Source organism: Salvelinus fontinalis, chromosome 19 (assembly GCF_029448725.1).
Source record: "Salvelinus fontinalis isolate EN_2023a chromosome 19, ASM2944872v1, whole genome shotgun sequence".
NCBI lineage: Eukaryota > Metazoa > Chordata > Actinopteri > Salmoniformes > Salmonidae > Salvelinus > Salvelinus fontinalis.
The window spans coordinates 4360600-4482495 of NC_074683.1; the positions used below are offsets into that span (position 1 = coordinate 4360600).

General features: G+C 43.9%; 3 protein-coding genes, 1 long non-coding RNA gene and 1 pseudogene across 6 annotated transcripts; 1 reads left to right on the forward strand and 4 right to left on the reverse strand.

The window, feature by feature from the left end:
- Positions 1 to 26561: 26561 nt before the first annotated feature.
- Positions 26562 to 28398, reverse strand: LOC129816182 (thymosin beta-12). The gene is made up of 3 exons (XM_055870421.1): positions 28298 to 28398; positions 27212 to 27324; positions 26562 to 27076 (listed from the first exon to the last, which is right to left on the reverse strand). Exons 2-3 carry the CDS (start codon positions 27309 to 27311, stop codon positions 27045 to 27047), a joined length of 132 nt encoding a protein of 43 aa, XP_055726396.1. The 5' UTR covers positions 27312 to 27324; positions 28298 to 28398; the 3' UTR covers positions 26562 to 27044.
- Positions 28399 to 28485: 87 nt separating this feature from the next.
- On the reverse strand, positions 28486 to 34948 carry LOC129816181 (toll-like receptor 8). Its single transcript, XM_055870420.1, has 2 exons — positions 34777 to 34948; positions 28486 to 32538 (listed from the first exon to the last, which is right to left on the reverse strand). The coding sequence occupies exons 1-2, from the start codon at positions 34777 to 34779 to the stop codon at positions 29434 to 29436; spliced, it is 3108 nt and encodes a 1035-aa protein (XP_055726395.1). The 5' UTR covers positions 34780 to 34948; the 3' UTR covers positions 28486 to 29433.
- A 6281-nt stretch (positions 34949 to 41229) lies between these two features.
- LOC129816987 (toll-like receptor 7) lies at positions 41230 to 44235 on the forward strand (annotated as a pseudogene).
- Positions 44236 to 46873: 2638 nt separating this feature from the next.
- LOC129816189 (FERM and PDZ domain-containing protein 4-like) lies at positions 46874 to 104113 on the reverse strand. 3 transcript variants are annotated; one of them, XM_055870428.1, is made up of 17 exons: positions 103390 to 104110; positions 79363 to 79479; positions 58689 to 58849; positions 58268 to 58370; positions 57405 to 57450; positions 56201 to 56305; positions 55571 to 55678; positions 54781 to 54912; positions 54152 to 54271; positions 53750 to 53886; positions 53026 to 53152; positions 52753 to 52842; positions 52434 to 52616; positions 52099 to 52228; positions 50940 to 51977; positions 49282 to 50547; positions 46874 to 48810 (listed from the first exon to the last, which is right to left on the reverse strand). In XM_055870428.1, the coding sequence occupies exons 1-17, from the start codon at positions 103428 to 103430 to the stop codon at positions 47414 to 47416; spliced, it is 5301 nt and encodes a 1766-aa protein (XP_055726403.1). In that variant the 5' UTR covers positions 103431 to 104110; the 3' UTR covers positions 46874 to 47413. The 3 variants fall into 3 exon arrangements, with proteins under 3 accessions (XP_055726403.1, XP_055726404.1, XP_055726405.1); XM_055870430.1 differs by having other exon boundaries at positions 48729 to 48815; positions 103390 to 104113; XM_055870429.1 differs by lacking the exons at positions 79363 to 79479; positions 103390 to 104110 and adding an exon at positions 78885 to 79309.
- Positions 104114 to 112883: 8770 nt separating this feature from the next.
- On the reverse strand, positions 112884 to 121615 carry LOC129816190 (uncharacterized). Its single transcript, XR_008753533.1, has 3 exons — positions 120854 to 121615; positions 120047 to 120109; positions 112884 to 119924 (listed from the first exon to the last, which is right to left on the reverse strand). It is a non-coding gene; the product is annotated as an uncharacterized LOC129816190 (long non-coding RNA).
- Between the last annotated feature and the right edge of the window lie 281 nt (positions 121616 to 121896).

Sequence of the window (121896 nt, forward strand, 5' to 3'; positions counted from 1 at the left end):
TTTTCTGGACACTCTTCTGTAAAGCCCAGCTCTGTGGAATGTATGGCTTAATTAAAGTGGTCCTATGGACAGATGCTCCAATCTCCCCTGTGGTTCTCCGTGGGATGTTCAAAGTTTCTGATATTTTTTTGTAACCCAAACCATGATCTGTACTTCTCCACAACTTTGTCCCTGACCTGTTTGGAGAGCTCCTTGGTCTTCATCGTACCGCTTGCTTGGTGGTACCCCTTGCTTAGTGGTGTTGCAGACTCTGGGGCCTTTCAGAACAGGTGTATATATACTGAGATCATGTGACACTTAAATAAAGTCCACCAGTGTGCAATCTAACTAATTATGTTACGTCTGAAGGTAATTGGTTGCACCAGATCTTATTTAGGGGCTTCATAGCAAACTGGGTGAATTCGTATGCACGCACCAATTTTCCGTTTTTAATTTTTTGAAATAAATTCTTTTTTTCATTACACTTTACCAATTTTGACTATTTTGTGTATGTCCATTATATGGACATACACAAAGACATACAAAGTTATCTTCTGTTCTTCGCTGACCTCTGCCCCAGGTGATAAATACTGTAGGCTACGGTTTCAGGTTGTCCCCGGTCAGTTGAGCTCAGTCACCATTGCATTTGTTTTGCATCCGCTTTCACTGTCTTTCACATTTGTCTTTCTTGGCATTTTCAGTCAGGTCATCAAGCCAAAGGATAATAAACCTCAACCAAACACACCTGTTATTTCAAGGCCATTGACCAAGTTAATCCAGTTTGTCGTTTATTAACATTGATTGTCCTCACATCATAATGGCTTTAGACCTGCATGGTTCCAACAGGCACTGGAACTCAGTCAAGCAGGGAGTCAGACCCCAGGGATTGGCTAGCAGCCATCCTTTCCTTGAGATCAGACAGCTACATTCACTCCTCTACATGTCTGGTGTGGTGGGCTAAACGCAGCCTGTCTCGTCTGCTGGACACCTGCCATTGTCTGCTCATTAATTATGCAGGATACACTGTTGTGCCATGTTATTAGCGGGTGCTTGATGAAGATGCTCAGACAGGCTCTCCCTGGAGGTTTGTAGTATGGCTGGCCATTACTTATTCATCTGGTTGGCTGGAAAGAGATTTGTTTATTGTGGCACATTTGCTCTGTCATAGTCACAGACAAGCCAACTGATACAAGTCGCTTATAAGGCTCTTGTCCTACGAGCCTGGTCCACGGAAGCAAAAGAGGTCTTCTAGTTTTCAATCTTATGACTGGATACTTTACCAAGTCACAGGGTGTTTCAGTGTTTCACATTGTGAAATCATCTGTGAACTGAACTGAAATAAAATCAAGACTGCAGTTACCAGACAATGGTATCTCATGTCTGCTTCTGAATGTGTTCTTCACTGCTTCTTCAGTTTGATCCACTAGACTCCATTTTCCCAGCCAATGTTTTGTGAGGATGTCAAGCTCTCCTTGGCTGTGCCAACACTGAGTTTATAATTAATCTCACTGGTGATTCACAGCATTCTTTTCCCATGATCCCGATTGAATCTGCTCTCTGAGGGACATGTACTCTCACTAACTCCACAAGAGTGCAAAGCAACAACAAAGGCCAACATGACTACTCTGTAACCCCCGCAAAGCTAGAATGTGTTTTATTTACTCTCCTGCAGCTATCCAGTTATTTGCGATGAGTTTCAGAGTTAGATATTTGAGGAATGTGTCATTTGTTTTCTACATTTCATCATCAAACCTCACCACCGCACCATCCATTATGATAAGAGAGTGACACGAGCCTGGATCTTACGGCAGGCCTCTGCCAAGCAATTTCCCTTTCCTCTCAAATAACCAACGTAGGCTCAAATGAAAGCTGTGTCCTTTGAATTAAGGTGTGTCTTTCCTCTTAGCAGATGTTCCCAAGCTAATCAGGAAATAGAACACACACATCTGACAATACCTTTCAGTGTATCCTTTGATTTGTTATTTTCTGGAGATATAGTGTACATTCCAGATATCCCACAGTACATACTGCTTAGTCCCTCTGGTGAGGATGAATGATTGCTAAGTAGCTCTTTTAGCTGTATTCCCTCACGGCTTTAACTCCCCTTACATGAACTATTTTGCACTTAGGCCTATGCATCAGGGAAGGTTTCAAGAAATACAGTAATGTGTTTTAACTAGCCACTCACATCTGGAGCATGAAATTCTTCATGGTTTTTTGGGTCATGTCTCGTCTTGTTTTGGGTCATGTCAGTACCATCAAAGGTAGGCCGCATTAGCTAACCATGCCACTCTATTGAGAGAAAACACTTCTCAGAAGTCTTAAGAAACTGAGACAGAAAACGAGACAGATTGGAGTAGATTAACAGTAGCTCACTTTTCTTTCCCTTTCATGTCAACAGGAGCGCATGGCTCAAATAACTGCGGCCATTTTGACCCCTTGACCAGGTCATGTCCTATTGGACAATGTGACAGGACTCAGAGCCAACTGAACAATAGAGGAGATACAGACTGTTGATAGCTTTAACTGCATTAAAGGATATTATTAATCTAAAACTTTTGAGAAACCAAAGAAGTATCTTTGTCAACATTTTGTGTTGAAAGTCAGTGAAGTGAGTTTCCATTTGACGACTGCTTCACAGAGCTTGTGTGAAACACCCACAGGTTCCTCTAAACTGGAGCACAATGAAGAAAGGAAGCAGCCAGCTACTAATGGAAAAGGAAAAAGTCTCAAAAAGTGGAAGACGGAAGTTAAAGTGCAAAAGAGTCTAACCAGGCATTTGTCTTAGTTAATAGCTTAGAAAGAACAGACACCTACATACCCAAACATAAAACACACACACGCACACACACGCACATACACGCACTGCATTGGAAGTTGAATTGTAGTAAGATGAAGACATTTTCAGACTGTGCTGAAGGACCAAGTGGCCTACTTCTTACACCATTGTCCACTAGTTACCTTATTTCACAACAGGCAGGCTTTCACACTAATAACATACCCATTGGCGCTGGTCTGCAGCATGCTCAAAGGTGACTGGATAGTATGAGTACCTCACAACCCAAACACAAACATACCTACAATTATTAGAATCCCTGTGTTAGGACCAATACTACCAGGCAAGCTGTAACTGGCCTAGATGCTGAGAGGAGTGACAGATAAGCACATTCCTCAGATGGTTCTCATCAAGCCAGCTCAATCCACCACAGGGTTTATAATACGTCTCTGACAGTACAGATGTAGAATCTAAATTTGATCACCCTGTTGCAGGATAACTTTCCTGCAATACAGGAAATAAAAAAAATGTAGTGTATTTGAGATTTAAAAAGGCTTCTGAAGTTTGTAATTTCCCCTTTGAAATTTTAGACTTAATTCCCTCTTACGAGAAATGTATCAACCACTAGAAAAATGTCCATAAATTATAATCCACATAATAATTCACATTTCCTGTTGCTGCAGGATTATTTTCCTGCTGCAGCAAACTGGCTCAAATGAAGATCCTACATCTGTAAAGTCAAGATGAAATCTCTACTGTGGATGCCCTGAGAAGATAAACATCTCATCACTATTGGGGCTTTTTGTCTTATGAGCACAGAATTCTTGTTTGTTTTCTTTCATTACTCTCAGGGCCAAGAGTACAGTACCCAGGACATAGTGGAGGCTTGTTGAGTGTCGATCCTCAAGTCTCTGCACTGAGCTACTTATGAACAAGGGAGTAAATTTACATTAAGTATCATGACTGCCATAAATAGCCTGTAGTCCTGTAAACGCATTGTAATCTTATGTATGATGCTTGGGTAGGTCAGAGAAGGTCAGGGTACATACAGTACAGGATATGTATTTGTAGAGAACAAGGCCCAGATGTTACTATAGCAGGAGGCTTGCTGTCAACATGCTGCTCCTGCTGTTAACCACTTCCGGCCTACTTCACCTGGCGGTGTTCTTACTCACAAGCTATTAGTGAACACAACAAGCACACTCAAATTGTATTGTAGAGCTAAAGTAGTCAAACTACTCTTTGCACCAAGCGAATGTTTACACTCCTTTGTCTGATCAATGGGCAGTGTAGTCAGATCACAGGACTCAACATTGTCAGGTCAATATAGAATGTGTAGATAAATCTTAACTTTTGGCAAAAGATTGGATAAAGAATCTAGCTGTGTAGTCATTATTGTTATTGTTGGTTGTCTTTTGGAGGACTGACTGTGCACATTTTATGTTTAGACTGTAGTATCTAAAAATCCAGCCATAACCTGAACAAGCAGTAACGTGATTGCTGTAAAGACACAAGGCTATGGGAGATACAAATCATTTAAGCCAATGGAATCTTCTCTTGGTGGGACGACTAACATTGTAGACTGTAAAAGATAACTGACGTGATGGATTAGAGCATGAAATAGGAACATCGGAAGTGTGCATGACTGCTGAAGTGGGAGGGAGTGGATGTTATGGCACTTAAGGGACTTCGGAGGGTTTGTTAACAGCACTTCCTGTGCTGTTCTGGCTCAATGACAAGTTGAAACTCAGACTGTAATGTTAAAGGGATACTTTGGGATTTTGGCAATGAGGCCCTTTATCTACTTCCTCAGAGTCCGATTAACTTGTGGATACCATTTCTATGTCTCCGTGTCCAGCATGAAGGAAGAGGTAGTTTCGCGAGTCAATGCTAATTCAGGATTAGCGCAATGGCTGGAAGTCTATGGGTGTCTGCTGCTAGTTAGCGCAACTACCTCTAACGTCCTTCATACTGGACACAGTGACATAAAAAGGGCATCCACAAGTTCATCTGACTCTGGGGAAGTAGATAAAGGGCCAAATTGCCAAAATCCCCAAATATCCTTCTAAGCACTAGAAAGAATCAATAGATCCTACCCAACTTAAAACAGCCTTAGCTGACCCTAAATCAGTCACGAAAATAGTTCACAAATATAACTGCTGGGCACACATAACACACCGTTTCATGAAAAAAAAACCAGTGGTCACTTTGTTTTGTTGTTTCGAACTATTGTTCAAAAGGGTTCCAATAGATTCTGTGTCACAGTTGTCAATGCTTCCTGTTGTGTGCTCAGAGAGGCAGAGCTGCCGAAATTTAGATTACTCTGGCCGATGTTGTGGAGCAGCTCTGCTGCTGTTTGAACCATGGGGGAGATAGACTACTGAGCACTTTGTCTCAACGGGAAGCTAGCTCTTTCATTTCCTGATATGACTTTGAAAATACAGAAGACATTAGCATTTCACTCTCTGAACATGTGACTCTATCTCAAGGATAATCACATAAACATAGCCCAAAACAAACACAAGTAAGACCAACTGAGAGTCCTCCTAGATAGATCTGCAGAGATAGAGGCTTTTGTCCCCTCCTCTTTCTAATTCACTGTTGGCATGGTAACCATTGCACAGACAGTGTCCCTATAGACAGAGGTCATGTTATCTGATGCATTCATTCATTCAGGAGTCATCATTGTCAACCACTGAGATTACTGTTAACTCAATATGCTCAACAATGTCAACTTTAGCGACAAGGCAAGAATTTCAGGTATGTTTTTCCTGTCCTAAGTTAGCATTTTTCTTTCGATTCAACTCATTTACTATAATTTAGGGGAAATTATGCAATTATGTAAGAACAAGGTTGTGCTTTATATCACTGCATTTCACCCTTGGCTTTGCCACTGTGCTGAGATATAGGTCAAGTCAACCAACTGTTTCCTGTATAGAACCTCCCCCACATACCCCCCCACCTCCATTGCAGATGGGCTCCCGAGTGGCGCAGCGGTCTAAGGCACTGCATGTCAGTGCTAGAGCCGTCACTACAGACACCCTGGTTTGAATCCAGGCTGTATCACAATCGGCCGTGATTGGGAGTCCCATAGGGTGGCGCACAATTGGCCCAGGTTGTCTGGGTTTGGCCGGGGAATGCCGTCATTGTAAATAAGAATTTGTTCTTAACTGATTTGCCTAATTAAATAAAAATAAAAATACAAACGTTGGAGATATGGTCTAAGATAATGAGCCAGTCTGATGTGCCCTGAGAGAGGCTGGTGTCACAGAGACCATGGTCCCAGGATTCTCCTTTTCAGTCATGTGATCACCAGTTTAGACACACACACACTTTTCTCTGTCTGTCTCCCCCCACTCTCCATCCCCTCTCTCTGTCACACTTGATCACTTCTGTCATGCATAAAGTGGCATATCGTGTCTCCCTATTTTTCCTTTACATGTACTATGCACTGGATCTAAACTTGATATGATACAGGCTGTGACACTGGCTTAGTCACAACAGTGAAAGCGTGTTTATGTTTTGGTGTTGTGCATGGTTGTTGGGACTTTGTCATTATATAGATGCTGATGATTTCTTGACCGTAACCTCTGTCCTCTCTTACAAAGCTACAGAGGGAGATTGCCATCGCAGTGTGTCATAGCCTGTTTGCCAATCTGTCTTCCTAATAGCCGTGTCCTCAAGCCTCTAGTGTTGCAGAGACACTGTGTTGGGGCTGTCCTGTCAGGCAGGGGTTTTCATGTCTTGAGAAATCTATGCATGTTTGCGTTTGTCTTTAGTGTGCATGTCCTGCCATGTGCAGAGGGGCTGGGGGAGGGGTGTGACTGTGCATGAGTAAATTCACACAAAAAACAATGTGAGTGTGTGCCTGAGCCTGTATGGGCCTGTGCCAGGTTCACAGCTGGAGTGCTATTCCTCACTGCAGGGCGACTCTCTTTCAGATGAAAGGTCACATGCATATGTCACATTGCAAAGGCTGCATCTCTTTCTGTGCACCCAGCCTGATTGGCTAATTTGATTAAGACTCCACTGGCAATAGCTGATTTCCAAGGATTTTTTCTCCCATAGAAATTCCACAGTGCCATACTTCAGGAGCCTTTACTGTGGACTTGAAATCTACAGCAGACTTTGAGACTGTTTGAAAGCATTCTTCTGTACGTTATAGAGAAGCAATTTATCCCCTCCCTTGCCACTTTTCAAGACTTCTAGCAAGTTACAAACTAAAGATTAGTCCACTTCCTAGGTATGGTCAGTAGCTCTAAGGAAACAGGTCTGACACAGACGTCTTACACAGTCCGAAAGTCCTCTGTTATAAACACAGAAGAAGATGTTGCCATTGTAGTCTGATACATAGCATTTTGACATTGTGATGCCATTGTAGTCTGATACGTAGCATTTTGCCATTGTGATGCCATTGTAGTCTGATACGTAGCATTTTGCCATTGTGAGTAATTGGGTTTGATTTCTGCAATAGGTCCTAGAAGTGAACAGTATAAAAAACTGTAAGCTGGACAAATTTAGTTTCTTGACGTATAGCAATGCGGAAAAAGAAACACTGGAGCTATTTCAGACATGATTAAGGCTGATAAAATAACAACTACATGGAATTCTAAACTCTATATATTTAGCTCTCCGATCCTTAAAAAGTCCATGCCCGGTGTTTTCACTCCTCCTCCTTCTGGTTGGGTGCACAGGATAAGTGTTTGTCACCAAAACATTCAAAAACAGGTTACCTTTGCGTGTGTGCAGACACCACAGAGAAAAAGACAAATCCCTCAGCAGAAAAAGGCCTGTTTTTTCCCACTTCCTAATATGGGCATGGGCTCAGTCCTCAGTGAGATAGCTATGTGGTCACATCACTCTCTGTGTCCTATAACACCCCATACTCTGGAAAAAGGCTTTATTTGACACTGAAAAGAAATCACTTGGAAATACACATTTTTGGACCTTAGTATGGAATAAATGGAGCCTTTTACATAATGACTTCACTTGACATTATAAAATAGTATTCAAAATACGTGTCATTCCAGTGCCTCCAGTGATTTTGTAGGCTTTTGTAAACCTTATTAGATTATGTCTAAGTGCACTGTTGCATATTTTATGAAAGATATGAAACTGGTTTTCTCTCTCAAGTCCCCTACTGAATATCAATGTGCAGAGTATTCTTTGGTCAGCTGGAGGCCCAGTTCTTGGGAACAGTTTGACTTCTCTTCCCATTCTATGTGGAAGTAGCTTCCTGTGAGAGGAAGCTCTGTTAGCCTGTATTAGTCTATCATTTTTTCACCTTCCACCCAACAGGGAATTAACAAACAGGTTCGGGAACTCTCTCTGCTTTTATGTTACCATTGCCTTATTATCAAGCCAAACAAAACATAATAACGGGCTATCAAATTGTCACATACAATGTCAAACGACTGTGTTTAAAGCATTCATTAGCTAAGACACCTGAGTTTTAATTATACACACAAAGATATTGGTCATAATCAATGTGTCATTAGACTGAATCATGTGATTCAAGGATTAAATTGATCCAGATGGACACTTTCAGTACAGCTTTATACCCTTTCTATCCCTCCCTCTTTCACTCCTTCATTTTTCAATCCTTCATTTTTCACTCCTTCTCTCCTCAAATGTAGGTGAGCAAAATCTGCAAATGAGTTTGTCATGCATGGCAACGGTTACAGGGTGTTGCACCATTGTGCCTACCAATCACACAATAGCAGGGGCATTTTTTTCCCCACCAAGGATATGATAATGAAGACAGAAAAGAATAGTCATTCCCTTGGTGCATTTTCAAAAAGGGAGCACAAAATAGAGGCTGAGCATTCCCTGGATCCATTAATACTATTTACACCCTCCTTAGCCAACAACATCTGCTCTTCCTTAGAGGTGCTATCGCACTACATAATGATGACAAATCTCATATAAATTACTCTATTCATTACTCTTGAATATATTTGAAGGTAGAACAGAAATCTGAATAAATAGCACTATCGTTGTATAATAGTCTCTGAAACATCCTCTATGTGACAGCCAAAGTCAATGAATATGTGGATTGTCCTGGCCCTTTTGTGTTGTAGGACCCTTGACACACTGCTAAAGGAGTGAGATCACCATGTTAAGCGATGGTTTCACAGCAGTAGTATGAGTCAGCGTTGTATCAGATGGGCTGCTGGTATGGATTCATAAGCACCCTCCCATGCTGAGGGCTCTCATGCAGCCAGTTATCCACTTCACCTGGCTAAGAAATTTCACTGGTAGATTGCATTTGTGTTTTGTTTATGACTGTCTGTCTAGATAGGAATAGTGAGATTTATGGATTGATCATTCTGTATACGAAGCATGTCATTTGATTTGATTTGGAATAAAGCGAGATTCCATGTGATTCTATGTTTTTTTATTTTACCTTTATTTAACTAGGCAAGTCAGTTAAGAACAAATTCTTATTTTCAATGACGGCCTAGGAACAGTGGGTTAACTGCCTTGTTCAGGGGCAGAACGACAGATTTTTACCTTGTCAGCTCGGGGATAAAATCTTGCAACCTTTCGGTTACTAGTCCAACGCGCTAACCACTAGGCTAGCTCCCCCCCCCCCCCCCCAAAAAAAAAAAATTCAAGAAAGTTTTAAAGATCAGGGGTTACTGTGGGCATTTTGTACTTTTTTTGTGAAAATGTAGAATTCTCTATTGGAATGCTGCGGATCTGTGACCTTTAGATGTGTCATTTTAGTCTTGCTCAGACTGGTCTTGAGTCGTAGGAGAAAGCCCATTGGGCATGGGGGAGGTGTGAGGGAGGGGCGTGACATGTCATCATCACCAGTCAGACAGGGAGAGCAGCAGTCAGTAAAGGGAGGCTTTAAGAAAGCTCTGGGGCTAATGGTTTCTAACAAGGAACTCTCCAGTTCCCACACACCTACAGTACATTTTCCTTGCTCCACTGGTGTCACAAAAGATGGAGCTCATTCTTTGAGAATCCTACCTCTTCACACACCATGAATAATGTATACATGAGATTGCGATTCCAATTAACCAATAATTAATTATATGAAAACACTCTGCTATTCTCCACTTTGTGCCCCTAGCATTAGATTTGCATCCAGATTTAGATTGATGTTAAACAGTTTAATTATTCATCACATATCACTTTATGTTTCCAGCAGAACCTCCGTTAGAGCCAAACGTGTCTCTCTGGGAGCATAGAAATATAATTACAGAACACTGATTTGTTTGTGGATGTCCATTCTTGTAATTTCTATTTCTATGACTGGGGTTCTGCAGGACATAGAGGAGTGGCCTATGCTCCTTGATAAACAAAATGAATTAGTGATGGTCCCAGGGCCAGAACGAGTAAGACCGGTCTGGCCAGGGCCACAGCCTCAGGGACTGCTTATCCCATTGATTGGGTTAATCAGTGGTGAGGCTACAGATGTAGGATCTTAATTTGAGTCTATACGTCAAATACACTTCAAGTGAAAAGTGCCCTGGATTGCAGGAACATTCTCCTGCAACAGTGTGATGAAATTAATATCCTACATTTGTAGTACAACTAGAAATAGAGTATGCTGCACAAATTCTCCTAATGTCCCCACTATGACTACAACTCCACCATGAGTAACTATAACAGTGACTGTGCTGGGAATATCAGTACCATATGGAAAATAATCATGACAGTCAAATAAGAATCTTGTATGGCAGAAGAAGATTGTTTGTAAAAAGAAATCTAATAAGTAATCTAAAGCATTGAACACAACAAAAATCTCACTGTGGATAGGTACTCATCACAGTGGGAGGCCGTTCCTTCTCTTGCTAGAACAAAAGCGGTACCTGCTGCGTGCCGACCCGGTAGCGACAAACTTGCCATTTAAAATCGCAATGATCGTCAGTGGCCAATAACTTGACTTTGAGCCAATCAGAGAGCACGAACCCCCAGTTGGCAGAGCCAACAGGAGTGACAACAAAAAGGAAAAAAATAGGTAATTTTCTCTGTACAGCCACGGTTAAATGTCATGAGCCAGTCACACTTATGCAATGTAGGCTAAGTGATCTCAGCTAGCTAAGTGCACAGACGCAATGCACACAACACTAAATACTTCATCCAAACTAGCTAACCACTGTAGCTAATATTTCCATTATAATTAAATCACACTGGATTAGTTTCCATGCAACAGCTGCCTGTTTAGCTGCCGAGTTAGTTAGGTGTCCTTAGCTAGCTAGTGAATATGTTAACGTTAGCTAGCTAGCTAAACATTTGATTATGGGCTGGCACTGGCAGTGGGGGTTTTTTGGTTAGTGAATTCAACTGTTCAGAGCTGCTATTACTCTTGGCTGGCAAACGGTAGACAATCCTATGTGTGTGTCCCTGCTCTAATAAGGATCTGGTAAGATTTTGTATGTTTTTCCTTATACACTACCGGTCAAAAGTTTTAGAACACCTACTCATTCAAGGGTTTTATTTATTTTTGGACACTCTCTGAAGCATAAAAAAATAAAATAATGCTTCACAGAGTGAGCAAAGCTGTCATCAAGGCAAAGGGTGACTACTTTAAAGAATCTCAAATTTAAAATATTTAGATTTGTTGAACACTTTTGTGGTTACTACATGATTCCATATGTGTTATTTCATAGTTTTGATGTCTTCACTATTATTCTACAATCTAGAAAATAGTAAAAAATAAATAAAAACCCTTGAATGAGTAGGTGTTCTAAAACTTTTGACCGGTAGTGTACGTCAGTGGTGTATTTCTATATGTGTTAACTTAGAGTACCAGTCAAAAGTTTGGACACACATACTCATTCAAGTGTTTTTCTTAATTTTTTACTATTTTCTACACTGTAGAATAATAGTGAAGACATCATAACTATGAAATAACACATATGGAATCATGTAGTAACCAAAAAATATCAAAATATATTTTATATTTGACATTCTTCAAAGTAGCCACCCTTTGCCTTGATGACAGCTTTGCACACTCCTACTGCACAGTTGTTTTATCTACAGCTATGCCTTTGGTCTCCCATCCAGGGTTTTAACCAAGCCCAGCTTTGATATTCATTTACTGACTACTACCAATGTGCTATTGCGAGAACGATTGTTGAGAGATGTCCACTTAATAACTAAATATATTCACTGCTGCTATCAAAGTCACTCGTCCTCCTCCTCACTGCAGACTTTGCTTCATTTTTCAATAAGTATCGCATTGCATGTGTCAATGACGTCAGACAGTGGTATGCAAGTGCTTTGAAATGTGCATGTCCCATGTATGTGAGACCTTAGAAGGCTTAGATTACATATCTCTTCTCTGCTTTTTATATAATACACGCAACATTTCTGTTATGTCTAAATGTTAACCACTCGTTTAAGTCCGATATTAATCTTGTATATGTATTTGCTGCCATATGTATTACTTACAAGTTCCAGGTAGAACATATACAAATCTTGTTAAATTCTTCAATATCTTTTCCATACGGGGTGATGCATATTTCAATGAGTATCTGCCCTCTGTTTTGGGGCGACTAATGTTGATCATTATCAAATTAACTAGGTGGAGTCAAGAATAGTTTTGTGATGTTGACACTGTTCCAGAGAATTGTGCTTTTCCCATTAAATACAGTCAAGATGGAAACCCACACTAACATAAACAAACATGGGCTCTCTGGATTTCCTATGAAGAATATGTTCTCTGCCTAGATAGAGCTAAGCCTACTGAAGCCAACACTAAACCTCTCTGCTCAGTTTTATTTCATAACCATTATTTTCACTCATCGATGAATGAATGTCTTTAGGCATGTAAATTGCTGGTATCTGTTCAGCAGAGTATAACAAGGCATTGACATTTCAACAATGGCATTTCCTCAAAGGTTAGGTGGGTATGTTTATTTGTTTCTTAGTCAGGGGATATTTCCATAGCACACTGCTATGCACATTCTAGTACTGATACTGACAATGTATTGTTTATCTGCTGAGTTTTGGAATTCGAGAGCTTATCTATATGATTTGTAGTCACTTTAGTGAAGAGACAATTTTGTGTTATATAATACAACACCCTAAACCACAACTCCAGCGCAATTGTTGTTCATTAACAGTTAAACACAACCTCCAGGGTGTAAATGCTGTCCGTGCCAGATGTGGGTTGTGCCTGCAGAGATGTGACCTGTGTGCCTGCCTGCTTGGACAGGTAAATTGCCACTTTCACCCTAACATTCCCCAGGGAGGAGGTTTCGAGTCCTCACCCGCTCAACACACTGTCAACCTCTCAGGCAGAAAATAGTCCACCACCGTGTTTAAAAAAAGAGGGAGTTTCCCCCCTCCCCTTGTTCTAATTCTCCAGTTGCGACCATTCTTGGAAGGTAAGCTAACTTGTGCTGTGGAACAGTTGAGGGCTTGTATGAAGGTTGACCATATGCCAAGATTTGTCACCTGCTTGTTTGCAAATGAAAAGGAGGCTTTTCCTAACTGGGCAAGTATCCAGTCAGCCCAGTTGAGAGACAAATTGCATGTTTATGTGGCATCATAATTCACTAATTACCTGATAGTGAATTATTATTGAATCACTTACTTCATATGCTTTTGAATGATTCATCATGAGACAAATGTTTTTCACAACCCAATATGATGAGTTAAGTGGACCGGATTTCATAATGTTGTTAGTTGTTATAGATTAAAGGTCCAATGCAACCCTTTTTATCTCAGTATCAAATAATTTCTGGGTGACAGGTACCTTACTGTGATTGTTTTCAAACAGAAATAGCTTCTTAGCAAGGAGCAATTTCTCAAGCAAGAATTTAGCTAGGACTGTCTGGGAGTGGTCTGAGTAGGGAGGGGTAAACTGAAAATGTGCTTTGTTTGGCAGAGAGGTTTGTAACTTTCTTTCTTATTTGTCTAATAACAGATTTACTACCTGGTGTTGTCACCAGGCAGGCCAAAACTCCATCCCACATAAACAGGCAAACATTTCAGACAGTCTTTTCAAACAGCTCTTACTGTCACGCCCTGGCCTTAGTATTCTTTGTTTTCTTTATTATTTTAGTTAGGTCAGGGTGTGACATGGGGAATGTTTGTGTGTTTTGTCTAGTTTAGGGTGTGTGTATTGTTTAGGGGTTTTTGTAGTAGGTATGGGGTAGTGTTCAGTGTAGGTGTTTAGGAAAGTCTATGGTTGCCTGATTTGGTTCTCAATCAGAGACAGCTGTTTATTGTTGTCTCTGATTGGGAGCCATATTTAAGGCAGCCATAGGCTTTAGGTGTTTGTGGGTAATTGTCTATGTGTAGTGTTTGTTGTCAGCACTATTTGTCATTATAGCTTCACGGTCGTCAGTTTGTTATTTTGTTAGTTTATGTATTGTGTTCGTTTCGTGTTTTCTCTCTTCTAAATAAAATATGTATTTCTCACATGCTGCGCCTTGGTCCTCTCTCTCACCCATAGACGATCGTGACACTTACACTAAAAAGGCATTATCATCATTTTCACTATGTCAGTATTATTTCAACCTCATAGTGTTGACATACACTGAGTATACCAAACAGGAACACCTTCCTAATATTGAGTTGCATCCCCTTTTTTCCCTCAGAACAGGCTCAATTCTTCAATTCTTCTATAAGGTGTCGAAAGCATTCCACAAGGATGCTGGCCCATGTTGACTCCAATGCTTCACACAGTTGTGTCAAGTTTCTGGATGTCCTTTGGGTGGTGGACCATTCTTGATACACACGGGACACTGTTGAGTGTGAAAAACCCTGTAGCGTTGCAGTTCTTGACACACTCAAACCGGTGCGCCTGGCACCTACTACCATACCCCGTTCAAAGGCACTTAAATATATATTTTTTGCCCATGATTGACACACATACACAATCCATGTCGCAGTATTCTCAATGCTTAAAAATGATTATTTAACCCATCTCCCCAACTTAATATACACAGATTTAAGTGACATAAGGGATCATAGCTTTCACCTCGATTCAGCTGGTCAGTCTATGTCATGGAAAGAGCAGGTGATCTTAATGTTTTGTATGCTCAGTGTATATATAAAATATAGGGAAATCATGTTTTTGCTTGTACTCTGCCTTTAATATAACCAGATTGTCTCACTGAAGTATAACACTGTATGATCACTCTTGATAATCTTTTTTGTTTATTTTGGACATTTCTGTAAAGGGCTGTGGTGAGAAGACCAATAGCATAGTTCCAGGCTGTTGACTGACTGCAATAGTTATAAACAGGAACTATAATCAGCACTGAGGAACTAACTTTCTGACAACTGAACTACTGAAAATGGTCCATAGAGCTAAATCCACTCGCATTGTTTCCAACTTGCAAGTTGCAACAGTGTACAAGACCTACCAGAAATAGAATAGCAGTGTTTTAAGCCCCCAGTGATAGTACAACTATTAAGATTACAGTATATATGATAGCTGACCGTGTAGATGTATCTTACATGTTCAAGATATACAGTATATGACTGTGTATAACGCTGGTTTTTGTTAGATTGGTGAGAAGTGACATGAAAATGTGGACTGAAAATTATTATTAACTTATGTGGTACAATAATTACAAGATTATGTTATGTTTATGCACCAAATGGTTGTTTTATGAAATAGAGTAAAGTTCTTAGGACTCTCTCTCTCTACCTTTCTGAGTTAACTGAGAGGAGTCTTTTGAAGCTTGGGCTGGCAACTGTTAAAAAGATGGTTTCCACTCTAGCTTCCTGCAGATACTCTGGGCGTATGGTGAAGTAAAACGGGTTTTGCTAGAGATAGCTTGAGCTGACAATGTCTTGGTGATAAAAACCTAAAGTTGGCATTTCATAGACAAGATGTGGTGTGTGTGATAGCCTGGAAGAGATTAGAACAATGCTTCATTGTCTCATCTTCCTAGCATCTGAGAAACTAAGCCGGGTTGGGGGTTAAACACCATCCTGTGTAGATAACCAAAGTGGCTTATGGGAGTTGGAACCAGTCTGACTAAGCATTTTAAGTTAAGCACTCGGCAACACACTTCAGAGTGTGGGGTCGACCGTTTCATTATTTCAATAATTAATCGATATTAAATAAGGGTGATTGTTTCAAGAAATGACCAAGTCTCTCAGTACTGAATTTATATGACACTTATCTATGGGTGAATCAGCAATATTCGACAGCAAAACAATTATGAACTACTTTCCATTTGTTCCTCTTGGAAATGTGGAAATATTTCATTCTATGTATCCTCAAAACCACATACATCAACCAATGCTCATTGATTTCGAATTGTGAACCACACCCGTCTCAGTAAAAGCCGTAAGCACCTGTCTGCTACCATGGAAACAGAGAGAGAAAGAAGGACCTGACCATTAAGCTCTGAGATTGAACACAGAAACAGAGATACAATTTTTCGCCACAACAGAGGCTGCTAGCTGCAGTTATTCTGGCACCGCTTGCAACTTCCTCTTGTATAACGAGTAATACTAACCTGTAGGAACCAGTCTCTTTCACCCTGCAGTGTTTCCTGTTCAGAAAATTACTTGCTGGTGCAGTGAAGTATCTGTATGACATTCCGTTAATGAATTTGAGTACAGTTTTTCTCGTTTATTTATGGCTTGAGGGGGGGTACAGTATTTGATGGCTTAGAGAGTTTGTTGTGGATTTGTATCATACTGTACTATTTATTTCCTGAACTTTTTCACAATGAGAATGTTGTTAAGTATTTAAATATATGGCTCTGGTATGTAGCATCAAATTATTATAATTCTGTAGAGATGAGCATTGACAAGATAGTATGTCTTCATTACTGGATAGTATAGACAGACCATAGTACAGTAGCCACAGCATCAATGTGGCATGATACTCCAAGCTCTTGATTAGATTGACACTCCGGCCATCATGAGGCTGAGGCTGTGGCAGCCAGGGACTCAAAGACATCTGTGTTTCTCCCAGAGAGAGAGAGACAGCTAAACTGCAGCCCACACCCGGTCCAGTCAGTCAGAGAGGCGAGTGCCGTCCGGTCACAACACTGGCAGATGGCCTCCTGGTCCTCGCTCTGGGCCAAATTCATCACAATGACCTCTCAGTGTGACTGTGTGGAGTCACCATTTTGCATCCCTTTCTCTGGACAACTGTCTCTCCTTCACTGTGTAGATAATAGCAATGGCATCACGATCCAGAGAAGCCCATGAAAAGATCAGTGGATGGAGGAAGGGAGCCCCAGATTGGGCAGAGGAGGAGTTGAAGTTACCCTGTTAGTTTGAAGTCCTATTAGTCAGAGACTGCAATGGATTAGCCATACATTCAAACAGTTTATTTACTGTTTGGGTTGGCTGAAGGGGCACTTTGGGGCAGGTTTCACACTGAAAAGCAGCAATTGTTCACTAACATATGCTCATCTATTCAACCAAGATACCAAGATAAAACCCTTGCTCTTTGGTCCTAAACAGCTTTACATAAATACTACACATTAGTCAGAATCACCAAACATTGTAGTTATAAAATATGTAATTGCTGTGGCAAATGACAATGGGAAATAATATGAGTAGGATCCCAACATTGACATATGGTATTGTGAAATAGCCCGTCTTTGGAAAGTGTTTTGATATAACGAACAGTTACTCAATTAATTAGTGTCAGTGAGGGCACAGAAGGGTGGCAGCGTCCCTGGCTGGTGTGGTAGCGCCTCACCCCCAGGGTGTGTGGCATGGGCTGCTGTGTTCCGCCGGAGTTCGGCCGTTGTGTCTGTCCACATTGTGTTTGGACACTGAAGGCCTGTTGTGACTGGAGCCTACATAGAGAGGGAGGGGGAGGAGAGGTTGGCACTGCAGATGTGTAACGGTTCTGCAGCACAGCTAAATAACAGAACCCCTAGTATTGTATATTGTTTTGAGGGTTCATTGGATCCTAAAGGTTTGCTCTGAGTATTCCTCTCTATTATGATTATTATTCTAAAAATAACATATCTTGATCTAGATAACCTCACCCTAATCTTCTATTGCGTTATGTCACATTTTATTCTGTCTGTCTGTATGGTTTGCTGATTAGTATGTCGCCTTATAGGAGGCATTTTCATTGTGACAGCCATTGTTTTACCTCAAAACGGCAAATAGAAAATAAACAGCACCATGTTCACTAGAAAAGGACTTTGGATTAAATGAGGCCTGGGAATCAAAACGAGCCATGTGAACTTGTGCCCTGCCCTGAGCACAAACCATTGTTGTCATTTCAGCGCAGCTGTTATGTTCTGTGCATGCTCGATGCAGGCCTGGAAGTCATTTGCGAGACACGGACACACACACAGTGAAAAGACGCAGCTGCAGCCCCTTCACAGAGGGAGTAGAACACAAAACAGTCCCATCAGACACTCAGGACCTCATTTCTACTGACAGCCACTAAACAAGTCCTCTAATGCTGCTCCACACTCACACCTTCAGCAGGCAGATAGCCAGGGGCAAGCCACTGGCAGAACCCCCCCATCTGCAGAGCCTAGGTGTGCCACAGTATATGTGTGCCATAGGGGCAATGCCATGGGGCCAATGATCATTTGTCTTGTGTCCACAGAATGAGGGCACATCCACCCACTCCTCCTCAACAACTACATGGACATGGAAAATGAGGGCACCAAGACCAACAGTTAAATCCTTAAATCCTTTTCCATTATGTAATAATCAGTCATAAGCTGATGTCGGACTATAATCTGTTGAAAAAAATACACGAACAGTGATGTTTCTGTGTATTTGTGTCACAGTCCCCCAATGTATACAAATAAAATCTAAGTTTATTTGTCACGTGCACAGACTACAACAGGTGTAGACCTTACAGTGAAATGCTTACTTACTGGCTCTAACCAATAGTGCAAAAAAGGTATTAGGTGAACAATAGGTAGATAAAGAAATAAAACAGTAAACAGACAGGCTATATATAGTAGCTAGGCTATAAAAGTAGCGAGGCTACATACAGACACAGGCTGATTGAGGTAGTATGTACATGTAGATCTGGTTAAAGTGACTATGCATATATGATGAACAGAGAGTAGCAGTAGCGTAAAGGAGGGGTTACCGGGTGGGACACAATGCAGATAGCCTGGTTAGCCAATGTGCGGTAGCACTGGTTGGTCGGCCCAGTTGAGGTAGTATGTACATGAATGTATAGTTAAAGTGACTATGCATATATGATAAAAAGAGAGAAGCAACAGCGTAAAAAGAGGGGTTGGGTTGGGTTGGGGGGGGGGGGGGGGCACACAATGCAAATAGTCCGGGTAGCCATTTGATTAACTGTTCAGGAGTCTTATGGCTTGGGGGTAAAAACTGTTGAGAGTGCCTTGCGGTCAGAGGCAGAGCAACTGCCATACCAGGCAGTGATGCAACCAGTCAGGATGCTCTCGATGTTGCAGCTGTAGAACTTTTTGAGGATCTCAGGACCCATGACAAATCTTTTCAGTTTGAGGGGGAATAGGCTTTGTCGTGCCCTCTTCACGACTGTCTGGTGTGTTTGGACCATTGTATTTTGTTGTTGATGTGGACACCAAGGAACTTGAAGCTCTCAACCTGCTCCACTACAGCCCCATCAATGAGAATGGGGGCGTGCTCGGTCCTCCTTTTCCTGTAGTCTAGAATCATCACCTTAGTCTTGGTTACATTGAGGGAGAGGTTGTTATTCTTGCACCACCTTGCCAGGTCTCTGACCTCCTGTTACGTTCGTCGAAATGAGTAGACCAAGGCGCAGCATGCATAGAGTTCCACATGTTTTATTCCGATGAAACTCACAAACAAAAATAACAAAGAGCAACGAAACGTGAAGCTATGTAGTGCTCGCAGGCAACTAGACATAGACAAGATCCCACAGAGAACGATGGGGAATTGGCTGCCTAAATATGATTCCCAATCAGAGACAACGATAAACAGCTGTCTCTGATTGGGAACCATACCAGGCCAACATAAATCACTAATCACCTAGATGACCCACCCTAGTCACTATCACGCCCCAACCAACATATAGAATAAACAGCTCTCTATGGTCAGGGTGTGACACCTCCTCCCTATAGACTGTCTCGTCGTTGTCAGTGATCAGGCTCAGATCAGACACTGTTGTGTCGTCTGCAAACTTAATGATGGTGTTGGAGTCGTGCCTGGCCATGCAGTCATGGGTGAACAGGGAGTACAGGAGGGGACTGAGCACGCACCCCTGGGGGGCTCCAGTGTTGAGGATCAACGTGGCAGATGTGTTGCTACCTCACCACCTGGGGGTGGCCCGTCAGGAAGTCCAGGATCCAGTTGCAGAGGGAGGTGTTAAGTCCCAGGATCCTTAGCTTAGTGATGAGCTTTGAGGGTACTATGGTGTTGAACGCTGAGCTGTAGTCAATGAATAGCATTCTCACATAAGTGTTCCTTTTGTTTAGGTGGGAAAGGGCAGTGGGGAGTGCAATAGAGATTGCATCATCTGTGGATCTGTTTGGGCGCTGGGGTTTCTGGGATAATGGTGTTGATATGTGCCATTACCAACCTTTCAAAGCACTTCATGGCTACGGATGTGAGTGATACGGGTCTGTAGTCATTTAGGCAGGTTGCCTTTGTGTTCTTGGGCACAGGGACTATGGTGGTCTGCTTGAAACATGTTGGTATTACAGACTCAATCAGGGACATGTTGAAAATGTCAGTAAAGACACCTGCCAGTTGGTCAGCACATGCCCGGAGTACACGTCCTGGTAATTCGTCTGGCCCCGCAGCCTTGTGTATGTTGACCTGTTTAAAGGTCTTACTCATGTCGGCTACGGAGAGCATGATCACACAGTCGTCCAGAACAGCTGATGCTCTCATGCATGCCTCTGTGTTGGTTGCCTCGAAGCGAGCATAGAAGTGATTTAGCTCGTCTGGTAAGCTCGTGTCACTGAGCAGCTCGTGCTGTGCTTCCCTTTGTAGTCTGTAATAGGTTACAAGCCCTGCCACATAAGACGTGCGACGGAGCCGGTGTAGTATGATTCAATCTTAGCCCTGTATTGACGCTTTGCCTGTTTGATGGTTCGTCGCAGGGCATAGCAGGATTTCTTGTAAGCTTCCGGGTTAGAGTCCTGCACCTTGAAAGCAGCAGCTCTACCCTTTAGCTCAGTACGAATGTTGCCTCTATTCCATGGCTTCTGGTTGGGGTATGTACGTACAATCACTGTGGGGATGACGTCCTCGATGGACTTATTAATAAAGCCAGTTACTGATGTGGTGTACTCCTCAATTCCATCAGAAGAATCCCGGAACATGTTCCAGTCTGTGATAGCAAAACCGTCCTGTAGTTTAGCATCTGCTTCATCTGACCACTTTTTTATAGACCGAGTCACTGGTGCTTCCTGCTTTAATTTTTGCTTGTAAGCAGGAATCAGGAATCACATTATCCCTATATGAGATAAATGCTTAGATTATAGGTCAGATGATGATCCATGGTGGATGACGACATCCCCTAACAACAACAGTATCCCAAGGTGTAGTTACTGTTGACAAAATCAACAAGCTAGAAGAAGATAATTATTCAGATTCTACAACTGGATTTGACATGACCTGGCAGCATGGCAAGGGCATCTTCCTCTACAGTGTAGCCTGCTATTAGACCCTGAACCAATTCAAATACAAAGTAGAGGGTTCAAACTTGTTTGCCCCTGCTATTTCCCTACAGCGCAGTGGCGGCACCTGTGTTGCCAGTGTCGCTGTCTCTCCTGTACTATATATTAGAGCACATGACCTAGACGCTGCCTGTCACCTTGGATTAGGTTCAGGCAGAACAACTGTGTACCTGTCACCCCTCATTACTGAGCAGTTCGTCCCAAGGCCACAGTAGACACAGGAAACCACACTCTCTGCCGCCTCTGCATTGTGTATATACTACATTTCCATTGAAAAAGCCTGCTCAATGGAGTGTGTAATGGAGTGTGTAACTGCTCCAGGTCTTAAACAACAAATACACCAGACTGGCAAATTCATCGTCGCTACCCAGTGCTGGGGAAGCTACTCTGAAAACATAGTTTACCAAGCAACCGATTACTTCAAACTGGAAGAAGTTAAACTACCCTTAATCTACCCTTAAGAAAATCTAAACTAAAGTTAACTAAAGTTACTTTGAAAACGTAGTTCACTACATCCAAACTACTTGAAGAATTATCATATGTCAATCTGAAATGTCACAGACTACAAATTGTAAGAACAGTTCACTTTAGGATCATATGGAATATGCAAATCATCCATTTAAACACCGAAACAATTTTTCAATTGAGAAATGCAGGTCTGATGCCAAAAAAGAATGGAAATCCTTGCCCACTTCACCCGTATTTCATTTTGGCAAAAAAAGTATTGTGTAGTTCAAGTAGTTAGCTACACCACTACATCACAAAAAAAGTAATTAACTATGGAAAACACTGCCTAGATTTGAATTTGGTTCAACTACCAACAAGCTACTGAAAAAGGTAGTTAAACTACATGTAGTTCACTACTCCACCAACATTGTCGCTACCATACTGAACAAAAATATAAAAATGCAACGTAGCAATTTCAAAGATTTTACTGAGGTACAGTTCATATAAGGAAATCAGTCAACTGAAATTATTCATTAGGCCCTAATCTATGGATTTCACATGACTGGGTCACAGATACCTTTAAAAAAGGTAGGGGCTTGTATCAGAAAACCAGTCAATATCTGGTGTGACCACTATTTACCTCATGCCGCGCGACAGATCTCCTTCGCAGAGTTCATCAGGCTGTTGATTGTGGCCTGTGGAATGTTGTCCCACTCCTCTTTAATGGCTGTGCGAAGTTGCTGGATATTGGCAGGAACTGGAACACGCTGTCGTACACATCAACCCAGAGCATTCCAGATATGCTCAATGGGTGAAATGTCAGGTGAGTATGCACGCCATGGAATAACTGGTACATTTTCAGCTTCCAGGAATTGTGTACAGATCCTTGCGACATGGGGCCGTGCATTATCATGCTGAAACATGAGGTGATGGTGGCGGACGAATGGCACGACAATTAGCCTCAGGATCGCATCACGGTGCATTCAAATTGCCATTGATAAAATGTAATTGTGTTCGTTGTCCATAGTTTATGCCTGCCCATACCATAACCTTACTGCCACCATGGGGCACGCTGTTCACAACTTTGACATCAGTAAACTTCTCGCCCAAACGTCTACTATCTGCCCAGTACAGTTGAAACCGGGATTTATCCGTGAAGAGCAGACTTCTCCACCGTGCCAAAGGCCATCGAAGTCGAGCATTTTCCTACTGAAGTCGGTTAGGATGCGGACGACGGGCATGCAGATGAGCTTCCCTGAGACTATTTCTGACAGTTTGTGCTGAAATTCTTCTGTTGTGCAAACCCACAGTTTCATCAGCTGTCCGGGTGGCTGATCTCAGATGATTTCGCAGGTGAAGAAGTCGGATGTGGAGGTCCTGGGCTAGTGTGGTTACACATGTTCTGCGGTTGTGAGGCCAGTTGGATGTACTGCCAAATTCTAGGTAGAGAGATTAACATTCAATTCCATGGCAACAGCTGTGGTGGACATTCCTGCAGTCAGCATGCCAATTGCATGCTGCATCAACTTGAGACATCCTTGGCGTTGTGTGACAAAAGTGCATCTTTTAGAGTGGTGTTATATTGTTTCCAGCACAAGGTGCACCTGTGTAATGATCAGGCTGTTCAATCAGCTTCTTGATATGCCACACCTGTCAGGTGGATGGATGTATTCTCTTATCTTGCTTGCTTATATGGATATAAACAAATTTGTGAGAAAAGCTTTTTGTGCGTATGGAACATTTCTGTGATGTTTAATTTCAGCTCATGAAACACAGAAGCAACACTTTACGTGTTTTTGTCCAGTAAATTTGACAACACTAAGTCAGCAGCACCCATCTTTCTGGAGCTGTATTTTATCAAGCTACTCATATCTCTCTTAGCTCACACCAGAATCTCTGTGTGTGGTGGGTGGGTGTGTGAGTATGTGTGTGATAGCTTGTATGGGAAGACTGCACTCCCTCCACCACATTGAGACAGTAGCCTTGCCCAAGGTAGTAAACTCAGCAAAAATGAAACATACCTTTTTCAGGACCCTGTCTTTCAAAGATAATTTGTAAAAATCCAAATTACTTCACAGATCTACACTGTAAAGGGTTTAAACACTGTTTCCCATGCTTGTTCAATGAACCATAAACAATTAATGAACATGCACCTGTGGAACAGTCATTAAGACACTAACAGCTTACAGACGGTAGGCAATTAAGGTCACAGTTATGAAAACTTAGGACACTAAAGAGGCCTTTCTACTGACTCTAAAAAACACCAAGAGAAAAATGCCCAGGGTCCCTGCTCATCTGCATGAACGTGCCTTATGCATGCTGCAAGAAGGCATGAGGACTGCAGATGTGGCCAGGGCAATAAATTGCCATGTCCGTACTGTGAGACGCCTAAGACAGCGCTACAGGGAGACAGGACGGACAGCTGATCGTCCTCGCAGTGGCAGACCACGTGTAACAACACCTGTACAGGATCGGTACATCCGAACATCACACCTGCGGGACAGGTACAGGATGGCAACAACATCTGCCCAAGTTACACCAGGAATGCACAATCCCTCCATCAGTGCTCAGACTGTCCGCAATAGGCTGAGAGAGGCTGGACTGAGGGCTTGTAGGCCTGTTGTAAGGCAGGTTCTCACCAGACATCACCGGCAACAACGTCACCTATGGGCACAAACCCACCATCGCTGGACCAGACAGGACTGGCAAAAAGTGCTCTTCACTGACGAGTCACGGTTTTGTCTCACCAGGAGTGATGGTTGGATTCGTGTTTATTGTCGAAGGAATGAGCTTTACACCGAGGCCTGTACTCTGGAATGGGATCGATTTGGAGGTGGAGGGTCCATCAATGTCTGGGGCGGTGTGTCACAGCATCATCGGGCTGAGCTTGTTGTCATTGTAGGTAATCTCAACACTGTGCGTTACAGGGAAGACATTCTCCTCCCTCATGTGGTACCCTTCCTGCAGGCTCATCCTGACATGACCCTCCAGCATGACAATGCCCCCAGCCATACTACTCGTTCTGTGTGTGATTTCCTGCAAGAGAGGAATGTCAGTGTTCTGCCATGGCCAGCAAAGAGCCCGGATCTCAATCCCATTGAGCATTCCCCACAGAAATGTCCGGGAACTTGCAGGTGCCTAGGTGGAAGAGTGGGATAACATCTCACAGCAAGAACTGGCAAATCTGGTGCAGTCCATGAGGAGATGCACTGCAGTACTTAATGCAGCTGGTGGCCACACCAGATACTGATTGTTACTTTTGATTTTGACCCCCCCTTTGTTCAGGGACACATTATTCCCTTTCTGTTAGTCACATGACTGTGGAACTTGTTCTGTTTGTTCAGTTGTTGAATCTTATGGTCATACAAATATTTACACGTTAAGTTTGCTGAAAATAAATGCAGTTGACAGTGAGAAAACGTTTCTTTTTTAGTTGGGGAGCAGGAGGACGCTATGACAGCGGAGGGGGAGTCTTTCAATGTGTCTACGTCAGCTGGCTCTCTGCTTTGAAATAGCTGCATCACAGCGGGGAGAGGGGGTTCCTGCTCCTGTTATTCTGGACTGAGTGAACAATGGCCTGGTGCAGCTGAGAGGAAGATGTCCTGTGCAGGGCTGTACCAGGCTGATCTGGGATGGACTCTACACTGGACTGAAGTTGACTAAGATGGGCTGGCCTAGATAAATCTGGGGTAGAGGCTATAGGTTCCCTAGGCTGGTCCAATCTGTGTTGGGTTTTACTGTGATGTATTATGCTGTGCCATAGCGCTGTGGGGGGGGGGGGGGGGGGCTTAGGATGCGCCTGACTTATCCAAAGAGGATATGGACTCCACCATACGCCTGGGTCAGAGCAGGACGTGCACGTCTGGCCTGAGTCATGGTGGGGGTGGTTTAATGGGATAAGAGCTTGAGGTTAGTGTCTTAAAGGACATTACAACAGCTTGTAATCTGCCTGAGTTGATGTCAGAAGTCATAAATGCAGATATGGGTCTACAGTTTGCTGTGCATTTTTACACTTTTGAACAGTACATTTAATCCCCCATGGGGAGTAATATCAGAAAGTACCCTATATTAAATGTGATTTGACCTCATTGATCTGATACACGAGGTCGTTGTGTCCTGGAGGAATGGGGACACCAGGTTGCAGCTCAAGACCTGTTCAATGGAATGAATGTCATGGAGACTAATCAGTAACAGCAATCCAGACCATAAAAATAATTAGGATTGTGGACGATTTAAATAACCAGTAACCCCTGTATCTTAGTGTCCAAGCAATTGGTGGCAACCTCAATAGCGAGAATAATAAACGCTGATAATTCCAAGGGACTAGTATTCATACAGGGACCTGTCCCTCAAAGACCCAGTACAACAACAAAACAGTTCATTCCAGCCCAACAGTAAAGGATGGAGTACACCAGCCCAGACCAACGCCAAAGGGTGCATCGTTTTGCTTGGGCAGGTAGACCATTAAGCCGTCTGCAGTAAATATTGCCACAGGTGTTTTTCTAGGTCAGTTGGCAGGTGCACTGTGCCAGCACAGGCTGTAGACAGAGGCAATGTCTGCTCATCCACTTAGTAGTGCTCTAAAGTCCACAGCAGCTCAGTAAAACATTGCTTGGATTCTGGCGGTTGTGATTGCTCAGGCTTTTGATGCAGAGTCCAGGACGCCAAAATAACTCCCAATTAATTTGGTATATACACCCTTGCCTAATGTGCAGTTTTACTTTACAAGAGGCAAGGTGATCACTGAAACTAGTTTAAGCATATTCAAAATGTATGAAAATAATCATTCACCCAAAGAAAGTTGGATATCTTTATTTGCATATCAAAACAAACTTCTGCATTCCAAGAATTGAATTTATACAAAACAATTTGAACAAGAAAAACAAAACACTGCTTTATTTGAAAGCATTTCAGGTTGCCAGAAGCTGAATTACACATCAGAAGTGTGGGTCCCCGGGTTGGGCAGATATATCACACCCGTGCTCTTCCCTTCACAACCACAAGTGGCTGGAAGCAGGGGACACAGCAGGGACAGGTGACAGTGCTGGAAGTGAGTAGAGACACGCAACACATCCTCCTAGTCAAAGAGTGCCAGTCAGTAGTTGTTTTCAGACTATGTAAAAAATAATAAAAAAAACACAAAAAAATAAGTTCTAGGGAGGGGCTGTACAGTCATTGCTTTTGTCCAATCACAATGCAACTTAGGTTTTGGGTTACACAGCTAAGAGGTGAAAATGCAATGCTTGTGGAATGTACAGTGCATAGCAGAGGCCTGGACTTCATGCTGTTGCTTTCTTCTCCTGTTCGATGGCTGCAATGAAGGGAACATTTGTTTTAGTGTCCGTTCGTACACTGAAGTGTTTAACTGGTCATTTTGTTAGTAAGGTAAACACCAATTCTACAAGTGATGTGCTATTAAGTAGAATAAATCTAGCACCAATCTTACTTTCTTTGGTGGGTAAGGGGTTTTTCTCTTGCGTCTCGGTCTTCTTCAACTTGGTCTTGTCAAAGTTAGAGACTTCAGCGAGATCTGGCTTGTCAGACATGTTTGCAGAGGATCTGGTAAAATATATTAAACAATTTGTTTTCATTGTGAATGAATTGGCAGCAAGATCATTTACTCTAGATATTAGATACATTTGCAAATATGATACCAGGCCTTTAAATGTTTTTTTTGCATTGCTTCCCTCAAATGCTACTCTTATATTGCCCATATAATCTAAACAACCTCCTAAGGCAGACAGTTTCTTTCTCATTGATCTACAGCACATGGGCGATGAAATGTCAGGACATGCATCCGACAATTACAACAAATCCATTATTGCTTTTATATAAAAGCAAGGCAAATGTCATTAGGGCGTTTACTCCAGGAGCACGTGCTCGTTATCAGCGCCATGACTAGAGACAGTAACTGACATTCTGTGCAAGCCGTCTGCAGGCAGGCGGAAGAACCACCGCCCTGCTTCGCAGAATCTCAAAAGACAATATGAAGCAAGTGGCGTCGACCTTTAAGACTAACATTTGGAACTTTGCTTTGTCATATTGGCAAACCATAAAATAATATCTTATGCAACATTAACCAAGTCTACAGTCCATGAACGCTACAAAAATCGACATAAGCCTAAGTTCCAACTACATTTAATTTAACTTGGCAAGTCAGTTATGAACATTTTGTATTTACAATGACGGCATTCCCCGGCCAAACCCATACGACGCTGGGCCAATTGTGCGCCGCCCTATGGGACTCCCAATCACCGCCGGATATGATACACTCAGAGTCGATTCAGCATCTTGCCTGAGACTGGGTTAGCCATTTAAAATGTATACAAAATACAATTACATGCCATTGATTAGGGCTTTCAACATATACATTTTAAGTGAGTATCCTCTGATGCATTAGGTTTTACACCATTTTGCTGCGATTCGACCATTTGTAGCTTAGTTTAACCAACATATTGTAGTGCTGTAAAGTCGTTTAGAAAAACCGTCTATGCAGAGCTTATGACAACAGATAATGTGTTTGTGCACTCACCGGAGTTGTACTGGCTACTGATGTGTCTCAATCCTGATTGCGCAGAGGACAAGTGAAGGCGAGTAAATCAAGCAAGGTCTATTATAGTCCGCAATATGCAAATGTTGAACATGACGTCACGTTCCTTCACTCTTGAGCTAATCTTGGTTGGAATATTACATCAATATATACAAGCGAGAGAGCATACATAATAGTTATGGTTTTATTCGTTTAACGTATTAGACCTTGAATTTGATCTGATTTGATATTAGAGCATTGCGCTGTCAACACAAAACAGTCCACTGTCACCGCATAAGTAACTCTTCCGGATTGTCTCAATGATGACATCCTGTGGATTTACATTGTATTACACCAGGTGGTAACACTGGCGTTTATTGGTTTGCGTTAGAAACATAAGCCTACTTGTCTGGAGGCTATGCAACTGTAATATGCTACAGATCCCTATGTCATTGATTACATTTAGATAATGCATTTTCAATTATCATAAGGGACCTTGATGCTGTGACTCTGTAGTTCAATGTATCGTCGACATTTACAAGAAATTCCCTAAACAATGTTTTGATTAATATAATAAAATAGTGTGTTGTAACAATACCGGTTCAATTTAATCACTGTAGCCTATGGTTTTCTAAGTAAAAATAAAGAAAGAAAGAAGTGCCACTGACAGACTAGCACCATGGCTTCAGATTCACATCCTCATCTGAGCCTAAAGAAACAGGAACTTAAGACTAGTTCACTTCCTGTTGTCATATAAAGACAGATGCCCATAGACTGACTGCACCAAGTCATCCTTTTTAAAATCAGAGATCTACTTACAAATGGCATGCAGTTTGACTGTATTGACAAAAACAAATAGGAATAGAACTATCTAGACAGCATAAGACTGAAAAACTGAACCACAACTATAATGCACAGTTACTGGTGGCCATAGTGTTAGAACAATGAATAGCACATTGATATACATATTGTTGATTTCAGATATACAGTATCATCCATATTATTCACTGCATAGTTAGAAAAACTGATATAGTCAGAGTCAGAGCTTGTAAAAGGTATCGCAGTTTGTGTGTGTAACTGCTCAGTCTATTTGGGTGAGAAAGACTCTTTCCTCTTGAGTCTCTGGTCTGGACTGTGCTCTACTTGCTGGTGAAGTACCTGGAGTAGATCGTGTTGTACATCACCTGGTTGTCTAACCTGACAGCGTTCCTTAGGTGCTGCCAGAACCAGGTCTCAGCGGCTGCAGTCTGGGGCCACTCTAGAACACTCCTCCCACACAGACGCCGCCGCAGAAGGAGGAAGTGAGAGTGCTGCAGCACGGGTTCCAGGAGAACCAACACAATCACATCTATGTTCTCATCCAGCAACCTCTGGTGGGCCAGGTACACAGCCATCCTGAAGTTCCCGGTCCTGATGTAAGCCTTGGTCAGCACAAAGACAGTCTTGCGGCTCTGTCGAATGCTCTGGAAGAGGTTGTCTATCAGGGGGACCCCGGGGGCCCAGTCTCGTTCCTCCAGACAGAGAGGCAGGTGTCTCTCCCCCCTCTCTTCCAGCTGCACCCGCAGTTGGTTCAGTACCCAGTCTGACACCAACGGGTCTCTGGTGTCGTAAGTAACAAAGGCATCATAGAGATTGTCTGTTGTTGTTGACCTCAACGAATGGTAGCCCTTCAGCTTTGCCCTCAGATAGTATAGAATATAGGAGGCATCCCAATAAAACACATGGGCTGCCATAGTGATGACCACAGTGAACATGATCAAGGAAGTGGAGAGGGAGTAAATCAGGAAGGCTATGTTGTCCTTGATGCATTCTTTAATGTCAAACAGTATCATTGGTTGGCCTCTCATTTTGGCTGGCATGTTGCAGGTCACCTCACTGGCCAGTTTGGGGATCTCCACGTTTTTGTTCTCTTCTATCCACAGGATGAACTCTAGTAAATCACAGATACACTGGAATGGATTACCTTGCAAGGACAAAGTTTTCATGTAGTTTTCAGGGCCCGATAGGAAGGTGGTCTCGTTGATGATAGTCAGTTGGTTGTAGCTGAGGTCAAGTATCTGAAGGCTTTGAGCACCCCTAAGAAATCCCAGAGAGAGATGAAAAATCTGATTGTGGCTTAAGTCAAGAATCTGAAGTGTGTCTGTGAAGTTTGAGAGATTTGCTGACACATGAAATAAAGAATTGTAGCTTAGATCCAGGAAATTCAGTTGTTGAAAACCTGCCAGTTTATCCCAATCAAAATGGCCGAGTGAATTATGACTAATACATAGTTTTTGAAGGGTATATGGTATGTTTTCATAGACTTTTGATGGGATCTTCTCAATGCTGTTAAACGAAATATCCAGATAGGTCAAATTCGTCAGCTTTTTAAAAAGGCTGTTGTATGAGTCATCCCCCTCTTTCCATAATGTAGCCAACAAATTGTGTTGAAATTGAAGTTCTTTTAAAGATGTGCTTGTCATCTGCTTAGTGGTTAATGTAAAAATGTTATTGTGTGACATATTCAATACTTTCAAAGTCGGTAGATTTTTCAAAAAATTTAAATTATGTGTCACACCAGACACTTCAAAATAGTGGCTGTTGTAGCTTAGGTCTAATATTTCGAGTTTCTTTAATTCCTTGAAGGCGTTGTCATAGGCCAGGTCAATCTTGTTAAAGGACAGGTCGAGATATTTTAGGTCTGGTAATGAGGTGAACTCTGTTCCGTTCAATGCTGCTGAAAATCCATTTCTTGATAAGTTTAGACATGCAATGTCACCATAGCCCTCAAATTGCTTTGGAGAAATGAAAAATAGATTATTTGAACTAAGGACCAGCACTCGACCAGAGATAAAGCATTCTGGCTTCACAAGGTTGTGATTTATTCCATAAGAAAAGTCCCTTGAATTGGAATAATATCCAGTCAGTGGCGACGTGTACAACACCGACTTTAAGTTGCTGCCTGTGCCACAACCTGGGGACTCATTCACTGAAATTGGATATAGCCTGTTTTCCGCAAGATATATGACTTTGAGACTTGAGTTTGAGAATTTGTTGAATATGTGGGAATCAGATCGAACAATAAAGTTAGTTCCGATGTTCAACACTGAAAGATGCTTGAGTTCATAAAGCGGTCTGAGTGTTTCTAAATGAATTTCCCTGAAAACAAAACCCATTATATGTAATGTTGTAAGAGACACCAATTGTGAAAAGTTTTTTGAAAGCTGTAGGGTTTCAGGGTAGGCAAGCAAATCATAATTAAATGACAAATCAATCTTTTCTAGCTTTGGTAGATAGCTAAAAAAGGTTCCACTGGTGATAGTATTTGTTAAGTAATTATAAGACAGGAACAGATGTGTAAGATTGTTCAAGCTCTCAAACCAGGAGTTATTGATGAAACGAAGTGAGTTGCCTGCTAGTTGCAGTGTCTGTAACTGTGTAAGACCATGAAATGCATGAGGATGAATATACAGAGAATCATTAGGACAGGGAACACAAGGATATGGAGCATTGGAGCATCGTGGACAGTTTCCCTGTAATTCCAGGATTGTTAGATGGGTTAGTCCAAGGAAATCATCCTCAGCAATTTGCTGTATCTTGTTCGAATCGAGGTGTAATTCTTGTATAGAGCTTGGCAGTCCTTTTGGAACATGAGTTAAATTATTATAGGCCAACATCAAAACCTTCAAGTTAGTCAATACTGAGAAGGTGCCATTTCCAATAGTAAAGTCAGTCTCACAGGGATTCCAGTAATAGCAATTTTTGGATAAGTACAGCTCTTTCACATGTTGTATACCGACAAGGTTGCTCATATTCGAGAAATTGATCTTGTTATTGTCCAGCATGAGTTTATCCAGAATGAGTGGGAGATTTTGAGGAATTTTGATGAGGCCATTGCCATTAAGCCTTAGGTCCTGCAGGTTTGTCAGATTTTTGAAGGCACCTTCAGCGATGTGTGTGTCACCTTTTTTGTTGACAGAGTTGAGATTGAGAAGGGTCAGGTTCTCCAGATTAGAAAATGCATCAGGAGATACATTTCTGATGTTGTTTTCTGATAGGTCCAGCACGGTCACATTCCTGGTGATGCCAACAGGTACCTTTTTCAGTCGACGCTCCTCACAATTAAAGATGATGTCATCCGTGGTATTGGTAGTATTGACCGTAACGTCACATGGAAACTGCCGTGACATCCAATGACATGAGGTAGGTACCAGGAAGTGACATAGGAACAATGGAGCCAACTGTAACCAGCAGGTGGTAGCATCCTGTAAGCAAACAGTACAAACGTGTGAGTATGGAAATATAATGATTACTTACTTATTGACTTTAACCATTTGTGTGGAGTAGACCTACACTCACACATTTTATGGCCACTCTATTGCAATAGGGTCATTCTATTGTAAGTCCTTTCTATTGCAACAGATATATGTGAATGCATTGTAGAAACTACTGGGGGCTAGTAAATTGGCTTGTCCCACTGGTGATGTGTAGAGGTGTAGTGACATGTTTTAGGGATTTAGAGATATCTATCTATTGTTTTTTAATGCTAGACGGTGAACAAAAGTATTTCATATATTGTATAGATCAATAAAACCAAGAAAGCTATTAAAATACTTTTTTTATGATTATGATGCAGAAATGGGTTAAAAAAACTATTTCAGGTATTTCAATAACTTTTCAATACATTTCCAAAAACTATTTAGATAACCTCTACTTAAAAAAAAAAGTACTTGAATTTTGAAATGTATTTGAAAATACAATTTGGAAAGTATTGGTATGTATATATAATTTATTAAAATAAATATCATTAGACGTATTTGAACACAATACATTTGAAAATAGTTGTGAATGTATTGTACTTATTAATTACATTTGAAATAACAAACAACTTAATATGTATAAGTCGTATTTCATTTTGTAATCACAATATGCAGCCCATAAATTCCATTGGTGTTTTATGAAAGAGGACAAGATGCCATGTTACATTTATAAAAACATCAGGGGTTCAGAAAGTGAGTTGGACATTGAGCCGTGATCTGGTCTGAAGATATGCCTTCCAATGCTGAAAAGCAACTCCACAGCTGCAGAGGATGCTGGGATATGTAGGTACTCAACAGCAATTCTGCTCAGTGTTGGGTATGTTTGACTTTGTGTATTCTAGAATTTCAGAGGATCAGTAGTTGGTGGAAGATATGGGGTGATGAGATTTGGAGTACATGCTGTCGTGCTTGGTTGTTCCATGAAACCAAACAGCGTGTCCAATTGACTTTTCTTCGCTGGATGTGGTGGCTCACCGTGTGGGACATCTTGTGTAGTGCTGGTGAACTTTGTGGTAAGACTCTTTATGTCTGAAGTAAAGGTAGGCTTCTCAGTGGCATTGCACAATGCCAGTTAAAGTGTGTATCTAAGACTAAGGCAATCTGGTATGGTTTCTTCTGCTCATAAACAGTCAGGCGCTTGTCAACTGCTTGTTTCAGGTCTTTGACAATATTTCCATTGTGGAGCAGTTGGTTAGTCAGTGGTTCTCAATCCTGGTCCTGGGGACCTAAAGGGGTGCACATTTTTGTTTTTTGTCCTAACATTACACAGCTGGTTCAAATCATCAAAGCCTTTTGATGAGTTGATCATTTGAATCAGCTGTGTAGTCCTAGGGCAAAACAAAAATGTGTCACCCCTTTGGGTCCCCAGGACCAGGATTGAGAACCAGTGGACTATATGTTTAGGCATTCCTCTGATGCATGGAAGGATGTAGCTGAGTGTGACGGTGATCCTTGCACACAATCTGTGGCAACCTTTTTAAGTAGTGTCGCAGTGGTCTAAAGCACTGCATCTCAGTGCTAGAGGCACCACTACAGACCCTGGTTGAATCCCGGCCTTTATCACAATTGGCTGTGATCAGGAGTCCCATAGGGCGGCGCACAATTGGCCCGGGGTCATCCAGGTTAAGGGAGGGTTTGGCCGGGGTAGGCCGTCATTGTAAAATAAGAATTTGTTCTTAACCGACTTGCCTAGTTAAATAAAGGTACAAATATCTAACAGGGTTAGAATGTCCACAGCACCAGTGAGGACATACTTCATGTGCATGGAAAGCTTGGTGCCAGGCAGTGTGCCAAGCTGTTCTACATCCGCGTTGAAAAATGTTCTAATCATCAGTTGAGAGTTCCATCTTGTGAGAGTGGCTGGTTGCAGACGATTCTCCCCTTCAAGGAGATCTTGTGCAAATGTTCACTTGCGGTAGTGGGAGACAATGTTGGAGGCTTAGGAAATGGCTGCAGATTAAATCTGCAGATTTAAAGCCATATAAACATGTGCATTTCTGCCAAATTAACAATTTGGTGTATCTAAATCCAAAGTGTCAATTGGTGGTAGTCAATTTAAATGAAGGCACATAACATTGTGAGCAAAATCAGATAATCATATCACTTTAATTGAAAAAAATTGCCACTTGAGAAAAGTACATCTTAACCATCTTCAATGCTAAAATTGAAATCAATCAAACTTACCATATTATTTACTGTTGATCCCTTGTGATCTTATCAAATAAGTAGTGCCTGGTCGTTGTCCGTATCTAGCTTCCAGCAGGCAAAAAAAGGAAGTTTAATGAAACTGCAAATGCCTGTCTATTATTAGGTTGTTTTTATGCATCGCTTTGTTTCCGTATGTAATGACTCAACTCTTCTCTACTCAATCACAAGTGAAGAGCAACTCAAATTCCCCTTGCAGCTACAGTGAGTCAAATGTGTTCAGCAAGCTGATTGGTTCCCCCAACCAGGTGTACTCTGGGTGCAGTGGCACATATTATTTGGGTTATTATAAGTTCTCACCTGATTTGCTTCCCTCTTTCTGAAGGCATTTCTTTTTATACTGTTTTAGAGCGGGGTAGAGCCCCACCTGTTTTGAGCCCCACCTGTTTAGCATGTTATTTTGGCATTAATACGTGTCACATATCCGTTTAAAATCAATGTAAAAATAATAATAATAATAAAGCTGCATGCAAATATGGTCTCTTTTTTGCTTTCTTGAGTAAGGCAGCTCCAAAATGCATTTGTTTCAGCCTAGCTCAGTGCTTTCTGTGGTGTTGGGGCAGCAAGCTTAACATTTGGAGTGTAGGGGTTGGTCAGTGTTCTGTCACTCACAGGGACATTATGTCACCGCAAAATCTATAGGTAGAGCGTCAATACAGGACTAAGATTGAATCCTACTACACCGGCTCTGACCCTCGTCGGATGTGGCAGGGCTTGCAAAGGGAAATCCAGCCACGTGCTGCCCAGTGACGTGAGCCAATCCAGATGGACTAAATGCCATTTATGCTCACTTCTAGGCAAGCAACACTGAACCATACATGAGAGCACCAGCTGTTCCGGGCGACTGTGTGATCACGCTCTGCATAGCCGATATAAGCAAGATCTTTAAACAGGTCAACATTCCCAGGGCCACGGGCCAGACAAATTACCAGGACGTGTTACAACTGGCAAGTGTCTTCACTGACATTTTTAACCTCTCCCTGACCGAGTCTGTAATACCTACATGTTTCAAGCAGACCATCGTAGTCGCTGTGCCCAAGAAAGCGAAGGTAACCTGCCTAAATGACTACCGCCCCATTGCACTCACGTCGGTAGCCATGAAGTGCTTTCAAAGGCTGGTCATGGCTCCCATCATCACCATCATCCTGGAAACCCTAGACCAATTCCAATTTGCATACGTCCCCACCAGTTCCACAGATGATGCAATCTTAATCGCATTCCACACTGCCCTTTCCCACCTGGACAAAAGGAACACCTATGTGAGAATGCTGTTCATTGACTACAGCTAAGCATTCAACAACATAGTGCCCACAAAGCTCATCACTAAGCTAAGCACCCCTGGACTAAACATCTCCCTCTGCAACTGGATCCTGAACTTCCTGACGGGCCACCCCCAGGTGGTAAGTGTGGGCAACAACTCATCTTCCACGCTGATCCTCAACACGGGGGCTCCTCAGGGCCCTCAGTCCCCTCCTGTACTCCCTGTGTGGCCAAGCACGACTCCAACAACATCATTAAGTTTGCTGATGACACAACGGTGGCAGGCCTAATCACCGACAACGATGAGACAGCCTATAGGGAGGAGGTCAGGGACCTGGCAGTTTGGTGCCCGGACAACCACCTCTCCACCAACGTGAGCAAGACAAAGGAGATGATTGTGGACTACAGGAAAAGGAATGCCGAACACGCCCCCATTCACATCGAAGAGGTTGTAGTCGAGCGGCTCGAGAGTTTCAAGTTCCTTGGTGTCCACATCACCAACAAACTATCATGGTCCAAACGTGCCAAGAAAGCCGTGAAGAGGGCACGACAACGCCTTATCCCCATCAGGAGACAGAAAATATTTGGCATGGGACCCCAGATCCTCAAACAGTTGTACAGCTGCACCATCGAGAGCATCCTGACCGGTTGCATCACTGCCTGGTATTGCAACTGCTTGGCATCCGACCATAAGGCGCTACAGAAGGTAGTGAGTACAGCCCAGTACATCACTGGGGCCATGCTTCCTTCCATCCAAGACCTATATACTAGGCGGTTTCAGAGGAAGACCCAAAAAATTGTCAAAGACTCAAGTCCCCCACTCTGCTACCGCACGGCAAGCGGTACTGGAGCGCCAAGTCTAGATCCAAAAGGCTCCTTAACAGCTTCTACCACCAAGCCATAAGACTGCTGAACAATTCATCAAATGGCCACCCGGACTATTTGCATTGACGCCCCCCCACCCCCTTTGTTTTTACACTGCTGCTACTTGCTGTTTATTATCTACGTATAGTCACATTACCCCTACCTACATGTACAAATGACCTTGACTAACGTGTAGCCCTGCACATTGACTCGGTACCGGTACCCCCTGTATATAGCCACATTATTGATATTTTATTGTGTTACTTTTTATTTTTTACTTTAGTTTATTTAGGCCGGACAAAGTTGAATTACTGTTTAACGGATTCCCCGCATCACTTTTCTCCACAACACAAAAAAATAAAAATAAAATAAGACGTGTTATATTTTGGCCAATATATGCTCCTCTTTGTTAATAATTCACTGTCCTCTCTCCCTTGAGGCTTTCCCAATTTGATGCCCAGTGAAACACACACGCTCGCACCTGCAGGCGATGTGCAGATGTTTAATTTCTCTCTCATGCCGTCATGGCTGAAACCAGTGCAAATTCCTACTATTTATGTGTCCAGGTTTAACGTGGGATGTCCCTCATTATAAACAAACAGTTGGTAAAATGTATGGTTATTGCATCATTTTCAGATATATTAGAAGCGATTGATAGACGAAACAATGTAATTTAACCAATTGACTGGCCAGAGATCATTGCATTCATCAGCAAAGACACAGTGCAAGCTCAAATCAAATTGTATTGGTCACATACACATGGTTAGCAGATGTTAAGAGTGTAGCGAAATGCTTGTGCTTCTAGTTCCGACAGCGCAGTAATATCTAACAAGTAATCTAACAATTCCCCAACACTACCTAATACACACAAATCTAAAGGGGTGAATGAGAAATTGTACATATAAATGTATGAATGAGCGATGGCCGAGCGGCATAGTTAAGGTCTAATAGATGGTATAAAATACAGTATATACATGAGTAATGTAAGATATGTAAACATTATTATGACATGAGAAATCTGTCCCCTCATGTCTACAGTAAGTTTCCTCCTTGTTTATTTATGCTATTATAATTAAGATGAACTGTATCCATACTTTATCAATAAATGTTACAAAGAAAGGATGAGCAAATGCTGAAGAAAAGCTGCATTCACCCACAATTTAGTACTGCTGCAAACTGCATAAATGTATCAGGATAAAGTAAGACCCAGATGCAGACCATGTTGAAGTAACAATGTTTATTGCAGCAACAGAGGAAAAGGTACAGGACAGCAGGCAGGCTCAAGGTCAGGTCAGGCAGAGGTTGGAAATCCAGATAGAGGCAAAGGTACAGGATGGCAGGCAGGCTCAGGGTCAGGTTCAGGTTCAGGACAGGCAAGGGTCAAAAACCAGGAGGGCGAGAAAAAGAGAGGCTGGGAACAGACAGGAGCTGACAGGACAAACGCTGGTACGCTTGACACACAAGACCAACTGGCAACAGACAAACAGAAAACACAGGTATAAGTACACAGGGGATAATGGGGAAGATGGGCAACACCTGGAGGGGGGTGGAGACAAGCACAAAGACAGGTGAAACAGAACAGTGCGTGACAAAATGTAAAATAATTCAGTGCACAATAAAATGAAGCTGTACAGCAGGGGTGTCAAACTCATTCCACGGAGGGCCTAGTGTCTGCAGGTTTTTGGTTTTTCCTTTCAATAAAGCCCTAGACAACCAGGTGTGGGGAGTTCCTAACTAATTAGTGATGTTAATTCATCAATCAAGTACAAGGAAGGGGAGAAAACCCGCAGACACTCGCCCCCGTGGAATGAGTTTGACACCTGTGCTGTACAGTATTAGATTTGATTAACCAAGAAAGCCTACATACTTAAAATGCTGCTCATGCCAGATTTAATTAAACCTAGATAAGAGATAGAACAGATAGATAACATTGATTTAAGGAATGAAAATATATATATTTTGGGAACTTGACCTTACGCAACAGTTGTATGCCTATTGACAGGTCTCTGTCATCTGACAAATGGGAAGTGAAGACACTCGCACATCTGTTGTTTTCACTGTCATCATATTTCACGTCTCACATTCTTAACTCTCCTTTCATATTATGGTAAGAACAGAAATTAACCGTGAGAATTCTTATCGAAACAAACATCCGTGTCACGTTCTGACCTTAGTTCTTTTGTTATTTCTTTGTTTTAGTATGGTCAGGGCATGAGTTGGGTGGGTTATCTATGTTCGTTTTTCTATGTTGGTTTTTGCGTTTGGCCTGGTATGATTCTCAATCAGAGGCAGGTGTCGTTAGTTGTCTCTGATTGAGAATCATACTTAGGTAGCCTTTTTCCACCTGTGTTTCGTGGGTGTTTATTTTCTGTGTCTGTGTTTTCCACACGAACTGTTTCGGTTGGTTATTTCACGTGTCGTTTATTGTTTTGTTTCAGTGTCCGATTGTTTTAATAAAGAGCATGAACACGTACGACGCTGCGCATTGGTCCTCCGATCCTTACTACTCTTCCTCGTCAGAGGAGGAGGAAGACAGCCGTTACAATCTGATCAATGTTGTCTCACATGATTGTAAGAATAACTTTCATATGATAATACAGTGGCTTGCAAAACTATTCACCCCCTTGGCATTCTTCCTAATTTGTTGCCTTACAACCTGGAATTAAATTTAATTTTGGGGGGATTTGTATCATTTGATTTACACAACATGCCTACCACTTTGAAGATGCAAAATATTTTTTATTGTGAAACAAACAAGAAATAGGACAAAGTCAATACTCTGTTAGAGCCACCTTTTACCGCAATTACAGCTGCAAGTCTCTTGGGGTATGTCTCTATAAGCCTGGCACATCTAGCCACTGGGATTTTTGCCCATTCTTCAAAGTAAAACTGCTCCAGCTCCTTCAAGTTGGATGGGTTCCGCTGGTGTACAGCAATCTTTAAGTCATACCACAGATTCTCAATTGTATTGAGGTCTGGCCTTTGACTAGGCCATTCCAAGACATTTAAATGTTTCCACTTAAACCACTAGTGTTGCTTTAGCAGTATTCTTAGGGTCATTGTCCTGCTGGAAGGTGAACCTCTGTCTCAGTCTCAAATCTCTGGAAGACTGAAACAGGTTTCCCTCAAGAATTTCCCTGTATTTAGTGCCATCCATCATTCCTTAAATTCAGACCAGTTTCCCAGTCCATGCTCCGCGGGATTTTCTAAGTTTCTGATATATCTGTACTTCTTCACAACTTTGTCCCTGACCTGTTTGGAGAGCTTCTTGGTCTTCATGGTGCCGCTTGCTTGGTGGTGCCACTTGCTTAGCATTGTTGCAGACTCTGGGGCCTTTCAGAACAGGTGTATATATACTGAGATCATGTGACACTTACATTGCACACAGGTGGACTTTATTTAACTAATTATGTGACTTCTGAAGGTAATTGGTTGCACCAGATCATATTTAGGGACTTCATAGCAAAGGGGGTGAATACATATGCCTGCACCACTTTTCAGTTATTTATTTTTTGGAATTTTTTGAAACAAGTAATTTTTTAAACTTCACTTCACCAATTTTAACTATTTTGTGTATGTTCAGTACATGGAATCCAAATAAAAATCTATTTAAACTACAGGTTGTAATGCAACAAAATAGGAAAAATGCCAAGGGGGATGAATACTTTTGCAAGGCACTGTACATTTCATGAATATAAAGTACTTGAGTACGTACATCTATTGTGTTTCTGGAGGATGGAGAGAAACAAAAGATTGATTAAAAAAAAGACGAAACTGGTGATATCCAAAAACATTAATACAAAGTTCACAATAAAAGGAAATATTTAAGCATAGATCTGTAAGTTTTATGTCTATGTAGAACAACGTAGGAAAGGTCAATAGAATCAGAATATTTGTTTTGGGGGAAATGCCCTCATAACCTTTTAAAATGGTAACCAACATCTAGAATTGCTCAGTTGAGGTGTGCCACTGTCATGTAGAATTTATTTGAATCCCAGCAAATAGAAGTGATTGCTTCCTATACTTTTATATTTTATTGAGCAGTGAATTTTAATCTGAGACTTGTTGTGTCCTTTGGTTTAAGAGGCAATAAAACTCATTATCATTACCCCTCTAGTAATGACACTGTCCTTATTTCCCCTGTCAGAGGACAGAGTGTATATCCCTCCAGGTGTGTGTGGTGATGCTGCTGGGCCTGTGGTGCTTCTTCGTGCTGGCAGCTGGAGGCTGGTACCCAAAAACTCCTGGCCAGCAACGGGGGCAGGGTTAATGTGGACTGCATTGAGAGAGGACTCCTGGAGGTCCAAAATGACTTTTCCCAAAACACCACCACCACCACTAATCCTCACCATCAACCACATCCCTTACATCAACTCCACTTCCTTACAGGGCCTGGAGAACATCATGGAGATCGACATGCACTGCAAGATCGGCCACAAGAACCACATGTGCACGGAGAATGTGACCATCAAGAACAACACCTTCAAAGACCTGAGGAATCTGAAGGCTATGTATCTGGATGGGAATCAGCTCTCCAGCATCCCAAAGGGTCTCCCTCCGAACCTCATTCTGCTCAGTCTAGAGGTGAATCCAATATATACCATTCTGAAAAATAACCTCTCTGACATCACTAATGTACAGATTCTTTATTTGGGTCCAAAATGTCACTGTCGTAACCCATGTAATGTTTCCTATCAAATTAGGGAGGGTGCATTTCTACAGCTTGGTAACATTACTTTGCTATTCCTCAAGTCAAATAACCTATCCTACATTCCCCCAAAATTACCAACAATTCTCAGAGAGTTGTATCTCTATACTAACAAGATTTTAATAATTTTACCCAATTTGAGATTCTTGATGTAAGTGGAAACTGCCCACGCTGTTACAATACACCATTTCCTTGTGTTCCATGCCCTGACGATTCACAACTTCAGATTAATTCAAATGCTTTTAAAACGTTGACCAAACTGAGGATACCATGTTTGCAGTAGTAACTCCCTCACATATGTATAGTCGTGGCCAAAGGTTTTGAGAATGACACAAATATTAATTTTCACAAAGTCTGCTGCCTCAGATTGTATGATGGCAATTTGCATATACTCCAGAATGTTATGAAGATTGATCAGATGAAATGCAATTAATTGCAAAGTCCCTCTTTGCCATGCAAATGAACTGAATCCCCCAAAAACATTTCCACTGCCTTTCAGCCCTGCCACAAAAGGACCAGCTGACATCATGTCAGTGATTCCCTCATTAACACAGGTGTGAGTGTTGATGAGGACACGGCTGGAGATCACTCTGTCATGCTGATTGAGTTCGAATAACAAACTGGAAGCTTCAAAAGGAGGGTGGTGCTTGGAATCATTGTTCTTCCTCTATCAACCATGGTTACCTGCAAGGAAACACTTGCCGACATCATTGCTTTGCACAAAAAGGGCTTCACAGGCAAGGATATTGCTGCCAGTAAGATTGCACCTAAATCAACCATTTATCGGATCCTCAAGAACTTCAAGGAGAGCGGTTCATTTGTTGTGAAGAAGGCTTCAGGGCGCCCAAGAAAGTCCAGCAAGTGCCAGGACCGTCTCCTAAAGTTGATTCAGCTGCGGAATCGGGGCACCACCAGTACAGAGCTTGCTCAGGAATGGCAGCAGGCAGGTGTGAGTACATCTGCATGCACAGTGAGGCAAAGACTTTTGGAGGATGGCCTGGTGTCAAGAAGGGCAGCAAAGAAGCCACTTCTCTCCAGGAAAAACATCAGGGACAGACTGATATTCTGCAAAAGGTAAAGGGATTGGACTGCCGAGGACTGGGGTAAAGTCATTTTCTCTGATGAATCCCCTTTCCGATTGTTTGGGGCATCCGGAAAAAAGCTTGTCTGGAGAAGACAAGGTGAGCGCTACCATCAGTCCTGTGTCATGCCAACAGTAAAGAATCCTGAGACCATTCATATGTGGGGTTGCTTCTCAGCCAAGGGATTGAGCTCACTCAAAATTTTGCCTAAGAACACAGCCATGAATAAAGAATGGTACCAACACATCCGAGAACAACTTCTCCCAACCATCCAGGAACAGTTTGGTGACGAACAAAGCCTTTTCCAGCATGATGGAGCACCTTGCCATAAGGCAAAAGTCATAACTAAGTGGCTCGGGGAACAAAACATCAATATTTTGGGTCCATAGCCAGGAAACTCTCCAGACCTTAATCCCATTGACAATTTCAATCCTCAAGAGGCAGGTTGACAAACAAAAACCCACAAATTCTGACAAACTCCAAGCATTGATTATGCAAGAATGGGTTGCCATCAGTCAGGATGTGGCCCAGAAGTTAATTGACAGCATGCTAGGGGGGATTGCAGAGGTCTTGAAAAAGAAGGGTCAACACTGGAAATATTGACTCTTTGCATCAACTTGATGTAATTGTCAATAAAAGCCTTTGACACTTATGAAATGCTTATAATTATACTACAGTATTCCATAGTAACATCTGACAAAAATATCTAAAGACACTGATGCAGCAAACATTGAGGAAATTAATATTTGTTTCATTTTCAAAACTTTTGGCCACGACTGTACTTATGGCATGGTTTCAGAACTGTACAGAGTTGCGAGTACTTGATCTCTCAACCAACGTTTTAGCTAGATAGATAGCAAATGCTAACTTCCCACGAGCTCTAACCAACCTCAAATAATTGGACCTGTCTTTTAACTGCAAGTTGCAGATGTACCCAGCTACTCTGAACCCGAATCACACATTCTCCTTCCTGAAATCCCTGAAAGTATTCACCCTCAGGAGCTTTGTCTTCCAACAACTGACCCATGCAGACATCAGGCCACTGATTCCTCTAAAGAACCTCAAAGTCATTGACCTGGGCAACAACTTCATCAAAATGACCAACCTCAGCACACTAATGGAGCTCAAAAGCTTCCAAATAATCAATTTATTAGACAATAACAAATCATCCCCTTCTCAAGGTGGTAATTCTGTTGATTTTTCTGGAGGAGAAGCCTTAAATGGCTCCCCAATGTCAGATGCTGAGCACTACCACAAAGGAGAAGTGAGAGAGATTCATTGTTTTAGATATGATGAGTATGCATGCAGCTGCAAATAGTAGGACAAGGAGGCTGGGACACTGAATTAATTCGTTAATAACTGTGCAGCCAGTTTGGAAAAAACTGGATATCAGCAGAAATAACATATTCTTCCTTCACTCCAGATTCTTGAACCTTGCTAACATTAGATGCCTAAATCTCTATGGAAATTCGATGAGCCGAAGTCTAAATGGTTCCGAGTTCACTTATCTCACTAACTTGAAGTATCTTGACTTCTCATCTAACTGTCTAGACCTTTTCTATTCCTCAGCGTTTCAGGAACTGAGAAGTTTAGTTATGTGAGACATAAGCCACAACAACCATTACTTTGAGTCTGAGGGTTTGACTCATATGCTGAATTTCACCAACAATTTGACCAATCTGAAGATATTACTCATGAACTACAATAATATTTCTACCTCCACCAACACAGAGCTGGAAAGCCCTTCTCTGAAGAAGTTAGAATTCAAAGGTAACCGTTTAGATATGCTGTGGAGGGATAAGATAATATATACAGTATATCAACTACTTTCGGAAACTGGTTAATCTGAGGGTCCTAGACATCTCTCACAACAACCTCGACTTCCTTCCTCAGCAAGTCTTTAGACAACTGCCAGACAAATGTACTGAGCTCTACGTCAACAACAACATACTGAAGGTTTTTATTTGGGAGAAGCTGATCATCCTTCAGTCCTGACAGGTCTCAGATCTCAGTAGTAATAGACTATCATCAGTTCCTCCAGCTGCAAGCTCTCCAACTGCAAGAACAACTAATGTTGATGCATAATAATGAGTTCATTACCTGAATGCATCTCTGTAGCTTACGCGTTAACAAAATATTAATTCAAATACGATTAGGCCTCTCATAGACTAGGCCTTGTAGAAAGAGGGTCAATCAAGATAGGTCTGTCAAATTAATGTAGCATTGGAAAAAGAAATACATAAATCCAGCCATAGAGTATAACCTTTCGTCACATTTTTTTTGTTGGATTATGTAGACCTAGCCCCACCCACATCTGTTCCACGCATCGAAAGGGGTTGGAGGCGAAGGAAAAACAAATAAGTGCTACCAAATATAACAATATGCATTTCATAAATATTCGAATAAAGTGTGTAAATAAGACGTATTAAACACTTCTGTAAAACCACAATGAGGACATAGACGCAGGACATCACTTGGGCCAAGCTTCCTGCCCTTCAGGACCTCTATACCAGGTGGTGTCAGAGGAAGGCCACCCTAGTCATAGACTGTTCTCTCTGCTACCGCACGGCAAGCGGAACCGGAGCGCCAAGTCTAGGTCTAAGAGGCTTCTAAACAGCTGCTACCCCCAAGCCATAAGACTCCTGAACACCTAAACAAATGGCTACCCAGACTATTTGCATTGCCCCCCCCCCCCCCCCCCCCCCCCGCCCCGCACGTTGACTCTGTATCGGTACCCCCCTGTATATAGTCTTGCTATTGTTTTTTACTGCTGCTCTTTAGTTACTTGTTACTTTTATTCCTTATCCATATTTTTTTTAAACTGCATTGTTGGTTAGGGGCTCGTAAGTAAGCATTTCACTGTAAGATCTACACCTGTTGTATTCGGCGCATGAGACTAATACAATTTGATTTGATTTGATTTAAATGGTCTATGACTCTGTTGTACAGTACACACTTTTAGGCTACCTGGCTAACAGTAAAATGTTTGCTCGCTAGCCTAATTTCCTTTCATGGGCAACGAAAAGCCAGACCAGTTAATTAACATTAGCCTACTACATCTAGCTATATGTTGAACTTACATCCTCTCAGGCCAGGAGCACTATGTATGTATTTATGGTTGGTATAGAATCGCTGTTGTAATCATTGACCAGTATGGAGAATTATGTAAGTCCAAATCCCTATTTCTATCCATGGCTGATTTAGGAAATCGTTAGCTAGCCACCGGAGGACAACAACACATCGAGATGCAACAATTTTTCTGTCAATGACGTTTGGCTTCTGATGTGATGTGATAGGTGTGTAGCCATATCCAATCTGGCTTCCTTTGACACTTTTTTTGGGGTGCGCCAGGACCCTTCACATTTGAACTCACTCAGTTTGGCTATTATTTTTTATCATTATTAACAAGGGAGGCCAAATGCTCGCTGGCTTCCCTTGCATTTAATGCTACGGGCAGCAACAAGATCACACTCTTTTTGATCAGACAGCATCAGATAGATGGGCAACACATACTGAGATAGAGGGGCGCTGTTTCCTTCGCTCCGATGCTTTCTCCGGTGAGATACATTCAGCCTCTTGCGAATTGAAGGACATTTATGAAAACACAGAGACATGAAAGAACAATTATTTAGTGTATTTTTTTGTTGCAATTTTTTGGGGGGGAAGCTTGGCTTTCCTTGGCATACATAAATACATGCCACTTCTTTTCTGTAAATAAAAGTGAAACCTCAGTTCAGAGAAACACAGGACAGCTGGGACATTAGCTAGTAGCTGTGGCGATAAACTATACAGCCTGTGCCTTCAAGCAAGGTTACTCTGCAGATTATACATTATGCAGACACACTCTCCGGCCCTCAAACTTAGACAGTCCATCATCATTAATGCAAAATGCATGATCATCATCCTGGACTGAGTAAATGGTAAAACAGTAAATAATCAAACATTATTTAATACAACCAAACATGGTCCAGGAGAGTTTTTGGTATAAATTATGCAATTATTGTGACAAATAGGTTGTAGAGAAAGCAGGAGAAAGCCCTCGCTCACTGTAAGCAGAACATTACTTGGCTTTAGAGAACAATGTTTTTTAATTGATAATTGAAATGGACCTTTACTTTGTATAACAATCGTTATGAGAATAATAAAGGAGACAATAATCAACTTCAGGTTGCAACATTTTTTACTTTTAATATGTTATGGTAGTGCTGACAAAAATAAGAGGAAAGTACTCAGTGAACATGTGCAAAGGTTCATAATGTCGGATTCAGCAAATGAAAAATATCGACGTCATAATGGACTGTATCATATAATGTAATTTCTTGTCTTGCGCAGTGATTTGTCTAGAGCTCTTTGTCACATAATATGTATCATGTGTAACATAATAATTCATACAAATAAATACAGACCTAATAGTGGTTCATCTACACATTACACCCCAAAAGGTGATAATCGATTTGTAAAAGTATACTTATCAAGTAATATCAGTTTATATACCCTTAGGTTCATATTCGTCTTCTCAGAGGCCTGAATATAACCACTTTTAAAAGTGTCATCATGATTAATAGAGTTTATTTGACTTTACATATCAAACAAAATATGCACAAGGCAAGGTTTTGTCACAGCAGTTCCCATTGGTTTGGGTCGAATAAACCCATGTCTCTTATGTATGGCTTTGAAATCGCTAATCATAACCGTGTTATGTTTACTTGTAGAGTGTTGTGAGTGAGTGACTCAGTCTGTTGACAATAGCACACATGGTGGTGGAGTGACGTGTCAATGCATTCACACTTTGGTCATCGGGGGAACTATCCAAAGCCGTTTCAGCTGCCTGGAGCAGACACACATAGTTCATGACGACCTCGTCCACCTTGGCTACCACCTCTCGCTGCCGGCTCTCAGGGCTCAAGCACTCCACCAGTGACATGCAGGCCTGTGTTAAGCAACAGACCGTGTGGAAACTGTGAGTCAGGGTGAGCAGGGTGTCCTGGGGGCTGCCTTGCACCAGGGCCATGTGATTGCAGGCGCTGCCCAGCTCTAGGGCCTCCATGGAGAGCAGCTGACTGAACCTCCACAGGTCGGACTCACTGACCTCTGACCTCTGGCCACCTCCCTGGCATACACCGGAGCGCACCAGGCCCATCATATCCAGGGCATCTCTCTGTGCATCTGAGAACCCCTGGGGGAGGGTGTAGGTCTTTCCCTTCAGTAAGTTCACACGGCTCAGCTTCACTCCCAGGCTCATGCCACTCACAGTCACACCACTGGCCATGTTGAGCTGTTCAGCCACAGCGGAGGGTTCAGATCCAGAGGCGTACAAAGAGACTGTGTTCTCTGCATCAACACTGGGGCTGGTAGGGAGTGACTGTCCCTTCTGAACACCAGAGAATGACTGGGAGGTGGGGCTTTCTCCTGCTCCACCTCCGACTTCATCGTCATCGTCATCATCATCATCAGTGTTGGTCTTCCTCTTGGGGAAGCAGTGTGTGAAGGGCCCATGGCACCTCATCCAGGTGCTTCTGTCCAGTCTGGGTAGTGGCACGGCTTGGAGCTGCTTGGCATCCAATGACGCTGGCAACATGATAGAGGAGCCTCTGAAGAGCCTCCTGCCAGAGGACTGAGAGCTAAATGATCTAACAGACGATACTGATCCCTGGGACAAGGACAAGCTCTTGGAAAGTGTCTTGGAAAAAGCAAATCTCCTCTGTGGCTTGGAGGGGTCGTCGGGTGACTGGACTCTCTGGGCACTCCTCCCACTCAGCGTGGCTTTGGTTTTCTCCAACAGCGCTTCGAGGCTCCTGGAGCCCGGCGTGATGCTGCTCCAGCTCCTTCTCAGCATCCGACCCCTTTGCTGCAGTGGCTTCCTGAGGCTGCCTGTGATAGGGTCACATGGGTTTAAGCTTGAAGGGAAAGCCTGGGCGCGGCATGGGATGGGCTCAGTGCAGGGGCATCCCTGCTGCTTTGTGGCACTGGGCACACTGGACTCTGTGCTGCTGCTACTGGTTAATGATGGTGGCGAGGTGGTGGTGGCGGCTGCGTTGACCTCGTTGGAGAGAGCAGAGGAGTAGTCTTCCCCTGCAGCCGTCTCGAGCTGGGTGCAAGCTACACTAGGGGGAGCAGAAAATCAAATAGAATCGTTAAGCATCTCCCTGACAACATGGTGCGTTGCTTTGATCTATAACCCTTTCCTGTTTTCATTAGAGGACTTTTTAGTAAAATGTTGCTCTAATTGTCCTTTCATAACAGAGAGTGGGGTAAAATAGAATAAAGGTGCATTTCAGCACTTTTATCAGATCTCCGTGCAGCAAGTGTTACATAATGAACCAGTACACAGCTGTATTTCTTATACCAATCGCATCCTCTACACATGTATGGACTGTTGCATGTCCTTAGCTAGTGACATGCTTGTAATTGTCTTCTGTCTGAATGGATAATGCTACTCTGACACCATGATGCATATCCTAATCCCCAGCTAGTGAATAATTTATCAACAGCCTCAATGTGCTCCTGGAATTGTGTTTACCATTTAAGCGCACAGACGTCAAAGGAAAAGACCGCTCTATTTAGTTTTACCTGTGGTTTCTTTTATCTTAGGCATCCGGTGGCAGCCATCTCCTCGTATGGTACCGAATCCAGGCTCGGCACTGGTGGCTGCGTGGATCTTCCTCAGCATGGTGGGGTCTATGGTCTGATGTCTAGCCTTGCCCTGCTGTGTCCCCTGGCCTTGGGTGCCATAGGCCTTCTCCTCCCCACTAATATAGCCCAGCCCCTTGAGGGAAGACTCTGAGAGTAGGTGCATGTTTTCTCCAGTGCAGAGGGGAGAGTCCATGGGAGTGACACAGCTACTGCTTCCTGAACTGCAGCCAGCATCTATAGAGGAGCACTGGGAGCTCTGGAGGGAGTGGACACCCTCGCTGCCCTGTAACAATGACATGCGCTTACTCAGGTGATACTCGTGTAACCGTGTGACATCCTGCTCGGTCGAGGGAACTCTCGTCTGCTGCTGCTGTGGGTCGCTGCTGGGTAAATTGGCTTCCTCAGTACTGTGGGGGACTTCGGCGGGGGAGTGGGAATGAGAGTCTAGTTGCAGGCTTCTCTCATTTGAGTCCTGCTTGTCTCCCTTAATTGTTCCCCTATCAGAGTGCGAGGCTTGTGAATCACTCACACAGTCTGGGGAAAGATTGTCCGCCATTTTGTTTTCAGGAGGTCGGTGATATCTTGGGGGCTTCTCTCGATACGGATAGGGTGTTCGCCCCAATTCAAATTGGTTCATGTATGGAGGTTCCCTTAGAATAGCATTATATTTGGGTGGGTCTGAATTATATTTGGGTGGATCCCCTCTATTTGAGTTCTGGATGTTGCTGTGTCGATTTTCTGTTGAGTCATCGTTATCTCCCTGAATCCTGCATTCTGTGTCACTCAGCTTCCCCGGCTGCTTTCTCATCACAGAGCCCATGTGCAGTTTGTTGAAATAGTTGGTGAGGGACTTGGTCTCCATGGTCTCTGGCTCCATCTCTCCCCCATCTGAGTGGAGGATCTGGGTGGAGGACACAGCTGAGGACTTGGCTCCCTCCTCCTCCCCGCCACCCTCCCAGGTCTCCTGAGGGTTCTGCTGTATGGCCAGGGCTACCTTTCCTTCACAAGGTGTTTTGGGGAACTCTGTTTTCTCCTCAGTCAGAGGGTGGTAGCCCTCAGCAGTGGCCACATACAGTCTCAAATGGGTTTCAGAGAGTTTCTGGGCAGCGACCAGCTCTGAACTCTCCGTCATCTCTGAGGAGTTAGTCTCGTTGCCAGAGTCCGATGAGGACTCGGGGCTAAAGGCCCTTGATATTTGTACACCTGTGTGCCACAGAGAGACAGACATTTTATTAACACATTTTACCTGAGGCATCTTAGAGATATTATTAAAAAAAGCACACAATTCATTGATACAAAGAGTATGAAAGCTGTGAGTTGAAACACATTGGTGCGACTGATCATAAATGATAAAAAAAGAAAGAAATAATCCACAAAACAACAAAACAACCAAAAAAGGACTGGAACCAAAAATGAGTGAAATACAGGAAATGTTTTATGTTCAAAAGGAATGAAACAATGCGCACACTAAATGGAAACATAGAACAAAATGTTTTTTTTATTGAAAAATCAACAACAACAAATCTAAAAGTTAATGGCTGGAACATCCGCGTGGTGTTAATGAATAAACGTTACAATAGTGTAAGAAGAAGAACCTGTGCTATTTTCTGACTGTGGGTGTGGGCTCTGCTCCTCAGAAGCCGCAAGGGCCTCCAGTGCCTGTAAGGTGGACACCACAGCATCGTCCAGGGCTCCCTCTATCTCTGGGCCCTCCTCCCCCTGTGTGGGGACTGAGTCTATGAGGGATACAGGGATATCGTCACGGGTCCCCTGGCCCTTTCTGACATGCCCCTGGGCCCCTCCGTGCTGCTCATCCTCATCAAAGCTGTCCCTAAAGCCTGGGGGCGGGGCTGCGATGGCCAGGTTGAGGGAGTGAAGCAATACATCCTCGTTATCCTCCTCGTCTTTACCCTCTGGCGGCGGGGGCAGGGAGGTCAGGTCGATGATGTCATCGCTGGACCCAGAGAACGAGAGGAAGGTGGCCTTGTCCAGATCCCCCATCAGCCCCATGTCCTCCTCGCAGCTGATGTCATCCTCGTCCTCGTCGGCGTCCGTGGTGTCGGCGTAGCAGATGTCGTGCAGCAGCGGCTCCTCAATGCACTCGGTGTTGCCGAAGATTTTGGCGCCGTACGGATAGCCCTCCCCGTCCATCCCCATGGGATCCTTGCTCTTGTAGTCCTCCTCTAGTCGCTCATACATGGGGCTGTGGTCGTGTAGAACCTCTGGGACTTCGTCCATCAGCCTCTGGTAGCCAAGGTTCTGGGGGTTCACACTGTCTAACGGGGGATCCCCGAAGATGAAGGAGACCTTGGCACTGCGGGGGGAGTCCTGGGCTTTGGGTCTGGGGGCACAGAGGTAGGGCTGGGGGTGTGTTGGGCCTCTGGTCCCCCCTCTGGTATCTACCCTCTCTGCCATGTGCATGTTGTTCTGGGGCGGCTGCTGGATCTCAGTGATATAGACAGGGGACATGTCACTCTCACTCCTCCCATGGTCCATGCAGTCTGAGTCTCTGTTGGAGGAGGGCTCCCTGGACGTACAGCGCTGGTTGTTGTGGTGCTCCTCACACCCTCTAAAGGAGGTGCTGTACGCCCACTCTATAGCTTGATAGTTCTGCTTTACTCTGCAGTCATGGCCTGAGAAGGAACCAAAGAGCGGTTGATAATCCCGTTTCTGTAATATCAGTGATGCTAATGTATCAACTTACAGTATAGTTGGCTTTTGAAAACAACGGAACTGTTTAGAGTCTAGACTCACCGGTGTCTGCATTCCCTGTTTTTGCCATGTTGAAGATGGAACGGCGAGAGTCCACTAGTAGTCTGTAGTATCCAGCAGTCAAACAGGCCAGATTCATCGCATCAGTGGACTCCATTAGCAGAGTGATGGGCTGGAGAATAGGGAGATAAGAGGACGACAACGAACACATTTACAAATGAACACACTGTTCTCATTGAGCATTCATTTCCCTGTATAATGTTATTGCAGAAAATGCTATTATATAGCTTATTAAATCATGTTAGATGTCAACTCATTGCATTGATCGTCATGATCATATCACATCCAGTCCCTTTTGAAGATATGTTTGATTTCACCTTCACATCCAGAACATGTAGCTCTACCCTGACGTTCTTCTCGTCCTCTGTGTACATCTCGATACGGTTGACGTGGCTGAAGTCCGCCAGCAGCGCCACCAGGTTAGTCTTGGTGTTGATCACATGACTGATGCCATACCTTGGACCAACTAGCAGGGTTACCTCTGTGTGCTTCTCTCCTTGCTGTGTGCATTGAGCAGAGGGGAAACAATTGAAACACAATACACATGAACTCGTTAATGAGATATGATATTCTGATATTTTGTGTCTTGTTATTCAAATAGTTTGAGCTCAGAAAAAAAAAGAGGTAGTTATTTACCAGCAGTATAGATTTAAAAACCCGCCCTCCGTACAGTCGCAGGTCACTGAGATACTTCAGATAGTGGACCTTGGCCTGTAATGCTGACAGCTGAAAGAGAACATGAGCAATTTAGGCTATTGACAATATGAATGTGCACAGGGAATTCTTCTACAATGAAACTGGCGCTGTGATTAGTCACATTGACACGTTACATTATCTAACAGTGGGAAATTTACGAGAGCATGACAATTTATGATACAGGAGAGATAGAGGGAGGGAGAATAAAGGTACCTTTTTTCCAGGAGGTACCAGATTCTGGTTGGTTTTGAGAATGTGTGTTAGGGCTTTCTTGATGTTCTTCTCTTTCATGCTGGACAGTACTGCAGGAGGGAGAAACAGTGCCAAACCCCACTCCTTCCTGTAGAACAAGAAACACTGGTAACATAAGCTTTATGTACAACATAATTGAACAGCAGAATACATTCCTTCAGCGAACATCAATCACTTTATAAAGAGAGCATCCGTTGATTAACCAATAGGTAATCGATTATGATCAACATCCATATGAATTACCTGTGGTATTTACGACATAACAATCAGGGAGGAAATCTTTTCTGTATCTGAAATGGATGTCATTAGTTAATCTGACGTGGATGTGATTTGTTCTTTTCAGATTATTCTCAAGTAACTGAGTAAGTGTTGAGAGTCTGATGGTGTAAGGGCGTAAAAAGCCCAAAACACTGTGCTGCCAGATTGAACATGTGAGAAGATGCAGGTCCATGTGTGAACTTTAGGAGACCAGACTAGACATTGGACCTGGTCCATACTGACTTGGTGGTGGTGCAGCAGTGTTATATTATATGCCATTTAGCAGACGCTTTTATCCAAAGCAACTTGCACGCATGCATACATGTTATGTAGCCTATTGGTGGTCCCGGGAATCGATCCTACTATTCTAGCGTTGCAAGCGCCATGCTCTACTTACTGAGCTACAGAGAAAACACAAGCCACTCACTCAATGTATTTGAGCGAGACTTTCTGTGACTGCTTGGTGTTGATGGTGAGGATGTACATCTGCAGGGCAGCCAGACGCAGGGCCGTGTCGTATTTCAGCTCTGACCCAAATCTCTCCAGCACCACGTCATTACAGCTCTGAACGAAGAGAGGAGGAAAGGATAGGAGAGGAAGAGAGGAGGAGAGAAGGTTAAACTGGTTGGTCTATTGTTACTGAGCATAATGCAGTTATTGTGTTGGGCTCCAAGTCAACACTAGGTCATTTACATTTTTCTATGCTAATGTTTCTATATGAAATCTTACCAAATGCTTATCAATGAATATCATACAAAATTGTTGATTACACAATCAACATAATCATTTGTTAATCAGGCAGTGTTGTCTTCCATGTTCTGTGAATCACCTGAACATAGAGGTATTCAAACGCCACTGCATCTCTCCTGAGCAGGTCAACGGGGTCCTTTGGGACAAAGCTGATGCGGAAGAAGCATTTCATCTTGTGTGCCCCTGGTCTCTGTGTCACCTAGGACAACAGGCGAGGACACGGAATTAACATTTAGTGATGAGATGTCATGAATAATGAATAATGGATTAAAAAGAACTGCAAAAAAAAAAAAAAAAAAAAAAAAAACACTAAATAGTCGTAAAATATATATCCTCATTTGTATGCATACAGAAACAACATCAATGTTACAAAAATGTATAAACCATAATGATAATAATAAAATACGTAAAACAACAATGGGAAAAAGGTGTAAAACAATATTCCTGACCCATTATGATCATTTCAATCTACAGTCTGTCTTATGGAGGGTCTGCATTGTGCTCTACATTACCCTACACTCATTCTGTTCACATACAATCATTTAATCACATGCCCACCACCACCCAATTCCCACTTGCTATGAACGAACGTGGGTCATATTTGATTGCACTGTAACTGTAACTGAATGAGGGCCTAATATTGTCTATCTGTCGTCTACCCGGGTGTGAGGCTGCTCACCCCACTGTATTAACCCCACAACGTCTCACCTGAGTTAACATCTCCTGCTCGTGGAGAATCATGAGTTTGCTGGCCGAGCCCTCGTGTCTGTGCTCCAGCATCAGCGAGAAGTGTTCAATACTCTTAACGGAGAGCTTCTCTTGCAGGGTCAAGATGACATCCTTTCACAAAGACAGAAGAGACATTCCTTATTAATATGGCACGTGCCAGGAACGTGCACAGCAAGGCTGCAGCATAGGGGACCACCGTGTGAGGGACTGAGGTGTGAAGAGAGGAGAGGAGAAAAGCTGTGTAAAGCACTCATTTGCATTACAGATATTGTAGGTGTAGCTAAAAATGTAAAAATTCTTAAGCAAACAATTTGATTATTGAATACTGCATATCCTAGAAAGATTATGGAAAAGAAATGTTTTTTTCTCTCAATAAAACCTATTCAAAATGTAGGATTTTTCACATTCATAAGCACAAATATAGGGTGCGTAACTTGACATTAAATGTCAGCTGCATTACATAAAATGACACAGATTAAACAGCACACTTTGGAGATGTTTTGTGTAGGAACACCATGAGAAAAAAGTGCTGGCCTACTTCTTCGTGCATAACACTTAAATGAAGTTACAGCTCACTTGCCTTTGTGGGAGTGCTGTGTGTAATGCACATTTAGACACCTGAATCATAAGTAAGGATAATACAGTATGCTACAGTGATCAAAGAAATGAACTATTCTGTAAGTGGCCTATGAATGATGCAAGGTTAAATTGAAAAATCATTTTTTATCAATGTCCCCATTAAGATGTCTTAGTGAAGGGCAGGGTGTACCTTAATGGATGTGTTACTGTCAAACTTGAAGGATTTGGTCTGTCCGTTCTCCAGGTACACCTTCAGAACATTTGGCATGAAGAGTAGAGAGTTGTCCTTCACAGATTCCTGTAAATGAGAAGAAAATGGTGATAATTACAGCCTTTTAATAGATCAGTAGGCTACACTACACTGTTAAATGGTCACAGTAAGCGTTTAGAGGGGTACATATTGGCAGGTAGCCTAGAAATTAGCGGGTTGGGCCAGCAACCCAATGGTTGATGGTTCAAATACTCAAGCTGATAAAGGTAAAAAATCTGTCAATGTGCCTTTGAGCAAAGTACTTAGCCCCAATTTGCTCCAGGGGTGTTGCACTACTATGGCTGACCCTGTAAAACAACACATTTCACTGCACCTAAACATATTTTGTTTTACATAATGAGAAAACAATGTGTAATGGCAAGTAATGGCAATGGAAAGAAGAACACGACTGGCATCCAATACAGTTTAACAGTCCAACATATTTTGCAATATTAAAAGATTCAAGGTCAATATCATAGGTGCATACTTTTACCCTTTGGAAAACATTGGTATACAATAATATGAGACAGAGTGTGATGTAGTGTTGTAGAACACTACTGTTGTACTTACTGGGACCTGTCCATTAATGATGACCTCCTCTGCAAAGCGGACTTTCACTGGATTAGACTTTAACTTGGCCTTCTTGGCTGCACTGATGAACGCAGATTTGGGAGACTGGGGGGGTTGAATAAAAAAACACAGTTGGCAACAGCCATTCCCCCGTGGCGGGAGAAGAATGTTCCATTTACACTATCCCATCCTCATCCCACTACCATTAACACTAGTGTTTTCATTCAATTCCCCTTATTGTAATACATTAATATGATTAGAGATGCTATAAGGGCGTGTAGTGGAAGGACTGGTGTCTGTGTCGTTGAGTCACAGCACAGCTATGTCTGATAAGTGAGAACAATTCAAGTTGGAATTAGAAGAGCCGGTTCTGCATGCATCTTATGGGATTCTGGAGCTCTCTATATCTGTTTTTTCTGCAAACCGAGGACATTTTCAAGATGAGCTTCTTCTCAAGTTGACGCCCTTTCCAGTAGAATAACATGTCAGGCTATTTCCCTTGAGACAGTCTTCATACAGGAAAATATCATTCGAAGAAATGAATGCTCAAATAACATAATTTTCAGAGCTGTGTGTGAAAATATGAAATGTAATATGTTTTACAAGTTCTGTGCGGTCTTTCTGGATGTAATTGCTACTTTTGTCATATATAAACCATTGTTGTTGAGTTGAAGTCTGAAATATGCTACCCAAAGCCAGGATACAACACATAATGATTTCTGCCAGAGTTCGAACTTACATGGTGATATTTCCGATTATTTGATATTCAAGTCATTGTCTATTTTGGTGGTGTTGGCACAAATCCATCTCATTGACCTATTTTATGAATCATAATATCACCGACATTCACAGTAGCTGTTATTGTGGCATTCTATCCATCCTCCCAGTTGCTAACAGCTGTCAGTGTGGCAGGTTGAGGTTCATCTGGGGTCTCATGCTAGGGGTTGTTGCTACCATGAGAGGACTTGGACAACTTTCAGTATTCAGTGTTTGGACTGAAATCCCTGTGAGTTAGCCAGGCGAACACTAAGCAGGTACCTCCCTGTTTTGACGCCAGCAGAGACATATGGCCACCTTTTTAAGTCTCGGATTGTCTTGGATCCACCGAGTCAACAGACACACAGTTCATTGGACTTCATATCCCAGAAGTTCGCTCTGAATTTTATCAATGGAAACCTTTAAAGATGGGATAATTGATACTTACTGGGTACGGTTGAACCACTGTCAAAACAATGGATTCCTTGCAGCTCCTACAGAGAAGGAACACAACACAAACAAGTCAAAGAAAACATAATTAAACTGTAGATTAAAAAGGTAAATGTGTCATATTCATGTCAGCGGAAGACGATTAATCAGGCCTGAGTCAGGCATTGTTTCTCCTATACAGTGAGCAGATTCTGACTGCTGAAGTAAGCCCATGAAGAAGGTCTAACAACATGAGCAATCTATTCTAGCCATGCATCAAGCCTGGCTGTTACTCCTGTAATGAAACAGTAGTTTACTGCTGAGATGGAGCCCAGCACACTGACTCAAGGCCAGGGGAGCAGTGATGGACTGGACTCCTTATGAACATATTTCACTGCACTAATCTACTGTACAGACTCACTCCACAGTCCACAGCATGTAGGTCATATGGCCGTTCAGCCACTCATTCACTCACTCACCTGAGTCAAGCATATAATAAGACACATAGAAATAATTCACACTGGTATATAGTTGGACGCGCATGGTGCAGATGTGGGCAAAATACTCTACCCCATTACCCCACACTATCTGGGTATTTCTGGCATTGATATTGAATCTATACATAGAGCATTATCTTTCACTGCAGGTTTTTGTTTTTGTTAGTTAACCAATTAAAACCGGGTGTCTCATTCATATAGACATTTACTGTCTATTGTCATGACTCACGAGTCATGGAAATTACTCAGCAAGGCAAGGCACACACAGCTTGACATTACAATGTTTCAGGAAAGAAATGACCAAATGACTTCCTATGCATCCATGAATCCCATGTAAACTCAGTAGGGATACTGTATGTATGTTAGAGACATTGAGTTCCTGTACCTGACGAGGTCGATGACCCTCTCTCTGGGGGCGGAGCTAACCGGCTCATCGTTAATCATGACGATCTCGTCTCCTGGGGTCAGTCTGCCCTCAGAGGGACCTCCTACCAAGACACAGGGAACCACAGGGCATTGGTACCAATTACAAAGTTTCTAGCTAGTAATTATTCTTTGTTTTCTGGATTCATTGTACTCTTTAGGCGTAAGGTTGGCTAATTTATAAAGTACCCTGAAATGCATGGTTTATAAATCAAATGTGGCCTTTCATTGGTTATCATCACCGATTGGTCGCCATCTTTTGTCATCTGGTCACCATTGGATATACAGTAACACATCTTACTTCCTGTTGATTAATGGCTATGTGTGGAGCTGTGGTTATTAATGGTGACATGATTGGTTTACAGGTGGGCTGGTATGTTTACCTGGTGTGACTGACCGGACCACCACAGGTTTCTCACTGCCTGCCACAAAGCCAAAGCCCAGGACTGGATCTCGTCTCATCTCCACCTTGCGGGGGGCTGGAGGTACAAACTTGTCCCCGTCCTGACGAACCTCCTCCAGGGAGCTGCTTTGGGACACGTGGCTGGGAGAATGAAGAGGGAAGGGGACAACCATAAGTCCAACAGGTCACTAACAGGTCACCAACAGGTCACTGATAGTGTCACTACAAGACTGAACACCAACAACTCTATTTTTACCATTGGTACTGGTATCAACCTTGTATGTAGTGTATATTTTCATGTGTACTTGTTTTATTGTATTTGATTTCTTGTGTGTCATTTTTTTATTTGACTTAGTAGTATTGCATTGTTGACTAAGAGCTTACAAGCAGGCATTTCACTGTACTGTTTATAACTGCTGTATCCTGTGTACGTGACAAATAACCTTACATTTTATTTGACCTTTCTTCTTTAAAATGGAGATGTGATTCAGTATATCCAAAATGGGCCAAAAGGTGTTAAAAATTAATTTAACAAAATATGTAAAAAAAAATAAAAAAAAATCATAAAGCATTACAAATGAATATATATGAAATACTGCTGTAACTTTGGCTAGTTTCTTCCATAAATCTGAAACATACAGTAGGAGTACAGCAGTAAATGTCATGCTCTTAGATATGAACCAACTGGATGTTTCCTAGTCTATTAAGTTCCTTAAACGTTCAAAGCTGAAAAGTAGCATTTAGTCTGAAATTACAAACTACTGCCATGCCTCAAAATAGAACACGTGGGCGATGACAATCTAGCTGTGATTATATCTTCATGCAGCCTCACTTTCACGCTTATCAAGAAAATCTCAAACTAAACACATGCGCACATACTAATGCAGATAACCCACTGGGCAAAAACTGGTTGAATCAAAGTTATTTCAACGTAATTTGCCGACGTATTGTGACATGGAGTCTATGTTGAAAATACATAGGATTGGAAAAAATTCAAATTTTATCTTCTGCTTGGACAGTTTCAACTGTGCAACTGATTTAGTCGACAAGGTAACAAATTATATGCTGGATTCACATCTCCTCAACCACAAATAAAACCAAAAAGAAAAGTTAAAGAATGGGATTAAGCCAGTGGCACAGATGGATCTATCCAAGCTCCTTTGAATGTTGATAGTTGGTTGTGTTGTCAACCAAACACAATTCAATATTACTTTTGTAATACAGTAAATAACCTAAAGTTAAGCCTATCTTACAAACTAATGTAACATTCAACCTTAAAATGAGTAACAAATCCATGAGAACATTTCAAAGTTACTGTAACTATACATTTCTTCTTAATCAAAGCCTGCATGTTCAAAATAGCATGCATAGGTTGCAGGTCTGTGAAGATCTTCATATTTAAAAATATATATATATTTGTTTAAAAGTTTATTTAACTAGGCAAGTCAGCTAAGAACAAATTCTTATTTACAATGACGGCCTACCAAAGGGCAAAAGGCCTCCTGTTGGGGCGAGGGCTGGGATTAAAAATACAATTTAAATATAGGACAAAACACACATCATGACAAGAGGGACACCACAACACTACATAAAGAGAGACCTAAGACAACAACAGCATGGCAGCAACACATGAAAACACATCATGGTAACAACACAACATGACAACAACATGGTAGCAACACAACATGGTAGCAGCACAACATGGCAACAATGTGGTAGCAACACAACATGGCAGCAGCACAACATGGCAGCAGCACAAAACATGGTACAAACATTATTGGGCATAGACAACAGCACACAAAGGGCAAGAATGTAGAGACAACAATACATCACACAAAGCAGCCACAACTGTCAGTAAGAGTGTCCATGATTGAGTCTTTGAATGAATTACATTTTTTATTTAACTAGGCAAGCCAGTTAAGAACAAATTCTTATTTACAATGACGGCCTACGCCGGCCAAACCCAGATGACGCTGGGCCAATTGTGCGCCACCCTATGGGACTCCCAATCACGGCCGGTTATGATACAGCCTGGATTTGAACCAGGGTGTCTTTAGTGACATCTCTAGCACGGAGGTGCAGTGCTTTAGACAGCAGCACCACTCAGGAGCCCGGGAGATGGAGATAAAACGGTCCAGTTTGAGTGCTTTTTGAGGCTCGTTCCAGCTGCAGGGAACTGAAGAGAAGAGACCCAGGGATGTGTGTGCTTTGGGGACCTTTAACATAATGAGACTGGCAGAATGGGTATTGTATGTGGAGGATGAGGGCTGCAGTAGGTATCTCAGATAGGGGGGAGGGAAGTCTAGAGGGTTTTATAAATAAGCATCAACCAGTGGGTCTTGCGACGGGTATACATAGATGACCAGTTTACGGAGTATTATAGAGTGCTATAGAGTAATTGCTGTAATAATCTGTGCAGAATCTCGAAGGGCATTGATCGCTTGCGCTATGTACTTTTAATGTAATCTCAACTGCAATCCAGGTCATTTGGTTCTGCTATTAGATGAAGCACAGTAATAACACATTAATTTGTTGTATACATTTAAAAAAAGATCTGACATTGTATTTCCATTTGATCTTTGTTGTGCCTTTAAATGGTTGAAAGCACAGTAATAAGCATTTGGATGACAACTAAACCAAAAATTAGACATTGTTTTTTCATTGGAATTTGGTTGTGCCTTTAGATGTTTTAAAGCATTGGAAATTTGAAGGGCCAAGTCCTGAGGTTCAAACAGAAACAGACTGGCTTCATGTTGGACCTGTGGAACCACTGTGGCTGGCCAACCTGTCACTGATACCTGTTAGTCTGTTGCCCGACACTCCTCAGTCTGAACCCCGATCACCCTTCTCATTTGAACTAGTCAACATTGACTTTAATTTGGGATATTCCAACATCTATGTAAATAGACTGCAATTCAATTAGACTATCATGTTAACTGTGTTAATAAGTGTATTTATTGATCATATACAGTAGATCAATTAACCAAACTATAATATCCTTTACACAACATAAAAGGTCAACAAAACTGTTTATGTACCAATTTGTAGCTTTGCATCTCCTCTGTATGTTCCTCCAGTTTTTCCTTATCTAGTATCTCTCCCTTCTCCAGCAGCAGAACTGTAGCACCAGAGGCAGCAGTAGCAACTCTTCCCATGGTTGCCACTGTGTTGGGTAATTAGGCCTGTGGGCTGACTGGGGAGCCAGTGTGTAATTCACAGTCATTCCTGACACATGTTCCATTCGTCACTTAATACCCACAATTAATCTTTCAAGGCACTGAGCGAGGGCAGGGAAGGTGCAGGCAGGGGCTTCTTGACATTTACACGGAGGCCTATGGTAACAGACACACAGACATCTTCTTACTGACATTTGAAACACATTGTGAGTAATGTTATATGGTTGATTCCCTTGGTTTTGGGTTGCAATAAAACATATCATATTGCTAAGGTGCCACTGAGACAAAGTCACTTTTGGATTTGTGATGTTGGTTTCACCACTTATACATGACAACCACAACAGATTGTGTGCAGTGGAAAAACATATGGACATCTGCAACCAGGAAGTGTGCTGTCTCATCTCCAACCACGGCCACCTGCTAGAGATGGCCCGCCTCCCAACGTACTGACAGCCCTCTCAGCTAGCACATTTAGTTCCTTGGAAGTTGTGTGAACGTATGTTTTTGGTTTCACATTGGTTGTTGGAATAAAGCCATACGTTTCCTCTGCTCTCCTCTCCCAAGGACATAGTCATATTCATAGAGTATGCAATGTCGGTCATTTAGTATGCATGGAAAGGGTACACCCTGATGGTCAGTGTAAAGCAATGCATTTCCTTCTCCATCCACATGAGCTTCTATGCGTCCTCCACATGCTCCATGATCTATCTCACTTGTTTACAATAGGAAAAGTGAATGGGAACAGAAGTTTGACGTTTTCTCTCGTGTCTTCTTATTTAAACAACAACAAAAATTGATAAAATCAAAGCCCTTCTTAGATCAGCTGATATCTCAAAGTACTGTACAGAAACCCAGCCTAAAACCCCAAACAGCAAGCAATGCAGGTGTAGAAGCAATGCAGGTGTAGAACCATCCCATAGTTGGGATGGTCCGGTTTGGAGCGAGCGGTCGCATTTGCATTCGCTCTGCAGGTAGTATAAATTTTCATTTCATTTTCATTACATTTCATTATAGTACAACGGTTTAATTTGTCTAACCTTAGCAATTTCTTCTTAGCTAGCTACTTAGCCGTCTGTGTATAAAAGATAATTGCGTAATTATCGTATTCCGTCGTCTATCGTAGTCCACACTGCTATCTGCCCAGCAGCTAGCAAACGTCCACCGTCTACCGAATAGTAGTATAAACTTTTCATTACATTTCATTATAGTACAACGGTCTGATTTTCATTTTCACTACAGTACAACGGTTTGATTTGTTTGATCTTAGCTAGCTACATAGCCGTCTTTGCATCAAACATAATTGTGTAGTTATTGAGGTTCGCCAGCCAGCTATTTTCGCCCTAACGTAACGCAACGTAGCCAAACACTGCTAGCTAGCCAGCTTGCCACCGAATAGCAGCATTGTAGAAACGAGTGCATTACAACGGAACGACTTGATCAGTGTAGTGTTGGCTGACTACACAGTTGTCTTTGCTATCTTTGATTTGTATTTGTTCGATCTTAGCTAGCTACTTAGCTGGCTACATAGCCGTCTTTGTATCGGTGATAATTGTGTAGTTATCAAGGTTCGCTGAGGTTCGCTAGCCAGGTATTCTCGCCCTAACGTAACGTAGTCAACCCTGCTAGCTAGCCAGCTAGCCACCGATTAGCAGCACTGTAGAAACGATTACATTACAACGGAACGACTTGACTTGTGTAGTGTTAGCTAGCTACATAGTTTTCTTTGCTATCTTTTTATCTAAGATAATTGTGTAGCCTTGAGTAATTATCGGTTAGCTAGCCAGCTATTTTTCGCCTGCCGCGCTGCCGTCCTCCTACCTAGCCAACACTGCTAGCTAGCCAACTTCTACCGAATAGCAGCACTGTAGAAACTTACATTACAACGGAACGACTTGATTAGCGTAGTGTTAGCTAGTTGTCTTTCCTGTCCTTGTATCCATGATAATTGTGTAGTTTAGAGAAATTTAGTGAAATTGTCGAGGTTACCTAGCCAGCTTCACTTTCAACAACGTAGCCACTGCTAGCCAGGCTACTTCACCAGCCAGCAGTACTATATCATTTTAGTCAATAAGATCTTGTATTTTATTCTTATTTTTTGCAACGTAAGCTTAACTTTCTGAACATTCGAGACGTGTAGCCCACTTGTCATTCTAATCTCCTTTGCATTAGCGTAGCCTCTTCTGTAGCCTGTCAACCATGTGTCTGTCTATCCCTGTTCTCTCCTCTCTGCACAGACCATACAAACGCTTCACACCGCGTGGCCGCGCCCACCCTAACCTGGTGGTCCCAGCCCGCACGACCCACGTGGAGTTCCAGGTCTCCGGTAGCCTCTGGAACTGCCGATCTGCGGCCAACAAGGCAGAGCTCATCTCAGCCTATGCGTCCCTCCAGTCCCTCGACTTCCTGGCACTGACGGAAACATGGCTCACCACAGATAACACTGCTACTCCTACTGCTCTCTCTTCGTCTGCCCACGTGTTCTCGCACACCCCGAGACCTTCTGGTCAGCGGGGTGGTGGCACCGGGATCCTCATCTCTCCCAAGTGGTCATTCTCTCTTTCTCCCCTTACCCATCTGTCTATCGCCTCCTTTGAATTCCATGCTGTCACAGTTACCAGCCCTTTCAAGCTTAACATCCTTATCATTTATCGCCCTCCAGGTTCCCTTGGAGAGTTCATCAATGAGCTTGATGCCTTGATAAGCTCCTTTCCTGAGGACGGCTCACCTCTCACAGTTCTGGGTGACTTTAACCTCCCCATGTCTACCTTTGACTCATTCCTCTCTGCCTCCTTCTTTCCACTCCTCTCCTCTTTTGACCTCACCCTCTCACCTTCCCCCCCTACTCACAAGGCAGGCAATACGCTTGACCTCATCTTTACTAGATGCTGTTCTTCCACTAACCTCATTGCAACTCCCCTCCAAGTCTCCGACCACTACCTTGTATCCTTCTCCCTCTCGCTCTCATCCAACACTTCCCACACTGCCCCTACTCGGATGGTATCGCGCCGTCCCAACCTCCGCTCTCTCTCCCCCGCTACTCTCTCCTCTTCCATCCTATCATCTCTTCCCTCTGCCCAAACCTTCTCCAACCTATCTCCTGATTCTGCCTCCTCAACCCTCCTCTCCTCCCTTTCTGCATCCTTTGACTCTCTATGTCCCCTATCCTCCAGGCCGGCTCGGTCCTCCCTTCCCGCTCCGTGGCTCGACGACTCATTGCGAGCTCACAGAACAGGGCTCCGGGCAGCCGAGCGGAAATGGAGGAAAACTCGCCTCCCTGCGGACCTGGCATCCTTTCACTCCCTCCTCTCTACATTTTCCTCTTCTGTCTCTGCTGCTAAAGCCACTTTCTACCACTCTAAATTCCAAGCATCTGCCTCTAACCCTAGGAAGCTCTTTGCCACCTTCTCCTCCCTCCTGAATCCTCCTCCCCCTCCCCCCCCCCCTCCTCCCTCTCTGCAGACGACTTCGTCAACCATTTTGAAAAGAAGGTCGACGACATCCGATCCTCGTTCGCTAAGTCAAACGACACCGCTGGTTCTGCTCACACTGCCCAACCCTGTGCTTTGACCTCTTTCTCCCCTCTCTCTCCAGATGAAATCTCGCGTCTTGTGACGGCCGGCCGCCCAACAACCTGCCCGCTTGACCCTATCCCCTCCTCTCTTCTCCAGACCATTTCCGGAGACCTTCTACCTTACCTCACCTCGCTCATCAACTCATCCTTGACCGCTGGCTACGTCCCTTCCGTCTTCAAGAGAGCGAGAGTTGCACCCCTTCTGAAAAAACCTACACTCGATCCCTCCGATGTCAACAACTACAGACCAGTATCCCTTCTTTCTTTTCTCTCCAAAACTCTTGAACGTGCCGTCCTTGGCCAGCTCTCCTGCTATCTCTCTCAGAATGACCTTCTTGATCCAAATCAGTCAGGTTTCAAGACTAGTCACTCAACTGAGACTGCTCTTCTCTGTATCACGGAGGCGCTCCGCACTGCTAAAGCTAACTCTCTCTCCTCTGCTCTCATCCTTCTAGACCTATCGGCTGCCTTCGATACTGTGAACCATCAGATCCTCCTCTCCACCCTCTCCGAGTTGGGCATCTCCGGCGCGGCCCACGCTTGGATTGCGTCCTACCTGACAGGTCGCTCCTACCAGGTGGCGTGGCGAGAATCTGTCTCCTCACCACGCGCTCTCACCACTGGTGTCCCCCAGGGCTCTGTTCTAGGCCCTCTCCTATTCTCGCTATACACCAAGTCACTTGGCTCTGTCATAACCTCACATGGTCTCTCCTATCATTGCTATGCAGACGACACACAATTAATCTTCTCCTTTCCCCCTTCTGATGACCAGGTGGCGAATCGCATCTCTGCATGTCTGGCAGACATATCAGTGTGGATGACGGATCACCACCTCAAGCTGAACCTCGGCAAGACGGAGCTGCTCTTCCTCCCGGGGAAGGACTGTCCGTTCCATGATCTCGCCATCACGGTTGACAACTCCATTGTGTCCTCCTCCCAGAGCGCTAAGAACCTTGGCGTGATCCTGGACAACACCCTGTCGTTCTCCACCAACATCAAGGCGGTGGCCCGTTCCTGTAGGTTCATGCTCTACAACATCCGCAGAGTACGACCCTGCCTCACACAGGAAGCGGCGCAGGTCCTAATCCAGGCACTTGTCATCTCCCGTCTGGATTACTGCAACTCGCTGCTGGCTGGGCTCCCTGCCTGTGCCATTAAACCCCTACAACTCATCCAGAACGCCGCAGCCCGTCTGGTGTTCAACCTTCCCAAGTTCTCTCACGTCACCCCGCTCCTCCGCTCTCTCCACTGGCTTCCAGTTGAAGCTCGCATCCGCTACAAGACCATGGTGCTTGCCTACGGAGCTGTGAGGGGAACGGCACCTCAGTACCTTCAGGCTCTGATCAGGCCCTACACCCAAACAAGGGCACTGCGTTCATCCACCTCTGGCCTGCTCGCCTCCCTACCACTGAGGAAGTACAGTTCCCGCTCAGCCCAGTCAAAACTGTTCGCTGCTCTGGCCCCCCAATGGTGGAACAAACTCCCTCACGACGCCAGGACAGCGGAGTCAATCACCACCTTCCGGAGACACCTGAAACCCCACCTCTTCAAGGAATACCTAGGATAAAGCAATCCTTCTGCCCCCCCCCCCCCTTAAAAGATCTGATGCACTATTGTAAAGTGGCTGTTCCACTGGATGTCATAAGGTGAATGCACCAATTTGTAAGTCGCTCTGGATAAGAGCGTCTGCTAAATGACTTAAATGTAAATGTAAATGTAAGCACGGTGGCTAGGAAAAACTCCCTTGAAAAGCCAAAACCTAGGAAGAAACCTAGAGAGGAACCAGGCTTTGAGGGGTGGCCAGTCCTCTTCTGGCTGTGCCGGGTGTAAATTTTTACCTAACATGGCCAAGATGTTCAAATGTTCATAAATGACCAGCAGGGTCAAATAATAATAATCACAGTAGTTGTCGAGGGTGCAACAGGTCAGCACCTCAGGAGTAAATGTCAGTTGGCTTTTCATAGCCGATCATTGAGAGTATCTCTGTAAAGACTGTCGCTTTCCTCATCCTCGGATGAGGTGAGGAGAGAAGGATCTTCTGACCAAAATGCGGGTTCAAGGAAATATGCCATCTTTATTTTTAATACGAAAACTGATGACACGAAAACAAACACTTTCAAAACTTACAAAATAACAAAAACGACGTAGAACGGAACCTGAACATAAACTCACATAACAAACGTAAACTCACGGACAGGAACGTTACATCGAAACACACGAACAGCCAAACAGTCCCGTAAGTGAAAACACATCGAACACAACGACGAAAGACATCACAGGAGACAATCACCCACAAACAAACAGTGAGAATGCCCTACCTAAATATGACTCTTGATTAGAGGAAAACGCAAACCACCTGCCTCTAATCAAGAGCCATACCAGGCAAACCAAAAACAACATAGAAACAGATAACATAGACTGCCCACCCAAAACTAACGCCCTGACCATAAACACATAAAAACTAACATAAATAGGTCAGGACTGTTACAGTACCCCCCCCTCAAGGTGCGAACGCCGGGCGCACCAGCACAAAGTCCAGGGGAGGGTCCGGGTGGGCAGTTGACCACGGTGGTGGTTCCGGCTCAGGACGCTGTCCCCACACCACCATAGTCACTCCCCTCTTCTGTCTACCCCCTCCACTGACCACCCTAAAACTACTTTCCCCAAAATAAACAGCCAGCACCGGGACAAGGGGCAGCACCGGGACAAGGGGTAGCACCGGGACAAGGGGCAGCACCGGAACAAGGGGCAGCACCAGGATAAGGACCAGCACCGGAATAAGGGGCAGCACCGGGACAAGGGGCAGCACCGGGACAAGGGGCAGCACCGGGACAAGGGGCAGCACCGGGACAAGGGGCAGCACCGGGACAAGGGGCAGCACCGGGACAAGGGGCAGCACCGGGACAAAGGGCAGCACCGGGACAAGGGGCAACACCGGGACAAGGGGCAGATCCCGGCTGAAGGACTCTGACAGGTCCTGTTTGGACGGCTCTGGCAGGTCCTGGCTGGACGGCTCTGGCAGGTCCATGCAGGCTGACGGCTCTCGACGCTCATGGCAGGCTGACGGCTCTCTACGCTCATGGCAGGCTGACAGCTCTCGACGCTCATGGCAGGCTGACGGCTCTCGACGCTCATGGCAGGCTGACGGCTCTCGACGCTCATGGCAGGCTGACGGCTCTCGACGCTCATGGCTCTCTGACGGCTCTGGCTGCTCATGGCTCTCTGACGGCTCTGGCTGCTCATGGCAGGCTGACGGCCCTGGCTGCTCATGGCTCTCTGACGGCTCTGGCTGCTCATGGCTCTCTGACGGCTCTGGCTGCTCATGGCTCTCTGACGGCTCTGGCTGCTCATGGCTCTCTGACGGCTCTGGCTGCTCATGGCTGATTGGCGGCTCTGGCAGATCCTGTCTGGTTGGCGGCTCTGGCAGATCCTGTCTGGTTGGCGGCTCTGGCAGATCCTGTCTGGTTGGCGGCTCTGGCAGATCCTGTCTGGCTGACGGCTCTAGCGGCTCCTGTCTGGCTGACGGCTCTAGCGGCTCCTGTCTGGCGGATGGCTCTGTAGGCTCATGGCAGACGGGCGGCTTTGCAGGCTCATGGCAGACGGGCGGCTTTGCAGGCTCATGGCAGACGGATGGCTCAGACGGCGCTGGGGAGACGGATGGCTCAGATGGCGCTGGAGAGACGGATGGCTCAGATGGCGCTGGGGAGACGGATGGCTCAGATGGCGCTGGGGAGACAGATGGCTCAGATGGCGCTGGGGAGACGGATGGCTCAGATGGCGCTGGGGAGACGGATGGCTCAGATGGCGCTGGGGAGACGGATGGCTCTGTAGGGAGGAGAAGGAGAGACAGCCTGGTGCGTGGTCTAGGCACTGGCTGCGCTGGAGAGGAGGAAACAGCAGGAGAGAGAACCCGGAGAGACAGCCTGGTACGGGGGGCTGCCACCGGAGGACTGGTACATGGAGGTGGCACCGGGTCTACCGGACCGTGAAGGAGGACACGTGCTCTTGAGCACCGAGCCTCCCCAACCCTACCAGGTTGAATGATCCCCGTAGCCCTGCCAGTGCAGCGAGGTGGAATAGCCCGCACTGGCCTATGCAGGCGAACCGGGGACACCACCTGTAAGGCTGGTGCCATGTACGCCGGCCCGAGGAGACGTACTGGAGGCCAGATACGTTGGGCCGGCTTCATGACATCCGGCTCGATGCCCAACCTAGCCCTCCCAGTGCGGCAAGGTGGAATAGCCCGCACTGGGCTAAGCACGCGTACTGGGGACACCGTGCGCTTTACCGCATAACACGGTGTCTTACCAGTACGACGCCTTCTACCTCCACGGTAAGCACGGGGAGTTGGCTCGGGTATCCTACCCGGCTTTGCCACACTCCTCGTGTACCCCCCCCCAAGAAATTTTTTGGTCTGACTCACGGGCTCCCAACCGCGTCGTCGCGCTGCCTCCTCATACCAGCGCCTCTCAGCCTTCGCTGCTTCCAACTCCTCCTTTGGACGGCGATATTCCCCTGGTTGAGCCCAAGGTCCTCTACCGTCCAGGATCTCCTCCCAAGTCCAGGAGTCCTTGTTGCTCCGTAGAGCATTCCCATACCGCTTGGTCTTAGCGTGGTGGGTGATTCTGTTAAAGCTGTCGCTTTCCTCATCCTCGGATGAGGTGAGGAGAGAAGGATCTTCTGACCAAAATGCGGGTTCAAGGAAATATGCCATCTTTATTTTTAATACGAAAACTGATGACACGAAAACAAACACTTTCAAAACTTACAAAATAACAAAAACGACGTAGAACGGAACCTGAACATAAACTCACATAACAAACGTAAACTCACGGACAGGAACGTTACATCGAAACACACGAACAGCCAAACAGTCCCGTAAGTGAAAACACATCGAACACAACGACGAAAGACATCACAGGAGACAATCACCCACAAACAAACAGTGAGAATGCCCTACCTAAATATGACTCTTGATTAGAGGAAAACGCAAACCACCTGCCTCTAATCAAGAGCCATACCAGGCAAACCAAAAACAACATAGAAACAGATAACATAGACTGCCCACCCAAAACTAACGCCCTGACCATAAACACATAAAAACTAACATAAATAGGTCAGGACTGTTACAGTACCCCCCCCTCAAGGTGCGAACGCCGGGCGCACCAGCACAAAGTCCAGGGGAGGGTCCGGGTGGGCAGTTGACCACGGTGGTGGTTCCGGCTCAGGACGCTGTCCCCACACCACCATAGTCACTCCCCTCTTCTGTCTACCCCCTCCACTGACCACCCTAAAACTACTTTCCCCAAAATAAACAGCCAGCACCGGGACAAGGGGCAGCACCGGGACAAGGGGTAGCACCGGGACAAGGGGCAGCACCGGAACAAGGGGCAGCACCAGGATAAGGACCAGCACCGGAATAAGGGGCAGCACCGGGACAAGGGGCAGCACCGGGACAAGGGGCAGCACCGGGACAAGGGGCAGCACCGGGACAAGGGGCAGCACCGGGACAAGGGGCAGCACCGGGACAAGGGGCAGCACCGGGACAAAGGGCAGCACCGGGACAAGGGGCAACACCGGGACAAGGGGCAGATCCCGGCTGAAGGACTCTGACAGGTCCTGTTTGGACGGCTCTGGCAGGTCCTGGCTGGACGGCTCTGGCAGGTCCATGCAGGCTGACGGCTCTCGACGCTCATGGCAGGCTGACGGCTCTCTACGCTCATGGCAGGCTGACAGCTCTCGACGCTCATGGCAGGCTGACGGCTCTCGACGCTCATGGCAGGCTGACGGCTCTCGACGCTCATGGCAGGCTGACGGCTCTCGACGCTCATGGCTCTCTGACGGCTCTGGCTGCTCATGGCTCTCTGACGGCTCTGGCTGCTCATGGCAGGCTGACGGCCCTGGCTGCTCATGGCTCTCTGACGGCTCTGGCTGCTCATGGCTCTCTGACGGCTCTGGCTGCTCATGGCTCTCTGACGGCTCTGGCTGCTCATGGCTCTCTGACGGCTCTGGCTGCTCATGGCTGATTGGCGGCTCTGGCAGATCCTGTCTGGTTGGCGGCTCTGGCAGATCCTGTCTGGTTGGCGGCTCTGGCAGATCCTGTCTGGTTGGCGGCTCTGGCAGATCCTGTCTGGCTGACGGCTCTAGCGGCTCCTGTCTGGCTGACGGCTCTAGCGGCTCCTGTCTGGCGGATGGCTCTGTAGGCTCATGGCAGACGGGCGGCTTTGCAGGCTCATGGCAGACGGGCGGCTTTGCAGGCTCATGGCAGACGGATGGCTCAGACGGCGCTGGGGAGACGGATGGCTCAGATGGCGCTGGAGAGACGGATGGCTCAGATGGCGCTGGGGAGACGGATGGCTCAGATGGCGCTGGGGAGACAGATGGCTCAGATGGCGCTGGGGAGACGGATGGCTCAGATGGCGCTGGGGAGACGGATGGCTCAGATGGCGCTGGGGAGATGGATGGCTCTGTAGGGAGGAGAAGGAGAGACAGCCTGGTGCGTGGTCTAGGCACTGGCTGCGCTGGAGAGGAGGAAACAGCAGGAGAGAGAACCCGGAGAGACAGCCTGGTACGGGGGGCTGCCACCGGAGGACTGGTACATGGAGGTGGCACCGGGTCTACCGGACCGTGAAGGAGGACACGTGCTCTTGAGCACCGAGCCTCCCCAACCCTACCAGGTTGAATGATCCCCGTAGCCCTGCCAGTGCAGCGAGGTGGAATAGCCCGCACTGGCCTATGCAGGCGAACCGGGGACACCACCTGTAAGGCTGGTGCCATGTACGCCGGCCCGAGGAGACGTACTGGAGGCCAGATACGTTGGGCCGGCTTCATGACATCCGGCTCGATGCCCAACCTAGCCCTCCCAGTGCGGCAAGGTGGAATAGCCCGCACTGGGCTAAGCACGCGTACTGGGGACACCGTGCGCTTTACCGCATAACACGGTGTCTTACCAGTACGACGCCTTCTACCTCCACGGTAAGCACGGGGAGTTGGCTCGGGTATCCTACCCGGCTTTGCCACACTCCTCGTGTACCCCCCCCCCAAGAAATTTTTTGGTCTGACTCACGGGCTCCCAACCGCGTCGTCGCGCTGCCTCCTCATACCAGCGCCTCTCAGCCTTCGCTGCTTCCAACTCCTCCTTTGGACGGCGATATTCCCCTGGTTGAGCCCAAGGTCCTCTACCGTCCAGGATCTCCTCCCAAGTCCAGGAGTCCTTGTTGCTCCGTAGAGCATTCCCATACCGCTTGGTCTTAGCGTGGTGGGTGATTCTGTTAAAGCTGTCGCTTTCCTCATCCTCGGATGAGGTGAGGAGAGAAGGATCTTCTGACCAAAATGCGGGTTCAAGGAAATATGCCATCTTTATTTTTAATACGAAAACTGATGACACGAAAACAAACACTTTCAAAACTTACAAAATAACAAAAACGACGTAGAACGGAACCTGAACATAAACTCACATAACAAACGTAAACTCACGGACAGGAACGTTACATCGAAACACACGAACAGCCAAACAGTCCCGTAAGTGAAAACACATCGAACACAACGACGAAAGACATCACAGGAGACAATCACCCACAAACAAACAGTGAGAATGCCCTACCTAAATATGACTCTTGATTAGAGGAAAACGCAAACCACCTGCCTCTAATCAAGAGCCATACCAGGCAAACCAAAAACAACATAGAAACAGATAACATAGACTGCCCACCCAAAACTAACGCCCTGACCATAAACACATAAAAACTAACATAAATAGGTCAGGACTGTTACAGTACCCCCCCCTCAAGGTGCGAACGCCGGGCGCACCAGCACAAAGTCCAGGGGAGGGTCCGGGTGGGCAGTTGACCACGGTGGTGGTTCCGGCTCAGGACGCTGTCCCCACACCACCATAGTCACTCCCCTCTTCTGTCTACCCCCTCCACTGACCACCCTAAAACTACTTTCCCCAAAATAAACAGCCAGCACCGGGACAAGGGGCAGCACCGGGACAAGGGGTAGCACCGGGACAAGGGGCAGCACCGGAACAAGGGGCAGCACCAGGATAAGGACCAGCACCGGAATAAGGGGCAGCACCGGGACAAGGGGCAGCACCGGGACAAGGGGCAGCACCGGGACAAGGGGCAGCACCGGGACAAGGGGCAGCACCGGGACAAGGGGCAGCACCGGGACAAAGGGCAGCACCGGGACAAGGGGCAACACCGGGACAAGGGGCAGATCCCGGCTGAAGGACTCTGACAGGTCCTGTTTGGACGGCTCTGGCAGGTCCTGGCTGGACGGCTCTGGCAGGTCCATGCAGGCTGACGGCTCTCGACGCTCATGGCAGGCTGACGGCTCTCTACGCTCATGGCAGGCTGACGGCTCTCGACGCTCATGGCAGGCTGACGGCTCTCGACGCTCATGGCAGGCTGACGGCTCTCGACGCTCATGGCAGGCTGACGGCTCTCGACGCTCATGGCTCTCTGACGGCTCTGGCTGCTCATGGCTCTCTGACGGCTCTGGCTGCTCATGGCTCTCTGACGGCCCTGGCTGCTCATGGCTCTCTGACGGCTCTGGCTGCTCATGGCTCTCTGACGGCTCTGGCTGCTCATGGCTCTCTGACGGCTCTGGCTGCTCATGGCTCTCTGACGGCTCTGGCTGCTCATGGCTGATTGGCGGCTCTGGCAGATCCTGTCTGGTTGGCGGCTCTGGCAGATCCTGTCTGGTTGGCGGCTCTGGCAGATCCTGTCTGGTTGGCGGCTCTGGCAGATCCTGTCTGGTTGGCGGCTCTGGCAGATCCTGTCTGGCTGACGGCTCTAGCGGCTCCTGTCTGGCTGACGGCTCTAGCGGCTCCTGTCTGGCGGATGGCTCTGTAGGCTCATGGCAGACGGGCGGCTTTGCAGGCTCATGGCAGACGGGCGGCTTTGCAGGCTCATGGCAGACGGATGGCTCAGACGGCGCTGGGGAGACGGATGGCTCAGATGGCGCTGGAGAGACGGATGGCTCAGATGGCGCTGGGGAGACGGATGGCTCAGATGGCGCTGGGGAGACAGATGGCTCAGATGGCGCTGGGGAGACGGATGGCTCAGATGGCGCTGGGGAGACGGATGGCTCAGATGGCGCTGGGGAGACGGATGGCTCTGTAGGGAGGAGAAGGAGAGACAGCCTGGTGCGTGGTCTAGGCACTGGCTGCGCTGGAGAGGAGGAAACAGCAGGAGAGAGAACCCGGAGAGACAGCCTGGTACGGGGGGCTGCCACCGGAGGACTGGTACATAGAGGTGGCACCGGGTCTACCGGACCGTGAAGGAGGACACGTGCTCTTGAGCACCGAGCCTCCCCAACCCTACCAGGTTGAATGATCCCCGTAGCCCTGCCAGTGCAGCGAGGTGGAATAGCCCGCACTGGCCTATGCAGGCGAACCGGGGACACCACCTGTAAGGCTGGTGCCATGTACGCCGGCCCGAGGAGACGTACTGGAGGCCAGATACGTTGGGCCGGCTTCATGACATCCGGCTCGATGCCCAACCTAGCCCTCCCAGTGCGGCAAGGTGGAATAGCCCGCACTGGGCTAAGCACGCGTACTGGGGACACCGTGCGCTTTACCGCATAACACGGTGTCTTACCAGTACGACGCCTTCTACCTCCACGGTAAGCACGGGGAGTTGGCTCGGGTATCCTACCCGGCTTTGCCACACTCCTCGTGTACCCCCCCCCAAGAAATTTTTTGGTCTGACTCACGGGCTCCCAACCGCGTCGTCGCGCTGCCTCCTCATACCAGCGCCTCTCAGCCTTCGCTGCTTCCAACTCCTCCTTTGGACGGCGATATTCCCCTGGTTGAGCCCAAGGTCCTCTACCGTCCAGGATCTCCTCCCAAGTCCAGGAGTCCTTGTTGCTCCGTAGAGCATTCCCATACCGCTTGGTCTTAGCGTGGTGGGTGATTCTGTTAAAGCTGTCGCTTTCCTCATCCTCGGATGAGGTGAGGAGAGAAGGATCTTCTGACCAAAATGCGGGTTCAAGGAAATATGCCATCTTTATTTTTAATACGAAAACTGATGACACGAAAACAAACACTTTCAAAACTTACAAAATAACAAAAACGACGTAGAACGGAACCTGAACATAAACTCACATAACAAACGTAAACTCACGGACAGGAACGTTACATCGAAACACACGAACAGCCAAACAGTCCCGTAAGTGAAAACACATCGAACACAACGACGAAAGACATCACAGGAGACAATCACCCACAAACAAACAGTGAGAATGCCCTACCTAAATATGACTCTTGATTAGAGGAAAACGCAAACCACCTGCCTCTAATCAAGAGCCATACCAGGCAAACCAAAAACAACATAGAAACAGATAACATAGACTGCCCACCCAAAACTAACGCCCTGACCATAAACACATAAAAACTAACATAAATAGGTCAGGACTGTTACAATCTCTACCGCTCCTGCTGTCTCTAGAGAGTTGAAAACAGCTGGTCTGGGACAGGTACCATGTCCGGGTAACTTGAAAACACTGATTTCTAGGGTAATTTTAAGAGGTCGGGCTTGAAAATCAGTTCAGTGCCTCACTACCCAAACCAGAGGTAACTTGTATGAAGTGGCCAAGAGACTTCATATGATCTCCTACTGCTATTTAGTGGACAAACTGGGAATCAGATAGGGCGTATATTTACATCAATGGATAGGTAGAGCCTTCAGCTGTCTCCTCATATGTATATCAGTCCTGTTTTTTATGTAAGACAACAAATGATGTTGCATAAGCCCTGTGTTTTTAAAAGGGCTGAGTTCCTATAGGAATTTGCACATGTTTAGAGCGACACCATTACGTAAACTGTCTGACTTTATAAAAAATATTTTCTTTATAGTTTTGGAACAGTAATTGGTGACATGTTTTGTCAAACCTAGACTTTCAAATGTCTTATTCCCCAACATTTGACAATTGGGAATGTATTCATTTTAAATAACATTCTTAGAATGTTCTCTGAATGTTAGTTAGTAAGTTTTTTATTTTTTATTTATGGAAAGTTGTCTTAGTGTTCTCGGAACAATTTGAGAACATGACTTTAAATAGAACCATGATAAAACCTGTAGGAAACGTTATGCTGAGGTACTGAAGTTCCCACAGAGGAACGTTGTTCTTTACGTTCTCTGAACTATTTGAGAACATTTCAGATAACATTTAATCATGTTTGAACTTTTAGGAAATGTTTTGTTAAAGTAATGAAATACCAAGAAAACATTGTTTTTTTGTCAAGCTCCTTAAATGTGCTGAGAATGTTCCAAAGCCAAGCAACTATCTTGCACCATTCCCAGAAAGTTGTGGGAAGGTTGTATCCAAAATAACCAGGACAACCACGCTCTCACCAAGCTCTAAGAAACATATGGTTCTCAGAACACTGTGTGCTAGCTGGGCTGTGTCTAATGGACACTAATCAGCACCATTAGTTACTAATGTTCTGCAGCTTGCCCCATTCTACAACATAGAAATATAATCGTTCTAGGACTTTTATTTCTATGATCTACACATTCCACATAACCCATAGTGACTGATCACTAAGCAGCTGAGTGACTGACCATAAGCAACACAAACTATTGTCCTTACTGAGTCTCCACTAGGACCAAATCTTCTTAAGAGGAGAACGTCTGAAGGGTTGCAACAAACCATTTCTCTTGAAGTAATTTTGTTGTTTTTTTGGCCGTGTACTCCCTGCCTGGGTAGCAATGTTCTAAGCACTTTGAATTACCATTGACAAGCAATATAATGCCTAATGTATGAAGTAAAGCTTTTGATAAAGCCAACTTCGGGAAATGATGCTGACTCGCAGCTCTGCTTACCCCACCTTTTCACCTTAAATGTACTCTTAGATTAAAATATGTTTCCTCTATTACAAACAAGTAGAGAGTGGGATGGAGAGAGAAAGACAGAGAAAGAGAGAAAGAGATAGAGAGTGAGAGAGAGAGAGAGAGAGAGAGAGAGAGAGAGAGTGAGCGAGAGAGAGAGAGAGAGGCAGAGAGAGAGAGAGAGAGAGAGAGAGAGACCGTACATTATAGTCTTAGATATCTTATGGAATTATCCTCTTCTATGATCAGTCTTCATGAAACTGGGCTTTCGACCATATCCCCACAATGCTACTGATGTAATCCAACCTTTTAACTCCTATGGACTGTAAATATACACCTCTTTCCAAAGTCATATAGCTAGCTATCTCTGTTATACACAAACAGTATACCAGTACACCAAACATTAGGAATACCTTCCTAATATTGAGTGGCACCGCCCCCCCTCCCCAATTTTGCCCTCGGAAGAGCCTCAATTAGTCAGGGCATGGCCTCTACAAGGTGTGGAGAGAGTTCCACAGGAATGCTGGCCCATGTTGACTCCAATACTCCCACAGTTGTGTCAAGTTGGCTGGATGCCCACGGGAAACTGTTATAGTTCTTGACCCAAACCGGTGCGCCTGGCACCTACTACCATACCCGTTCAAAGGCATTTAAATATTTAGTCTTGTCCATTCACCCTCTGAATGGCACGCATACACAATCCATGTCTCATTTGTTTCAAGGCTTAAAAGTCCTTCTTTAACCTGTCTCCTCCTCTTCGTCTACACTGATTGAAGTGGATTTAACAAGTGATAACAGCTTTCACCTGGTCAGTCTATGTCATGGAAAGAGCGGGTGTTCATAATGTTTTATACACAGTGTATATGGTGTGATACAGTATGCTTAGTCACTGTCACTGGTTTATTCATGCCTTCCTGTCATGCATACTATACCTGTTTCATTAAGCAACACCACAACTTCAAACAATTAGAACCTTGAAAAACTGAGAGATCACTACTGACACAGACATGCCACATTATTTATGAGTCTTCTTCCTATTTAGCAAGGTTCAGCCTCAGTGATGTGCCTCATCCAGACAGGCTATGTACATCCAAACCACTCCGTCCTCCTCTGGAGCTCTTATGTAACCTGTCTGACATCACGCTGCTCAAGCTCTAACCCAAGTATGATAAGTTCCCTAGCCTGTTTCCGACAGTACCTATCTCAACGCAGCGCAATATCACAATATAACATATCGCACATCTGTGTATGAGAGCTAGGTTTATATGTAATCACCAGGCAAACAATGTGCACATACTGTATGTAATACTGTATTACAGCAGGGTGCATATTCCATGAGTACACACTGTGTCTAAATAAGAAAGCACTATATTATGCATAAAGAGATAAGTACAAATGCCACAGTATGGCTGGGAATCTTGACTTTTTTTGTTTGTTGCAAAGCCTCATACTCCTACAGAAACATAAGACATGAAGAAGCAGCCAAACACTCCCTTGTTACTCTGGGCTTTCTTGCCCGCATACAGTACAGAACAGTACAGTCAAACCACATTCAGATCATAGGAGAGACAGATAGACAGAGAGGATTATTTTACCTGTAGTCCTCCTCAGATATCCAGAATGGCTATGGATCGATTATGCTGATAACACTGCACCCCAGCGTCTCTGCAGCTACATGCAGTCTCATAGAGATCAAAGAAAGTCGCTACGCAGGTGAATTCTTTATCAGGAGCCGGCAGAGAACATAATTAGGGTTTAGTTCTCTGCTCCAGAGCTAGCTACAGTAAAGTGGTTGGAGCGTGTCTGTGAGTGTGTGTGTGTGAGAGAGAGAGAGAGAGAGAGAGTCTGTGTGCAGACAGGGTCTGTGTCTGTGCGCAGCAATGGAAAGAAAAGGAGAATCAGTATTCTGAAGGCACAGATGGAGGGAGAGAGAGAGTGTGGAGGCACTAGGCAATGACGTGGCTGAAATAATCACAGGTTGCCAATGCCTCCCAAACATCTGGGACTGAGAGAGAACCACTGTCTTCTTTTTTTCTCACCTCGTGCCTCTCCTCTCTCCTCGACTCAACTTACTTGATGTAGCAGTCTCGTCCGTCTCTATTGGTGGCCATGTCCCATCCATTGGGGGGTCCATGTGCGGCGCTCCAGGTGCCAGAAGGAGGTGGCCAGCCTGATGACTTGGTCCTGTGGCTGGGGAGGAGGACAGGGGGAGGAGGTCAGGCATAACATACTTACAGTAATGACAAAAGTCCTATAGGCTGCATCTTAAATCCCACCCTATTCCCCATATAGTGCACCACGTTTGACACTAGGTGAGTCATCATGGCACAGTTTGAGGCATCCCAACTCATAACAAGTGGATGTCTAATTTGAAGCTCACGAACAATGTTCCTTAACCAGTGTTCAGTCAATTAATGTAAATCACATGAATAATGTAATTGAGACAGGTAGGCGTAATTGTCATGCCTCACTCTTGTGCTATCACAGGCATGAAATCGTTTTCATTCCGAGATGTTCCCAGATTCCTCCGAAAGCAGGGAACCCGGAGGATATCTGTGATAAGGGCAGTGCCAGGAAGAGTTCGAGTTTATAAGTGAGAAAACGGAAACCCATGTATTTTGTCCCTTTTCAGGAAATAATGGATAGTACTGAAAGAGCAAAGAAGAACCCATCTTTACTATGAAATCTGTGCTGTAATTTGTCTTCCAGCTGGAAACGATCTAAATCAAATAGTCTAAGAGCGAAATCACCAAAGGCTCTAATCCTTACTTTGCCACAACACTTAAATCAAGTCATTAAACAGATCCCTTCCTGTGTCTTCAATGTTCAAGTAACACTATTTCCTCTTGTACCACACAATATAACATGTCACAGTTGTCACCTAACAGAGTGATGGACACTCAGAATAGGTCCATGATGAGCCTAAGAGCATGATGGATGCCCCCATACTTCTCTTTCTTTCTTTCTTTCTTTCTTTCTTTCTTTCTTTCTTTCTTTCTTTCTTTCTTTCTTTCTTTCTTTCTTTCTTTCTTTCTTTCTTTCTCTCTGTTTCTTTCTCACCCCTGCCCCGTCCCTCCCCCTCTCTTACTAGCTTTTGGTCTCTTTATCGCTCTCTCTCTCTCTCTATGTGAGCAATGGGTGAAGATATGAAAGCTGTGGCAGTAAGTTATGTCACTTCAAAGGCTTGTCTGCTGTGTAACAGGCCTCTTCGCATTCATTATTCAAAGCCTCTCTTTCTTCCCCTCTTTATTTCTCCCCAGTTACCAACCAACTTACTTAATGTCTATGTCTGTGTGTGTGTGTGTGGTGTGTGTGTCATATTACATAGCAGGCTCTATGCATGAAAACACAACATGTAAAGCAGATTCAAAAGCCAGAGGAGAAAACAATAGACAACCGAGCAGCTATAATGTATACTTCTGCCATGAACTTGACCTGCATGACCTTGATAACAAGGCTTATGTTACTTTCATCCAGCAAAAATTTAATAAAGCAACAGCCAATAGGTCTACGGTAGTTCTGAGAATACTTAACCTCGTTAAAAAATCACTTAAGTGCTACTGGATGCATTGATTCTGCATGTGTTCATATTAAATCATAGGGGAGTCTGTTGGAAATAGCGTCTGTAGCCTACTCTGAAACCCATAGAACAGCAGAGAACTGGGATAGGCTGGGCTCCAAACGGGTGCTATCTGATTTCCTCCAATACAATCGTGTGTTTGAGAGGTATTAGCGTTTCCACATGCTATGAATTTATGGGTGCCACAGTGCATTAACAGAAAGCAGCAGGTTCCCCTGGCCAGAGGTCCTCATCACATTGATTCTGCCCACATAATTTCATTCTCTTTTTCCACATTTGGGAAATGAGTTAGCATTGTATTGTCTCTTTCTTACAATTTAAAAAATATATACATTTTACATCACCAAATACCATGTTATATTTATTTGGGGAACACTGTACATTCTTTCACAGCAGTGGGGATTTTGTGGTATCCTACAAAAAGGCATTGGTAATAAAGTTCAATGCCAAATTTGAACTCTCTAAGTGGTGTACTGAATAGCATGGCACCATCACTGAAATGTGACTGTGGAGAGTTGAGCCTGTCCTCTCAATTGAGAGAGGTCCTTGAACTCTAATGACACCCACAATCTTCAATACTCCACATTCAGAACAGCAAACAGGGCACCATGCAGCTATGGTGACTATGACAATTCTCCGAAAGTCTTTGCTATACAAATAGAGCATGGTTCTACTCACAGATTCCGAAGATGTGCCTTCAAAATGCCATTCTGAATCGACCAGAAGTTGTATAATATCCATTCTCTTTCTTTTCAGCCACACTCCCCTATCTTTCTCTCCCCTAATGGCACAGTCATTGATATTTTGATCTTTGCTTCCTTTTATCTGTAGTCCCGGAATACATTATGCCATTGAGGCTGTGTGTTCTCGAGGAAGAATAATAGCCAGTCGAGGAGTTGAAGAAGTTCGCTGCAGTGGTGGACAGTGAAACTAAGCCTAGGTAGGCTTTAATAAATGATGACTACTCTATCTGGCATTAGTAGTGCGCCAGGCCGGGCCCAGGTGGGTAATCCACGCTGCGCAATTCATTACCAGGTTAGCCAGGAGTCAGAGAAACCGGGCTCTGGACATTGTTTGTCTCTGATGCTCAAAATTGCTGTTAATAGATGGACTGGGAGTCCCTGTTCAATGTTGTGTTCTGAGAATAAGGGGTTCCTTGAGACTTCCCTTGGAATAAAGAACACCACAGAAAGTGGATAGACAAGAGGATACTGTGTGTATTTTGTTTTTAAGTATGGTACTGGATGTTGAATGAGGAACTATTCAATTCTAATACATTTTCAATCTAATCTAAATACCAACATTACCTTCTACAATGTTGTATACAAGTGAAACAGAGCAACCTAAGTCCATAAACCACAGACAATAATAAGATCAACAACTTTAAATTACCTTCCTCAGAGTACAGGTAGGTAGGCTATAATTTTCCACCAGCAGTCAACCTTCTGGAAACATTATGGATGGTGAATAATAACCAAAAGAAGTATTGCACTCCTGGGAGTCTCATAGCCTCTGTTGCCATGACAATGAAGGTCAGGCATAGTTCAGGCTCTACTTTATACTCCAAGTTTAAACACAAAGATCACAACCTCCACGCATTTATTAAAGGGACTTAATTTTACACCGGCTAAATGTCAACATCTATATGTGTGGGGGAGGAGGAAGTAATATCTTTGCCTCAAAAGGTGTCGGATTTCTGTGCATAGTTTATTAAGTTGAAATCAACATCAAACCAACAATCGACCATAAGAATCCAATGGTTTTGAGCCTGTATGTAGTCAGGGGAGCTATCCCTTTTCAGTCGATAATAAACATAGCATAACTAAACTAATCTCATCCTTTCTTTATCACTCCACTCACTACCTTGCACTTTCTCTCTCCTCTCCCTCTCTTTCTTTCTCTCTCTTTGTCTTTATCAACCAGATTTTGGTGAGAACATGTCATAGTATATCCCCTGAAGACTTGGTGTTAATGAATTATCTTCCTTTGCTTGATAGGTGGCAGAGGCTACACCAAGCACGGCCATTGGAACACAAGACCACTCCACTCTGCTTGAATAATTCACAGGGATAATCTCCATGAGTGAAACTAAAGCCAGACACTGGCATCGACATCACTCTCATTACCCATATTGAAGGTTAAAGATGGAATCCACAGTAGGGGGAAACAGTGCCACTGTCCACCCCACAGCCGTTGTTATTGTTTTTGTTTTGTTGACAAAGCAGATGTGGGGAAGGCTGGGGGAGCGTTGCACATCATGGTAAAAAAAAAAATGGCAGTACATATGCTGCTGCTCTATCCCGCTTGCAATGATGTCCGATTGAAAATAACAGTGTTCAGTGTTTGCAGTAACTTCTTTGTTGTTGTAATATCGCAAACGGACGTGGCAGTTTCACCATTAAGGATTCAAGTGGCTGTCGGCCATTATGGCTACAACAAGACACACATCATTATAAACAGGAAATAGGTATAACTCCTGATGTTTATTGTGCTTGTGGGGCAATATGTTTTATTATCCTTAAAGTGGCAATCTGCCGTTTAAACAATAACAATACCCACCACTGTTTTGGTAAAAAGCTGAGTGATGGGGCTGGAAAAATGTAACTACTCTCAAATTCATAGACAGGGCTAATCAAAGTTATAGTTTTAACCATATTTTGAGGCTATACAGTGTTTGTTTACATTTACTTTCCTTACAAACATTGGAGATATATAAGCTTATACTGTGGGTTCTGATGGGGTTCGACTGAGCTCATGAGGCATTAATAAGTTATACTCTTAAAAAATCTATGTGTACATATCATTATTTAACATTGTATGTCTAAAATTGGATGTAGCAACTGCAGATTGACCCTTTAATCTACAGTAAACATCCCTGTAGGAAATTCCAATATATTTGCCCCTCACTACTGTACTATTAACATTAAAATACCTTAGCTACATGCAGATCAAACTGTAAAAAAAAATATATATATATCACCATAATGTCATGACAGTATCTGCTGCTGTACAGTACAACAGAGTTTTCTTCAACATAACCACTGCATAAATTCCCCAAAGTGGGAGAATATTGCTAGTGTTTTCAGGTGTGTCGGAAGTAATTTTCAGCTGTGTAGTGAAAATGTTGCGTAACTGGTTTATCATCTGCCACTCTGTTGAGACCACCCCCCCCCCCCCCCCCCCCCCCACACACACACACACACACCTGTTCCCAATGTTCCCTGGTAGAAAGTAGTACACTAAATAGGGAGTAGGGTGACATTTGAGACACATGCCAAAGTTCTCAGACAAGATGCCACCTCCTGGGGTGGAGAGGCACCTGCTTTGGCATCTGAAATTTTGGGGGAGTGTGAAAGTAATGTCTTCCCTCTGTTTGACCCAGCTAAGGAGTTCCTACCATATAATTAGGAATCAGAAACCAACTAAGGCTCCCTTACTTTCACTCATACTATCAGAACCGGGGTTACAAAAGACAACTTGAGTTCTCTTTCAAATACTTGTTTCTCAAATTTTTGTTGTTGTTGTATTTTACCTTCCATTTTTCCACAATTTTGATCTTGTATCATCAGTGCAACTCCTCATCGGGCTCGGGAGGCGAAGGTCGAGTCATGCGTCCTCTGAAACATGACCTGCCAAACCGCGCTTCTTAACAACCGCCTGCTTAACCCGGAAGCCAGCCAAACCAATGTGTCAGAGGAAACACTGTTCAACTGACGACCGAGGTCAACCTGCAGGTGCCTGGCCCGCCACAAGGAGTCTCTAGAGGGCGATGAGTTAAGTAAAGCCCCCCTCTCTCCCCTAAACTCTCCCTAACCCGTACAACGCTGGGCCAACTGTGCGCCGCCCTATGGGACTCCTGATCACGGCCAGTTGTGATACAGCCCGGGATCGAACCTGGGTCTGTAATGACGCCACTAGCACTGCGACGCATTGCCTTAGACTGCTGCACCACTCGAGATGCCCCTCAAATACTTGTTTCAATATCTCACAATGTGGATATGGTCAACTCCCATATCACAGACATGTTCCGTTTACTGCTCTTCCCTCGTGGACTGCGCCCCACCCTGTGAGTGATGCCTCTGTCATCACCACCTTCCTCATTGATACTACCGCTAGGGGAGTACCAGAAACGAAGATCGAGGGGCTCGTCTAGTGACAGAGAGCCGAGAGACATTCTGAGGTTATTGTTTATCTTTTGATTGAGGTGACGTTGTGTATACATACATTGTAAGTCTCTCATTCTCAGTAGACCTAGCGGTACAACTGAGATGGTTGTGAGGTGGGTTACAAGGGAAGCCGTATCTCACACTGCATGCTCCTGTGTCAGGGAGAAAAGCAGGTAATCGTCTACGTAGGCAGAGGTTCTCAGCCCCCTGATTGTCAGGGATGCTAGAGCCACCTCCACACCCTTGCTGAACGTCCAGGGAGGTAGTGCTAACAAGGGGACAGCGAGGTATTCGTAGGCTGTATCCTGAAAGGCAAAACTGAGAAACATCCTGTGTGCTGGCAAAATACTTATGTGAAAATAAGCATCCTGTAGGTCAATTGAAGTTAACCAGTCAACCCAGGGAATAGAGAGTACGGAACGTGAACTTTCTCAGATAGCTGGTAAGGACCCGTAGGTCCAGAATGGGACGTATCCCCTCCTTTTATTGGGAACCAGGAAGAACCGGGAGTAGATGCCGTTATGGCTCTCTTTCGCTGGTATTGCTCTGATTGCTCTGTTGCTCAATAGAGAGGAGATTTCCTGCTCTGGTATTCAAGCTGAGTCACCACGGGATTCTAGCTATTGAAGCTAAAATCCCTTTGAAAACAGGTGGCTTCATGGCAACGAAGGCTGCTGAGGGATCACAGCTCATAATAATGGCCGGAATGGAGCAAATGGAATGGCATCAAACACCTGGAAACTATGTGTTTGATGTATTTGATACCATTCCACTGATTCCGCTCCAGTCATTACCACCAGCCCGCTCTCCCCAATTAAGGTGCTACCAACCTCCTGTACTTCATAGCGAACTGCAGTCAGTACCCCTTTGTAACTGTGGACAAGTCCCAGAGTTGGGCTGCGAATGCGGGCCAGTTCCCTGCTCTTGTGGCGAGTCACCCACAAGTTGGATGACACTTTCTCGCCAGTGATCCTGGAGTGCCCCCTGGTGGCATTATAGCGAGTTGCCCTTTTGTTATATTTCTGCTCTGTGTCATTGACAAGACTCTTGAATGGGACAGAGACTTATATGATTTAAAGGGATAGTATCAAAACAATGGTGCTTGGTGGCGACCTGCCCCGGCTACTTGAACGAGAGCCGAGGGGAAAGGTGTAGCACGGAGGGGTAAACTGTGCACTTGGAGGTAGAGTGAGCCCCCTCCGTCTTCCATTTGAGCAGATACATCTGAATGAGCCACAGCACAAGGGTTAGGGTTTTAGATTGGGGGGGAAGACTGTGCTCCACCCAAGTGGGGACAGGCCAAGACACAATGTGAACTGTTGGCTGCCCCTTCTGCCGCTCGGAAAGTACCACTAAGTCGAGTGCCCCTTCTTTCCCCAGGGAATCAATTGGGCGGAACTTAGATGCGGCTGCAGCAAAGGGTGGCTTTCCCCACTGCCAGCCTCTGTTAGGAGACTCGTACTGTGGGTTCGCTGCCTGCTTCGTCGCTGGGGGCTTTGCAGTGTGGAAAACCCTGGTGCCAGTGTGTTGCCCTTTCCCTGCCGCGAAGCCTTGGCTTGTCAAGGGGTAGACTGGGATGCTGCAGTACTGGCCCAAACAGTTCCTTCGGCTCAATCGGACCGTCAAGGAAATCTGCCTGTCCAAGAGGCTGGACAAGTTGAGCCACAGGGCTCTCTCCCCTAACACAGCAAGGCTCATGGAGCACCCAAAGCCTTGAATGGCGCCGCTGGAGGCCAGAGGTTGAAATCTGTAATGATGCAGATCTCTTTCAATAAGTTCTGGATGGCTGTGTCGATGTCTAAGAGATTGCATCTCCAGTAACAAATGGGCCTGGTAAGCCAACAGTAGGGACATTATGTTGAATGCCCATACTGAATGTGCCACAGACAAGTAGACCTTCTGGATGATGGCTTTGGCCACGCAAGCTGGGACCGCTGGGAGGATGGGGATCTGAATAAATACCAATAAATACCAATACTGATACACAACACTATTGACAGAAGCTGAGGTTCTACGTTCGGCAGCATTAACCTCACGGTTCGCCTGAAAACAGTTAAGTAGGAAGACAGGGATCTACTCATGCTGAGAAAGGCTTTAGGTGCCGTAGTGATCTTCTGCAGGGAAAAGAGGTGAGAATGACCGTAGGACAGACGAGTGGCACCTTATAAAACGCTACCGAAGTTCTATCAACACATCGACTGTAGTACTCTCGCTGCTAAAACACTCAACCACTGCTACTCCAACTCCAACTCTGGGATGCCTACAAGGCCCTCTCTCTCCCTCCGGCAAATCTGTTCTTAATTTTTCCCCTTCCTTCCTAAAGGCAGAAACTCAAACAGGAAGTACCCATGCTAAGGACTATTCAACGCTGGTCTGACCAATCGGAATCCATGCTTCAAGATAGTTTTGATCGCTCGGACTGGGATATGTTCCGGGTAGCCTCCGAGAATAATATTGACGAATACACGAACATGGTGACTGAGTTTATCAGGAAGTGTATAGGAGATGTTGTACCCACTGTGACTATTAAAACCTACCCTAACCAGAAACCGTGGATAGATGGCAGCATTAGCGTAAAACTAAAGCACGAACTATCGCATTTAACCATGGCATAGTGACTTCGAATATGGCCGAATACAAACAGTGTATTTATTCCCTCCGTAAGTCAATCAAACAGGCAAAACGTCAGTATAGAGACAAAGTGGAGTCACAATTCAATGGCTCCGACACAAGACGTATGTGGCAGGGTCTACAGACAATCACGGACCACAAAGGGAAAACCAATCACATCGCAGACACCAATGTCTTGCTTCCAGACAAGCTAAACACCTTCTTCGCCCGCTTTGAGGATAACAGTGCCACTGACGTGGCCCGCTACCAAGGACTTTGGGCTCTCCTTCTCCGTGGCCGACGTGAGTAAAACATTTAAGCGTGTTAACCCTCGCTTGGCTACCTTCCCAGATGGAATCCCTAGCAGCGTCCTCAGAGCATGCACAGACCAGCTGGCTGGTGTGTTTACGGACATATTCAATCTCTCCATATCCCAGTCTCCTGTCCCCACATGCTTTTAATATCCACCTTTGTTCCTGTACCCAAGAAAGCAAAGGTAACTGAACTAAATGAACTATCATGAAGTGCTTTGAGAGACAAGCCAAGGATCATCTACCTTACCTGACACCCTAGACCCACTTCAATTTGCTTACCTCCCCAATAGATCCACAGACTATTTAAAATAAAAATATATATATTTAACCTTTATTTAACCAGGTAGACTAGTTGTCATTTACAACTGCGACCTGACCAAGATAAAGCACAGCAGTTCGATACATACAACAATACAGAGTTACACATGGAATAAACAAACATACAGTCAATAATACAGTAGAGAAAAGAAAAATCTATATACAGTGAGTGCAAATGAGGTAAGATAAGTGAGGTAAGGCAAGAAATAGGCCATGGTGTGCGAAATAATTACAATATAGCAATTAGACTCTGGAATGGTAGATGTGCAGAAGATTAATGTGCAAGTAGAGATACTGGGGTGCAAAGGAGCAAGATAAATAAATAAATACATTCGGGGGATGAGGTAGTTGAATGGGTTGTTTACAGGCTATGTACAGGTGCAGTGATCTGTGAGCTCCTATGACAGCTGATGCTTAAAGATAGTGAGGGAGATATGGGTCTCCAACTTCAGTGATTTTTGCAGTTCGTTCCAGTCATTGGCAGCAGAGAACTGGAAGGAAAGGCAGCCAAAAGAGGAATTGGCTTTGGGGGTGACCAGTGAGATATACCTGGAGCCAGTGGGATTGGCGACGAGTATGAAGTGATGGCCAGCCAACGAGAGCGTACAGTTTGCAGTGGTGGGTAGTATATGGGGCTTTGGTGACAAAACGGATGGCACTGTGATAGACTGCATCCAGTTTGTTGAGTAGAGTAATAGAGCCTATTTTATAGATGACATCGCCGAAGTTGAGGATTGGTAGGATGGTCAGTTCCACAAGGGTATATTTGGCAGCATGAGTGAAGGATGCTTTGTTGCAAAATAGGAAGCCGAATCTAGATTTAATTTTGGATTGGAGATGCTTAATGTGAGTCTGGAAGGAGAGTTTACAGTCTAGCCAGACACCTATCTATTTGTAGTTGTCCACATATTCTAAGTCAGAACCCTCCAGAGTAGTGATGCTGGACGGGCTGGCAGGTGCGGGCAGCGATCGGTTGAAGAGCATGCATTTAGTTTTACTTGCATTTAAGAGCAGTTGGAGGCCACGGAAGGAGAGTTGTATGGCATTGAAGCTTGTCTGGAGGTTATTTAACATAGTGTCCAAAGAAGGGCCAGAAGTATACAGAATGGTGTCATCTGCGTAGAGGTGGATCAGGGAATCACCAGTAGCGAGAGCGACATCATTGATGTATACAGAGAAAAGAGTCGGCCCGAGAATTGAACCCTGTGGCACCCCCATAGAGACTGCAAGAGGTCCGGACAACAGGCCCTCCGATTTGACACACTGAACTCTATCAGAGAAGTAGTTGGTGAACCAGGCTAGGCAGTCATTTGAGAAACCAAGGCTGTTGAGTCTGCCGATAAGAATGTGGTGATTGACAGAGTCAAAAGCCTTGGCCAGGTCGATGAATACGGCTGCACAGTAATGTCTCTTATCGATGGAGGTTATGATATCGTTTAGGACCTTGTGTGTGGCTGAGGTGCACCCATGACCAGCTCTGAAACCAGATTGCATAGCGGTGAAGGTACAGTGGGATTCGAAATGGTCGGTAATCTGTTTGTTAACTTGGCTTTCGAAGACCTTAGAAAGGCAGGGTAGGATAGATATAGGTCTGTAGCAATTTGGGTCTAGAGTGTCTCCCCCTTTGAACAGGGCGATGACCGCGACATCTTTCCAATCTTTGTGAATCTCAGACGATACGAAAGAGAGGTTGAACAGGCTAGTAATAGGGGTTGCAACAATTTTGGCAAATAATTTTAAAAAGAGAGGGTCCAGATTGTCTAGCCCGGCTGATTTGTAGGGGTCCAGGTTTTACAGGTCTTTCAGAATATCAGCTATCTGCATTTGGGTGAAGGAGAAGTGGGGAGGCTTGGGTGAGTTTCTGTGGGGATTGCAGGGCTGTTGACCGGGGTAGGGGTAGCCAGGTGGAAAGCATGGCCAGCCGTAGAAAAATGCTTATTGAAATTCTCAATTATAGTGGATTTATCGGTGGTGACAGTGTTTTCTAGCCTCAGTGCAGTGGGCAGCTGGGAGGAGTTGCTCTTATTCTCCATGGACTTTACAGTGTCCCAGAACATTTTTGAGTTTGTGCAACAGGATGCAAATTTTTGCTTGAAAAGCTAGCCTTAGCTTTCCTAACTGCCTGTGTATATTTGTTCCTAACTTCCCTGAAATGTTGCATATCACGGGGGCTATTCGATGCTATTGCAGAACGCCACAGGATGTTTTTGTGCTGGTCAAGGGCAGTCAGGTCTGGAAAGAACCAAGGGCTATATCTGTTCCTGGTTCTACATTTTTTGAAAGGAAGGTACTTTTAAAGAATGACCAGGCATCCTCTACTGGCGGGATGAGGTCAATATCCTTCCAGGATACCCGGGCCAGGTGATACCCGCTGAAGTGTTTTAGGGAGCGTTTGACAGTGATGAGGGGTGGTTGTTTGACCGCAGACTCATTACGGATACAGGCAATGAGCAGTGATCACTGAGATCTTGGTTGAAAACAGCAGAGATATATTTGGAGGGCAAGTTGGTTAGGATGATATCTATGAGGGTGCCCGTGTTTACGGATTTGGGGTTGTACCTGGTGGGTTCATTGATAATTTGTGAGAGATTGAGGGCATCAAGCTTAGATTGTAGGATGCCCGGGGTGTTAAGCATGTCCCAGTTTAGGTCACCTAGCAGCACGAGCTCTGAAGATATATGGGGGGCAATCAGTTCACATATGGTGTAGAGGGTGGTCTATAGCAAGCGGCAACGGTGAGAGACTTGTTTCTGGAAAGGTGGATTTTTAAAAGTAGAAGCTCGAATTGTTTGGGTACAGACCTGGATAGTAAGACAGAACTCTGCAGGCTATCTCTGCAGTAGATTGAAACACCGCCCCCTTTGGCAGTTCTATCTTGTCGGAAAATGTTATAGTTAGGGATGGAAATTTCAGGGTTTTTGGTGGCATTCCTGAGCCAGGATTCAGACACGGCTAGTACATCCGGGGTGGCAGAGTGTGCTAGGGCAGTGAGTAAAACAAACTTAGGGAGGAGGCTTCTAATGTTAACATGAATGAAACCAAGGCTTTTATGGTTACAGAAGTCAACAAATGATAGCGCCTGGGGAATGGGAGTGGAGCTAGGCACTGCAGGGCCTGAATTAACCTCCACATCACCAGAGGAACAGAGGAGGAGTAAGATAAGGGTACGGCTAAAGTCTAAAATAACTGGTTGTCTAGTACGTTCAGAACAGAGAGTGAAAGGAGCAGATTTCTGGGCACGGTAGAATAGATTCAAGGCTTAATGTACAGACAAAGGTATGGTAGGATGTGGATACAGTGAGGGTAAACCTGTGCATAGAGTCTCGATGAAAGAGATATTGTCCCAAGAAATATCATTTAAACCAGGTGATATCACCGCATGTGTGGTAGGTGGAACTAAAGTGTTCAATAAGTTATATTGAGCAGGGTTAGAGGCTCTACAGCAAAATAAGGCAAGAAATACTAACCAAAACAGCAATGGACAAGGCATATTGGCGTTAGCGAGAGGCATGCGTAGCCGAGTGATCATAGCAGTCCAGTGAGTGGCTTCAGGCAGCTTGCAGGCCGGGGCTAGCAAGCTAACAGAAGGGCCTTGGAGGGACGTCGCGACGGAAAAAAAGTCTGTTGTGGCCCCCTCATGCTGTTGTGTCACCAGACGGATCAGCAGGGCTCCGTGTGGTAAACCAGGACAATTGGCAGAATAGGTATAGTGGCCAAAGGATTTGTACGGTGGGCCTCTTAAGCTAACAGTCCGATGTGCTCTGGACAGCTAGCAGGCCGCGGCTAGCATGCTAGCAGATGGGATTTCAGGGGAGGAAGCGACGGCTGAGCCAGTTGAGAAAAACCCCATCGGCGAATCACGTCGGTGGTCCAGTCGTGATGAGTTGGCGGGGGTCCAAGCCAGTTGGCAAAAGAGGTATTGTAGCCCAAGTAGTGGCTGATGGACCTCATTGGCTAACCGGGAGATGGGCCTAGCAAGGCTAGCTCCAGGCTAATTGGTTCTTGCTTCGGGACAGTGACGCTAGCTAGGAGTGGCCACTCGAATAGCAGCTAGCTAGCTGCGATGATCCAGGTGAAGAAAAAAAAGGTTCAGAGCTTGCAGTAGGAATCCGGAGATATGGAGAAAAATAAGTCAGATTTTCTCTCGTTTAAGTCACACTGTGCAGACTGGCGAGAGTTGTCCATGCTAGAGGTGGCTGATGACCGCTAGCAGTGGCTAGCTGACTACTAGCTAGTAGCTAGTTAGCTGGCTAGCTTCTGTTGGGGTTCCGGTTCAGACGATGGATCAGAGGGGCTCCGTATGGTGGGTATAGTGACCAAAGAATTTGTCCGATGGGACTCTTAAGCTAACAGTCCGATGTACTTTAGACAGCTAGTGGGCCGTGGCTAACTCGTAGCCAGTTAGCTGGTAGCTTTTGATGAGATCTTAAGTATAAAGATAGCAGATCCGTACCACATTGGGTGAGGCAGGTTGCAGGAGAGTATATTCAGTCCGTACATAGAAAGTGATAGTAAAATATATATACGAAACAAAACAAGGAAAAACAATGTTTACAAGGGACAGGAAGGGACAAGACAAAAACACACGTCCAACTGCGACGCCATCTTGAATCACTAGAGTGACGATGCAATCGCCGTCGCACTGCACACTGCCATATCCATTCTGGACACGAGGAATACCTACAGTTGAATTCAGAAGTTTACATACACCTTAGCCAAATACATTTAAACTCAGTTTTTCCACAATTCCTGACATTTAATCCTTGTAAAAAACCCTGTCTTAGGTCAGTTAGGATCCCCACTTTATTTTAAGTATGTGAAATGTCAGAATAATTACAGAGAGAATGATTTATTTCAGCTTTCATTTTTTTCATCAAATTCCCAGTGGGTCAGAGGTATACATACACTCAATTATAATTTGGTAGCATTGCCTTTAAATTGTTTAACTTGGGTCAAACATTTTGGGTAGCCTTCCACAAGCTTCCCACACTAAGTTGGGTGAATTGACAGAGCTGGTGTAACTGAGTCAGGATTGTTGGCCTCCTTGCACGCACACGCTTTTTCGGTTCTGTCCACAAATTTTCTATAGAATTGAGGTCAGGGCTTTGTGATGGCCACTCCAATACCTTGACTTTGTTATCCTTAAGCCATTTTGCCACAACTTTGGAAGTATGCTTGGGGTCATTGTCCATTTGGAAGACCCATTTGCGACCAAGGTTTAACTTCCTGACTGATGTCTTGAGATGTTGCTTCAATATATCCACATAATTTTCCTTTTTCATGATGCCATCTATTTTGTGAAGTGCACCAGTCCTTCTGCAGCAAAGCACCCCCACAACATGATGCTGCCACCCCTGTGGTTCACGGTTGGGATGGTGCTCTTCGGCTTGCAAGTCTCCCCCTTTTCCTCCAAACATAACGATGGTTATTATGGCCGAACAGTTCTAATTTTGTTTTGTCAAACCAGAGGACATTTCTCCAAAAAGTACGATCTTTGTCCCCATGTGCAGTTGCAAACCGTAGTCTGTCTTTTTTTATGACGGTTTTGGAGCAATGGCTTCATCCTTGCTGAGTTGCGTTTCATGTTATGTCAATATCGGACTCGTTTTACTGTGGATATAGATACTTTTGTACCTGTTTCCTCAAGCGTCTTCACAAGGTCCTTTGCTGTTGTTCTCGGATTGATTTGCACTTTTTGCACCAAAGTACGTTCATCTCTAGGAGACAGAACGGGTCTCCTTCCTGAGCGGTATGACGGCTGCGTGGTCCCATGGTGTTTATACTTGCGTACTATTGTTTGTACAGATGAACGTGGTACCTTCAGGCATTTGGAAATGTGTTCCAAGGGTGAACCAGACTTGTGGAGGTCTACAATACTTTTCTGAGGTCTTGGCTGATTTCTTTAGATTTTCCAGTGATGTCAAGCAAAGAGGTGCTGAGTTTGAAGGTAGGCCTTGAAATACATCCACAGGTACACCTCCAATTTACTCCAATTATGTCAATTAGACTATCAGAAGCTTCTAAAGCCATGACATTATTTTCTGGAATTTTACAAGCTGTTTAAAGGCACAGTCAACTTAGTGTATGTAAACTTCTGACCCACTGAAATTGTGATACAGTGAATAATAAGTGAAATAATCTGTCTGTAAACAGTTGTTGGAAAAATGACAAACTATAGTTAGTTAACAAGAAATTTGTGGAGTGGTTGAAGAATGAGTTTTAATGACTCCAACCTAAGTGTATGTAAACTTCCGACTTCAACTGTATGTAAGAATGCTGTTCATTGACTACAGCTCAGCATTCAACACCATAGTACCCTCCAAGCTCATCATTAAGCTCTTGGCCGTGCCCTGTGCAACTGGATCCTGGACTTCCTAACGGGCTGCCCACAGATGGTGAAGGTATGATTAAACATCTCCACTTCGCTGATCCTTAAAAGTGGGGACCCACAAGGATGCGTGCTCAGCCCCAACCTGTACTCTCTGTTCATCATGACTGTTCACCCATCATCACGTTTGCAGACGACACAGCAGTAGTAGGCATGATTACCAACAATGACAAGACAGCCTACATGGAGGAGGTGAGGGGCCTGGGAATGTGATGTCAGGGAAATAACCTCTCACCCAACGTTAACAAAACAAAGGAGCTGATTGTGGACTTCAGGAAACAGCAGAGGGAGAACCCCCCATCCACATAGATGGTACCGCAGTGGTGAACGTGGAAAGCTTCAAGTTCCTCTGCGTACACATCACTGACAAACTGAAATGGTCCACCTACACAGACAGCGTTGTGAAGAAGGCGCAACAGCACCTCTTCAACCTCAGGAGGCTGAAGAAATTTGGCTTGGCACCTAAAACCCTCAAAACTTTTACAGATGCACAATTGAGAGCATCCTGTCGGGCTGTATCACTGCCTGGTACGGCAACTGCAACACCCGCAACCGCAGGGTCCTCCAGAGGGTGATGCGGTCTGCCCCATAACCGGGGACAAACTACCTGCCCTCCAGGACACCTACAGCACCCGATGTCACAGGAAGGCCAAAAATATCATCAAGGACAATAACCACCCAAGCCACTGCCTGTTCACCCCGCTATCATCCAGAAGGCAAGGTCAGTACAGGTGCATCAAAGCTGGGACCGAGAGACTGAAAAACAGCTTCTATCTCAAGGCCATCAGACTGTTAAATAGCCATCACTAGCACATTAGAGGCTGCTGCCCTATATACATAGACTTGAAATCACTGGCCACTTTCATAATGGAACACTCGTCACTTTAATAATGTTTACATATTTTGTATTACTCATCTCATGTATATACTGTATTCTATCCTATTCTACTGTATCTTAGTCTATGCCGCTCTGACATTGCTCACCCAAATATTTATATATTTATATCATATTTATATAATTCCATTCCCTTACTTTAGATTTGTGTGTATTGTTGTGAAATTGTTAGATATTAATGCACTGTTAGAGCTAGAAACACAAGCATTTCGCTACACCAGCAATAACATCTGCTAAACACGTGTATGTGACAAATACAATTTAATTTGATTTTGAAGGAGAACCCATGAAAACATTGCATCATTTCAAGCCAAAAGTATGAATGCTACACTTGAATACTTGTCATGCAGCAGAAATGTAGAACCATTGTCATAGTGAGCCATTTAACAGGTCCATGTTGTGTAGCATCTCTCACTGTTTATTTGGCATATGTAAAGGTAACAAAATGGTGTAAACCACCTACATCACACGTGCAAAATGATCAGCAGGAGGAGAGAATAATTAACACAGTAAATGGAGCCAAATCCAGACCCCAGAGTGGTGTGAACATTTCACGGTTGTTGTCCATACAGTAAGGAGGGAGAGTATCGGTATCTAGCGCCGTGCATTGGATTCTGCTGCTGGGCAAGACCGTCTATCCATATTTTACCATTATTTAAAAAGAGCTGAATATTACATTCCCCTATTTGTAAGTGCTGATGTTGTTGCCATGGGAAACTACTACGTTATGGCAGGCAGTCTCTCTCTCTCTCTCTCTACCATTTCTCTATAGGGTATTTTACGTCGTAGCTAATCTCCTCTGTGTTGAGAAGAATTGACATCTGGGAATTAAACCACCCGCCAAGATCTTACTGAGTATTGTTGTTGTGAGTGTGGTTGAAATCCTGCTGGCTCTTTGTCTGAACACTGTCTACATGTTATTCAGAGAGAGCCAGAACATAATCAAATAGAGATGTTCTTCCTCATTTAGCCTGGGAGGAACTGTGTCTGCCTGCACCAGTTCCAGTGCGAATGTGTGTCCTATGTTATATAAACCATAGGCTGATCTGCTTCTACTTATACTACCGTTCAAAAGTTTGGCGTCACTTCTAAATTTCCTTGTTTTTGAAAGAAAAGCTAAAAAAATTTGTCCATTAAAATAACATCAAATTGATCAGACTTCGGGATGCTGGCCTTCTAGGCAGAGTTGCAAAGAAAAATCCATATCTCAGACTGACCAATAAAATAAAATATTAAGATGGCAAAAGAACACAGACACTGGACAGAGGAACTCTGTCTAGAAGGCCAGCATCCCGGAGTCGCCTCTTCACTGTTGACGTTGAGACTGGTGTTTTGCAGGTACTATTTAATGAAGCTGCCAGTTGAGGACTTGTAGGGCGTCTGTTCTCAAACTAGACACTGTAATGTACTTGTCCTCTTGCTCAGTTGTGCACCGGGGCCTCCCACTCCTCTTTCTATTCTGGTTAGGGCCAGTTTGCGCTGTTGTGTGAAGAGAGTAGTACACAGCATTATACGATATCTTCAGTTTCTTGGCAATTTCTCAAATGTAATAGTCTTCATTTCTCAGAACAAGAAAAGACTGACGAGTTTCAGAAGAAAGTTCTTTGTTGCTATCCATTTTGAGCCTGTAATCGAACCCACAAATGCTGATGCTCCAGATACTCAACTAGTCTAAAGAAGGCCATTTTTTTTGCTTCTTTAATCAGGACAACAGTTTTCAGCTGTGCCATCATAATTGCAAAAGGATTTTCTCCCTCGATCAATTAGCCTTTCAAAATGACGAACTTGGATTAGCTAACACAACGTGCCATTGGAACACAGGAGTGATGTGTGCTGATAATGGACCTCTGTACTCCTATGTAGATATTCCATAAAGAAATCTGCCGTTTCCAGCTACAATAGTCATTTACAACATTAACAATGTCTACACTGTTTTTCTCATCAATTTGATGTTATTTTAATGGACAAAAAATTTGCTTTCTTTCTAAAACAAAGACATTTCTAAGTGACCCCAAACTTTTGAAAGGCAGTGTATGTGTATTCTTTATAAATATTATCGGTACTGTACAACTAATAAAATGCACTATGCCCTTGCAACTGGCAGTGGGAAGCTACACAGAAGGCTTGGAGTTTCTGAATGTTTCCTGTTGAGAAATGCTGTGGAATATAATTGGAAATCAGTTGTAGACAGACGCACACACACACACACACACACACACACACACACACACACACACACACACACACACACACACACACACACACACACACACACACACACACACACACACACACACACAGAAATGTATTATACTATTGCCAGGCACACACACACCACTCAAACCACCATGGCAGGACTTTGCTGTACTTACAGTATAAACTGTATCAACGTATGTAACAGCATGTTATAAACAAATCACAAGTCGTATGCTATAATAAAGAAAATATTGAAATACTCTACAAAGATACTATTACGACACTGTGTATATTTCCATAGTTCACTTCCTTTCATACTGTACAGTATAAACCCTCCCCAGACCCTTTCATTCTGTACAGTATAAACCCTCCCCAGACCCTTTCATACTGTACAGTATAAACCCTCCCCAGACCCTTTCATACTGTACAGTGTAAACCTGGTCCTGACCCTTTCATACTGTACAGTATAACCTCTCCCCAGACCCTTTCGTTCTGTACAGTATAAACCTGGTCCTGACCCTTTCATACTGTACAGTATAACCTCTCCCCAGACCCTTTCATACTGTAAAGTATAAACCCTCCCCAGACCCTTTCATACTGTAAAGTATAACCTCTCCCCAGACCCTTTCGTTCTGTACAGTATAAACCCTCCCCAGACCCTTTCATACTGTACAGTATAACCTCTCCCCAGACCCTTTCGTTCTGTACAGTATAAACCTGGTCCTGACCCTTTCATACTGTACAGTATAACCTCTCCCCAGACCCTTTCGTTCTGTACAGTATAAACCCTCCCCAGACCCTTTCATACTGTAAAGTATAACCTCTCCCCAGACCCTTTCGTTCTGTACAGTATAAACCCTCCCCAGACCCTTTCATACTGTACAGTATAACCTCTCCCCAGACCCTTTCGTTCTGTACAGTATAAACACTGTCCAGACACTTTCACCCCCCAATGCTCATGTTAAGTCTTAAACAAACCCAATTCCCCTTGACCACAGGGTTGCCTTTGAATTCTACTGTACATTGTTGCAGTGCTGCATTCATGCACAAGCTTTAAAGCAAGAGAAGAATACAAATGATTGCCTGAAACTTCTCTTTTTCCAGTTCTCTTTCTCGATGTTCCTTTTTTCTCTCTCACTCTCTTTCTTTCTCTCTCTCTCTTTTCACAAGCCAGCTGGATCCTCTACCATGCCATCTCCACCATACTTGTCCCAAAGAGGCCCCCCATTTCTAAAACAGACCTCCTCCCTTGTACTCTAATAAATATTCAGGGTAATCAAATGTTGTCCAGTCCAGTGAGTTATGTATGTGGAAACTGGATAGGTAAAATGGGCTTGACCTAGGCAAACTGATTTGATGAATGTCATTATCTAAAGCTTTAATGGTGAAGGCCTAGAAGAAAATTGAGTAAAACAACAGAAAGTACTCAAGTGCTGTAAGCGTTCATGTCTAGTTGTCTAAATATTCAAAATACAGTAGCTTTGTTTTTAAGTAGGCTTTGGCTTCATGCTTCTAGAGAGTAAATATGCTTTAAGCCAAACAACCACTGGTTCTGAATTGCAATCTCATTACAGTATACTCACAACTTCTATTTTAGACAGAGCGCTTCATTTTAATTTTTTTAACTCACAGGCATGGGGGAATCATGCGTTAAACATGCCATTCCATACTTCCGCCCAAGTGTTTCTTTTTATATGACTTTTCATAAACCAAATGTTAGAGCTTTTACCATAAAGACATGCTGGCTGGCTCCAACCAGTTTTGCATATACCTGTCAATAAGTTAAAATCTGTTTGGGGCATTTTGTAAAAATTTATATTTTTATGTTTAACAGAGTTTTTAAGCTTTGAGGAGTGTTTATTTGTAAGTGATAAATATCTGAGGCTGTAGAAACCTGGTGAAACTTTGACTGTAAAAAGTGTATTTTACCACCTTCCTAGTACAGCAATGGACAGACACACCGTGGCTCTCACTTTTGATATCCTCCTTACCTGGTTTACATAGCTGGGCTTGTGAACCCCCCAGAAGAGTAATAATTGCTGGTCCTGTTCTTACAGATTGGCCTTCCTACTTAACCCTCATACTGTGGTAAAACAAGACTTACACCCATAATGTACAGATGTAGGTTATTCATTTGATCAGCCCCTGTTGTAGGAGAACTTTACTGCAATGCAGGACATTCAAAGCCTGTAATGTATTTGACATTTAAAAAGTATTTTGAAGTTTGTCATTTCCACTTTGAAATTTCAGACTTGATTTTCACTTAAGAAAATGGTGTCAACCCGTACAAAAATGTCCATTAATTATAATCCACATTTCCTGTTGGTGCAAGATTATTGCACCAACAAGATCCTACATCTGTAGTTATCGAATAAAAAAACGATCAAAAGGGATACTATGTGTTTCAGTATCCTTCACATAATGATTAAAAAAATGTAAACAAAGCTTTCCCTCACACAAAATATGATTACATGTTAGCCATGTGTTTTAGAGCATTTGCACAAGAAAGGTGCCATTGCTGCGGTGAGAGAAAAACAAGGCTGGAACAAGCTCTTCTGTGTGACAGCTGAGACGACAGGGTGTCGGTAGGCATGAGGCAGAGCCAAATATAAAAGAGATCTGTATTCTCCTGGATCTCTGAAACACATACAGTCTATTTATTACATTCAAAACATTCCATTTGCCATCATAAGATAACTACAGGGTGGACAGCTAGCCTGCAATGCAGGCTGGCAGTAGAGGAAGCCTGTGTAGCACTACAGTAAGAACACAATCATAGGCTTCATTATTAACAGTGACAGCGGTGCACTGACGTTAATGCCCCAACAGCAGCAACATCATAAACATTCACTGCCATGGAAAGACAACAGTGTGGAGAAACAGTGACATCATTTAAAGTAACAGGCCTGTCCTCCTTCGTTCCAAATAAGATATTTACATGGTGTTCCCCAAAACACACAGCAATGTTTTGTTTATGGTTATATTCAGAATAAAATAGATACAGATCTAGATATTCAGTGATTTGGTAAATCAACTAACTTGCACAAAAATGACTTGAGATAATCTTTAGTCATCCCTTGTAGAAGTCATTGCCATTTATTTAATAATTTGCTTTTCATTTGTCATTCAACAGGTATGGACATATTTCTGGGAATCATCCTAAACTCAGCAAAAAAAAGAAACATCCCTTTTTCAGGACCTTGTCTTTCAAAGATAATTCGTAAAAATACAAATAACTTCACAGATCTTCATTGTAAAGGGTTTAAACACTGTTTCCTATGTTTGTTCAATGAACCATTAACAATTAATGAACATGCACCTGTGGAACAGTCATTAAGACACTAACAGCTTACAGACGGTAGGCAATTAAGGTCACAGTTATGAAAACTTAGGACACTAAAGAGGCCTTTCTACTGTGGGACAGGTACAGGATGGCAACAACAGCTGCCCGAGTTACACCAGGAACGCACAATCCCTCCATCAGTGCTCAGACTGTCCGCAATAGGCTGAGAGAGGCTGGACTGAGGGCTTGTAGGCCTGTTGTAAGGTAGGTCCTCACCAGACATCACTGGTCACAACGTCGCCTATGGGCACAAACCCACCGCCGCTGGACCAGACAGGACTGGCAAAAAGTGCTCTTCACTGACGAGTCGCGGTTTTGTCTCACCAGGAGTGATGGTCGGATTCACGTTTATCGTCGAAGGAATGAGCGTTACACCGAGGCCTGTACTCTGGAGCGGGATCGATTTGGAGGTGGAGGGTCCGTCAATGTCTGGGGCGGTGTGTCACAGCATCATCGGGCTGAGCTTCTTGTCATTGCAGGCAATCTCAACGCTGTGTGTTACAGGGAAGACATCCTCCTCCCTCATGTGGTACCCTTCCTGCAGGCTCATCCTGACATGTCCCTCCAGCATGACAATACCACCAGAAATACTGCTCGTTCTGTGCATAATTTCCTGCAAGATAGGAATGTCAGTGTTTTGCCATGGCCAGCGAAGAGCCCTGATCTCAATCCCATTGAGCACGTCTGGGACCTGTTGGATCGGAGGGTGAGGGCTAGGGCCATTCCCCCCAGAAATGTCCAGGAACTTGCAGGTGGGGTAGAGTGGAAGAGTGGGGTAACATCTCACAGCAAGAACTGGCATATCTGGTGCAGTCCGTGAGGAGGAGATGCACTGCAGTACTTAATGCAGCTGGTGGCCACACCAGATACTGACTGTTAAATTTGATTTTGACCCCCCCTTTCTTCAGGGACACATTATTCCATTTATGTTAGTCACATGTCTGTGGAACTTGTTCAGTTTATCTCTCAGTTGTTGAATCTTGTTATGTTCATACAAATATTTACACATGTTAAGTTTGCTGAAAATAAACGCAGTTGACAGTGAGAGGACGTTTCTTTTTTTGCTGAGTTTATAAGTCTTTAATTGAGACACTTGACATCACAAGTGTTTGTTTATCAGGAAAATGTGACATTTAATGTGATATGAGGTTAGATGATAAACTGATGTCACAGCCATAGACATGCAGTGTTGCAGATTGAACAAGATTCAACAGAGGCAAAGGGTTTGGGAAACCTTTCATCTTACTCAGAATTTTTACAATATACAGACAGACATACAGATTCCAGTCACATTTCCTATCATTTTATGCTGCATAGCCTAGTTATAACTGCATGGCACTGTAGTTGAGTTTTGTAAATTACATATGTGCAAGTAATGTGGTGACATGATCAAGCTGCAACCTAATCAGATGTAACAGCATTGACAATATAGATTGGCAACTCACCCTGGGGGCTGAACACACTTCATATCATATTGAATTGTTGTCTGCTAGATGCTGACAACAGTATATGTAAATAGTAGGCTTAAAATAACACAACATGGCAAGATTTCTGCCTCATAGCACACAACTGAAAAGTCATTGCAATCATTAACAAATGTTTCCTCAGTTCAATCTACAAGAACCTCGAGCTAAATATACACTTATTCAGTATTCACTCATGTCTAATTACTATCATCATATCTTTGTCATTATTTTACGTATTATCCATTACAAAATACAACTTTATAAACCCTCCTGTATAAATATCTAAAATTCCATTGAAAAAAGACAACTATCTGATTCATCCAATTAAACATCAACCAAAATATGATTTTCAGTTCAGTGTCGCTGACACCCACTTATTCATGGGTGTGTGCTGTGCGTATGCTATAAACCCCACCATAAAACACTCCAGTACATATGCAACAGAGTCAGTGTAATGCAAGATTAAAACCTGACCATATATTCACATTCTGAGCAAAGCACCTCATTAAGTTTAGACACATGGACCACATCACTTCAACCACAACACTCCCCCTTATCTCTCACTCTCTCACTGTCTCACTCTCTCACTGTCTCTTTCTCTCTCATGTGAATTGCATGCGACAGCACTCAGACTGTCATTACAATAATCCTTTAACAGTATGTGCCGTTTCTACAATCATTACACCAGATTCCATTCTAAATGGTGCTTGTTAAATCCCACGTTTCTCTGTAAATCATACCTGTGGGTAAAGTATGCACCACCACCTATTACACAAGTGGCATCGAAGCAGACAGGCAAATTCAACAGCATCCATCCGACTCACCCTGACAGCTTTGGCATCTTCACAAAGCTAAACACATCCATGTGCGCAGCAGACTATGGTCAGTCCTTCCAAGACTACAAATCGACCATCTACTTCACGTTGCTGGCTCCATTGTGCCACTGTCTTTAGCACTGGGGATAAATAATGCAGGGAGAAAAAAGCTGGAGCTTCCACAAGTCAGGTGGAGAGATTAGTTCTCTTGTCAGGGCTTCTGCATGCCTGAGTGATTGCTGTGTCCTCGCCTCAGCAGCACAAATCCACCGCCCCTGGAAAAGAATCTGGCAGTGGCGCTTCACCCGGCTACATCCTTCAAAGCATGCCTCCATTCAGCTGCGTTAAGCCACCTTCATTTAATTTCCATCGCAGTGGAATGATGTGCAGGGGCCGTGCAGTAAAAACAGCTTTGAAGAGACACAGCGAGAGGGAAAGCGATGGGAGACACAGAGAGAGAGAGAGAGAGAGGCATAGAGTGAGGGGCTGAGTGAGAGGGGGAGAGAGAGAGTGCAAGAGAGAGGGAGAGAGCGAGCGAGAAAGAGAGGGTAGGATGTAGGGGGACGCTGGGGTTGTAGGGCACACAAATCACTGCTGATGGATGGAGCCTGTTCCTTGAATTCCTCCTCTCCTCTGCAAAGGGCAGTCTCATCAATTCCCACCATCATGTGTTGTGTTTTGAGAATGAAAGTATGGAGGAAGGAGGAGAGATCACAGCAGTAGCGTGGGTGTTGCTCAGCAGGGAAAGCGCGTGGTGTGGGAGGGTGATGAGGTGAAGGGGGGAAGGGGAGAGAGAGAGAGAGAGAGAGAGAGAGAGAGAGAGAGAGGGGGAATGATCTGTACAATACATGAAACCAAGGCCATAGAGGAGCAGAAGGACTAGCTGCAGGCAGAGAAGGGAAAAGGACCCTGTTATTCTCTTCAGTGGTTGTATAGCTAAGGTCTCCACCATCCACCCTCGACACCAGCTCACATAACCACATCTCCAAACAACTTGACATGGCCATTTGAGAGGACACGCATTGATTTCATTATTTCAGTCAAAACACCTAGGACATTATTCCTTTATTGTAAATCCCACTGAAATCGTTTTTTTGTGTGTACAGACCGCAGAGCTGTAATGCTATGTTAAACGGCGGTATGCAGGGCAGCTAACCTATTCAAATCAAATCAAATTTTTATTTTTCACATGTGCCGAATACAAAAGGTGTAGACTTAACTGTGAAATGCTTAAATATAACAATATATATTTAAAAAAAGAACCTTGAAATAGTATCAATAAAATAACAGTAACGAGGCTATATACAATGAATACCAGTACCGAGAGGTACGAGGTAGTTGAGGTAATCAGGATAGATAATAAACAGAATAACAGCAGAGTGTGTAAAGAGTGATAAAGTTTTTCTGTGTGCGTGTGTATGTGTGTTGTGTGTGTGAGTGTTATAGTGTGTGTGTGTGTGTCAGTGTAGTATGTGTGAGTGTAAATAGAGCCAGTGCAATAAAAATTATACAAATAATTAACATTAAGGGGGTCATTGTAAACAGTCAGTGTGGCCAGTATTATGGCTTGGGGTAGAAGCTGTTCAGTAACCTTTTGGTCCCAGACATGGCAATCCGGCACCACTTGCATTGCGGTAGCAGAGAGAACAGTCTATGACTTTGGTGGCTGGAGTCTTTGACAAGTTTTAGGGCCTTCCTCTGACAACACCTGCTATAGAGGTCCTGGATGGCAGGGAGTTCGGCCCCATTAATGTACTGGGCCGTATGCACTACTATTATTCCTTTATTATAGTGCTTTGCAGTCTGATGCCGAGCAGTTGCCATACCAAGTGGTGATGCAGTCAATCAAGATGCTCCCAATGGTGCAGTGGTATAACTTTTTGAGGATCTGAGGGCCCATGCTGAATATTTTGAGCCTCCTGAGGGGGAAGAGGAATTGTCATGCCCTCTTCTTTACTGTATTGGTGTTCGGACCATGATGCAGTGCCTAGCAAAAATATTCATACAACCTGTAATTTAAATGTATTTTTATTTGGATTTCATGTAATGGACATGCACAAAATAGTCAAAATTGATGAAGTGAACTTTTTTTTTACCTGTTACATTTATTATTATTTATTTTTTTAAATACAAATGGAAAAGTGGTATGTGCATGTGTATTCACCCCCTTTGCTATGAAGACCCTAAATAAGATCTGGTGCAACCAATGACCTTCAGAAGTCACATAATTAGTTAAATAAAGTCCACCTGTGTGCAATCTAAGTGTCACATGATCTCAATATATATACCTGTTCTGAAAGGCCCCAGAGTCTGCAACACCACTAAGCAAGGGGCACCACCAAGCAAGATGCACCATGAACACCAAGGAGCTCTCCAAACAGGTCAGGGACAAAGTTGTGGAGAAGTACAGATCAGGGTTGGGTTATAAAAAATATCAGAAACTTTCAACATCCCACGGAGCACCATTAAATCCCTTATTAAAAAATGGAAAGAAGATGGCACCACAACAAACCTGCCAAGAGAGGGCCGCCCACCAAAACTCACGGACCAGGCAAAGAGGGCATTAATCAGAGAGGCAACAAAGAGACCAAAGATAACCCTGAAGGAGCTGCAAAGCTCCACAGCGGAGATTGGAGTATCTGTCCACAGGACCACTTTAAGCCGTACACTCCACAGAGCTGGGCTTTACGGAAGAGAGGCCAGGGAAAAAAAGCCATTGCTTCAAGAAAAAAATAAGCAAAAACGTTTGGTGTTCACCAAAAGGCATGTGGTAGACTCCCCAAACATGGGAGGTATTCTGCTCAGATGAGACTAAAATTTTGCTTTTTGGCCATCAAGGAAAACACTATGTCTGGCGCAAACCAAACACCTCTCAACACCCCGAGAACACCATCCTCAGAGTGAAGCATGGTGGTGGCAGTATCATGCTGTGGGGATGTTTTTCATTGGCAGGGACTGGGAAACAGGTCAGAATTGAAGCAATGATAGATGGCGCTAAATACATGGAAATTCTTGAGGGAAACCTGTTTGTTTTCCAGAGATTTGAGACTGGGATGGAGGTTCACCTTCCAGCAGGACAATGACCCGACGCATACTGATAAAACAACACTCGGGTGGTTTAAGGGGAAACATTTAAATGTCTTGGAATGGCAGTCAAATCCCAGACCTCAATCCAATTGAGAATCTGTAGTATGACTTAAATATTGCTGTACACCAGCGGAACCCATCCAACTTGAAGGAGATGAATAGTTAGCTGTCTATTTATGCACGCTTATGTCCTCTATTTTCTTTGTGTTATTTCTTGTTTGTTTCACAATAAAAAATATTTAGCATCTTCAAAGTGGTAGGCATGTTTTGAAACAAGTGATACAAACCACAAAAAAATCTATTTTAATTCCAGGTTGTAATTCCAGGCAACAAAATAGGAAAAATGCCAAGGGGGGTGAATACTTTTGCAAGCCACTGTAGGTTCTTAGTGATGTGAACACTGAGTAACTTGAAGCTCTTGACCCACTCCACTATAGCCCCGCCGATGTGAATGGGGGCGTGTTCGGTCCTCCGTTTCCTGTAGTCCACGATAAGAACCTTTGTATTGCCCACCTTTGTATTGTATTGTATTGTTGTCCTGGCACCACAGTGCCAGATCTTTGACCTCCTCCCTACAAGCTGTTCCACCGTTGTGTCGTCGGCAAATTTAATGATGGTGTTGGAGTCGTGTGCTGCCACGCAGTTGTGGGTGAACAGGGAGTACTGGAGGGGACTAAGTACACACCCTTGAGGAGTACCCAGTGTTGTCAGATGTGTTGTTGCCTTCCCTCACCACCTGGAGGCGGCCCGTCAGGAAGTCCAGGATCCAGTTACAGAGGGAGGCGTTCAATCCTAGGGTCCTTAGCTTGGTGATGAGCTTAGAGGGCACTATGGAGTTGAACGCTGAGCTGTTGTCAATGAACAGCATTCTCATTTAGGTGTTCCTTTTGTCCAGGTGGGAAAGGCCACCTGTGGCTCTGTATACAGCTAACTGTATATTATCCATGTCCTTGGTCAGCCATGACTCCGAGAAGCATAGTATATTACGGCTTTTTTCTCTTCCGAGTGTGAGGGAATAGAGCCTGGTCGGGAGTGAGCAGTATGCCCTGCGTCGAAGACTCATTAAAGTAGAAGTCTTCGTCTAAATTGAGGTTAGTGATTGCTGTTCTGATGTCCAGAAGCTTTTTTAAGTAATAAGAAACATTATGTACAATTGTTTGGTTTTTTAAGATCAGATAAGATCGGGGATGGGAGGAGGGCTGAGGTGCTCCTATGATTCATAGCCATTGAATTATTCAGACGCATGTCAACTGCATTCTTCAAGCAAGGAAGCTGTTATTTCACATTTTGAGTTTGAATGTTTCCTATGTTTCATATTGCTAGACTGAAAGACATATTTTACATCACGTAAAGGCATTGCTTTTCAAAGCCATTTTCAATATGGTCTGTGGAATCATGTTGATGGATGTGAGGATATTAGCAAAGGAAACATAAAGGAATGTAGCCTATTTCATAACTAATTCCACCTGCAAACCCACTCAAATTACCCCAGTGCCAGCCCACTCTACAGTCTCACATGCAAATGATAGATTAGGAAATGTCTATTATCCAATTGAGGAAAAATCGCCCCTCATTAATCAGAGTCTACAGACCAGGTCCCTCTGTCAAAAAGCACCAAGAGGCAATTTAGATCATTAAGGCGTCTGTGTTATATGGGGTTTGATACTGCCTCATCATGTCTCCGACATCCTGATAAAATGGTCTTCTCTCCTCGGTAATAAAGGCAATCTATTCAGATCTCTCTCTCTCTCCTGTGATCATCACACACACAATACGTTTTACATTTCTTAGTATAATATTAGGATACTCAGGCTAAGGCATTTAAAACAATGATTCGTAGCCATTTCCCTGCAGTCACACAGCAACCATTCTATATTAAAACGCCACAGCTTGTTAGCGTCTAGAGAGTGACTTAGAGTGCCTTTGTTGGTGAGCCGTGCAATAAAGCAACTTGTCACTCCCTCTCTATTCAGATTCATGATTTGGCTGCTCTCTTTAAGGCAGTGAGGCAGAAGCGTGGTTGATCAGTCAGACTCAGACATCCCTGATGCCCCACTGACCATGTAGAGACCTTGAGCCTCAGGAATGCTGACTCTCTGCAACTTTGTAACTTCATCAGTAACCAATAAGGAAACGGGGAAATATTGTCTCCTGCATACGGTTGGTCAATAGAATTTAGCAATCTGTAAAGCTCAGCATCACACACATAAGAGGCTCACAGGCACAACAGCCTGAAATATAGGAGGTACAGTATAACCATCTTACAAAATATGGACATATATGGTGCAGATCATGTATAGTAATAATTGTATTATTATTTAATTAGGGTGTACTTATATAGTCCTGTTTCACTGTATGTACAAGTGGGTAACCTGTATTTCATTCACCCTGATTAGCCATTATTGACGGTGACCATGAAGCAATTAGGGTTAATTGCCTTGCTCAAGGGCAGAACGACAGATTTTACCTTGTCGGCTAAGGATTTCGATCCAGCAACCTTTCAGTTAGTGGCCCAATGCTCCTAACTGCCAAACAGCCAAGGCATCTAGTACACCCAGATCAGATCAGTGAGTGGAAAATATCTGACAGTCTGCTTGTCCCATGGCTGTTGTGGAGAAAGAGAGACTCAGCGTATTCTGGGCTGTTTGTCCATTTGGGCTGCTGCCTTGCCTAGAGGCCAGCGGGAGTGGCAGAGGATATTAAGGTCAGACAGGAGGGACATCTAAGGAGACTGTGGCCCAGGCCTTGAACCAATCAAAGCTCACCCTCTGATTCCTAACATAGCTGCCTCTATCCCCGAGCTCGTTTGAAAAACAGCTGAATTCAAACCTTGGTTAGCTAAATTCTGCAAGTCCAGAGTTTAAAGGCCCAGTGCAGTCAAAAATGTGATTTCCCTGTGTTTTTATATGTATCTCCACACTATGAGGTTGAAATAATACTGTGAAATTGTTAAAATTATGATAATGCCCTTTTAGTGTAAGAGCTGTTTGAAAAGACAGCCTGAAATTTCAGCCTGTTTTGGTGGGAGGGAGGTTTGGCATTCATGCGGTAAATTAGTTAATAGACCAATAAGAAAGAGAGTTCCAAACCTCTCTGCCAATAACAGCTAACTTTCAGTTTTCCCCTCCCAACTCAAACCACTCCCAGATAGTCCTAGCAAAATTCTTGCTTGAGGAATTGCTCTCTGCTAAGAAGCTATTGTTGTTTATTTTGTTTCATTTTAATTGAAAACAATCACAATAAAGGTACTTAATTGTTACCCAGAAATGACTTGATATTGAGATAAAAACGGCTGTATTGTACCTTTAACTCAAGTTGCTCGGAAAGAAAGCTAAGACTTACAAGCAGAAGGCTATGGAGTAATCACTTTCGGGAGTTTAGTGTACGGAGTGATGATTTAAGGACAGCAGCACATACTCTTATATCTTTATATCCTCCCATTCAAGATATCAAAATATACATTTCAGACCGATACTGCATCACTGTGAAGGAAAATATACAGTATAGGTTCTTTGTACATGGTGCATTTTCTCAGTGCTGTTGAGTATGTTCGTTTGTTGGAGCCCACAGCAGAGATACAGTACAAGGTTAATCTGTCAGTGGTGCTGGACTGCCCTCTCGCCCTCACCTGGCCCCTGGCCCTCAACCAGATGTATGTGTCAGCAACCGTCACAGCAAGCTGCACTCTGACATGGACCACTAACACCACCCTGCCCCCCAGTCCATCTCATTCTGCGTGTGTGTGTGTGTGTGTGTGTGTGTGTGTGCGAGCGCTTTCGTCTGCCTTCCTGGCTGGCTGTCTGTCTGCATGCATATATGTGTGCCACATCAGTGCTTTAACCTAGCCAATCTGTTTGTGTGTCTGTGATCTAGTTGTGCCATCCTCATTATCCCCATGCCACTGGTGATTTATTCACTGAATTAAACAGTGTAAGCAGGAAGCTCAACATTTTAATGGCATGTACCATGAATATTCACCAGTGTGACTAATTGGAATTAGAAGGGGAGTGAAACCTGGCTGAGATCACAGAATAAGTCAAAATTGATTTTGATTCAGTTGATCAGTTTTAGTAAAACACCTTAAGAAGTTCAAAGCTCACATTAAAGAGGTTAACACCCTGCTAATCCAAGATAAGGTCACATAGTACAGTACGCATGACAATTACATTATGTACAGTACAGTGGAATTATTCAAAGAGGGATAAACCAAAATTCCCCAAAAACTCTGAGGCACTGACCAATATTATTCCATCCTATGCTGGGTAAAGCGTGTTTGGGTTTTGGAGGTTCCATCTGTCAATACAAGCTATTTACATAACATCAGTGGAAAGTACAATCATCACATGGCCAATTACTGTGTCATCGCCAACCAATACCCAGCATCCACATATAGTCCAATCTAATCACATTTAGAGAGAAATTACATGTATACAATATACATCTTATCCTCAGTTATTATATTAAACATTGGCATTTGTAGACTAAAAAGACATACAACTTTGATGTGACATGTTTTATACAAATAACTTCAACCAGGAGTGGATTTATGGTTAATCCACAACCCTAAATCCACAATCCCCAATCCTGAAATTAATCCTATACAGCATTCATTGATTACTAACACTGATGTTTTAAAATTCCAAATTATAAAAATGTTATGTAATCAAACCAATATTCAGCTAGTTCATTACAAAAGTACAATACAGAACTGCGTACTAGGAATTATCTACTCACTGAATGACGGTGAACACTCCAAGTTCATTGTCATCTGGGTCCATAGCTAATGACAGGCCTTGAAACAGCCCTCGTTTTCCTCTCCTCTCCTCTCTCTCCGAACCGACCCTTTCACCAGCTCTACTGGATATTTACTCCTTCACTCCTTTCTCCAGAGTCCAGAGTCTCTGTCTGTTCCACGCTCCAGCAAGAGTCACCATAGGCAACTAACTGAGCTAGCCTGCCTGAACCATTCAGCTGTTATCACGTACTGTGGTCCTGTCCAAGTCAGGGAGAGAGAGATGCCCCCAGGGCTGGGACCCAGCTCGTCTCTTCTGCCTCAGTAATGAAATAACATCACATTCCGGGCCACTGCATCAGAAAGCAAAGAGGGATCAATCGTGAACAGCTAGGAACCGATAAGTGGCTGTGCTGGTGCACTACTGATGCTTCGCTAAGAAAATAGGCACAAAAAAAATGGAAAACCTATTGAAAGTCAGCATTTCTCCTGCTCCTTCACCTAGCTGCACAATGGTAACAACAATGATGCAGGACATCGAAGCAATGAGCTGTTTGTGGAACACTACTGTACAACACATGTAACTTTCCCCAACCATTTGAGCAGCAGATGAGACAAAAATACATTTTCAGGCCTATAAATAGTAGCACCAACTTTGAACGTCACACAATGATATCAACTGGCCTACTAGCCGTCACTCAAGCACCTGTCCAAAACAAGGCTTTGCCAATAATATGCATTAATCATGTACTGTAGTTTACAGTAAATTCTAGCCCCAGGCTATTCAATTAATGAGTAATTTCTGTTGTATTATCTCGTGTTCTGATGATGGGATTGTTAGGGCAGAATTCTCCCTTAAAGCTGCAGCATTACAGCATTATGATAGTTCATGCTGGATTACCCTGAGCAGATTCTCTCATGCGTGAATGGCATACGCAGTCTTCCATTAGTTATGAAGTGAAGCACATGTGTGTTGCCTTGCTGCAACTGAATTAAATTCAATTACATAACAGATATGCTGTCTTGTAGGTTTTGGACAGTGGTCCATGAGAACTGAACAGTTACTGTATGAATGATTAAGTACAGGCTAGTAATCCCCAATACAATTATTTTGGGGAAATTCTACACGTCAGATACACCTTGTATAGCACTTCCACACACCCTCTCCCCTTTTCTCATTACCATAAAGTTGAGGATAACCATATGGAATAGGTCGAGGTCGAAAAAGTATTTCCCCCTGTGACATATATACTTGACATGAACCAATCCAGTCATGTGGACTGCCACTGGCCCCTGGGCCACAGTGCAATGCATCAGTGGCCTGTTTTTCCATGACACACAAACCAGACCAGACCGCACCATTTAGCGCAATGATGGGGGCCACTCCAAGTGAGGCAACGCTGCTGATCTTTTTTTGTTGTTGATCTAATTCATCACTAGCCTAAATGTTAAGATTCGGGTAAATATGCACAACGGTCATCACCACAGTAATGATGATGCCTGTTTTCGGTTTGATAAAATGCCAGTGTGTGTGGGAAGTAGCCTAAATTATCTAATTCTAGATGTGAGCTGCCTTACTATACCAACCGGCATGGTTATCACACCAAGTTCTAAAATTCAGATTTATCAACCATACTCTTAGTGTAACGATTCTCATTGGTGGAAGGAGAGGAGGACCAAGGTGCAGCGTGGTACGTGTTCATTTTAATAAACAAAATAAACTGAACACTGAATTGACAAAAATTAATAAAGAGAGAGAACGAAAACGAAACAGTTCTGAAAGCAATACGCACAAACAGAAAACAATCACCCACAACACATAATGGAAAACAGGCTACCTAAGTATAGCTCCCAATCAGAGACAACGATAGACAGCTGCCTCTGATTGGGAACCACACCAGGCCAAACACAGAAATAGACAACCTAGACATACAACATAGAATGCCCACCCACATCATACCCTGACCAAACAAAACATAGAAACATACAAAGCAATCTATGGTCAGGGCGTGACACTTAGGCATATATAACATAATAAAACAAATAACAAGGATGGTACACTAATAGCCACAAAATAACCATACAATAGTCACCAACTACACATAAATGACTACTCTGTACATGACGGACATGAAAATGTCTACAAACCATCAAATAAGTGATTCACTCGCAGTGAGTTAGTTTTACAAAATAGTTTTGTTTGTGACATTAGGAGGGGGGGAAAGTGTCTTTGTTCGAGTTTATAGAGCAGTGATATGCAGTGATTTGCATAAAACGATGACAGTTACACCATGCAAAACAGCAGAATTATAAAAATATTAACTACAGCTCCGGGAGACACCAAACACTGTACTAAAGGTGACTAATGTATTCACAAAACCCACTGACTCAATTTATTGGACCAATAGTGTGATTTGTTTCACAATTTGAAAAGTGTATTATTATATGTTGACCAATTAGAATGAAATCTTCATAAAATTGAACATTATTCTCATGAATGATATTAGCTATATGGAAATACTATATTGCATGGAAGTCAGAGAAAGGTTACATCGTTATGAGTGTGTAAAATACTCCCTCTCGGTTCTGAATCTAAACTTCAAACTTTTATGTAGCCCATTTCTTGGTATCTCATTTTCATGATACAGTAATCTTTTTGAAAACAAGGTTCATAATTATTTGAAAACAAGATTCATAATTAATTAAATACAATTTAAGTTCATAACAAACTCTATAATAACTACATCAACTCCACTCTATAGTGTCTATAACTGTTTCTCTACTCCTAGCAGAGAATGGAGGTTTTCCAGTGAAACCCAACAGTCAATGAGATGAAGGTCTATCATCTTCCCAATATCAGATAGCAGCTCTCTACACACTACAGCACCTCCCTGTTACAGCTCTGGGAGGATAGGATTCACAGTACCCAGCAATTATCTGTAATGTGGGAGGAAAATCAATGTGGCCATGGAAAGCCAGTAAGGTCACAAAGCCCAGGGTGTCACTTAGAAATTAGCAGACTGGCTGCTGGAACCTTTTTAAAGCATGACTGGCTCAATTGTCAAAGCTAGAAATCATATGGTTTTTGTGATTATTGTGTTTTTGCTATCCATTGTAAATAATATTTGTAGGCCTGCAGTATGTGGCCAAATTGTATCTATGATATTATGTAATCCATTCCTCTTTTTTATATGTTCTATTTATATCTGTAAATCGACCAATGAAATCAAGCCGCAGCCGGCCATGATTACAGACACCTGTGCGTCTCCTTTCAAACTATATAAACTAGTGACCCGCAGTTCATCACTGTACCCTGATGAAGACAGCTTGGCTGTCGAAACGTTGGTTCTAAAATGATTGCATCTGAGCTCCGAGTGAGCGGCTCTGCTTTTTTCAAATGTCCTTGTTTTGTCTACCTAACAAATATATTCTAAGGCAGACCTAAACAGTCATCTGCTCTTGGCTTACACACACAATGTTTTGCATATATCCTACTTGAATATTGCTACAGCTGTGAAGACCCTTAACTAAAATACATCCACCTGTTAACTGTGATAACTTTGCACATTACAAAGATTGTGAAAATACTAACACTAGAAATGTGCTTAAAAAATAACCTGCAGACAGCGCAATAACACAGTAATAACACATGCATATTTCATGTGTAGCACTACATACAAAGTATTGCAGTATCCAAATCATTGTACTCTACAGTATCTTCAGTCATATCAGCACGCTGGAGTAGATTAATATAAAATAAAGTAACAAAAAAACAACAACTCACTTCTGTTGATCTAATTGGTGCTCGTCCATGGCAAAACTGGCATCACAGACTTGCTCTACTGCAGATACACCACTGTGTTCTATCTCCATGTTCTCCCTCCAAGGTAGGCTCTAACTAATGGGGCAAATAGAAAGAAAACCTGCGATCTACCATATGCCCCTCTATCCTGGAGGAGGGCTTCTCTTCCAGCCTTCTCTGACTGTCTTCCTTGACTGTCTTCTGGTGTAAATCCTATCAACAGCCTGATGATATTGAGAAGAATGAGGAAAATCAATAGATGGGGGCCAGTTATGTTTCAATGTTCAGTCTAAGTGGAAATGTGAAACTGCATGGCTTTTGTAAGTAGTTTATCAAGAGTTTGTCTCACATCTAAATTGCATTTTTCTCTCACCATTACTGCCATTTCCCCTTTCATTGTAGAGGAGATGGGCTATCAAGTGTGAGGACTGATAATCAGAGCACTCAGACCTGATAGCTTCCTCACATTCACAGCCCTGTAAAGACATTCAAATGTCTCTCATAGGTTTAGCAAAGATCTCATACTTGAAAAACATGTAACAGATACTAAGCCTTTTGGCTACTATATAATTACAACAAAGGTGATCATGTTGATAGCGGTTGTATTTCAATAGTAACATATTTTTCAGCAGTGAGTCGGGCACCTGGACACTGTGTTGTCAAAAAGCTCCAGAGTAATCTAAAATAGCGTGCAGCATATCGATGGACGTTCTTATTATCTTATCCAATGATACTGTGGGTATTGATTCCCCATACACAATATGGCTGGAACCATCTGAATGCCCGTTAGATATAGTATATTTCACGAGAGAATTATATTAACCTATTCAAGTAATTGCAGGTCAAAAGTAAATATTAACCTATTAAAGTAATTGCAGGTCAGTGTTTCAAAGTCCTCTACTTAGAGAGATGATTCAGTACTATCATATAATTGGTTGATGACTCAGTTTAAGTACATGGGTGAAGTGGCATGAAAAATCCATCACGTCCTGTGGTGTCAAGCAGTGACACGTTTTGCATTTTGGCATCTGTAAATAAAACAATGGCCCACACCCAGGCAATGAAATCATTCATGAGGAGAGACAAATGTTATCAAGAGACAAAATGATGCAATCAAATTCCAAAGCACTTCTTTATCATTGTGGTAAAATAGTCTCCCATGACTACATTTGCAGCCTATGCCAGGACACAGATGACTGTGTACTGATGCAAGATGTTCAGAAGCAATGGGGCTACAGAGAAAATGGAGTCATAACAGAGCTCTTCAATAAATTCAAGTAAACCAAAAAAGCACGTGTTCCGAGGAATCCAATTCACTGATCAGCTAAAGGGGTCGGCATAAACTGAACTCATGTGGAAAATGGCCCTACTTTCTTCCACATGAATTAAGGCTAAATAGGGGAAGCATCTGAAATGCTCTTTTTGTCTGTCAAGTTCAGTCAAGTTAGGCTACAGTGTTTATTGTCCATTGAAAAACATAGGGTGACTATAAAAATGTATCCTTACAGAATACAGGGAGTAATGTTACTATCATGCAAAATATTAAAGACTTTGACCTATGAGCAAAACAAATCAACAGAAATGTGGGAACAAGTTGACACTCAGACATTGTAAATGTTCTGATGGCATCCACTGCCCGTCTAGACCAAACAACAGCACAGACATGTGACTAATGAGGGAATTGCACTTTGAAACCGACCTTCGGTATGTGTAATTTGTTTGCTACAGTCTAACAGCGTTATGGAAATACAAAAGGCAATCATTCGTTAAATGAATAACCTACACATCAAAAAAGAATGTAATGCTTTGATGTGTGTTTTAGGCTAGTGATGTGAATATGCATTCTTGCAAAGTGAGCGAGTCAGAACAGGAGTGTTGGGATGATTAAGCTTAGGCCTCCTCTCATTTTTTCACTCTGCAGCCCACTTGAAATCCCAGGGCAATGGTGTAGAGATAACCTAATAAATCATTGAAGGAAATAACTCCCACATTTAGCAGCCCCGGAAGCCTTGCAGGCGCGAAGCAGCGGGCTCCGGTGAGACAACAACTCAGGCTGCATTATGAACCCTCTGCCAGGCACAGACTACACGGTGTGCTCGAGTCTCAGCTCCCGGGCACTATGGGAGCCTCTGGTAAATATTTGTATTTTCTCTGGAGGAAAAACCTTAACAGCTGTGGGGATTTCAAATCAAACAACAAGCAACCAGGGTATATGAATGACTAGTTGTGGAGCTCATCGGAGGGTCATAGTCCTCAATGATAGTTCAACTTTCAGTCGGTCAACTCGGTACAAGGCTAGGGAGAGTTCGCGCACCAGCGCCCTTTACTGAAGAACATTTGAATCACGTCTGACAAGGCCAATGAACACCGTGCCTCATTACAAGCACCACCTTCCACAGGTGATAAACCCAAGTCACGGATGAGTTCCGTAAATTCTTCTGCTCTTCACCTTGAGCTGAGCAGAACAATTCATGCCTTTCTTTAAAAAACAAACATTGGAACATCTTTACTCCAACTTAACTGTCCCACTTAAGGAGGGCGTGCTCATTCTTCTGCACGTTGTGTGTTAATTGGTAACTAGTTTTGTGAAGTGAGCTTAAGACAACCTGAGCCCAGCCACATTCAACCAAGCTGATGTTGCAAGGGTATTCCCACTTCGTGGATGTGGAGAGGATGGAGGGGCTGGGGCGGGTAGGCAGCAGCCCCCGTGCACCTGGTGAGAGGGGAGGGGGCATGGTCCCCTCTTCAGATGTTCGCTGTGACAACAGTACCCCTTAGTGGCAAGGTATATCGGGTACGTCACTGGTAGCCGAAGCCCCCGAACCCAGAGTGGACCGGGCTTCAGGCAAACATCTTCACTTAAACACATTAAGTATTATTTCAAGTTCCACGGTGTTCACGGGTGTCAAGAGGGTTGTGTCCTCCATGTGAGCTTAATAAAAATAGTTTGTTTCCCACACAGTCAGACACTCTCTTTTCGAGAGTTGTGTAAATTAAAAAAGGCATGGAAAAATAACCAAATTCTCAGAGCCCACAAGGTGTCGTTGAACCCGTTTTGATGGCACTTTATGGGAGACTCTCTGTGTAGACCAATGGCTTGCATGCGCAGTGTTGCCCTGGATTATGCAAACAGTGACATGGGGTACAGGCTACAATTCATTGTGCGTCCCCAAGGATTTAAAGGCATCATTATGTCAACTATTCCTGAAGCCTCAATGCCCATTTAGAGGGAGATTTCTTCCCTTCTCCAGAAGTAGGCAAACCGAATGGTTCCTATGTCAGAGGCCCAGGACGGCTGGTATAGCCAGTATTTCCTGGTTTGTACTTTGCATCCCTTTTTAGACCTGTGTATCCTAAACAAGCACACCTGCATCTACAAATTCAGAATGCTCACGAACAGCCAGTTGTTACAGTTACAGTCAGTGCGCCGGGGCAATTGGTTCACCTCCATCGACCTGAAGGAGGCGTACATTCATGGCCATATATTCCCCTCACAGAAAGGTCCTGAGGCTCCCTTTCGGGCTTTCCCTCTCGCCTCGCACTTTCACAAAGGTTGTGGAGCTGAGTTTGGTACCGATGCGGTGTCTGGGGCTCAGGATATTGGACAACCTGGACAATTGGCTGGTGGTGGCAGAGCCAAGGGAGCAGGGGGTGTTACACACATCCATGCTGGTTTCCCATGTTCAGTTTCTGGGTTTCATAGTCAATCAATAGAAGAGATGTTTGAGTCCACAACGGATTCCGTTTCTGGGTCTTGAGTTAGACTCGGTCGAGAATTGTGCGTTCTTATCCTTGCAGAGGAAGACCGGTTTCCGGCTTCGCTCAATTTCAGCTGCCTGCGCATATTGGGGATGATGGCTTCTATGAAAGCTGTGGTTCCTTTCGGGCTGTTGCTGATGCGACCTTTAAAGGTGGTGGGGAATACACTCGCTTGTACACATCGCGCCACCTAAACCGGTCACTACTGGTGTCCCCGTCCTGTCTACGTGCTCTAGCACAGTGGAAGGACTCGCGGCTGTTGTCACTGGGGACCCCCATGGGTCAAGTTATATCCCAAAAGGTGGCATACATCAACAGACAGGGATGGTGTGGTCTCACCCCATCTTTTTCTTGGCTCGCTCCCTACTGGTGTGGAGCAGTGAGCACTTTCCCTCACTCTGGGTGACGCATCTCCCCGGCAGTCTCAACACGGGTGCGGATCCGCCTCAACATGGCGGAAAGTTTGTGAACTTGTTTTTAATGGCACTGCATTGTCATGTAGCTTTCTCTTATTTTTCCGTATTTTTTGCCCCATTATTTTTTTTATTTGTTGATTACTAAATGTTAAAACATTTCAAATTGTTTTTTGTACAGAGCTTCAAAAGGGAATATCATACACTTTAGTTGGAGGAAACATGTGGAAGTAATGCTGCTTTAAAAGTTGAAAAATCTAATATCCAATTTAGGAGAAAAAGGCATGCAAACATTTTGCTGTGATTTTCACACCTGATCTACATTAATCCTTGGAGAACATACAGTATATTTAGAACATTAATACTTTCACCAAATTGCCTAAATGGATTCTCTGAACATTATGTCACCAAGTTACCCCATTAACCAAACCATTTACTGTATGAAATTGTCTATTGTTGTATAATAAAGGTAAAAACAATATCTAGACCTATATCATAAGATTCTTTGAGTAACTGTGGTTCAGGTCATGTTATGATATGAAGAAAGGAATCTAGCCTTTAGAGCAGGACATGTAATGTCCATGGCCTTTTCATTGCAAATATTCTGATCTTCTCAAAAATCTATGTTTGCCGGGTTGTGTCTCGTCCGGGGGATGCTTTTACATCTCTGGGAGGAAGGACTTCAACATTGCACAGCAGCTGAAATCTGGTTCCATCTGAGTGAAAGCTCCTTGCCTACAACAACACCAGGCTGTGAAGAAGGAAAGCATACAAAAAGCAGAAATAGACAAGACATTAAAACCTTGCATACCAGCAATACATTAAATGACACCCAAGTCCAAGCAATAAGCTCAAAGTACAAAGCCAAAATACCTGAAGTATTGCTTGTTCACCTTCGATCATCTCCTTGTACTGGTGGCGGAGAGCAAGTTTATGCTGAAAGACAAATTCCAGAAAAATAAGTTAAAACATGAATTAATTCATGTCCTATTGCTTATTTTTGCCTGTTTACTGCTACAGCTGTACTGAAATGACCTATACACACTTAACCTGCTTCCAGACCAACAATGGCAATGCAGACACAATAAAAAAGCAAGATTAAGCAAACATTTAGCTTCATAGTTACCGGCTGGCTAAATGTAAATAGTATTTATCTAGCTAGCCAGCTAGTTGAACAAGCAACAAAACCGACCTTGAAATCTATAATCCAATAGCTAGCTAGCTACTTAGTTTTATTTTCATTGTGGCTAGCTAGCCAATTTAGCATGTGTTACTGTAACATAACATGAGGTCTGATTAGCTTGCTAACCGATTAGCATTCGCACCCTAGCGACTATCTTCGACAGCTAGCTAGTTAAATATGACAAACTTGCAAGCACGAAAAAGTTTATCATCATGTCATGCAAGCCTTAGCACATCAGCAATCACATTAAAAGCAGAATGCAAATGGACAGCTCAACTAGCTGGCTTAACATTACTTTGTCTCGCAATGAGCCATCTGTAAACAATGGCTCGTTGCAGGGCGAAGCATGCGGGAACGGTACCTGTACGCAACTGTCTAGCTAACTATCTACCTATATAGCTAACAATAACTAACAACAGCTAACAATAACTTTTTGATTCAGTTAAGACAACGTATGTATATGTAGCCATCTTGGCATTTTAACTGTAGACTCTTACCGGTATAGTATATTGATTATGATGATTCACAGCAGACTTGTCTGAAACGCTTTGAAAATAATCTGTCCAACTCGGCTTCAACCAGTCCAGACTGCTCCAGGCACAGAAGACAGAGCTGTGTGGATACTAGCAGCTGGGATGACGAGTTTGGAGAGGGATGTAGGTACAGGGGGTGCCGTGTTGTTCTTCTGTCGGTGCCTCTGCGCCAACTCATGTTCTTCAGAAAGGGCATTTCTCCCCAAATACATACATGCAGGCAAACAATGTGTACCACGGTCCACAACTTGGTCGGTTTCTTCCTGGGTCTTCAGTCTTCTCCCCTTCAGGCCATTCATCACCTTTCGGATCTGGGATATGGTTGTATTCTGTAAATAACTTGGAGATAACCCCATCAGTGAGGATTATGCGACCACAGCATTCGAAAACGTCATACTTGGTGAACTTCCAGAAGGATTTATTTGAGGTCTGTCGTTATTTGCGGCAGGATATTTTTTCCACCCACAGAGAGGATAAATACAGGTTCCATTGCTTGTTCTGACCCCCTCTAAGAATGATGAAAACTGAGGGTAGCAGTGCAATATCTTTTTAAGCTGAATTTTTGGATTGTTAGCATATGAACAACTTGCAATTCGATTGCTGGACTATCGAAGACATCCATCCAACCCATTTATTCAGATCCAGCAGTTCAAAGAGGATAGTTTAAAAGTTAAACAATTGGGGCTAGTTATTGTTTGTTAGCAGCATACTTTAGTTGTTTTCCGATTATTATTTTATATTTAAATAAAAACTCCTAAAACTAGAACCGTCTTTTGGGCGTCATGGGAATGTAACATTTTAATACATTCTAATAACATTTTACTTGTCCAAAATCGTGTGACATAATACACTTCCTTGTATTAATAGCAGTGTCTTTTGCCTATCAATATAATAAGCTTGTAAGTGTGAAATTAGACATTGAAGTTCAACCCTGTTTCAACAATCATCATTTCGTATTATTCTGTATTGTAACGACCCTGGGTTTATACATTTGAGACACTTCATTT

What these genes read in the sequence shown, in the direction of transcription:
- LOC129816182 (XM_055870421.1), bottom strand. Translation starts at nt 27,311, where the DNA reads ATGTCTGACAAGCCAGATCTCGCTGAAGTCTCTAACTTTGACAAGACC. An exon ending in CCCCTTACCCACCAAAGAAA is followed by an intron (nt 27,077 to 27,211) that starts GTAAGATTGGTG and finishes CCTTCATTGCAG; the next exon opens with CCATCGAACAGGAGAAGAAA.
- LOC129816189 (XM_055870428.1), bottom strand. Translation starts at nt 103,430, where the DNA reads ATGGATGTGTTTAGCTTTGTGAAGATGCCAAAGCTGTCAGG. An exon ending in TTGAATACCTCTATGTTCAG is followed by an intron (nt 53,887 to 54,151) that starts GTGATTCACAGA and finishes CTCTTCGTTCAG; the next exon opens with AGCTGTAATGACGTGGTGCT. An exon ending in ACAGTCAGAAAATAGCACAG is followed by an intron (nt 50,548 to 50,939) that starts GTTCTTCTTCTT and finishes TGTGGCACACAG; the next exon opens with GTGTACAAATATCAAGGGCC.